This window comes from Lycium barbarum, chromosome 6 (assembly GCF_019175385.1).
Source record: "Lycium barbarum isolate Lr01 chromosome 6, ASM1917538v2, whole genome shotgun sequence".
NCBI classification, from domain to species: domain Eukaryota; kingdom Viridiplantae; phylum Streptophyta; class Magnoliopsida; order Solanales; family Solanaceae; genus Lycium; species Lycium barbarum.
In genome coordinates, this window is record NC_083342.1 from 133,322,021 (window position 1) to 133,466,199 (window position 144,179).

The 144,179-nt window shown below is 33.7% G+C and overlaps 7 protein-coding genes and 1 non-coding gene across 9 annotated transcripts; 6 read left to right on the plus strand and 2 right to left on the minus strand.

Moving 5' to 3' along the window:
* Nucleotides 1-1,316: 1,316 nt before the first annotated feature.
* Nucleotides 1,317-5,025, plus strand: LOC132599174 (AP-3 complex subunit sigma-like). Of its 2 annotated transcripts, XM_060312427.1 has the most exons (8): nucleotides 1,317-1,700; nucleotides 1,812-1,854; nucleotides 2,401-2,462; nucleotides 2,641-2,737; nucleotides 3,457-3,527; nucleotides 4,365-4,456; nucleotides 4,545-4,623; nucleotides 4,823-5,025. In XM_060312427.1, the coding sequence occupies exons 1-7, from the start codon at nucleotides 1,632-1,634 to the stop codon at nucleotides 4,606-4,608; spliced, it is 498 nt and encodes a 165-aa protein (XP_060168410.1). In that variant the 5' UTR covers nucleotides 1,317-1,631; the 3' UTR covers nucleotides 4,609-4,623; nucleotides 4,823-5,025. The 2 variants fall into 2 exon arrangements, with proteins under 2 accessions (XP_060168410.1, XP_060168408.1); XM_060312425.1 differs by having other exon boundaries at nucleotides 1,323-1,700; nucleotides 4,545-5,025.
* A 3,384-nt stretch (nucleotides 5,026-8,409) lies between these two features.
* Nucleotides 8,410-8,481, plus strand: TRNAQ-CUG (transfer RNA glutamine (anticodon CUG)). Its single transcript has one exon. It is a non-coding gene; the product is annotated as a tRNA-Gln (tRNA).
* A 671-nt stretch (nucleotides 8,482-9,152) lies between these two features.
* Nucleotides 9,153-17,237, minus strand: LOC132599173 (probable LRR receptor-like serine/threonine-protein kinase At2g16250). Its single transcript, XM_060312424.1, has 4 exons — nucleotides 14,980-17,237; nucleotides 13,126-13,254; nucleotides 10,875-10,897; nucleotides 9,153-10,137 (listed from the first exon to the last, which is right to left on the minus strand). Exons 1-4 carry the CDS (start codon nucleotides 16,860-16,862, stop codon nucleotides 9,548-9,550), a joined length of 2,625 nt encoding a protein of 874 aa, XP_060168407.1. The 5' UTR covers nucleotides 16,863-17,237; the 3' UTR covers nucleotides 9,153-9,547.
* Nucleotides 17,238-43,174: 25,937 nt separating this feature from the next.
* LOC132599175 (glycine-rich RNA-binding protein GRP1A-like) lies at nucleotides 43,175-44,315 on the plus strand. Its single transcript, XM_060312428.1, has 2 exons — nucleotides 43,175-43,366; nucleotides 43,679-44,315. Exons 1-2 carry the CDS (start codon nucleotides 43,259-43,261, stop codon nucleotides 44,099-44,101), a joined length of 531 nt encoding a protein of 176 aa, XP_060168411.1. The 5' UTR covers nucleotides 43,175-43,258; the 3' UTR covers nucleotides 44,102-44,315.
* A 16,262-nt stretch (nucleotides 44,316-60,577) lies between these two features.
* On the plus strand, nucleotides 60,578-62,162 carry LOC132599178 (transcription factor RADIALIS-like). The gene is made up of 2 exons (XM_060312430.1): nucleotides 60,578-61,345; nucleotides 61,838-62,162. The coding sequence occupies exon 1, from the start codon at nucleotides 61,105-61,107 to the stop codon at nucleotides 61,342-61,344; it is 240 nt and encodes a 79-aa protein (XP_060168413.1). The 5' UTR covers nucleotides 60,578-61,104; the 3' UTR covers nucleotide 61,345; nucleotides 61,838-62,162.
* A 6,150-nt stretch (nucleotides 62,163-68,312) lies between these two features.
* On the plus strand, nucleotides 68,313-70,855 carry LOC132599176 (uncharacterized). The gene is made up of 5 exons (XM_060312429.1): nucleotides 68,313-68,751; nucleotides 68,974-69,266; nucleotides 69,841-69,930; nucleotides 70,358-70,425; nucleotides 70,561-70,855. The coding sequence occupies exons 1-5, from the start codon at nucleotides 68,403-68,405 to the stop codon at nucleotides 70,691-70,693; spliced, it is 933 nt and encodes a 310-aa protein (XP_060168412.1). The 5' UTR covers nucleotides 68,313-68,402; the 3' UTR covers nucleotides 70,694-70,855.
* Nucleotides 70,856-105,409: 34,554 nt separating this feature from the next.
* On the minus strand, nucleotides 105,410-107,210 carry LOC132600258 (protein RADIALIS-like 4). The gene is made up of 2 exons (XM_060313334.1): nucleotides 106,640-107,210; nucleotides 105,410-105,652 (listed from the first exon to the last, which is right to left on the minus strand). The coding sequence occupies exons 1-2, from the start codon at nucleotides 106,900-106,902 to the stop codon at nucleotides 105,622-105,624; spliced, it is 294 nt and encodes a 97-aa protein (XP_060169317.1). The 5' UTR covers nucleotides 106,903-107,210; the 3' UTR covers nucleotides 105,410-105,621.
* Nucleotides 107,211-139,904: 32,694 nt separating this feature from the next.
* Nucleotides 139,905-142,984, plus strand: LOC132599179 (transcription factor HBI1-like). Its single transcript, XM_060312431.1, has 7 exons — nucleotides 139,905-140,738; nucleotides 140,952-141,191; nucleotides 141,291-141,425; nucleotides 141,528-141,599; nucleotides 141,679-141,897; nucleotides 141,984-142,086; nucleotides 142,785-142,984. The coding sequence occupies exons 1-7, from the start codon at nucleotides 140,223-140,225 to the stop codon at nucleotides 142,823-142,825; spliced, it is 1,326 nt and encodes a 441-aa protein (XP_060168414.1). The 5' UTR covers nucleotides 139,905-140,222; the 3' UTR covers nucleotides 142,826-142,984.
* Nucleotides 142,985-144,179: the final 1,195 nt, after the last annotated feature.

Here is a 144,179-nt window from a genome sequence, read left to right on the forward strand (position 1 = left end):
ATTATTTTCTTATTAGTTGATTCTAAATTTTTTTATATATTTTTGTATTTAGTATCAATCTAACTTTAAAGATGTCTATTTTATCTTTAATGAGATAATTTTAACCATAAAAAAAATATTTATTACTTATTTTAGACTACAAAAAATTCAAAATTGTTCATTTATTTCTGAAACTCCGTATCCAATTAATAGCTCCACACAAATTGGCATAGAAGAAATAGTATTTACACTTTACGATCATATTATATTTTCATTGATTTTAGGATGTAATGATCAAACTAGGGTTGAGTATAAATACCGAAAACGAAAAACCAGACCAAACCGAATCGAATTTCAAAAAATTGAAATTGAAAGAACCGAACCGAACTAGTCGGTTCGGTATTCGTTGTCCACCTTCAAAAAACTAAAACCAAAATAGTCGAATTGAAGTTTGATAAAATCGAACCTAACGCACACCGAAATTTAATACATTACCCAAAAAAATTAAAATAGTCCAGACCCATTAAGTTTAAGCAAAAAAAAAAAATCAATTGTAACAAGACCTCTTTTGCTTTTGTATCCCTAATTTTTCACTTCAGTTGAGAAAATCAAAGATCCTTAACAAATGAAGGTGACTAGGATGTGTCTTTAGATTAATGTATGTCCTTTATGTGCTTTCTTAGTTATTCTTACTGTATATATATACCACCCAGTAATTCTATATCATGGTTATGATTTTCTGTTCTTGTGTATCCTATTTGTTTGATTTTGATTTCAATTTATCAGTTTTGTGTTTTATTACTTTTGAGAATATGAATTAATGTAAATTGAATCGCTTATAATATTATATCAAAAAAACCGAATTGAAAAAATCGAAACCGAACCGAACTAATTTGGTTTGGTGTCCGGAGTCCACCTTCAAAAAACTGAAACTGAAACAGCTGAACCAAAATTTGATAAAACCGAACCGAAGAACTGAACGCCCACCCCTAGATCAAACCTAGAAAATCAACCTACGAATTTTAAAAAAGGGTATAGGAAATATTTTTGCTACATGATTAGTGGTAATACGTCCTTAAACAAAAGTTACTGACACTCTTATGTCCCAATTAACGTGGAGTATGCCGTAAATAGAATATTGTCTTTTTATTTTGAAAATATTTTATTTTAAAAAATTTAGTTTACCTTAATAAAATTATTTATATCCACTTAAATATCCAATAATTATTTCAGATCATACATGTTTATTCTTTTTTTTTATTTCATATTTTATCAGATGAAGAATAATAGTTGATAAACATAAAAATTCAATCGGGCATGCTATTAGATTAGAGTTTCAGACAGTAAGCATAAAATAATGATGATAATTAGACACAAAAAAAGTAGTGCTCGAATATGCATTTTACCACATTTGGGGTAATAATCAAAACATAAAAAGAGTAGCAAACACAAAGCAACGCGCACTGGCCAAGATTTAGAGCCCGTTTGAATGGCTTATGCTTATAAACTGTGTAAAATAAGAAATAAGTTGATAGTCTAACCTTTTTTTTTTTCTTATAAGCTGTTTTACATAACTTAAGTTAATTATTTTGGGCAAACAGTATATGCCAATCGAAACGGGCTCTTAGAAGCAATCACAGAGCAATCTGAGGATGATTAAGGGAGTGATCTTGATGAACGATAAGGGCAAACCCCGTCTTGTTAAATTCTATGATTATCATGTAAGTCCCCTTTACTCTACTAACAAGAACAAAAAGATTAAAGCTCCTTAATTATTTTTGTGAATTTTGATTCTTTCTTAAAATCAATTGTTGATTGTAATGTAAGGTTAGCCCGCTGAGAAGCAGCAAGAGTTGATTCGAAGACTATATGCAGGTTCTATTTACATTTCATTTCCTTCTCTATTTGTTTCTGTAAGAATAAAAATAAGTTTTTTTTTTTTTTTTTTGGATCTTGATACGTATTTTGCTGCCAATTATGGATTGTAAGGATAAATCCGAGAAACCCATTTCATTTTTGAAAAATGTTAATTGGCTTGCCACCGTTACTCCCTCCGTCCCTAATTAGCTGTCATGTTTCGCTTTTCCAGAGTCAAAGTTATGTGAATTTTGACCAATATCTTAAAATGTTTTTTTTTTTTTTTTATCACATTGAAATGAGAAAAGTTCCAACTTATTGTACTTTTCATATAGTTTTTGAATATCTAAATTTAAAATTTTGAGTTGATATAATCTAATTGAACTTTGAAGATTAGTTAAATTGACTCTCGAGAAGGGAAAAATGATAACTACTTTGCGATGGAGGGAGTACTCTTTTTTTTTTTTTTTTTTTTTTTTTTTTTTTTTTTTTTTATGTATGGTGATTTATATACTGTTTATGTCGTGTAAATCATTAGCTGTGGCATTTTGTGTTCGAGTGCAGTTTTAAGCAGTAGAGCAGAAAATGTAAGCAACTTCGTCAAGGTTGACTCCCTTTTTGGATCAGTATGTGTTTTCCTCTTTACTCTCTCCATATCTCTCTGAATTTGGTTTTCTACTTTTCTTTGTGGTTTTTATCATCCCTCAAAGTACATGTAAAAAAATACAAAAGGGTTGATCAATTTTGTCCTTCATAGTTGCTTTATGCTAGAGAGATTCACATCTTGTGCCTCCTTACGTGCAGGATGCTCGACTTGTGTACAAGACTTATGCCACACTACATATTTTATTCATATTTGACAGCTCAGAGAATGAGCTTGCTATGCTTGATCTCATGCAAGGTATGTCTACTCAGGCTCTGGACATGCTGACTTTAACACATTACAGCGACTAATTGAAGAACAATGATTCATCGTCAAAAGGTTATATTGATATAATATAAGTAAATCAAAAGGCCAAATCTCACTCTGATAGGGGCTTAACGTAATTTTTGCGGAGTTCAGGCACAAAACTCTTGCAATCGAACAAACTTGTCAGAGAGCCTTCCTAACAATTTCTTGCTTGCCGTATCTGCTTGCTCCAAACTATTTAGATCAAATGAAAAGCCCTACTTGTTGTAAAGAAACTTGCTTGCTAGAAAGAAACTTTAGCGGACATGTATCTTCTACTATAATAGTATAAATATGGGATATGAGGGAAATATGCAAGTTTGAGCATCATTGTGTATTATGGCGGTCTGAGATCCATGGTTGCTTATGCAATACCATTTTCAACATATAAAATTTGGGAAGTGCTGCTATCAATTTTTTTTTTTTTGGAGCAGTGCTATGTATGTAGGTTTCCATAGGAATGAATTGGTCACTGCTAAACTTTTCTATGTTCTTTTCTTATAATAAGTGTGTGTATTTGTGCTTCTGACGTAAGCTACCTGGACACGGTTTAACAACTTCGTTTGAAAGACCAGAACATATTCTTACCATTTTCTTTTACTTCAGTGTACACATCATCATTCTCCAAGATTTACTAACTTGAATGATGTTGACGATATTTTGATTTTCAGTTTTTGTGGAGACAATGGACAAGTGTTTCAGCAATGTGCGTGAACTTGATATAGTATTCAACTTTAATAAGGTTAGTCTTCTCTCTTGATTCAGCATCATGAAGCATGTATCGCTAAAGGCATGTAGTTGTTCTGTGACCTGATTCCTTTGGGTTTTCTGGTATTTGATGTAATAAAGAAACACTTGTGATTTAGTTCATTATTTGCATCAACTTTGGGGATATACTAATTATTAAGGGCTCGTTTGGTTGGAAACAACTTATCCCGGGATAACTAATCCCGGGATAAGTTATCCCGGGATTAGTTATTCCACCCTCAAGGCGGGATAAAAAAACACTCTAATCCCGTGATAACTAATCCCGGGATTAGTTATCCCGAGTTTTTTTTTTCCAACCAAACGTGGGATAAGGCAGTACTAATTTTTATCGCAGGACTATTTTTCTCTATCCATCATACCAAACGAGCCCTAAGAGTTGAGGTATCTTAATTGCCAAATATCTCAACTGTCCCTTGAAATAATGTTTATCTAAGAAACATTACCATTCTCAAAAAAAAAAAAAAAAAAAAAAAATCTAAGAAGCACTGCTAACTGATTAGGAGTGTTGAAATTTCAACGTGGAGTTTATTTATTTTGAGTTCAGTTGATGGCTTTTACTAAATAAATTTGAGAAACTATTACTCTTCTTAGGAATAAGTGTTTTTTGTGGCAGCCCGGTGCACTAAGCTCCCGCAATGCGCGGGGTCCGGGGAAGGGCCGGACCACAAGGGTCTATTGTAGGAATAAGTGTAACTAATAAAAAACAAGAAAGAGTGATTGGCCTGTAGATAAGATCTTATTTTCATTGACATTCTGCTTCCATAATTTTTATTGAAAATAATTGTGACTTTGCTGATATGAGGTTTTGCAGGTGCATGCTATATTAGATGAGATCATTTTGGGAGGTCAAGTTCTTGAGACAAGTTCCTCAGAAGTGGTCAAGGCAGTTGAAGAAATCTCTAAGTACTTTCGGAGCGCACTTGTTTCTTTTCTCTTTTGTTTATTACTCACCAGACATAGGTCAAAATGCTATAAGTTCTTTTTCGTTCAGGATGGAAAGGGCTGCAAATTCAATCATGGCAGTTCCATCAATAACTGGCTGGCAAAGTCGATAGCACATGTTGACTATGGTAAGTTCTGTAGGACAATTCAGATCATTTTTCAGCCCGTAATGATTGAACAGTGCTACCAAAATTGGTCAATGAGCTGGGCACTGTATTTGTCAACCAAGTTGTTGAACCATTACTTTTTGGTGCTTGAAATTTCTGCACAAGTGTGTTCGGAGAGCTACAGTGCTTGCAAATTGAACTATTCATCTTTTCTGTGTAGAGTTGTGACGTTCCAAGTTTTATCCCATTTGGAGGAATGAGGAAAAATAAAAGTTACTTTGAAGTGAATATAAGAAAGTGTACAAGTGCTTCGTTATTATGATATTTCCTTTCAACTAGTTGTACTTATTACATTGTGTTTGACTGCAAGCTTTCAGCATATCAGAAACTGCAACTATACATGAAAATGAGACTTTTGGGGCATGTGCACTTAGTCGAATGTATCTATTTGGAAGTGCCTTTTTTTTTTTTTTATAACTTCTTTTTGCTTATTTTGAGGAAAGGGGAATTTGTCCCAAGATCTTGTAGATGTTATGGAGCCACAAGGCTATTTCTGCTGCTTGCGGTTAGGTTTCTGAAATTTTCCCTTTACATGGTTTTGGTCTTTCTATAAACCATATAAGCCAAATTGCTAAGTGACCCATTGCCTAAAAGAAATAATTGTTAGAGGGCTTAGTCCTAGTTTCAACATACTAAACTTTTTAGAGCATTCAATTGTATGCTTTTTAATTAGTATATCATATCAGTTAGTGATCAGTCTACTAGCTTCTTTAATCCCACTCGGTCTTCATTTTCTATTTCTTCTGAGTTGTTTCGGCCATTCCAGCTATCCCGAAATCCATGTAGTTTTTGTAAAATGCGCTCCATAAGCTCAATTAGCATCTGACTACTGACAGTGCTAATGATGTATGCTGATAAGTTATTTAGCGAGTACATGCAGCCATTCTGGATGAGTAGAAAGCAGTATATTATCACCGAATTTATGATTCCTTAACAGTTATTGCTAGGACCTGGCAACTTCTTTAGTTTGTTCGAAGTTTGTCTTGCTACCTTCCATGTTTTGAGATAACAAGCCTGCAGTTAATGAAAATCTAGAGATGAAGTAGAGTGAAAGCTTATGACTTTTATTGAGTGCAGTTGGTGATTCTGGTTAAGCCGAGGGTCTATTGGAAATAGGCTCTCTTTCTTCTCAAGTTAGGGGTAAGGTCTGCGTACACACTATCCACCCCCCCCCCCCCCAAAAAAAAGACCCCACTAGTGGGATTACACTGGGTTTGTTGCTGTTGGTGGTGATTCTGGTAAGCTAAGTGGAAGAATTGTTTCTCATTTTGTTTTCTCCCCTTTCTCATTTTTTGAGTGAAAGCTAGCAATATTATGAGAAATCAAAGATATAAACACTCCATGTCAAGCTAATGGCGCCAGACCAACGATATTTTCATCGTAACTCCATTGTCCTCAATTTTGACTCCGGAAATTTCACAACTATGGATGACATGGCAGGCTGGTCAGTGGTAAAACTACTTGTTTTTATCATTTCCCCTAAAGAATTGCTGGTAAATGTTAAACAGATACAGCTTCCAATTTTGGTGCTTGGACAAAACGGTGATTAGGTCCCTGGTCTTACGAGTTGGCCTTATTTCTGTTGCCAAAGTGTTGCATTAAAGATAAAGTTTACTTCGTGAATGATCATTTAGGAGGGAATAGGTTAGAATGAAACATTGCATCCAAAATTGTGGCCTAGTGGTCTATGAAATAGGTGAAAACCATCAGGTCAGAGTTCAAATCCTAACATGGACAAAAAAGATTAGGTGGTTTCTTCTCATCTATCTAAACCTTGGTTAGTAGAGTTATGTCGTGCCAGTGCTGGTGGGATATAAAAGGTAGCCGGTGGAATAGTTGAGGTGCGCTCAGACTTGGTCAACACCACAATTTCTTTGTAAACCAGAAAGGCTAGAAAAAAATCTTGTTTCTGTGTACATTCTGTAATGTATTTAATTTGGGGAAAAGGGTCAAATATACCTCTCTACTTTAGTTTATTAGTCAATTTTGCCCTCCGTTAGTCAAAGTGATCAAATATACCCTTCGGTTAGTCAAAGTGTACACTTCTACCCCTAAGTGGATGGAAATCCCAATTAAGCCAAAATTAACCATTTAACTAAAAAAAACCATGCCCCAACGGTTGACCCGACCCGACCCAAATAATACAATCAGCCCCACCCAAATAATATAATCAGCCCCACCGGTAAAGATTGAAATTTCAAAACATAACATTGTGAGGCTTGAGGTTCTGCATTTGACTTATGAATGAATTGATTAACCTCCGACAAATATTTGACTTGCTAAAATCACATTTGCGATCTTGCATATAAATTTGGAGAAACATGGAGTAAATTAGAACTAATAAGGCATACATGACCTGCATCTTTGTGCAAAAGGTTCAGTTTGCATTGCTCCGCTGAAATTATCATTCAATAGAAATTATCAGCATCATTCAAAAGGTCTGCACAACATCATATTCTAAAATGAAGTGATCAAATGAACTTTAGCTGAACTGAACCAAAAAACATGAACCAAAACTGAAGATTATGATTGCACATAAATGAACTTTAGCTGAACTGAGAACTGGACAGAACCTGCACCAAACTGAACAAAACTAAACCTCAAAACTAAATCAAAATCTGAACCAAAACATGCAACCAAAGTTGCAAAATTTCAATCTTTACAAGCGTAGAAGTGTGGCTGATTACATTATTTGGGTGGGGTTGATTGAATTATTTGGGTCGGGCGGGTCAACCATAGGCCATGGTTTTTTTTAGTTAAATGGTTAATTTTGGCTGAGTTGGGATTTCCATCCACTTAGGGTAGATGTATACACTTTGGCTAACGGAGGGGTATATTTGATCACTTTGGCTAACGAAGGGCAAAGTTGACTAATAAAGTAAAGCAGAGGATATATTTGACCCTTTTCCCTTTAATTTGTTTAACTCCTTGATTTGACAATAGCCATGTTCAGCCCCACTCTCTTAAGAGTGCAGAATTACCTTTTTCCTGTCTGCTGGTTTGGAAACTCTGTATATATACAGTGAGATGTCTTCAACCTACTCCAATACCTGCTCAAATATAAGAAGCACAGCCAAAATTAAAGGGGCAATTTATGGCTTATGGTCCAGTTGTCGGGAAATTTTCAGCAAACTTTAGCATAGGCAACATCAATTATTGTCATCTACTATTGGCAACACACTGCCCAAACCTTCCATACCATTCATTTTTTTCTCTTTAAGGCATTAAAGTTGATGGAATTGCTGGGGTCAGTGGTGAACTGGAGACTAAGAGTCTAAAACATTGAATGATGAATACCATTATGTATTGTCTCGGTCTAATATCCATATGGCTATCACAAGGGGTAGCTAGGATACTCTATCCAGCGTTTAATTTAACACTTACTCTAGGTTTTTCCACCTCTTAACGTCATGTGCATTGAGAATTCTAGAGTCACACTGGGGTAAGTGGCGAATCGCTATTTAACTGTATAATAATTGATGCAACAAATTAATGCTATAGCCTAGTGGTAACGATGAGAGTTTCCCATGCACTATAGGGATGAGTTTCTTTAATCTTATGGAAGTCAATTCTTACGCATGAAATTCGAATATTAGCTAGCAAATGTTCTCTCTCCATCCAAATTAACAACTTGAATGAAGGTAACAAACGGACATAATATAACAAACTGATGGGATTGTTGTAAATCTTAATAACTTGTAAAATGCAACGTTTACCATCAACCACGTGAAGATTCTGCAACAAGGTGGTCCCATGGTCTAGTGGTCAGGACATTGGACTCTGAATCCAGTAACCCGAGTTCAAATCTCGGTGGGACCTTTCTCTTTTGTTCTCTTTGATTTTGTTTTCCCACTCTTAAGAAAAACTTAACAATTTAATAGAAGAAAAATCAAACTAAATTGGTAGGTGTATACGACTTTTCTCTCCCACTTCTCAACGAACACAAAGAAAAATAGGATCAGATAATGTTTCGTTGTCCATACATTTGTGTCTTTTTTGGACTGATGATTATTTGAACAACGTTATCATATTAAGGACAGACCAATATTAGAGGTCAAGTACCATGTAAAATCACCCGTCAAACCTTCTTTACTCTTGTTTACAATAGTGGTACCTAGACTAACTTGCGTGTATGACTCACCTATTTTTTTGTGTACCTATTACCTTCCGCTAACACATATTGGTTACTCATTCACCAATGCTTACGAAGATGAGAAAAGAATTACCTATAATCTTAGCTTAGTTATTTTCTGTACCTTCTCATCAGCACAAGTATCAGATACTCTATCCACCAATGGTCAAAAAAAAAAAAAAATACCTACCATCTAATAAAACAACCTGGACTGCTAGACTACAATCTTGGATGCAAAATCACTTGTCAAACTAATGCTTGAATGAAGTTAGCATAAGAGTAATGCTACATCAGAAATTGGCACGAGAGAAAAAGGCAAACCTTTTGACTTCAGTACTAAGAAGCAAAGCAAAGCAGCAACAAGAAAAAGGAAAGACCAATGAGATACCTTTTTTTTTTTTTTTTTTCCTCTCCTCCATTTGGAAAATGAAAGATTCTGTATAATTTACATTCCATGGAGAGACTAGTAAAAAGAGAAGAATTATAAGAAAAGAATTGGAATTTGCAATGAAACATAAGCCCCCAAAACAAATTAAGAAAAAAGAACCACCACTGCCTAAATCCTGTTGTCCAACTCTATCCCCAATAAACAATTTGATGTTTGCTGTCCCAGGTAAACGACGCATCTCCATTGGCTTGCAAACTCAGCACTCCGAAAACGGAGAATGTACAAGGTGGCCCCGCCAAACAAGGCAACCTTACTGCAGATCCTGTTGCATTATTAACAAAGAATTAATGACAATCACCTCCCTTCTACTCCTCATGTGGCTCGGGAAAAATCTCTTTAGAATGTCGTCTAGTTGATGAAGAATGACCATTGTCCCCATTAGGACCACTTCCTTGAGAACCCGTTGTTCCTGATTGCTTCAAACTACTTGTTGCTTCCAACTTATTAACTGCGGCTGCAGCAGGTACGGCTGCCACATCTGAGGAACTACGCCAGCTGCCAAACAGTGCGGCGTTCCATGAACTTCTTGATGAAGTTGCTCTAAGTCTTGCTGAGCTAGTATGTTCTTCCCTAACTACCTTCAAAGGGTTTTCCAAAGCTTTAAGGATGTATCTCATTAAAGGTCTCCTTGAAGGCTTGGGATTGAGGCAAGATCTGGCAACAATAGCCATCGCCCATACTTCCTCTAATAAATCTTCGTCTATGATTAAGGAAGGATCCACAATGTTTGTGACAAGTTCTTTATCATATATACTAATGTACTTTAGTGTACCATCCAACCACTCCTTCATGCTGGCGTCATTGGATGCACTAATACCCAGCTTGCCAGTTACTAGCTCTAACAAAACCTTTCCAAAACAGTAGACATCATACGCACAGGTGGCACTAGGTGTACCTGTCCATTCGGGAAAAAAGGAATATTAGGAAGAGAGAAGTAGACTTTGAAGTATTCCTTAGTGATACTTTAAGCAACAAAGGAATAATTCAGCAAAAGGTAAAGCAAAAATCGCCACCAATACAATATCAAAAATGTTACCCAAATAATTTTAAATAATTACTTAGGGTGTGCTAGGTACGAAGGAAAATATTTTCTTGAAAAATTTCTTCCAGAAAATAAGTGAGTTTCTTACTTATTTTCTTGTGTTCGGTATGTAAGCAAAAAATATTATCCTAAAAGCATTTGTATATAATCTAGACAAATACGATGGGAGATGGGTATGGGGCTAGGGGTGTTGGGGATGGGGCTACGGAGGTGGGAGTGAAGATGAGGTGTGTTGGGGTGGTGGGGAGGGGGGCTACGGAGGTGGGAGTGAAGATGTGGTGTGTTGGTGGTGGGGATGGGGGCTACGGAGGTGGGGTGGAAGATAAGGTGTGTTTGACGGTAGGGCAGACACGATCAATGTGGAATGGCACGTGTGGAACTTATTTTTCCTACTTTTACTAGGGAAGTCATTTTCCACATTTTTTAAAGAACTTGATTTCCTAGAGAAAATATTTTCCAAAAATTTTGACCAACCGAACATGAAAAATTGGAAAAATTCCTCCATACCAAAAGCACAAACTAATTTGATAAATATTAAGAAGTCACATAAACCCTATTTAAGGAAAGTAACTAAACAAACTTGCACATACCTGATGCACCTTGTTCCGACGTCCTGCAAATAAGGAAGAGAGAACTATGTCAACAACCAGTAAATATATATAAAGCAGTACAGGTTGAAAGAATATAACAAAAAAAAATTGAGATCATTCAACGAGCTTAGACGAAAAGCTGAAAGAACTGTGGTAGCCACTTACGTTGTAACATTGGAAATACGTTTACTAGGAAGAAGGATACGGAAAAAGAGCTTAGGTTGAATTAGGGCACAGTCCCATTGAATGTATAAACATTTAAGTTAAATAGTAGGAAGGTTCGCAACCTTGGACTAACTCAAGCACAGACATCCAAAACTTTTCACCCCTTATTACAGCCAAATATCGCGTTGCCATGCATGAGTTTAGAATCTAACCATTTCCCATATTTCTATAATTGTATTTGGTTACCCCTCAAGACACTTGAACCCGCAGGTAAATCTACCAAACAGAAATCGCTCAAGATACTAGTGCAAACAGGAAAACCTTCCTTGTATAGAGGATTATATACAGTTGTGGAATGGCCGACGGAGTGATTGTACGTTATAATGTTCTAAAGACGAGACCTACTTTTGGTGTAACATTAATAGCATGTATGAAAACAGATCTACCATTAGATACGGAACCAGACTACTGTATTCATATACAGAGTCTTCATCTATTTGTCACAAGTGTCAGGCCTAATTAAGAGCGGAACAAAGTAAAAAAAATTAAAATACTATAATGATAATTTATTCAAGAGAACCTGAAGGCAATTCTAAGTCTTAAAAAGCAAAAGATCCTATCACTTGAGACGGTGTGGTCCACAGAGTTTTGTCCCTGATGCATCTTCATCTCGCTCAATAAGAGTTTCCTTTTTTGTAATTTGCACTAAAAGAAAGAGTTTTATCTACATTAGCCGTTAAAGTAACTTCTATTAAACCCATAATTAACATATTCACACTTTTATAGCATTCTCGATAATGATAGAGTGTAATCATAATCAGTGGTGTAAACTCAATTGCTAAATTAAGAGAACCTGAAAAGTTTACAGAAGTCATGAAGATTAAAATCTAGAAGACCTAAAACCTTTGGCAGCTACATAGGACTTGGAACCAATTCTTCACATGCCTCTATATCTTAGGTCGTTCCAGAAGTGTTTACCCCACAATACAGCATTTAATAATTTCCCGCATTCTATGTAGGCATAACGAGAGTAGCTCATAGTTAAAGCTAGACAATGAGAGTAGGTCATAGTTAAACTTACTTCAGCACGGGATGGAAAGCTAAAAGAATGAGAACTATGCATTCTCTACCAAATAGCTTAACCAGAAAATTATCCAGTGAAAACAAGTGCACCCAAAAGCTATGATACATGGATTCAGCTATCCATACATATACCATACGGGGAGTTTTAAGTATCCAGTAAGGGTACATACAGTGTTTTGCTAATATTTTTAATGTACTTAGGAGAATCTATACAAACTACAACACCCATGCGACACCCACTTGGCATAGGTAAAATGAAGGCCAAAAGATTCATATTACTTAGAAAAGAGGGTGATGGTCTTTTGGACTAGTCTCACTGTTCTTTATAATGCTCCTTGTAACTTGAATACTGAGAAGAACTATCATTATATACAAATTGCATGATCACTATCACTAGAACTACACTAGACAGCGCCTACATCAGAGAAAAAAGGAGGTCAGCCTCTTTCAAATATACAGCATGGATTCTGGCAATGTAGTTGGACTCTCATGTCGTTCCGGATGAAGTTCTCATAATGTAAAAACAAAGCTAAAGCCCTTTCATACAATAGCAGATAGCGGGATGATAGGGTTAAGAGTAAGGTTGCCGCATGAACATTAGAACTCTCATTTATAGCAGAACTAATGAATATAACACCAGATAAGCTTGAGCTGGCAGCAAAACTGTGGAACTCAAATCCAATTTAGTAACAAAGCCAAAGCAAAGACCTAAAGCTTTCAAATGATGAATGCAAGAGAAGCAACTCATGAAACAAATAGTTTCTATAACATCAAATTGGAAATGCAGGCCTTCTCAGTTTTCTAATAGATGAAGAAAAGCATGTTAACAATAAACCGCCTGATTTTAAAATCCATAGCAGGAAAAAGAGAAACAGAAACAAAATTATTGACTGCAGCATAACAAGTAGTACTAGTAGTTTTGCCTTCTAAAAGAAAAGGATGGTTAGAATTAACAAAGTTACATACAACATAATCAGAACAAAAAGGACCAACAAGTACTCACTGTGGAAACCTGAGCAGCCTGGATATTCTGTTTTGATGGCTGTCTCCTTCTTGTGCACAGACCTCATTTAAACTCCCTAACCGCACTTCAAACTTATCATCAAGAAGTATGCTGCTTGCTTGAACATCTCTGCAAGAATATTAGGCAAAGTAAAAACAAGATGTCACTATGTGGTGCACTAGCATAATTCTGACAGAAATAAAGGGGTTCTCTCTCTCTCTCTCTCTTTTTTTTTTTTTTTTGTGTGTGTGTGTGTGTGTGGGGGGGGGGGGGGGGGGGGGGTTGAATCCAAGAGGATTTCATGGTGAATTGCAGCACAAAAACTATGTGGACATTTAGAGTAGCATCTCCGTTGATAATTCCTTCTGGAATGGATTTTGGGTTCAAGAAAGTCTATTAGATGCCCCATGAAAGGATCTTTTGTTTATAACCGAGAAATCCTCGAGCTCCAATGGTGCACAATCCAAAACTCGGTAGATATGGGCCCAGTCGTCTACCTTTCTCCACTTAAATACCAAGCTGTAGTCTAAGGTACGATTCAAAACTGATGATGTGAGCTTAACCCACATAATGCGTTGTGATCTTGCCACTAAACCAAATCCCTAGGGGTTGTTGCCCCGTGAAAGAATATTTGATTGAACCCAAAACATGCGGATGAAAAGTTTTAGAGAAGTGAGATAGTTCACTGACTGGCTTAAACTAATGAAAAAGTTTGGTATAAAGGAGGAGAATAAAGCACACAACAATATCTTTAAGAAAACCCAAGCTGACATTAAAAAGGGCTCCAGGGAGATGAAAGTTACAAAAGATAAGGAGTATCATATGCAGACTACCTTTCATTGATTAAGATTGATCTATTGTGTCAATATGCGTGCAAGCTAGCCAGGACACCACGATTATCAAAAAAAAAAAAGATTGATGAATGGAAGAAGGTTCAATCATAATTTTTATTTTTATTTTTAAAAGAACCGTTCTTAGTTTGAGAAGTAAATTTCTATTTGTGAATCACAATATCCCAGCACAGTACAAATTTAATGCCATCAAAATCTAAGCCCACATTCCTCGTACCGAATCTAACACAAATTGAAACTGGCTAGATTAGAGATATTGCAGCCATGCATGCAACTACGGGAGCAGAGCTACAACAATTTTACAAGTGCATGGCTCTTGACGTTACATCGCATTATAAGCCCTAAAAGGACAAGTTTTAGGTTTACTAAGCAAATAAGTATTAAATTTATTCCATGCAGGTGTAGCTCATAAAAATATGAAGAGAAGCCCTCGAGTTGATAGATTCAAGCTCCAACTTATTCTGGAGGCTATCCCTTATGATATGAACTTTGCATAATAATAGTGTAACCATCATAGATCTCCACTCATAGAAAATCAGAAACCATCAATTGCTTTTCATTCCATCTGCTTTTGTAAATCCCGAGAAGCTATAATAGCTGAAGCCGATAAACCATACTGACTCATAAAACAGGAATGCAAGCAAGCATTCATTCTAGTGTAAATTTCGCAGAAAGACAAGACGTTATATTTATAGTGAATTAGTGACACCAACATTATATCAGGGATTCTTTAGAAATAAAAACCTTTTGCCTAAGTCATCGAAGTCCCCGGCTAATCCTCCAAACTATTAAAATAACAGACATATCCGTTCTTACCTTGAGTCTACGAAAGAGTCACCAATTAGGTACAACCAAAGAATATACATTGAAAGAGTAACTGCAACTCTTCCAAGATTTATGATCAACATGTTTAAATGAAGACTTCTTGTTATGATAGTGAAATATAAGTGCACTTGCAAACATGGAAATATAAGAGAAGTGCAATATGACAAGCCATTGATACCTGTGCACTAAAGGCGGGTTACATTCATGATGTAGATAAGACAAACCCTCAGCAGCTCCAATAGCAATTTTCAGTCTTGTTATCCAATCCAATGACTGCAAACTATCATCATCCGAATTGTTTTTTCTAAACAAAGAACTGGAGAGATCTCCATTTGGCATATACTTATATACCAGGAACTTTTCATTCTCATTCTCATTATCCAAACAGTGTCCCATAAAAGGGACTAATCTGGAGTGAGAAACCTTGCTGAAGAAGTCCAATTCTGACAAATATGCTTCCTTCCTTGCAGAATTCACATCAATTCTTTTGACAACTATAAGGGTCCCGCCTTCTAAGATACCACGGAAGAGATCACCTGAATGGCCATGCTTCATAAGATTTGCATCATTGAACTCACCTGTAGCTTGAAGAATCTGCTGGTAGGTAAATGCATCTCCTAAACTTGAAAAATTCAGTGATACTCCGGGTCCCGGAGGTGGTGGTGGACTTGAACTGGCGGGACCCGGCCCAACCCCAGTGGCTCTTTGAGTCGTGCCACTCCGTTTGCGAGTGCAAAAAATCAGCAGCAATATACAAATAAGGAGAAGTGCAATTAATCCAACGCTGCCCAGAACGGCCGCCAATATGATTACATTTCTGTGACTCTTTTTGTTGGATTTGGGAGCTGGAAGAGGCTCGGTGGCATTTGGCTCTCCAAAATTATCAAACGACAAGCCACGCTCGCTATAAAAAGATGCACATTCACTCCTACTCCTTTGACTTGATACATTTTGGAGGCAATTGCTATTAATTGACGCGTTGCTTCGTGCGTAATCTGGTAGTCTGCCTTCAAAATAGTTTCCTGATAGATCTAGAAAACTGAACCTTCTGTTTAAAGATGGCAAATTTCCATAGAACATATTCTGAGAAAGATTAAACACTGCACCAGTAGCATTGACAACGGAGCTAACATTTGGGAGAATACCAGTGAAGTTATTCGCAGAGACATCTAGAAGTTGCAACTGAGGCATTGACCACAAAGCATCAGGCAAGGATCCCGACAGCCTATTATTCTCAACAGCAAATCTCTGCAAGTTTCGTAATCCTCCTAATTCGGGGACCACTCCAGTAAGACTATTGGAGCTGAGGTCAAGGTCAACCAGATTAGAAAGGTTACCGAGTTGGGCAGGTATGGACGAAATTAAGCTGTTATCAGACAGATTCAAGGATTTCAACTGAAGCAAAGTCCCAATGTCTGGAGGAATAGCCCCATTGAAGAAATTTGAGGACATATCAAGCAAGGTAAGGTTCTGAAGTGAACCAAAGGAAGCAGGAATGGGCCCCACAAGCTTATTTTTCGAAAGATCAAGAGTCGAAATACGCGACAATTGACCGAAACTCGAGGGAATTTGCCCAGTGATACCATTGTTGGACAAATTTAGAGTAACTAAACTAGTCAAATTGCCTAAGGTAGGAGGAATAGGACCAATTATAGAACATGACCTAAGATCAAGAACCTTAAGAGATGCAAGATTTCCAAGCCATTCAGGAATATTTCCAGGGAGTGCAAAATTGGAAGCATTAAAAGAGTCCAAAAAGGTCAAATTTTGAAGGGCATCAATTGAAAATTGAGGGATTTGACTCCCAACTCTGGTTCTTTTAAAACCAGATATATTGATCTTAGTGACTCTACCATTTTCACAAAGAATACCTGTCCAGTCTAAACAAGGGTTACCTTTTATAGGCCATTCATATGCTCTTAACCCTAATGAAGATCTCAGTTGAAGCAAAGCAAATTTCTCAGCAAAAGAAAAACTAACCCCTTGCTCAAATGTAGAGTCAAACAACAAGAAAAACACAAAACAAAAGAAAATCACTCTACCCTGTTGTTGGTGCACCATTCTTGATATTCACCTTCATTTAGCTTTGAAAATGAAAATTCTCATCTTTTCTCAAACATCTATACATGGGTTCTTGATTTGTAAACCAAATAATGGATTCTTGATATACATTCTGTTATAGAAAACCAAAAAGCTTACCTTTTTGAGTTAATCACAGAAGCATTTGTTGTTCTTGAAAAAAAAAAGAATACTGTTTGTATATATATCTCTCTATACCAACTCTTTCTTTCAGTTGATGGGTTAAGAGAAAAGACTAAAAAAATGGTCAAAAGAAAAATTGGGTTTTTTTGTTATTTTGAGAGAAAGTGGTGCGAATGAAGAAATGAGAGAAGTAGTGTATACTATAGATGTAGAGAGAGAAAGTGAAGAGCTGGTATTGCTGTACTGTTGATTACTGTAATAGAAGAACAAAAAAAAAAAAAAAAAATTATGGTAAATATTTTTTCCTTTTTGGCAATAATGCTGACAAAAAGTAGCCAAAAAACAAGTTTACACCTTTTTGGTTGCCGGATTATGGCCTGAAAATGTTTTTTTTTCTAACTATGTTGGGGTAACTTGGGTTTGGAGGGGGAAATTGAGGGTTTAGTTGACTACCGGGAAAGTTGCAAAAAACAGCTAAGCTAAAAACAACTTACTTTGATTCTAAATTAGATTATCATTAATTTAATTACTTAATTTAGGCTTCTTTTTTTCTCTCACTAGAATCTCTCTTCTAATTATTTCCGTAATTATTACTCTTTTCCTCTTTGTTTTGGTAGATGAGCAATGTGAGTAGATATCAGGTAGTACTGTTATTCGGCAGCTTTTATGGGATATCTTTTAATTACTTTTCTTTTATGTTATTTTTTGTTGTTAATTCGATGATCTTTAGGTAAAATATATTTACAGCATGGCATAGTTATCATTTATGAATTCTTTAATAGAGCTGACGAAGAGTTGGCTCCTTTTGTGGTGGAAAAGAGTTGAATGAGACTATAAACATGTGTGAGACAGATTTCATAATATATTTTTTTAATAAACAAATGAAACCTCTTTGGACGTGCTTGGGTTTATCTCAAATAATAAAATAACGCAGTATTAAAAAGTTTATCTCAAATAATAAAATAACGCAGTATTAAAAAGTTTATCTCAAATAATAAAATAATGCAGTATTAAAAAAACATACTGCTTATGTTATGATGATTGGTAGGGGTGTTCATGGTTCGGTTTGATTCGGTTATCTTTTAAAAGATGACCAATCAATTTAGTCCGCTTTTCAAATGTTAGAATCAAATTAAATCAATTAGAACGGTGTTTCATTGTTTTGGTTTTTGTCGGTTTGGGTTTTTCAATTTTTTCGTTTTTTATCGATTTTTATTTAAATATATGATAGTGTACGTCGAAGCACATATTAAATTGACTATTTTCTAGCATAACATTATCAAATCACTTACTCCTATTTGAGAAAAGAAAGAAATATAAACCTAATCAAGTTATATATGTACTTTCTCCAAAAACTTGTATGCATCATCTAAGAATTTAGCCATTTTCAAGAAACATAAAAAAAGAAATTCTTACAATGAATTTATTTTTATGCAATAAATTAAAGATCTACTTGTGATATACCAAGATATCTTGATGAATAATTAAAGGACTCAAAAACAAGTTATTTTGAACAAGAAATAGATTCTTAGAATTATCAAAATAAAAATAACAAATCAAACTAGAAAGTAAATACAAAAATTGAATTACTATAAGGGCAAAAACATAGATTATGAACCAGGAGTGCAAAAGATTAATATCGTAAAATTTCAAACTTTTTTCTATAAAATACATACATAGATATTTATATTGTCGGTTAGTTCGGTTATTTCGGTTATTTTTTGCTTAAAATCAAAATTAAATCAAATTTTGGCGGTTTATAAAATGGAAAACCAAAATCAAATCAAACCAAAAAGTGTCGGTTTTTTTTCTTCGATTTGATTTGATTTTTCAATTTTCCGTGAACACCCCTATTGATTGGATTGAGTCACCGAGAGACATAACTAATATTCTATTACAACAATAATAACATACCCAGTGTAATTTCACAAGTGGGATCTGAAAAGGGTAAGATGTACGCAAACCTTACATGTACCTTTATGGGATAGAGATATTATTTTCGTAGACCCTTGGCTCAAAAGAAATATAACCGATGCAGATATGTAAGAAAAAAAAAAGAACAACAAAATAGCATGTACCAAACAAATGTAGTAACAAATATCAATATACATTAGCAGGAAAAAAAACTATGCGACTACCCCCAAATCATACAACAAAATGTACGATAACACTATATTAACTACTAGCCATCTATACTGATCCTTGACCTCCACACCTTCCTAATTCCTATCCAAGGTCGTGTACTCAATCAACTAATGTTATATTTGATTTATGATATTAATTTAACTTATATGATAGATTAGTAATGAGATAAGAAAAAATATTAAAGAAATAGTTAAAGACATAGATAGATTTTTGTTTGCTTTTAAAGACATAGAAAAAATATATGCTTTTCAATAATTTTTGTTTTGCAACCCTGTATATATATTTAGAAAATTTACTAAAAATATTCAATTGTGAATATTTGCATACTAACTTGATTTTTTTTTAGAAACTGATAAGTTCCAAACTATGAATCCCTCTCTTTAAAAAGTTAATTTGATAACATAATTATTGCGACTTTGTAAGTAAATGCATTTAAAACTTCTAATGTAATTATTGCGGCTAATTAACTTTTTAGATGCTGTCGTTTCTATGAGAGTGAGCCGTTAAAGGACAATGATAACATGTTTAAAGCCGTTAATCATAGTTACAATTAATGTGTACCAAAAAAACCACAAAAATATTTTTCAACCGTGAGAATATCATGTGATAATTATTTCACTAAGAAATACTACTGTTTATTGGTGTAAGCAAAATATTTTCATTTATCCAAAGATCTTAAAGATGCTAATTAATCATCAATGGAATGCATATAATCAAGAAAAAGGAGATGTTGCCGTTAAAGATTTCACAAAATTAATCATCTAATCGTCCTGCCGTATCTTTTATATTTCGAAAAACACTCATTTCTATTTACAACTTAAAATTCATTGTAACATTAATTGGTTTGATTTTTTCGTGATTGATTTGTTTCAAATAAAAAAAATAGTACTACTTAATATTTTATTTCAAGAAGAGTAGACTGGAATAATCTAATGTCATAGTGAAGAATTTAGTGTTGGTTTTTTATTTAAGAAATAAACTAGTCAGAGGAATCGACTGTACCACGCCCATATACGCGCACACACTTGTCATCAATTGTCATAAAGCAGCACTTTTTAGCTAAAAATAAGCAAAGTCATTAATATGGTAAAAAGTTTGCAGCTTAATTCAAATTGAAGCAACACTAATCGTTCCGACCAAGACACTTAATCAATTTATAGTTCTGGATCTAAAGAAGCCTTGCTAAAAGTAATAAAATTGAAATTTTAAGAGTTTTGAGATGATAGATTTTAGTCTTTGTTCCCAACTTGCTTTTGGTACGTGCAGACATGGACACAACTTGCATTTTATGAGTTCAACTCAATCAATATTTTTCACAAGAAACTTAGATATATGCATGAGAATTATTACTTTTAGTAAATATTAAATTCTGAACTAATAATTCAAAAGTGTAACCTATCAGTAATAAGAATATCAATGTCAAGCCAATCAAATCTAAATCCTAAATATGTGTCCCTACTTATAGGCAAATTGTAGTAATAAGTTATACTACTACAACAACAACAACCTAGCCAGTATATTCCCATATGGTAGGGTCTGGGAAGTAGTAATTAATAAGTTATAATCGTACTAATATTGTTGGCATTAAACTTTTTTTATAATTCAAGAAGTAAAACATTCTTGTAGACTTTTCTCTTGCTTCTTTATCTTACGTGAAAGGCAAAGATTTGTCCTTCATTAAGAAGAGCTACTAAAAGACAACGATCTCGCGCACATAAAAAAAAAAGAGCTTGAAGACAAAACTAGTAGACTTGCACACCCCCCCCCCCCTTCTTTTTGCGCACGAGATATATGTGAGGCCTAATCTAAATATGATTTTTTTTTTGGTAACTAATAGTATTATTATTTACGAAATGAGCTGTATGTACAAAATTCAGACTGATTTATGGACAGGGAGCCTCGTGATATCAGTGACCTATGAACATAACAAAGCTAGTACATTACAAGTAAGTATTCAACTTCATAACTCTACTAGCTAACTAAGGCTTCATGGTTCCTCGACATATAACTTCCTGGATTATCAACTTTGTTAGCACATCTACTGTCCTCATTTTCTGCTGAAAGATTCTGCAATTCCTTTTGTGCCATAACATATAAATGCAACCAGCCAACGACACCCGATACATATCATCTTAGAGTTCTTGCCATTAGCATACAATCTTTGCCATTCTTGCTCATCCTTCATGCCAAGACTGGTCTTTAGTACCCTTGCCATTGAAGCAGCTTTCCCCAGATTGCGGCAGATAGTGGACACTTGAAAAATAAATGCTCAGTTGACTCAATTTCCAAACCACATATAGCACACTCAGCATCATCAATAATCCCCCATTTGCGTAACCTGTCCTTGGTGTATAGCTTTCCCTGTATTGCTAGGTATGTGATGAAGATCCACTTAGGGGCCCCTTGGTTATTACATATCATCTTCCTCCATGGAACTTTGGAAAAATCTCCTCTAAGCTTGTTGTACATAAATTTGATGGAGAATCTGTCCAATTGAGTGCCATTGATTCCAGTCTCTTCAAATATCCTTTTTGCTCTGAAAATTTTCTGCATTAGCCAAGAAGCTTGACTAATTCTTTTGACTTTTTTCTGTGTGTTTGCTCAATTATATTTTGATAAGAATTTTGGCTCCGCCACAGCTAAAAAAACATTTTACCACTTTGACACTCTCAAGAACCACAACGCTTATTTATTTATTTACTTACTTATTTGCGTATAATTTCCACTCAAAATCTTGAAAGGTGCAAGTAGTTGAACATTAATTACAGGTTTAAACCAAATGGTGCAAAGACAACGGTGGAGCCTTTTTAGTTGTGTGTGCAAGTTTTTAGTTTATTTATGTATAAATATCCTGTATATATTTTTATATTCGGGGATGGAGCAAAATTGCAGCAATAATGAAGTCGAACACTATGTGATGGTCAACTCTTTTTATTCTTTTATTGTTTTGCTTTTTTGTTTTGTTTTGGATTTGATTGCAGTGTGGTCATCTTTCTTATCCACCTCAGGTGTCCACAACAACCAGTAAAGGACAGCAATAGCTTCCTTAAATTTTATTTGGTCTTTTCACACAAAAAGGCAAAGTATTTGTACAAACTCATGTTTTATGCTACCTTGTGTCATGTTCATTTTAGGGTTTACACAAGCAAAAAAAAAAAAAAAAAAAAAGATAAACATGAGTTACTTGGTGGACCACTCCCTTAAGATAGAACAACCTCCATTTTGTCCCAAACAATCAAATTAAACACGTCTTCTAAAGAACTTGTCTTCTGCCTGTTCTTGTAAACCCGGCTTTGTGAATGCTACTATTAAAATTTTAAGTGTTTTTTATGAAGAATAAGTCATCATTTGGTATTTTGTTGGAAGATAATAACTTCTCTCACATTTAAACGATATTCATTTTCCATCACAGATATCTCAACTCTGTCATATCATTATTCTAATCAACACTTAATTAACACTATCCGATTTGCTAACATATATCATCATCATTTTTAATTAACACTATCCGATTTGCTAACATATATCATCATCATTTTTCTATTACCTCTTTCATGTAAATAGTTCACTCATCAACAACACATCGAACATCCAGAAATGGCTTAAAATTAATATCAAATATATATTTATTATGTTGCATTAATTATGCAGAGTTTACACAAAAAACATTGCATCAATTATGCAGAGATTAAATTAGCAACGCGAAATTTTATGTTATAAACCAAATTTAATGTTGTATTAGTTAAATGTTATGTGGCCATAACGACTCCTAAGTCCTAACAGCATAATTTCTTTCGGGATATGGATAGACAGTACTAATAGTCACTCGATTAATTATTGAGAGACAAAGTCTAATATAGCCGTTCTAATCCCTTCCTACCCATAAAGGGTTCTATTATGAAGTCGTAGCAGCAAATTAAATATAGAGTATAGTAATTACTTAAATGAAGACTTGATAATAATTGGAGGGAGAAGAATAATTATTTCTTATTAAGTTAGGTCTCACGCATGGATACTGAAAGCACTTGTAAAATATACATGTAACAAATTATGCCACCAACACATTACAGCTTGTAAATAATGGATATTGTCATGACAACTATATGTGACAATTATATATGTGTGGTATTATATTAGTAATAGTTATTACTAGTAAAAAGGGAGGCAACAAGTGGCACACCTAAGCACTCAAGCTTTAAGGACTACTTCATAGAAGCATAGTGGTAGTTGACGGGCATATAATTATTCGTTATAAGACTTGGAAGAAAAATATAAAGGTAGTACGTCCACATCAAACAAACTCAAGATTTTGGAGATCAGAGTCCAAATATTAACCGAGATAAAAAATATCAGTTGATTTTTTTTATCTTTGTAAATTTTAGCATGCAAAGTTATCCGCCAATTGCATTAATGGAAGATAACAAATATTTGATGGAATAGTTGAGGTATGTTTAAGTAGTAGGGGAATCAGAATTTCTACCAGGAAAGTTATATCCTATTATATGTACAAAAAAAGATAATTGACCTGAAATATGAAATGTGATTTTCCGGCAATCCTTCAACATATTGTTTTATCATTTTCCCTATTACATTCCACCAAATGAGCACTTAAGGGGTAGTCAAGTGGGTTAAGAATCATAAGGTCTTGGGTCCATATTTAGCAAAGGCAAAAACATTAGGTACTAGGTAAATTTTTCTTATGTCTAAGCTTTGGTGAAAAGAACTATCCATTAAAATTAATTGAGATGTGCACAAACTAGTTCGCACATATAATAATTGCGGTGTTCAGACCAACCTCTTAATTAAAGAAAGTGAGAAGAGAGAGTTGTGGCTCCAAGATTTCAGATCTGTGACAGAAGATTTGAAGTGCCATTAGAATATTGTCTTCTAAGAACACCCTTGAACATGCAGCCCAAAAAATTTACTTCTAGGAAAAGAGATGAAAAAGAAGCAAAGCCTATAAGTAGCAAAAGGACCAGCAATCAGAAAGGCAAAAGAAGGTGCAGTGGTAGTTACTAGTATTTATTTATTAGTGGTAATAGTTTCTGGTGTTATGGACCGCAAAAGTGAGATACGCGATTTAGTACTGTTTCTTAATCAACTACTTCATATATATATATATATATATATATATATATATATATATATATATATATATATATATATATATATATATGTTGTCATTAGTGCTTAGTGTATGTGCCTTTTGCATTATTTAATTAATGATTGACATGATAATTATTTGAGTGGCTTAATCTATAGCACGTGGCTCATTTGACAGATGTAAAGTACTACTAGTCTACTACTAAGTACTAACCTCTATTATTATGAATTAATCTTCTTATTATTCTACTTTACGGTTTTGGATTCTTCTTATTCTACTTTCTCTTGTCATGTTCGTCCCTCCTATCTTTTTGCTTTTTTCCTTTTGTAAGATGCCTAATGGATAAACTAGGCAACCCTTGTTAATTTCATTTCAAGATAGATACTTCGCATTTTCTTTGCTTTAATTTAAGAAAATTTACTTTACTATGTAAGACAGTCATTAGTCTAATCAATGCAAATATTAATTTTCTTATAGAAATAATACTCCCTTTGTTCCAATTTTTATGTGATACTTTTCGTTTCTCAAGGTTCAAACTGCATGAACTTTGACACATTAAGATGTATTTTTTTACCAAATTGATATGAGAAAAGTTGCAACTTATAGTACTTTTCATATAATTTTCAAATATATATAAATTTTAATCTTAAAATATTGACTTAATCTAATTCAATTTAGCTTCAAAGTTTAATCAAATTGACTCTCGAAAAGCAAAAAATATCACATTAATTGAGACGGAGGAAATAATACTTTGTCAAGTCGGTTGTCATCTCCTCAAGCCAAACAACCACGGATTATTTGAGAAAGATAAACTGCGTGGCAGATTGGAGAAAATAATTTTTACTACATTTTCCCTTTTTTGAGCTTTGTATGCCTTCTTGCAAGATTTCTGTTTAAAGTGAGTTCTCTGTCTTCTGAATCAATTGAGTTAGGTCTGAAGTCCCATTTATTGCCATTTACTTTGTGTAGTAAAACAAAACTAGTAATGAAGATAATAAGTGCCACTACTGAAAATTTTGTTTAACTGATCGATTGGTTTGAAAATATTTTTGTGTTTCTTTTTTACTTTTTAACTCCGTTAGTTTGCAATTTAGTCGGTAATGCTTTGATGGCGTAATCGATATGTCGTACCAGGGGCGAATCTATGTATAAAAAATGAGTCATGTGAACCTATGGTCACCCCACTTAGAAGGAAAAAATGTGTTAAGTGGAAATTGATCAATTAAGTGGGATTATCCCTAGACCTCTAGGTAAATAACTCAATACTTAATCAAAGTGCACCATTTAACTTTTTTGTTGTGTGGGTTCCAGCAGATAATATTATAATAATTTTAGAAAATATATACATAAAATAACTAATTTTACGGAGAAACCATGTGTTCACGTGCCTCAAAATTATTGCACAAATTCTCCCCCGACTCGGATGCTGTAACGACTCTTATTAATAATGATTAGTTATTTCTTTACTAATTTATTTTCTTAATACTTTATGTTTTCCAACTACAGAATATAAAATCAAAGTTAAGACATGGTCAGTAGTAAACGAGCCTAAAGTATAATGTGCACGGAACCTCCTTTTAATGTCCAACTACCTGCCCTAATATTTCTTGCATTTCAAGTTGGGCACTCAATATGTTCGTTACACTTTCTTTTCTATCGACTAATTGTTACTCAAATTCAGCGTTACCTAACTTTTAGTGTTCTGATCTGAATAAACATATTCTCTTTGGTTTTTTTAGCTGAATTTCACAAATAAATGTCAGTGTATACATATGGAGTGTACCGTTGTCTTATTAGAACTATTATAATCTTCGAACGAATTTGACCAATTCAGTGTAATTTTTTTATAAAATAATAGTGGTGCTCGGATCAGTATGCAATGCCAAGTTTGACTATTGCATTGAGTACTTGCTACTAGAGGCGAACCATACATTTGATGTTACGGGTTTGACAGAACCCAATAACTTTGGTCAGACCTTATATTGTTGATAAATTCACTTAATAAGTATAAATAATCTATTCAATACCAGTAAGCAAAAAGAATTATGATCTCCAACTCATAAACTTAAAATTCTAAGGTCGCATCAACACGAGTATCGAGTAACTCTCCCGTCGAGACTTAGACAAATGAGAAAAAATCACCAAATGATCTTTTTTTTTCTTTTTTTTTTTTTGTCTTCGTTGAAACATGAATCTAGTCTTAGAAACTTGTGATTTTTATTCTTGAAATGTATTTGGTATGAAGCGAAATGTTATCTTGAAAAATAAGTGATTTTCTTATTTATTTTTTATTTATTTGGTAAGTAAGAAGAAAATATTAACCCAAACATACATATATATATAATCTAGAGATAAACACTATGAAGTCGAGGTAGGAATTGTGGGGGCAGGAGGTTGGGATGTGGGCGGTATGCATGGACAGGGTGCCATGGAAACAATCACCATGGAATGTCATTTATAAAGCTTTTAATTTTTTCACTACTCCCACCAAAAAGATCTTTTCTAATTTTAAGATTTTCTTAAGAGAAATATTTTTTAAAATATTTGCCGACCAAACATGAAAAAAAATGTTTTGCTTCAGACCAAATACACTCTTGAGTTATTGCTTTTTTATGGCAACACGCCAACGGGCTCACAATTTGGTCCAGATCAAATAAATGGTTCAGATGAAGAACGCTTCAGAAAATGCTCTAAATATCTCTGATCTGAAGAAATCATAGTACAGTTTTTGCTAGTAGTTAGACTACATATGAAATTAATAAATTTCATTCAGACAAGTTATGAAAAAATAGAAGAGAAGAACTTTCACGTCCTCTTTGTGTGTTTGTGTTCTTCTTTACTATTTTCAAATATTTGTTTTCGTTCCCACCAACCAAAGCAACTTCGCTTTAATAAATAGTATTATTACTCTCTCCGTCTCAAAAAAAAAAAAAAAGTGTTGTTTTAGCAAAAAAGTTTGTCCCAAAATAATTATCGCTTTAGAAATTTTAGACAAAAATAGTAATTATTATTCTCAAGAAACATTTAATAAATAGGGGTAACTTAGTAAATTATACCTCATATTTATTGTTTTTCTTAAAGAGCGTGAAATGAGCCAAAGCGACACTTATTTTGGGACGAGGGAAATACTTCATAGTGGAAGATATACGTATTAAACATTAAAATAACTTAACAGTGGAAGGTATACGTATTAAAAATTAAAATAAATATTTGGAAGTAATAAAATATTAGTTTTAAACCCGCGTAGTCTTCAATTATTTATCTCAATGGTCTAAGTACTAACAAACTAACAGAATAAATCGGTACATAAGTCTCTGTCGAGACAGAGGTTTCATTTTTCTAGGAGGAAAATGGAAAAGAGCCAGAAGGATTGAATTTAATTTATTTTATTTCATTTTCCGTTCCTTTTTTTTTTTCTTTTGTGGGCGAATTGAGGTGCTGAGAAAAAAAAATTCAAAGGTCAAGTAGACATGTCACTGTTTAATATTCAAATTGTCAACCATTGCTTTAAAAAAAAGAAAAGTAGTAATCATTTTTCTCTTAATTTTAAAGAATATCAAATGCCTATTTCGTTTAACCTAAGCTTTATTATTAATTACTAGTAAAACCAAGTCAAAATCAGTAGCTAAAATAACTAAGTAGGGCGAAGAATAAAGAGGATTGCAGATATTTTGAAAGGCAAATTCTTCATGCTTCCACTGGTTTATGGAGGTCCATTAATATCCATGTGAATATTTCCAAGAGCATATCAACTTATGACGTTTTAAAAAAAAAAAAAAAAAATTCAATAAGGTCAAGTTCTCTTATAAGTGTATACTTTTCTTGGAAGATTTTAGAATTTAGAAAAATGTCATGAGCTGTTAACCGAATGACAAATCACCGGCCTCGTTAGAGATTTAATATAAAATTTAAGTTATATATACACCATCAATATAATGAATTTTTACACTACAAAAAAGGCTCCATTACGAATGTAACAAAAATTTAACTTGGTCAATGTAAATCATCGTTAAAAACTAAGTATGTTGGAAGACAAAAGCTGAAAGAGAACATAAGCATGATTACAGTTCTGATATTTGATTAATTCGCATACGTTGACCTCATCCTTCCAAAACTTAATAATTTGCTTATCATCAAAATTTGAAATACTTATAAAATTTTGAAAAACTTGTTTGAATAGTTCAAGTGAAATAATGGTATCGGTCACAATTTTTTTACGTTTTTCCCACAAAAATTTATGTCCAAACACAAACTTTCAAATGCTCTTTTCCAACTTTAACTTCACTTCTTCTTTTTTCAACTTCAACTAAATAGGGTCTAAATTAACGTCTACTTTAGTAACTTTAGCATATTATTATAAATTTCAAATCCCTAGCACACCAAACTTCAAGTTTGGTCCAAGTCTACGAGATGGGTTCCTCAATCACAAGTCTGGTAGTTTAGCTGTTTAGGATGAAAATGACATGCTTAAACAATATCAAGACTTTTGTTAATTTCATTCCCCTCCTTTTCCTTCGTTTTCAAACATAGAGTTATCATTATTCATACGTCAATATTTTTAGTGTTTCAACGTCTAACAAGAGGAAAATTGTCTCTAGTACAAATCAAATTCTCGAAGCCATTTTTCTTGAAAAATTAGAATTAAAACATTATTTGAATTATTAGACCCCTTTTTGTAGCCTCTTGTATGGTCCTCCTTTGGGAGATTTGGTTTTATGATACATTACAATATTATTTAGTTACATGAATCTTTTCACAGGAGATTAGTAGATAATAACACCAAAATTGTGTAAATAAACGAAAAGATCTTTGTAAGATAATTTTCTTTTATTCAAATTGTGAGCTAGCACATGAGATCATTTCCTCCTTTTAGTGGATTGACGTCCCCTCCTAAATTGAAGGTTGCATTTGAACTACTATTCATGAGTCAATCCCGCCTTGAAAATTTATGGAGAAATGATTTTTTATAAATCAGTTACAATTTGAATTTAAAAAACCTACCTCACAATAATTTATCATGTTTTATTTATTGATCTCCCTGAAAAGGTCAAATAGCTAAAATAACAGGGATGTTATATATTTGGCCGCTCGGCCAAAATACTTACCACTGTTAGCCAATATATATATTATACATCTGCCGACTATTTTTTTGAGCGAGCAATTATTTAAGCTAATTTCCCAACAATATATTTGAATCGGGACATAAAAGCGACTTCTTATTTATTTTGTTAATAGCAGAGTCATTTAAAAGGATATTTTCTCGGATAAAGGATTAATATCTTCACGACAGAATGAGGATAGAGATTAATCACGTAACCTAATTTTCTGGGGAGTATGAAGTTGGTGTAGACATTCATATACCCATTGGCCCCATTAGGCACAGAAGGATATCTAGAAAATGAAAGAGACTGAAATTGACGTCCCCAGCCCACCTTGTTAGGTTATTAGCCATTTAGCCCCAGTAACAATATATTTGAATATTCATTAATTGTGTATGCAAATATGCTTTCTTACTTTCTGTTCATATATTTGTTTAAAATTGACAGCACTATAAATTCATCACGGAAGAACCGTCCCATAGATTTTCAAGCCGAGGACTAGACGTGAGTAACGTTGGTAAAAATTATGTGGAATGGCAAATTTTCGAGCTTGTTATGTGTTTTTAGCCCCATTTGAAAAGTACTAGAAAAATAGCCACACTTTAAATGCGAAAACATGGAAGAACTTATAAATATTTGAACCTTACGATACATTTCTTGTTCTTGAACTTTTAGAGTTTGGACCCCATGAACACTGGTTTTGTAACTTTGTCCAATTCCCAAATCTCATGATACCTTCCTTGATTTTAAACTTATAAAATTTTTGAACCACGTGAATTTTTCTTTGGTTCCGGACCTCAAGAAACTCTCCTCGGTTTTCACTAGTTAATCCTTTGAATTCCAATAACATTTACTGGAGTTGTTTTTTATTTTAGTTTTAGGAGTATTTTTATCCAAAAAAAAAAATCGTGGTGAAAAATTGCTAAATGTTAATAGCTTTAATTATAAAATTGCTTATAAGTATTTGATAGCAAATGTTAAAAGTGACTGTTTACCTATTTTGTCCTTTGCATGGGAGATTGTTATTGGGGTTCTTACATAGATGTACTGCTGCCAAACAAAGTAGTTTTCACCAGCCATAGCCCAAAAAGAATTTTCAGTCACTGTTGTAACCTAATGCTATAAATTCAGCGTCACTCCTTCACGTTATTTATGTACTTACCTCATTAGTGGCTCCTCCTCGCTTCCACCAAAATCCCCACTTAAAAGAAAATCGAAATCACTACCTCTATTAATATGATTCTATTTCAGATCCAAACACGAGACAATCATCATCTCTCACATGTTCATCCTTCCTCGCTCTTAATCAAATTTTATTTTCGTTTTTTCTATATGAAATTCATCAAAAATTAAAAGGATCACATCACCAGCCTTTCACAACTCATTACCATAAAAGATTGTCCATCTACACTGCTATACAATACTTATACATTGAATAAGTAATGTATCTAGTGTATAAATAGTGTATAATCGTGTATATACATTGTATAACTATATATAAAGTGTATACACATTATATAATAATGTATAAGAGATGTGTATATACTGCTATACAATACTTATACACTGTATAGCTAATGTATTTATATTATATAAATAATGTATATACGTTGTATAATAGTGTAGATACACCTTTCATGCACATTTATCATACAAAAACACCATCCCACTACGTTACACCTCCATTTTAACACCATAATCACCAAACAAGAAAAAAGAACTAGAAGAAGATACATAAGTCGTCCACGAATTTGTTATCGAACCTTTTTCATTTCGGATCTGAAAGCTTTTCCTCTTTGAGATGGGAGTTTCAAAACACTTGTTACCATCCTTATTTTATTCGAACTAAAGACCCTAAATTTGACTTTGTTTCATATTTCTCTCTCTCTCTATATATATATATATATAGATATATAGAGAGAGGGGGAGAGAGGAAAAACTTTACTATGTGTGAGTTATGCCATATCATACTTGTGTGAGGGCCTCAATTGATTGACAAGTATACAATATGGGTCTCACATTCTCCATTTTCAATTCTCTTTTTCTGTTCACCTACCAGGCTACCACTGTTTCTTCCATTCAACAAACCCCTCCCACTCCCCCCCCCCCCCCCCCCCCCCCCCCGCCTTTTCTAAAACGCAAATAACTTACACTACCATCCGGAAGCTTGACAACTGCGTACTATTTTTCCAGGTTTGTTTACAGCCATCTGATTGCACAAGTTAATAACACAACAAGGCAAGATGAAAGAATAAGTAATGTTCATGATTAGAATTTCTGGAATATAGCTGAAGTCATTTAAAATGGAGAAGGCTAATGATAAGAATAAAATATAATGTTAAATTTAATCTGTTAAGTATAAATTGTATCCGAGAACCCCATTAAAGTAACCTCCCTGACACGGAAGTACCACTTGTACCAATTATGAGAGGTGAATTCGGGATTTAAATTTTATAAGTTTAATTTTAAGATTATTAACAGTGAACACATTGTATTTTTAAATAAATTCATATATACGATTTATTAAATTTAATAATTTCTTACACATAAATTTTATTGCGCATATAAAATTATGCGTTCAATTGTATCAAATGTAGAAGATAAATTAATATATGCATGAAATAAATAAATAAGCCGAGAAAAGGACCACGACCAAAGGCAGAAAAGTGAGAAAATCACGGTTGGAGTCTAATATATAGTGCCTCCAACGGTAGAGAAAAAAGAAAAAGATTAAAGTGGAGGGGGAGGAGAGTCCGGAACCAAAATGACCCAATAAAAATTCAAGTGAACAAAAATACCCCAAAAATTTTTTTGGTACAAAAGTACTTTTAGCGCAGTAAAATACTGAGCCTGCTCCACTGTCACATGGAAAAGATAAAATATTGGGCCTGCTCGATAGTAGAATACTGCGCTAAAGATACTTTTATACCTTTTTTTTTTTGGGGGAATATTTTTGTTCACTTGAATTTTTATTGGGTCAATTAAATTCCGAACTCGCGGGGACGACGAGGGTACATCTGATGGGAGGAAAAGGACGGTAGAGTTTTACTGTGGTTGGAGAAAGAAACAATACTAAGGATAAAGCATGGATTAGGTAAGAGAGGTGGGATCCACACACTATTTTTTATGAAAAAGTCACCCTCACATGCCATGTCATATTTGTGCCTCACCGAGCGTAAAACTTTTCGAGAGAGAGAGAGATGGACAGCCGGAAAGAAGAACAAAGAGAGACATAGGGGTTAGATTGAAAAGACAGTCACGTGGGAGAGAGAAAAGGGGGCAATTCGCAAGAATGCCCTTATTTTGGAGGTGGTCTTTAATTTTTACCTCTTAAATTGGTGGTCTTTAATGTTTGGCCTTCGCCAAATATCATGAGGTTTGGGGTTCAAATCCCAGCTTAGTAAAAAAAAATCGTAAGGCAGAGTTTTGTAACAAAGTTAGGTCAGCAGGCTTTTGTCTGCTTCAGGCAGAGTTTCAAAGTTCTGAAGGCAAAATTTTATCTTGCGAATCCAAACTCCTGCCTTGCGATTTTTTTTTTTTCTTTTTTTTTTTTTTACTGAGTTGGGGTTCAAACCCAGAATTTGGGTATTAAGCGAAGGACAAAAATTAAAGACCACCAATTTGAGGGATAAAAATTAAAGACCACCAATTTGAGGGCAATTCGTGCAATAAAATGGAAAAAAGGAAGTGGTGACCAGGTATAAACTCTGGTTCAAAGACAAGTTATACATGGATTAATAATGCTGGGATTAGTAATGCAGGGATTATTAATACACAGATTAGTAATACAGGGATTATTTTTGTTGGGTGTTTGATTCATTGCACTAAAATTGGACTTATTAGTTTTCAAAGTTTATGAAATAATTTGTTCCAATTATACCCTTGGATGCTTGATCTTTATAGGTTTCTTGGAACAAAACAAGGCTTATTTTGTCATTTTAGTTTTTTATCCATGGATAAGCTATCCATAGATAAGTTATCCCATGGTGGTGGGATAAGTTAATACATCATTTGATGTATTAAATAATCCATGTATTAGTTATACATGCCCAAAAATGTCAACCAAACATGGTATAAAATAATACCACATCTAATATCATACTAATTTAGCTAAGACCTCCTACCAAACGAGCTCTAAGCGGGCTAAATCGGATAAGAAAATAATAAGGGAGAATGACATATATATACATAAGAATATGGTATATTTACAAAATATGACGATACTTTTTAGTTTACAAAACATAATAATAGATTTCTTACAAAATATATTTTTTAAAAAAAAATTCACCAAAGGCTTAAATTTTTCGCTCAAAATTTTGTGCATGAAATCTGTATTTTTCGCTCAAGACTTAAAAATTTCGCTCAATTTTTTTGTGTATAAAAAATGTATGAAAATTGTATGAAATATGTATTTCTCCCTCAAGGCTTAAGAATTTCGCTCAAGCCTTAGAATTTTCACATTTCGTGTATCGCTTAAGGCTTAGAATTTCGGTCACAATTTTGTGTATGAAAACTGTATAAAATCAGTATGAAATATGTATATAAGCATATAATTTTTGTTTAAAGTTCATGTTAGGTTTTTGAAAATTTAATACAACTACAACAACTGTATATGACTTTCATACTATATTCATACAAATTTAATACAAATAACACAACATATAAAACTTAAAATTTAATTTTCATACAAACTCAATATACAATTATCATACAACATTAATCCAATTTTGAATCTCACTTCAAAATTTGAAATTTTTAAGTCTTTCAAAGAGAAACCCTTCTTCTCAAATCTTCCAATAATATCACCAACCTGAAACATACTATCAAAAAATGATACAAAATTAATCAAAGAAAAAACAGCTTCAATTCATTCCAATTCTTTTGCCCTCTGAGTTCAGAATGTTAGATCTACAGTATCTAGGAATAGTGACAAACAAAACATAGACGACCCGAATGCCAAATTGATACTCTGCAAAACTTGTTTTCTCCATGTTTTTCAGATCTGCCCCGTGAACAGAATGGAGATCTACGGTGGTGTTGTGGTGGTTCGGGTGAGCTCCAGTGTAGGCATAAAGAAAACACATTGCTCTCTGTTGCTTCTCACTCCCCCTATTTTTCCAGATCTGTTACATGAACTGAAGGGGAGAGAAGGGTTGGGCTTTAAAAAATTTTAAGATCTGGTATGTTTTATAATTAAGTTGTTATGTTTCGTAAATAAGAAAAAATGTCCATATGTTTTGTAATATAGTGTCTTAAGTAGTATTATTCGGTCATTTTCCCAAATAATAATTGAGCTAATTTCTCTGAACTAGATGAGCGAATGGTCATGGGCCTTAATTTTGCCTTTGGGATTTTGCCATGCTATCGGATGCAAGAAAAGCCTAAATAACTAGCCCATATACATCCATTGCAAACTCGAGTGGAGGCCCAATGTTTAGTGAGATAAGTTATTCAAATTTTTTTGGTACAAATACAACTTTGAGAATTTTACATAGACGGACGAAAAAGAATCCCTAATTACCAGTTATAAATTGATACCTTTAACTAACTATCAAACATAAAACACTTTTTAAATAGCAACTTAGAGAAATAGGGGGTCTTTTGATTTTAGGCTCGTATTTTAATTTTTCTCTACCAACTTAGAGATATAGGGAAATTGACAGGGGAAACCTTATGACAATATCTTAAAGTTTCATTTGTGAAATTTGAAACTTCATGATGGCGGTCACTTTTCAATTACCGAGACAAAATGGTTATTTGTGAATTTTACCTGACTAAGGTGTGAGTTGTCTGGGAGTTGGGATTTTTCCATGTTGTCATATGCTACAAGATAAGCCCAAATAACTAGCCCATATATTTGCATTGCAAACTCGTGTGGAGGCCCAACTTTTAGTCAGATAAGCTCTTCAGATTTATTTTTTTCTCGTACAAAATACAACTTAATTCGTGAGAATTATGATAATGTCAGATTTTTCTTTTCAAACATCATTCTGAATTTTGTTTATTTTCCTCATGCTATTATTTTTATGCATTTGATCCCAAAAAATTTATTTCTTTTTTGCATACCTAATTTTTTCTTTACTTCAATTAAATAAAGATGTTGACTAAAAGGTCCTTCTTCTCCCATGATAGTTTATATGAAGAATATCTCTTTATTTACTAACCTATTCTTTGTCATGCTATTTTTTTTTCTCTAAAGATACTTTCACGTATAATTTCCTTACTCTTAATAAGATGAATAAGCAAACTGCAAAAGGTTATTGATCATGCTAAGGATTCCCTGTTTCCATGCTAGATGAACTTATCAGCTTTTCTACCCACCTGCAAAAGATACTCTTTTAGTTAATTGTTTTGGTCATTCATTTCATAAAATTAACTTAATTTTAATAGCAAATACTTTTGATCTGTTTCTAAGATTGTCTTTCAGTGGCAAAGAGAATCCAAAATGCAGTATTATGAGTTTGAATCCCGTAGTTATTCGAATATTTTTCATTTTTTTTTTCCAACAAACCGATAACAATTAACACAAGAGATCAATAAATCAATCACATGAGATCTTTGTAATTACATACTCCAGTTATTTACTCCTAATGACTATATATTATCTTCTATTCAAATTATAATTATACTATTTTCTCTTAGTACTACTGTGTTCGAATTGGATCCCGGTTGCTGTATGCTAGCTATGGCAATATACAAAAAAAGGATACTTTAACATGATGCATGTTCAATCAGAAAGCCCAACAAAGATATTGTTAGATATGGGCTATGTCATCTAGAAGTTCCTTGCAAGGCTATACAAATGAGTTGGGATACAAGTCCACACAACACTGTTAATGGATAACGGGCAATTCGCACGATTGTCCCTATTTTGGGTGGTCTTTAATTTTTGTCCCTCAAATTGTTGGTCTTTAATTTTGCCATTCGCTTAAAAAGTGATCGAAAATACCTCGAGGTTCTGGATTCGAACCCAGCTCAGTCAAAAGAAAAAAAAAATCACAAGGCAAAGGTTTTGCCAAAGTTATGCCTTGCAGAACTTTCTCGAAACCTTGTCTTGCAATTTTTTTTTTAACTGAGCTAGGGTTTGAACCCAGACCTTAAAATATTTCTAGCTACTTTTTAGGTGAAGGTTAAAAATTAAATACCAGCGCCTTTGAAAGACAATCCGCGCAAAAAAAGTGATGGATAACAACTTCACAAGTGTGTCCTCAGCCAATGAAATGGTTAATAGTGACCCATGGTAGAGTAAGATCAATAATGGTACACTATCGGTTAAAAGGACATTGAGCCCAAAACAGAATTGGGACCACCGGGTTCCAAATTGGAAAAAATAGGCTAGTCTTTTCTCCCCAAATTAATTAGGAATATTTACTTGGCATAACTAATTCTAAGAGGTATTTATAATTAGTAATTACTATTTAATTTAACTACAATGAATTTTTAATTTACCTACCATAGCTATACCAAATACATTTCCCTCTCTTCGGTGCCTCTCTCCGGCCATATTCGGTCAGATCTGGCTCCGCCTCTTCCTCCTCCATGACGACACCACCAGATCTGAGAAACGCCAATGCCTCCGTCTCTTCTTTGTCCACGGCGACACCATGGCCACACTGTAGCTCGTCCGAGCACCCCCAGGTCACCATAGCCGCCACTCCTAAAGAGCTTCAGCACTTGTTTTCCTTCATCGGAGGAAGAGGAATTGGAATTTGCCATCGTTAGAGAAAGAAACTTTTCGTAAAGAACACGAAAGAAAAGGGAATACACTTCTCAGATCTGACGGATACCGGAATCCATGGCTTCTTCTCCTTGTTGTATCTTAGATTTGAGTGTATTCGTTATTTTATTTTTTACTGTAAATACAAGTTATATGTAGTTTCCTGATTGTATTTTGGGGGGAAACTAAATGTATTTGACTATATGTGTTGTTTGAATGATCTATACACATATGTTTGTATATAAATTTTCGAGTAAATACAATATATCTGAAATTTTGTTGAAATAATTCAAATACAGTTGAATACATTCAACTTTGCGACGCCAGTGACGATTTTGTTGATTGCAGCTCGAATACATTCAAATACAATCAAAACAAAAGGATATATCAATATATAAATACACTAAAATACACAGCTCCGTCGTGTATTTAAATGCATTGAAATACAATCATTTTGAATACACATGTATTCAGAGAAATTAAGGTTGCATATATTCAAATACAATCAAATACACGTGTCATCAGATAAGGTTGGATACAACTGAACGGTATGTTTCAAATACAACGAATTTGCCATAAACTAGCTACGAATTGTAAATTAATAAAAGGTAGTTACTAATTGTTAAGAGCCCTTAAAAGGTAGTTATTCTTGTAAGTTGTCCAATTAATTACGGGTCATTGGCTCTTATGCCCCAATCTTATGCAGGTCTATAAATTTTTGGCCCTCATAACAAACGACCTTTTTTGCGAGCATAAGTTTATGTTTTTGCATTATAATATTTCACAAATTTTGCCTTAAAGAACTTATGCGTTTATGCCCCACTAAGCATAAGATTAAAGACAAGCCCATTTAAATAGCGATTGGTGCAATTTCTTCATTAATTACTCACAATCTCAGAACCAATCAATTTTTAGAAACGAATTGGACAAGTAGCCACTTTACTATCACACATTAGCCACTGTTTTAAAAGCTGTTAACATTTAACCACTCTCTTGACACGAAAAATTGGACAAAAATAGCTAAAAAAAAAAAAACACGGAATAACTCCAGCAAACTCTGTTGAAATTCGAAGGATTTGGAATCCAATGAACGATCCACTGAAAATTTTGCTGGAGTTTCAAATCCTATGAACAAGTTGTATGGTTCGACCTTTATAAGTCTAAAACAAAGAACGATTCAAAATTTTGCTGAAAGTTTCAAATCCCATGAACAATTAATTGAGTTCAAGCCCTTTTAAATTCAAAACCAAGAAATGATTCATATATTCGAACTTTTATAAGTTTTTTTGTGTTTTAAGTAGCATTTTTACCAAAATAAATTCCGCATTAAAGTGTGACTATTTCCCCATCAAACCTTTCAAAATTTAAAATCAAAAACTCATATCAGGTCCGAAAATTGATCATTCCACCTAATTTTTACAGTATTTAGCCTTACTTCAATATAAAAATAAAATCTGAAAGAAAAAGCGATCTATTGATAATTACTTTAAATTAGTAATTTCACTATGGAATGGCAACATGAATGATTTTTTTTTTTAATATAAGTGAAACTTTAGCGCAATGTATAGCTACTAATTACCTATGTTTGTTCTTGTTACAGTGATCCGAGCTAAGCACGCCGACGTGGTTTGATTTTCTTAGATTATCTCATTATTATATGGAGATATTTTTGTTTCCCTATCAAATTTAGTGACAAATGCTCAGTCAACCGTAGAAGATATCTTGTACTTATCTGGTATGTAGAACTTGGCCACAATGACAACATATCTGGATGTCTCATTCTCTCGTTTAATCTTTCGTTGTAGGGTGTTTATGGCTGTTTGGAAAATAGATATACTGAATTTTATTGAATTAATTATTACTTTAAAACTAAAATATTCCAACTTGTAATTTACGCTGCATTATTAAGTACGGTAGTCTACTTTTAGACGGTGTGCAATTGTGTGGAAATAATGTGGTCATCTTTCTTCTCTACCAAGTTTCAAATACTATGGACCCTTAACCCACGTTTGTCCACACCCTTAACCAACATGGGTGGGCTAGCAATGAATGCAAAAAAATAAAATAAAAAAAAATCCACAAGAATCAATTTTATTGAATATTTAAATAAATTATATGTTAAATCCAAAAGTAAATCCAAAGTTTAAACATTATTAGTTTAAGTTCGAAGTTCAACTGCAACTCATTTGATTTAGTGAATCGAATTTTATTATTTGTAATTATTTAGTAATGTAATATTTTAATATACACACAAGGTTTGAATTAAAATTAAAGCACCCAAGGTTGTAACTGAATGGCTAATGAATTGAGTTGATAATCACGTAATTTCAAGTTCAAATCGCATAGGGTAAAATTTGACATTACACGTGGCAAGGGATGATGTTGACATGTGGCAGGCAAAGACGTTAGGGAGCAATTTGTTCAAGAACCCAGAGGAGACCATTCCTTGCGTATCTGTAGCAACGAATTCAAAGCAATTGTCACGGAACAATTACGTGCTTCAGGCGTTACATATTCGGACTGGATACATAGCAAAACGTTACGTTCATGCAATTAAAGTAGCATTTGTTGATCATTATTATCCATAACGAGGGAGCAATTCACGGGTTCCTGGTGGTGAGTTTGTACCTATAAAAGGAGCCTAACATCAGTGTTAGAGGCCATCTAATTCTAGCTTCACAATTTACACTTTATGCATTCTAGTAAATCATCTTATAATTTACGGAAAAGGGCCTAAAATACCCTTAACCTCTTAGAATTGGTACAAAAATACCCTTCATCCCCCTTTTGGCCCACAAATACCCCTGCCATCCACCTTTCGGCCCCCAGATACCCCCGCCGTTCACCTTTGGGGTCTAAAAATCCCTTATTTCTAACGGCTCACGTCTAATTAAAAAAATCATTAATTAATTTACAAGTGTCATCGCCTAATTGGCCTAATTTTGGGTCCCATAATAAACTAAAAATAAAAAACTCCAACCACCCCCCCCCCCCCCAAAAAAAATCATCTTAGTTTATTCATTCAAGTATTGTGGCAAAGTGTTAGGTGGAATATTAGGCTCTTCAATACCCGGAGAAGATGAAATTCGATTAAAATGGCATTGTTATTTACATGAACTTCAGGAATACAATTACATAGAACATAAACGTAAATTTCCAAAATTTGAATTGGTCAACTCTTGTTCTTAAAATTTGATGAAGTTGTACTATATATAGGAGCAAGCCTCAAGCCATTAAATAATACCCTTTAAATTTTCCATAGCTTTAACCTCGTTTCACTTAAATGAGGTTGTCCTAACCAAACAAATATTAAAATTAAATCATTATATATATGTTTTCTTCAGGTCTAAACATTTGGCTTTCATTTTTGGTGATTAAATATATTAAAAGTAATATCAATTTTGAAATAACAGGACGTCATGCGAAAGCTAATAATTGTAAACTTTGAGTGACGATAAATCAGATGACAAAGAAATTATAAAAAAGACTTTATTATATGATATGAGTTTGTTCAAGAGAAAATTAAAACTCAAATATATTAAGAAAATTAGGACAAAAGTCCTAACTCGACTAAGACGCCACTTATGAAATTACTCTGAATACTATTGTTGTTGTTGCACAAACTAACTCGAATACCATAATTATTAAAAAAAAATAAAAAAATTACTGAATCCAAATAGCCCGTAAGTTCAATCAAATAGGGATACATTCAAAAAGTTAAAAAATATTAGGGAGTAGAGAGAAAACCCAATAGAAAAAAGGATTCTTAATTAATTTAATGTCCAGAATAGCAGTAGATTGGAGTAGGTATTTGCCATGTCAACAAATTGAAACATTAGGGGACCCAGCTGTCATCATAAATATCTTCAGATTGGATACTGATATTTTGAAGGGCAAAATGCCGTGCCAACTGGGGTTTGCCAAAATATCTTGAACGTTCAAACTCAGGTTTAACCCTGGTTAGCCACCGAAGGTTATCTATTACCGGCGCAAACGGCTCTAGTATATCCCCTTATAATATTCCTCCTAGTATGATTTGTCAAGTAGTCCCTCCTTTTTTACTTTTCTCTCTTCTGGTCCCTTCTCTTTTTTAATCATTTCTTTAAGTTATTATTTAGTTGTATTATATGTAAAAGGCGAGATAACAGAAATTGTAAAATATATGACTCAATACACAGTCGCTTTCAAATAACTATAAAAGCTAATGGTCTAATAATATCGATGGAAGCTGTCCACTTAATAGATGCGAGTTTTGATTATTCTTACTACTATTATTGTTTTCGTCTTTCTTTTCAACTTTATGTAATAATCTTTTTTTTTCCAACTAGTTACTTTAGTGTATAACAATAAATTCCACTACGAGACATGACACTACATAATATAATATATCACATTTTGAAATAAGTACATACACTCAAATAAGCGCATATTAAATCTAGGATGTACACAATATCTGTATTAGGTATAAGTGTATTTGCAAAATATTTACTGGACTTTATTCATACAAATCATGTTAATTTATCACAATTAAAGGATAATTTGAAATTAAAATATGTATTTTATAAATCATGATTAACTGATAAAATTTTATGTAAAAACACTTGATACACAATTATTGTTTAGTTCCTGCTCTGAATGTGAAAAAGTATTTTATGTGCATTACTATTCGGAATTCGAATTATATAAGTTTAGAAAATATTTATATTACAACAACAACATACCTAATGTATTCCCACAAGTGGGGTCTGGGCGAGTAGGGTGTACGTAGATATTATCCCTACCTTTGTGGGGTCGGGAGGTTGTTTCCGGTAGACCCTCGGCTCGAGAGAACAAAGCAAGATAAAAAGGAAAGAAAAACATGATATCAAGAAAAAAATATGACAACAAAGTAGCAAGATAAAAGCAAAATAAGAGACAGATAGTAGTACACGTTGAGAAAAAGTATTTACATGATTACTAACTACTATTACTACTAATAAGGAAAATACTCGACTACCTACTAACCTAATTCCCGACCTCCACACTTTCCTATCTAGAGTTATGTCCTCAGTAAATTGGAGTTGTGTCACGTATTGCCTAATCACCTTCCCAGTTCTTCTTCGGTCTACCTCAACCTCTCTTAACTTCTGTTATAGCCAACCTCTCACACCTCCTTGCTGGCGAATCTACACACCTCCTTTTCATATGTCCGAACCATCTCAATTTCGCTTTCCTTATCTTGTCCGCCACGGGAGCCACTTCCACCTTTCTTTGTATAACTTCATTCCTAATCATATCCATCCCAATACACCCGCATATCCACCAGAGCATCCTCATCTCCACTACACTCATCTTCGGGACGTGAGTGCTCTTGACTGACCAACATTTTGCACCATACAACAAAGTTGGTCTAACCACCACTCTATAGAATTTACCTCTAAGTCTTGGTGACACATTCTTAGCGCATAGTATCCCGGATGCGAGCCTCTACTTCACCGCCACGCTCCAATATGATGAGCAACATCATCGTCAATCTCTTCGTCTCCTGAGATTATGGACCCAAGATACTTGAAACTATTGGATTGTGGACCTAATATATATATATATATATATATATATATATATAGAGAGAGAGAGAGAGAGAGAGAGAGAGAGAGAGAGAGAGAGAAAATATTTATACTGACTTCGTAAATTGCATATAAGTATTTTTTTTTTTAAATCTCGCATGTAATATAATGTCAAAAATAGCTGAAAAACATTATTATTTGAACTTTTTTTAAACTTTATTATTTCATTCATATAGCAAAAATTAGATGAATAAAATATAATTTTAGGGGTTAACTACACTACTGAAGAGTGTAAGTATAAAATTTTCATTATATTAGGAGGTGAAAGTGTTTGATTTTAAAACATAGAGGATCTATAAGTAATTGAGTCATAATATAGGAGTAGGATTTATGTGCATGGAACAAGTTGAGGAAAATGACAAAAACCAAACGGCCAAAACTTTAACCAGACCCATTAACCCGAGTTGCATAGGAGTTAGTAGAGAGGCGCCGTGCAAGATTAATTTAACCGTCCCTAGATGCAAAACCTAGGCTCCTCACCCACCCTATAAATAGCAGCGTTTTCTTCTCAATTCTCCACAGCTCTCCTCTCTTCACATTATTTTCTAGGGTTTCTTTTCTTATTTCAGTCTCTCTAGAAAAAAATGGCAGATGTTGAATACAGGTGCTTTGTCGGTGGGCTTGCATGGGCCACCACCGACCAAACACTTGCCGATGCTTTCCAACAGTTCGGTGAAGTTCTCGAATCGAAGGTCTGTTCCAGAGCAGAGGATCGGATCCGGGCCTATGGCTTTGTTGACCCTCTGTTACTGAATTGATCTGTTACTGTTACTGTTACTGTTACTACTCTCTGTTACTGTTACTGTTACTATTACTGTTACTCCTATTATTCCAATTTCCCTGAAACGGTACGTTCCGTCTAACTCTCTTTTTACAAGAGATGCAGATAGATCGCTTTTAATGTTTCTCCCCTGTCAGATCTAGCTTTTTATTTTATTTTGATTGTTATGTTATTATAGATCTGATAGAATTGTTATGTTTTTTTTTTTTTTTGAATTTTGCAGATCATTAATGACCGGGAAACTGGTAGATCTAGAGGATTTGGATTTGTTACCTTCAAGGATGAGGAAGCAATGAGGAATGCAATTGAAGGAATGAACGGTCAGGATTTGGACGGACGTAACATCACTGTGAACGAAGCTCAATCCCGTGGAGGAGGCGGCGGCGGTGGAGGAAGAGGCGGTGGCGGTTACGGTGGTGGCCGACGTGAAGGCGGCGGCGGTGGATACGGTGGAAGTGGCGGTGGATACGGAGGTGGTGGCCGTCGTGAAGGTGGATACGGTGGTGGTGGCGGTTACGGAGGTGGCCGTCGTGAAGGTGGTGGTGGTGGTTATGGTGGAGGTGACCGTTACAATGGAGGCGGTGGTGGAGACCGTTACTCAAGAGGCAGTGGTGGTGGTGGATCTGAGGGAAACTGGAGGAGTTAGTTATTAAAGCTGGCTTTTAGATTGTTTTTGTTTAAGATTTATTGTTCGGAATTTGGTTGAAGTTCTGTTATGGTTACTTTCCTCTGTGGTTCTCTGTTACTGTTCTCGTTTTTGACCGCGATTTTTACCGTGATGTTACCCTACCCTGTGAATCTGTGTTGACAGAGTTCTTTTGAATGAAGTGAATGAAAGATTTACTATTTACTATTCGCTATTTTTTATCTTTTTCTTCAAAGCTTTTTCAAGTTAATTCTTCGAGAAAAGGATAAAAATGGTCTCCTACGACAGTAGGTTAAAAATAGTTCCTTAACTATGCACTTAACGATTTTAGTCCTTTAAATTTGTTATAAGTTAACAAAAATGGTCTCTTAACTATGAGAGTAGGTTCAAAATAGTCCTTTAGTTATGCATTAACGGTTTTGGTCCTTTAAATTTGCCATAAATTGACAAAATAGTCCCTTAACTATGAGGGTTGGTTAAAAAAGTCTCTAAGTATGCACTTAACGGTTTGATAATGTCAGAAAATGATGTTTCGAAACACAAAGATCGACGGACTCAATCGATTAAAACTAAGGGAATCCATCGACTAAATAAAATACACTAGACTTTAGAAATAAATTAGAAATAGCAGAAATTAAAAAAGTTGTCACTACCAAAAACAAGCGAAAAAAATAGACGGAAACCGATGGATAAAATTGAGGGACATTATTTTTTTTTTTTTTTTTAATTTTTATTGTTTTTTACGAAAACCAACGGAAGTCTATCGGTTATTTTTGAGGTAAAATGCGCAGAAGTCCATCCTATAACCGATTAACGTCCGTCGGTTTTGTCCCGAGTTATTTGACCGATCTAGAGTTCTCACTAATTTTTTCCTTTTTTTCATAGTTCTCGTCAAATCTAACAAACAGAGTTCGATGAATATTTTGTCGAGACTAAAACTGTCAACTTATGGCAAACTTAAAGGACCAAAACCGTTAAGTGCATAGTTAAAGGATTATTTTGAACCTACTCTCATAGTTAAATAGTTAAGGAATCGTTTTTGTTAACTTGTAACAAACTTAAAGGACTAAAACCGTTAAGTGCATAGTTAAGGGACTATTTTGAACCTACTATCATTAAAGGATCATTTTTGTCCTTTTTGTCTTAATTCTTCTATTGCTCTTGATTACCCCCTCCGTTCACTTGTCCAGATCCATAACCTATGTTTACTTTTCGTTCACTTTTACTTCTCTCTATTTCAAGAGATAGATGTAGAAAAGACAATTTTTATTTTATTTTATCCTTACCATTAATTAATTATTTATAACTATTTTGCAAATCTTGTAAGGTTATACAATTAGTTGTAGTATTTTAATAAAATATATACTGGGCGTGCAAGTAACTTTTTTCCTGCACAGTTAAATCGTTGAACCAGGTCTATCTATCAGATTTAATACTGAATATCTAAGAATATAGGTCACGGCTGAATCAGATTTAATACTGAATATCTACAGCATTTTAGTGTATTTTGAGATCAACAAATTAATTCAAGCTCAACGTTTTTAAATAGAAGCACTAATTACGCCGATCCAATTACACTTGTAGAACACAATCAGAACCATATCACGCTATGAATGCTGAAGAAGAGGGGCAAAAAAGTATTGACCTCTTTGGCAATAGGAAAATATGAAGGACTCTTCGATGCCAATCTAGGAATTAGGATCACATTTTTGACAAGCATTTTAAACCAAAATATGAAATACTCCCTCCGATTAAAAAAAAAAAAAGTGTTCACTTAGCCTATTTTTTGTGTAAAAGAAGTGTATTTATTAAATCAAGAAATAATTAATCTTATTTTTTCAGATTTTGCCTGTTATGTAATTAAGTTTTAATGTCTATTTAATTAGAGGTAGTTTAGTCATTTTTTTTAATTGAAGTGAGTAGTTTCTTAAAGGGTGCGCAAATATCGGAGCGAATTTTTTTTATCCGGAGTGAGTAATATTTTTTGAGTGTTGCTAAATTATCATACCAATTTGATTTAAATTTGTCCACACTTATGTAAAAATCATTATAATCGTAAAATTTTATAAGATAAACTTTGAGAAAAATAAAATAAAAATAACATTAAATAAGCATAAATTATTAAATATGACTTAAATAGTCATATGAATTAACCTCATTTGGATCATTATGACCAAAATAGCGTGGCCAAACGACATATTTTTTAATCTTTGCCGGGGAACACGTCCGTCTGTCAAATCGAGATGGTATCAGTAACATCTTAAAATAATGTGAACATTGGTTTCCCACAGAAAATACTCTGCTTAGGAACACAAAAGTTCACGCTGTTCCAGAAAATCAGGTCCCCAAGTATAGACTCCATTTGAATATTGGAAGGAAATGTGTGAACATAGCGATTTATAATTTTAAGTAGTAGAAATGCTTGCAGAAATGATTTTGCAAAGATTTTTTATGTATTATTCTCAGATTTCTTGTATTTTTTATATCTTCAAGTGGCTTCAAGCGCATCTAGGCACATCTAAATCCATATAGTCCATTCATTAGTTTTCAATTAAAATTAGTAAATATTCACATATTTATCATAATTTTTAATCATTCCACTAATTTATTACTTTGTGTTACGTTATGTTTGTATTGTTACTTGTTTGACAATAATATAATTCTATAAATAATCAAATATAAAGAGATCAATTTTTTTTAATTAATTGAAAATTAAATGACAATTATATATATTATAACAAGCAAAAATAAAGTTTACAAATAACTTGGATACGTATTACTATGCTATAAAAATATTTTTCCATAATAGTTCAAAATTTTAATTATGCAATTGATGGCTCATTAGGAAATCTAAAGACATGGTGCACGCCCTGTCACGCGTTGGAAAAGAGAAGAGACAGTGTGCGCTACGCTAACGGACCCCTGTCTGCAATCAACGTTACATGTTTATTATGTCAATCAACATCATTATCCTTGCATTAATCCTGCTGGAATTTCCCTTTGCCATAAAAAACATGTAAATATAATCCCCATTACCTTCTTTTAAATGAGGCAACTTGGTCACACGACGACAAGTTAGTGTAAACAATCTTTACTTTATTGTTTTCTGTTCTGATTTTGGTGATACTGCAACCCATATTTTAATAAGAAGCCCATTGGAATAATTGGTAATTCATATCAGGGGCGGATCTATTAAGGATCGTGGGAGTGCCACCCAAAAGCTTCGCTCGAAACTCTGTGTATATATATGTATAGATACAGAACCTGTATACAAATAATTAAAGTGGCACCCTCTGAACAAAATGAGTTCTTGGTGCCACTGGCAAAGGGTTCTCTTTGCCTCCATCTGGTCACGGTTTTGAATTCAAACGGCTGCACTTTATAATTTTTTTTTAACTTGCTGTCAGCACTCAGCAACGTGACTGTCCCAATTCCCATTAACTTTATATTCTCTTTCCTTATTTCTATATAATTGTTGTTGACTTAATTTCAATCAACAATTGTTGATTAATTTAATTTATTAATCTTTGATTTTTTTATTTCTTAAAGTTGAAAACATAAGTTTCCCTCTCTTCTCGTAAAAAAAAAAAAAAAAAACTCTCTTCTCAATTCTCATCAAATAAACAAACTCACTTCATTGCCCCAAAGCGAAAATCCCATTCGGCTTCTTCGTCCATTGACCCATTGTAAGGCTCTTGGTTTTTCTTTCTTGATTTCTTTTGAGTATTTTTCTTGCAAAAATGTTTTTTTTTTTTTTTTTTGTTAAAGTTGTAATCTTGCTTGTGAGTTTTGTTCAGTTATGTATAAAAGTTATAATCTTGCTTGTGGGTTTTGTACATTTATGTATAAAAGTTGTAATCTTGATTGTGGGTGTGTATAGTTTTATAGAAAAGTTGTAATCTTGCTTGTGGGTTTTGTACATTTATGTATAAAAGTTGTAATCTTGATGGTGGGTGTGTATAGTTTTATAGAAAAGTTGTAATCTTGCTTGTGCTTTTTGTAGAGTTATGTTTAAAAGTGTAATTTTGCAAAAGCATTGGTTGAGGCAAATCTTGTGGATATTTATTCACTTGTTTATTTACTTGTGAATTTAACTTTGATCTTACCTGTTGCTACCGCAACTGTGGAGAGAGCATTCTCATCCATGAAACTGATAAAAAATGAAGTGCGAAATAACATTGGTGATCAATATTTGAATGATTGTTTAGTTTGTTACATAGAGCGTGATGTATTTACAAATGTAAGTAATGATGTCATCATTGATCATTTTCAGAAGATGAAACCTCATCGAGGACAATTGTAAATGAATTATGGATATTTATGATAAATGTAATATTATTGGAAGTTTTATGCTTTTCTCTTATGTATATTGCTATAAATAAATGTTTCATCGGAAAAGATGAATAACCCAAATCAAAGCCCGAAAAGACGAATAATCCGACCCGAAGTCCAAATTGATTGAATGACGCATGACACCCGAAAACTTCAAATCCTGGATCCGCCTCTGATTCATATATTTCCCGATCGACCTCAATACATCGATTAAGCTGTTGAAGCTAATGATCAAATTGGGCTTTTCTTTAACATCAATAGTATTGGGCTGAAGTCCATGAATGCATGTCTCTGTAGCCTGAGGGTCATCTGCACCTTTTTACCTTTTTTGTACCGTCTTTAATTTTTGCCGTTCAAGGCAAATAAATTTTTTATGGGGGATATATTTATATTGCATCATAATATCGGACAAGATATGTCCCGCGACTTTAATAACTTATTATCGGCTAGGCAAAGTTCGTTCGTTTGCTAAGGGAAAAAAAAATTAAAGACCAGCCAATTTGAAGGGCATATACAGAGAGCAACCAATTTGAAGGGAAAACCGTGCAATATCTTCGTTTCTTGATGGTGGGAGAAAATTCACAATAGCCACTTTTTGGCCTTTGTCATTGAAAACTAATTGTTATCATGAAATTTCTAATTTCACAGTTAGATGAAGTCCGTCCCTTAGCCTAATCTATTGACGCAACTCCATACTGACGCCTCACCACTACTTTCATTTTTCTTCGCCTTCTTTCTTATAGTGATTTCATTTTAGGAAGATTTATTTCCGCAAGGTGTAAGCAAGCTTCTTTTCGACCAGACTGACCTGACAAAGAAGTATATTCTTATATATAACTCCTTTCTTATAAAAAGAATAAAAAGATTTATAATGAGATTTCTCCGGGGGGAGGGGGGCCGGGGTAGCTACTTTTCGGCTTTGGCTTTGATAATTAGTGTTTTAAATTCCACAATTGTAATTTGAAACTCCATAAATATAGCTATTTTTCAACGGCACATACGAAAAATGGCCAATGAATACTAGTAGTTCTATTTATTGTGGAGGTTGGTCACTAATTAATGGCTCTTTAACATGATGGTTTCTAGCAGTAGCAGTATTAGGTATACATACGGGGTTGAATTTGGTGCATGAACATACACCTTTTTTCTCAAACATGTCGGTTTGTGTGAGGTGTATCAAATATATAATTATAGTTGGTCAATTTGGGCACAACACCAAATTTATCCCATGTAAAATTTTGAGTCAATTCAGACTACATCTAGTACCCATAAAAAACTAATCAAAAGTTAAAGAATGAAGATTCCTTGGTAATTTGTCATAAATACAAAAAATATTTGTATATTTGATTTGGTGATTAAAAAAAAAATTCTTAAAAACAAACAAGCAAATGAAAAATGTTTTTGAATAGGGCATGTTGCGTTATGACTAATTTTTTAGTCCAAATTGACCCTCCTATCTTGAGCTAAACACATTTTGGATGGATTATAACCAATATGTTTTTTGACTCAATCAATTTTAACATGTCCAAATTTGTGCAGCTCGTTCGTTTGTCACACTAGCATTCATACTTACGTTTAATATAAGTACGATACTGCCTTACATTTTTATAGGTGTTAATATGAGTTTTTTTTTTATCTATCAGTGGTGAGATTCCATGTCATATTCTATATATAAATTGTCAAAAGGCTTTTACATTTTCAGTAAACAGTTGAGGAAACTAAGTTATGATAATACAACATGATAGTGCAGCATTGGAACTTCAAGAATCTGATTACACTCTATTATGCCATAGTTAGTATGATGTTTCAACATACTTTAAAGTTTAAACGAAATATAACACAAGTTATATTGCACCTCACAATTTTTATTCTCAATGTAATGCATGCTTTGTAAAAATTCAAACAAGCTAGCATCCACTTAATAATTAGGATATTAGTAAACATCTGATCAAGAAATAAGTTTGTACCCTTCATATATATGTGTGTGTGTCTTTTAGATATTTTTGAATTTAATTGTGACTAGGGGTGTTCGCGGGTCGGGTTTGTGTTAAAATCAAAATCAAACAAATTTAGTCGGTTTTTAAATTTATTAAAACCAAACCAAATATAATACATATTCATCGGTTTGGTCGTAGCCGGTTTGATTCGGTTTTGGTCTGTTCTTCAATTTTTAAGAAAACTAACGGTATTTCTCTGTTCATGTTTATTTCCTACAATTAGGAAAGAATTTTGTATCCTTTTCCAACTTATAATACATCATTACCCTTTTAATATGGTAGCTATACTTTTCTTGGATTGTGGAGAAAATGTCTAAGGATTTATAAGTTTCAATTAAGTGAATAAAGTTTATAAGGAATACAAAATTTTTTTTTAGTTAAATCCCATAGTTGTTTCTTTGAATAAATGAGTTTGAATTCATGGATTTCTTTTTATAAATGGGCTTAAAGAATAAATTTCATTAGCCTATTAGAGATAAATAAAAATTTTGCTGGAAAAATCGGTTTGGTTCGGTTTTTTCTTCGGTTTGCTTTTACTAAAATCAAAACCAAACAAAATATAATCGGGGTTTAGAAATTTAAAACTAAACCAAACCCAACCGACATAAATATTGATTTATTTAATCGGTTTGGTTCGGTTTTCGATTTGAATCGGCTTTTAACCAACCGTGAACACCCCTAGTGACCTATAGTACCTTTTACATAATTTTTAAATATGCAAAATCTTATATCAAAAAATATTTTATGTCCAAATTAAAACTTTGATTTTTGAAATCTAAACTATGACATATAAATTGGAATAGAGGGAGTACAATATTTTTTTTTCCAAAAAATTGAGACTCAATAATGTTGCTAAAACTAGTTGTGCATAAAGTTGCTCCAAATTAGTGGAAGTGCAATGTCCCAAAAATTAGGTTCCAACACGGTTGTGTCATTCTCGTACTGTCGTATGATATATATAACTAAGTATAAGGTTTTGAGGTAGGCGGCCAATCCATGATTTTCAGTTACGGGGTTCGAAAAAAACTACAAAAGCTAAATATAAAAAATAATATTCTTCTTGAAAATTAAACCTTGAACGGTGGAGAGAATTTTGAACACCCTAAACCACTTGAGCTAACCTTTTCAATTTGTTGAGTATATTCAAAATATATATATGTACACAAACACAAAATTTACCTCATATATAGAATGTAATTTTTTGTGGAGGACACCCACCTAAATCCGCCCCTGAACTAGCGTAGAGAATTAATTCTGAAGATTGATCTTTCAACAACTTGATGATGACATTTAATTTATTACTCATACCATACAAGGAAACTTCCACTAGAATTATAGAACATACCAAAAGTTGTAAGATTGCCTTATGATTGGCAAAACTCAAAAGGCAATAACTATCCTTGAAAAATTATATATTCATCTTATTCCTTTCTATTTTTCAAATCTTATCTTAACTTAACGTCCAATATTCGAATTTGTGCAACTTGTGGATCGAACTTTAAGGCTTTTGCATCTTTTTAACGATATAAGCCTTTTGATTGGTTCTCTCATTTACTACAAGATTTTCAGGAATATTATATATAACCAATACTGATTCTTCCTTTGTGTATATTCTGCAACTAAAGTTCCAGCGTGCAATTTGATATTCTCCTTCCGAATTTTACAATAATGACATTTCCTCTTTTCCGGGGATACCTTCTAGTAAGTAGTCCATATATAGTTCTGGTGATCATTTTAACAAGTGTATCGTCCAGGATAACGTTTTTAAAAAGTAAAAAGCTCAAAAAAATGACAGCATACACAAAGCTTAAGTGAAGCTCACAAATTAACCACTGGTGCAGCTGATGGGGCTGCTCCTTCCTTAACCAAATGTCTCGGGTTCGAGCCCTTGGTATGAAAAATCCTTAGTAGGGAGAGCTCCCTCGAATGGAGTCCTACGCGGTGCAAGTCTGAATATAATCGAGCTCCAATGCTGGTACCGACACCGAGTGAGAAATAAAAAATTAAAAAAAAGAGACTGACAAATTATTAAAAATTAAAATAGAGATTTCTACGTTATAGGTCACTAATTAATAATTATTTTCCTAAATAACATTGCTTTTTTTTATGTTTCAAAAATAACAGAATTAATAACAATTACAGCAAAATATTGTGCACGTGTAGTAATTAATGACTTCAAGGGATCAGTTTTAATCCTTATTAATTTATTCCTTATTCGGTACTCTCTCTCATAATTATACTATCCCAAATTTTCTTAATTAGATATAAAATAGAACTATTTTCCTTAATAAGGTTTACGCCTCTAACCACTCTGTTTTTTTTCTTTTTCTTTTCTTCTAGCTGCATTAGCTATGTATTAACATATGTATGTAATTAAATTATTTTACAAATAAATTATATTTGAAATACAGAACAAGCACAAATGTAAATAATATACCTGATTTATACCTAATATTTTATGTTTATACATGATTTATAATGTATAATCATCACATATATTCATAATTTATCCCTAAATAAATATGAACATAGATGGAATACATAATAAATACACATATTAGTTTTATACTATAAATATTTCGCAAATCTATTGGGTATATGCACAAGCTCCCCCCCCCCCCCCCCCCCCCCCCCATATTTATGGTATATTTCTTATATCTTCATTATACCATGAATAAACCATAGGTTTTTGACATTTTGTATATTAATTGACCACAATCATGCGTTCTCTAAATTTTTACTTATACAATATTTATATCATAAGAAATAAATCATAATATGCTCTTTGTGGTTTCTTAATTTTACTGAGGTAGTAGTGTTTATGGAGGAGAGAGGCGAGAGAAGAGAAAAAGAAAAAGAAAAAAAAAATCATAGCATTTAATCCTTAATTTACATTGGGAAGACAGAGAATAGAGGAAAAAAGGTATTTTGAATTATTGGAATATAATGAGGAAGCTGATGGAGGTTACGAATTTGATTGATATTGAATGTGAATCTTAATATGCTAAAATTGATATTCTACATTTTATGCTAATAATATGAAAGATGAAAGTTAATGTAGGTTCCTTATGTAACCATCTCGTACATATCGTTTTTTGTTAATATATTTATCTCTCATCAATTGTATACGAGTTTTTTTATTTATATTATCTTGAGTTGCTACCATTACCATAAGGTTCTGGGTCAGATACTCGATTTTTTTCACATAGTATTAGATGCAGACTTTTATGACCTGTTTGCACAACGACGTTCTTTCTTCATAGTCGATCACTCTGGACTTCTCTTTGACAACTCAACTCATAGAGCTACTTTGAGCTTCTCTCTATCTTAATTCAATCGATTAAGCCCCAGACTTTGCTCCAGGTTTATTTCTTAGCTTGTAGAGCCTATTATGCTCTCAATTTCAGGCATAATACTCTTCAAGTTGTTGAGCCTAATTCAATCTTCTAAAAAAAAGACGATAAAAGATTAAAAAAATCCAGTTCACATGTAAACTTAATAACCGGGTAAAGAATCACCTATAGAAACACGTGATCTTCCAATATAATGTATGGAAAATGTGGTAGGACGAAATTGTTTTTGATGGATAGTAGATTACAACGGCGTTTTGATTGGGAGATCACGTTATTTTAGTAGAATACACTTGTCCCTCGTCAATTGTATAAGGGCTCCAGAGGGATTTCTTATATCCTAGGCCAATTCAACCATTTTATCCCGGTTTTGAATTGGACGCTCAAATTCTTTCATATTCTTATTGAGCTCACTTTGTGAATCATTATTTTGGAACACATATTTATATATCTAAAACATAAACTTCCATATCACTTCATCCATGAAATTATAACATTGATTTGCGTCGTTTTATCGTTCTAATTGACGAAGCGATGACTTTAATAATATTGTTCAAGTGTAATCGTCAATTTGAAGCTACCAGAGTATTTCTTTTTTCTTTTTGGTGACATGACTTGAAAAGCAAAATTGAAAAATTTATTAATGTATGTTATTGGAGAGAGGACCATTATACAAGGTTCTTCTTCTCCAAGTTGTAGAAATAAGAGGACCGTCCTAGAGGAAGGAAGGGAAGGATTCTACATATGTTGCTTTCCGTACGAGTTAAAAGTCAATTGGAAGCATAAAATTACGCCCATCTGAATTACAACAACAACAACACAACAAATCAGTGTAATTATCCCACTAGTAGAGTCTGGTGAGAGTAGTGTGCACAAATTTTATCCCTATCTTGTGAAGATAAATAGGTTGTTTTCGATAGATCCTCTATTCAAATAAAGAAAAAAAGCTTTTCAAAATAGTTTGGACACAAAAAATACGAAAGTGAAAAAGTCATAGTAGAGATAAAAAAGAAAACATAACATAAAAGAAACAATTTTTTTTCTTTCTGTTTTTCCTGTCTCTTTTACTTTAGAGTCGGAGAAGGTAATTGTCAACTAATCATAAGCAGAGAGAGCTAGCCCTTCATTACAGAAGCGAATCTAGAATTTCATGAGAATGGATTTACCATTGCTTTAAGATAAGATATAAATTTTTATGGGGACATCGACTTCCCGAGCAAAAGATAATTAATTACTTTTTTTCTTTAAGAAGTAAGTTGTTTTAAGAAGCAAATTTTTATGTCTCTCTTTGAATTTCCGGAGCTATATGCAAACTAACGGATGGACGGCTACTAGAACTTGGTTGTCCAATGCATAACTTAGTCACGTATTCATCCATTTTTATTCCTACAAATTTAAATAACTATTCAACTTAGTCACAAATTTATCCCTTGCAAATTCATAATAAAATAGGGGAATCACATTCCTTTCACATTAAAATATAAGGGTATCGCACCCTTCCAAATTTGTAATAACATAAAGGAATCACACCCCTTTCGCATTCAAAAATAAGGGAATCACACCCTTCCAAATTTATAGTAAAATAGAGGAATCACACCCCTTTCGCATTCAATTATAAGGGAATCACATTCTTCCACATTTATAATAAATTAGAGGAATCACACCTCTTTCGCATTCAAAATTATAGAGAAGTGTTCATTACATCTCCCAGCTCGAAATTTAGTGCAAATACGATCCAAGAGGTCCAAATGGTGCTTCTCTTCGAAAAAAATGATGACTCCAACCTAAAAATGAAAATTTGTCAAATTCCTTAAAAGTTAAAACCCATAAACCCCAAAATTCAAAAACTCAAAAAAACCAATAAAATTCAGAAATCCAAATTCAAAAATCAATAAAAAGACCAAAAGGGTGTTCAAAATTCGAATTCAAGAATTACCGGACACCTTGTTGTTCTGAGATATTTTGTTTTGGGATTAGAGAATAATATTATAATACAGAATAAATATGGGAATGAAGAATAGATTTTGCATTTTGAAACTTGGGACTTTAATTTTACTTGATGGATTTTGATGGGTTCATTGCTGGCTTGCAGCTTAGCTATCAACAATAGGTTTCTACGTTTCTTGATTGTCATGACTCATGAGTTCATCGTTGCAGTGCAACCATGGAGTTTTTTTTTTTAAAAAAAACTTTTTGGGACTTGGTATAATTAGAAATAAAGGAAAGAATAGTATATGATGCAATATGAAGTAAAAATACTTTTTTTACTTGAGTAATAATATAAAAAATAAGGTAAAGGTAGCTTTAGCAAAAATTTAAAAAGCTACTCGAGCTGGGGATTGAACTCGTGACTTTGAGAATACAGAGATAACCTTTGACCAATGCTCTACTCAGCCTATTATGATCATGTGTTCACTTAGTTAATATTAGATATACTTTCAGAATTATACACATAATATATCGAGATTAGTAGAGTGACCATGTGTTCATGTGACCCAAAATATACACACAAATTCGCCCCTGCTTCATTAGATTCATACAAATGGCAGCTACGACAATGAAGAGGCCCCCAAATCATTTTCATTTTGTCCTAATTTTTTTTTTTGTTAAGAAGCTACTCATCCTTTTGAAGAACTTAATTAATTTCATTCAAGACTAGTACTATTTAAATTTATATATATCACTGTGATCAATAAGAAAAATTCTAGAAAAAATTAGGAACTCTTAAATTTGAATATGTATAGTAGAGGTTATGTTGAGATGTAATGAAGTACTAAATAAAAGTGTTGCATCTCTAAATAAAAATATACTCTTTCTAACAGTTTAAATTTTTAAAGAGATGATCACATTCAAACAACTAATACCATTAGAAATCACCATTTAAAGAATTGTGCCACCTTTTTACAATTGTATGGTTTTATGAAATTCATGAAAATAGTGGCTTCATCAAAGAGTTTTTCCTTTCCATATTTGACTAATATGCAAGTATAAATTGAAGAATTTTTTACACTACTAAGTTAATATGTCACATATGATTGCCTGTCTTATTTTTCAATATATTAATTTCACTAATTAAGTGACTTATTAGTTAGACTCTTTCTTTTAATTAGCACACATGTTAACTCAAATCAAATGGGAAGTTCATTGTATTGGAATCTACAAGTGAATATATGGACTCAAATTGGAAGGATTCATCAACCGACATAGGACCATAGGCTAAAATATAATCCACTTGCACTTCAAATTGTATGGCGTTGCACCGTCAAACGTTTTGTTTCAACCGTCCCTTCAACATCAATATTCCATGTACACAGATATTTTTTTCTCCTTCCAGTTCTGTGGAAATCCTCTAATTAGCTAATTTAATGGCCATTTATCTGAAACCATGTTTAATAATTGTGAGGTTTAACCAGACCCTTCATTTTTTCTCCCGTATAAATAACGGTCAAGTTACAGATTATAGTCATATTGTAGTTTATATTGTATATACTTAACATTACTCATTAAAATCTGAATCACAGTCTTATCAAGTATGAATTCGCTGGCAACAATAGGAACTGAATAAAAATTAATGGAACATATCATTTTATACATGTTCTATGCAAAACATCATAGTGAGGTAATTCGAGCAGAGCCATTTGGAGTTATTATCGATTAGGGGAGACAAAATTATCCTATGAAAACATGTTTGGGCAGGTTAATGACCCACACATTTATTAATTGAGTCCAACTAAAAGTTGGGTTGATTTGGGCTAAATAGGTTGTCCAAATTGACTCATGAGAAACATTGTCAAAATATTTTTAAAAAAGAAGTTTTCTTGTTTTATATGTTATACTCCTTTTGTCCTAAATTAGTTGTCATGTTTGACTTCTCGAGAGTAAATTTGACTAATTTTCAGAGTTAAATTGGATTAGGTCAAATTCAATATTTTACAATTACAATTCAGATATTAAAAACCTATACAAAAAATGTTACAAGTTGCAACTTTTCTCTTATTAATTTGATTAAAAATTTAATATTTTTAAAATATTGGTCAAAGTTCACACAATGACAGCAAATTAAATACTATCTCATTGTAAACGCGACACATATTGGGCACCTTGCAAGCTGTAATTTCTTGATCCCTAGCCTAAAGTGAAGCTGCAGAATACAAAGCAATCCTAAAAATCAGAACTTAAAGTTCCGATTAAATATATGGTACTTCCGTTAAGAGAGCTAATTGTGGTGTACCAAGGGACCACAGTTTTTAGATTATCAAAAAGGACAGGTCGATGTATGTAAGTAGCATACCTTAACACGAGTATCAATGAATTTGATTCCACGATTCGAACCAATGACCTGTAAACCAGTTCTCTTCGTAGAATGTAAAGATCCAAAACATAATCCATTGACAATTTAGTGACGTCTCATAGCGTAGTTAATGAAAAGTATGGTTCTATGGTTTATGCAATAAGGGGCCGGGACGGAATGCTATCTAATCTACTTTTGTTTTCCCCATGACGACAATGTTTAAGTTAACAAATCAAAGGTAACTATATTGTTGCTCGCACTATCGATCTCATACTTGGTTTTTCTGTTGATCAGGTTCGATCCTCAGTAATTTTTAACGATTACTCTATATTCTAGCCGAAGGAATTTGCTATATTCACGCTTTATTAGTACACTGAACACTTTACTTATCAGTCTTGATTCTTGAAAATTAGTTTCTTTCCCTGATCAAAGACTCGGTTAATTAAGGAATTTACTCCAAGAAGAATGGTAAAACTGTAGAGAAGATTAACACCACACCAACTGATATTACATGTGCTTTCGTCTGGATGAAAATCCTGGATCCATCACTTGAACCAAACTAAATAATCTGCTAAGTAAAGCTGCCATACGTCTTTGTGAATCATGAGCTCCGTGCAGTCTAATCAACTAATCAACAATTGAAATCGTACAAATGTCAAACTCTCTGTTGATAGTAAATCTTATGCAGATTTGAAAGAAATTCACTGTGTAAATAATGCAAATGAGATCAGAGGAGGATCATGTCTGGTAGCAATAAGGTACACGAATATGCAACAGAGTAATCATAAAGATCTTCACAATGAATGAAGCACAACACTTGCTTTTGTTTTCGCACAACACTTGCTTTTGTTTTCTACTTACCTGTTTACAATTATGAATTCTTGTAATAGCTAGAAAACAATAGAATGAGGATTCATAGGGTCCAATAATCCATTTCTGCAAAGTAGTAGGCGACACGTGTTAAACCATTTCTGGTATTAAAACATAACACCATCATTGTACGGACGAAACAAGTGATGGGCAAGCTTTTAGAACTCGGAATGTTGCTTGTAGAACATACGAAATATTGCACACAAACAGATAATATATCTTCTGTAAAGATAAGAGCACAGTACATTTCATAGAGGCTATCTATAGGAAAAAATAGAGGACATAACTCTAGCTAGTTATTGTGCACCCTCGTGAAATATTTCGTACGGCCAGTGAATATGTAGCCCATGATCATTTGTGAGGCAATTGTTTTTGGGGCAAAATGCATAGCTTGGATATAATTAACTTTGCTGTAGCAGATATAGTTACTTCGTTACATTCATTTTATATGTCAATATTTGACTGATATAGATTTTAAGAAACAAAGAGGGATCACTTTTACCAGTGACGGATCTAGGATTTTCATTCAGGGTGTTCGGAAAAAATAACTGAATCATTTGAGTTAGTCTTTTGTATTTGTTCGGGTGTTCAAAAGTTAATATATGTACATAAACACAGAAAATTTACTCTAAATATACACGGTAATTTTTTGCCCAGGGTGTTCGGGTGAACACCCTGGGCAATGGCTGCATCCGCCCCTAACTTTTACCATGTACTAAAAATATTATTAGAACTTGTAATATTGAATATATATGTCATGATATTTCCATAGTCATAAGAGTATTTCATTAGATGTAAAATAGAACGTTCAAAATCAAAGATTTTGCAAATGTATACAAGTATAATTCTGTACAGGATCAAAGAAAGGATTATTAGATTTTTGTAGTACTAATTTTTGGTTAAATGACAAGCATATTCACGAAGGAACTAAAAGTAATTACTCCCTCCGTTTCATAATAAGTGATTCTTTTAGCTCATGCACACCCCTTAAATTGGTTACTCCTAGAAAATTAGGAGTGTTTTTACTAACTTACCCCTAATCAAATTGTGCTTACATAATTAAATGACTAGAAAAAAAAGAGATAGTTAATGAATTAATGAATCTTGATTATTTAAATAAGGATAATTTTAAAAGAACCTGCCGAAAATATTCTAAAAATTCTAAAATAAAACTTATTTTAAAAAAAAATTAAAAAACCTAAAACATAACTTATTATGGAACACGCGGAGGGAGTAACATGCTAGGTGAATTTACTGACTAGTACTAGTACAATAAATGATTAGGCAATCCCAATAAACCAACGATGTGACTAAAGGCAATCTAATTTGTTGAGATTTAGTTACATGCCATGTGTAAGGAAAGAACAAGTCAAAGCTACACTAGTTAAAGCTTAATTAGGTTAAGCGTATGCGCTTTTACTACTCCCTTTAGTATTATAATCTAATAATTCATCCATTTCATTTTTTTTGGCAAAGAAGCTTAATTTACAAAAGAGGCATACATCAAAGTATCCTTTGAACTCTTAGTTTAAATGTGCCATGCTATTTCTATAGCTATAAAGCGTGTAATTAATTAAGAGTAAAATGAAAAGCTCAAACGTTTAATTTTTTTTTGTTAAATATCGAAAAGTGCCATTCTCTTGAACAAATTAAAAAATAGAGTATCTTATTAAATGGTATTCCAGCCTCAACCAAATATCTTTTATATGACAATATTATTGGAAAACTTTTTTTTTTTCAATTTTGGAATAATCGAAGTCTGTGTAAACTGACTTGAACACATCTATTTTTTTTCTTTTTTTCCAGATTCAAGTTAAAAGCAGGAAGGGATCTTTGGTAGCTGTTGGATGCTATACCTATACGTACGTACTGAAAGACTAATTCTTCATGCTTTATGCATATGCTTGATCAATATCGTTCTTAGTCGGACTCCTCTTGTGGTTGCTAGGAAGACAAATCATTAACTTCTTGCAATATCTTTCTGGACGCCACACCCCTGGCTTCTCACTCCTCTAATCCTGGAGCCTATATAAGGAGTAGCCCCTTGCCACTCTATAGCACATACAGAGCTTAACTACTATTTTCTCTTGCTATTCAGCCATTTAAATTTCACTAGCTTAACTAATAGTCTCTTCTTCTTCTTCTCCTTCTTCAATTTCAATAATGTCTGCACAAGCGCAAGGATCAGCAGGTACATGGACTGCAGAGCAAAACAAGGCATTTGAGAAGGCATTGTCAGTGTATGACAAAGACACCCCAGACCGTTGGTCCAACGTTGCTAAGGCTGTCGGAGGGAATAAAACTGCTGAAGAGGTGAAGCGACATTATGAAACACTTGTCCATGACATCATGTTCATTGAGAGTGGTGGGGTGCCCTTCCCCAACTACAGGACCACTAATTAAGGTATGCGATGATACCATCGTTGAAAAATATTATCATCGTCTATACAACGATAATATCATTTCATTTTATTATACAGAGTTTTCCGTATTGATGAAATATAACAGATATTCGATGAAATAGTCTAGTTAATGACCTGCATATATATACCACCGTTGAAAAAAGAAAAAGAAATATTCATTATATTCGACTCTATTTTGTATTTGAGGATTCACTATAATATGATAGTTTTATGTTGTTATCCTATCACAACTTTCTTTTGTTTATTTGAGCTTAGAAATGACTAATCTTGCAAAACTAAGATAGACAAAGTTCATTACTTCAAACCATGCAGCCCAAGATTATTCCTAATTCTTCCTATAGAACAATTTGTGTTCCATTTATCGTTGCATATATGATATATATCATACATGATGCAAAATAAAAAATATTACTCCATTGTCCATGCCTTCTTGAATAACCATACTTATGTTTCTTGTTGGATATATGACGCAGGATGTAAAATCTGGGCCTCCAGCGAAGCAATGAGGCAAAAAAAGATGCAACCTTAATTAATTAAGCTACGACTATTACAGAGCATTTGCTTGCAAGAAAGTAACTCAACTACTAGTTACAGCTAAAATAATCAGAATTTCGCGTTTAATTTTCTTTTTGAAAATTTAAGTGAAGTATATTAATTTCTTTGTATGTCCAAATTAATAGTATTTGTGTTGTTGTTATGAATTTCATTCATGTATTATCTGAAGGAAGCATTTGAATTCCTTCTACCGTGTAATAATATTCATGTTTGATCTCTTTCTATATGAAACGTGTTTTTTAATGCATGTGCAATTTCATACTTGACGTGTTTCTTTGAAATGCCTATTCGTTCAATAAATGAATTTGAGCATTCAGTCGCATATATTTTTATTTTTTTTAACTTTTAGCTCGGATGAACACAAAATTTGAAGGCAATGGATGCACGCACATTTTAATTTTAACGTGTCTGCACACACACACACATCACACACACATATATATACACACATACATACACACATCTAATACCATATTTTGGAGGAAAAGAAAAAGATATGTTCACGTAATATGTAGTCCGAGGGTGCACCGCTGCATCACATAGTTTTGCCAGTGAGGTCCTTTGGATGGATGATGGATCCCAAATCAATTAGTATAAACTTATTTGAATGCTCTTATATACCCCGATGTGAAACATTATATAACTCAACATAATATTAACAATGCAATATAAGTTTTATCAATGATGTAAGATATTTTTCTATCTCTGAAATATTTGAACGGCTCTAACGAATGATCTACTCTATTTTCTAGATTATAACTTATGCTAAATGTATAAATATACCTTCAGTTGGCTTTTGAGTGACTTAGTTACATTTGTAAATGCTTTTACCTCGTCAGTAAACAATTTCATCCTCTTTATGTTACTCTTCTAAACGAAACACAATTTTAGGAACAGCCATGAAATTTTTTCACTTGTTTTTGGAAAGCTTTTTCACTTTATTTGAAAATCATCATTTGACTATGAAAATTTCAATTATAACTTGAAGTTGTATTTGGAATTTATAAAACACCTAAAACCCTGTTTTCATTTTTTTTTCGCTTTCGGTACATTCAAACAACCAAATATTCTTTGCAAAAACTATAACCAAGCACAACTCCATCTTCAACTTTAACTTTAAAATTGCAAAAAAAGTGAAAAATATTTGATTTTCATGGACAAAACCCTACTTAAATGGCCTAGAAAACGGAGGTACAATAGGACAATAATTCAGCACACAATATATTACTACTAGTAGTACTACTTAAAAAAGGAATAACGACAACATATCACAATGACAAACACTTTTGAAAACCATCAGTCAGAAGACTCGTTTCAAGACGTACGTCGAAAAGGGGAAATAATTGCCTTACCTTTTCAGTACTAATGTTTTTGGTAAATTAAAAAGTAGAAATAATGAAGAAAAAATGATCACAATGGTCCTTAATGCATAGGGGGGTTGAACTATTTTGTTCCTCAATTTATGGTCTTAAACTCTTATTAGGGATGGTTGGTATGAATAATAAGCAAAAATAGTGATGAGATAAAAATTTAGTATCACCTCATCCTTTGTTTGGTTACTAATCATGAGATAAGTTATCCTAGGATTAAAAATAGTGTTGAGATAATTTATACCCATCAGAGGGTGGAATAGTAATTCGGGGATAACTTATCCCAGGATAAAACAATAAAATTGACTAAAATGACCCTGAGGTTCTCAAAATCTTTTTTCTACTACATAAGGTGGAGAGTATTTTTGTAAACAAACAACTTTTTCTTAAAAGTTATGCAATGCATGTTACTTTTAATACAAGAAACCAAACAATCAATAAAAAATAATATCAGGATAACTAATCCAACATAAATTATTCCAGCATAATTTATCCCAACATAATCAATCGCATCATAACTTGGGTTCAAACCAAACGACCCCTTACATATAATAGTAGTTCTTAACGCAAGTAAAAAGTGACCATTCTCATCATTTTCTAGAAATAATGACTTGTCTCACAATCATGGGTTGACTATATTAAGGTATAGTAAAACTTGAAGTTTAACGTTTGCATATATAAACCATCGTCAGTGGAGTATATATTTTCTTTTTAGAAGATTTATCCTAATAGATCAATGCAGTTCTGGTGAATTGCCCAGCCATTTCTGAGTGAATGTTTCATTGACATGGGTGTTAATTAAAATGTAGAAAAAAAATGTAGTACTAATCTCTCTCTCTCTCTCTCTCTCTCTCTCTCTCTTTCTCATTTTATAAAAAATCTAATTCTTCTTGTTGCTTTGATGTATTTTCAAGTTTTTATTCTTACTGTAACTTTTAGGTGGTGATTGACAGCTTTGTATCAAAGGCATTGGATACTTTTGAATTAGAATATGAATATACCAACTTTAGGGTGAGAAGCAAGGGGAGTGGATGCCTAGGTGCTAGGGGAATTGAGGAACAGAGGGGCTTTCTGGTATGGATTGTAACAAATGCAGTGCCCATGGTTTATTGTTAGGCAGAGTTTGTTCAACCACTTATTTTTGTACATCTCCAGCCCACTTGCTGCTCTTACTGAAACATTTGGATAACTAAGGACTGGGTATTTTTCACCAATATTTATTTAGACTGGGCATTTTTCATATCCTAATGATCATTTGAGCAACAGAATGCCAAACATATACTGGTAACTTTACGGATGTATACAGGCCACGTGAATCCCAATCCCAATAACTTTTGCATGAAGCCTATAATCTGTTAAAAAGATCTAATAAATATTTTACTGTATTTATTATCGTGGTATAAACTTAAGGATGCTGTAGGAACCCATAAATTTTCTATTCTGGATCTGCCGTCTCTGTATACTGGCAGAAACATAACTATTGAATCTTTTCTCCGGTGCAACTGAGTAACATAGCTTAATGTTTAGAATGAGATTCATTGAACAGTGAGACTAGTTTAAGCACTTTCGTCATTCTTTCATAGTCCTGATCCCACCAAAAAGCTCACTGGTGTAATGGAGCACAAAACTCCAGTCAATCCATCCACTTCAACGAAATCAATCAGTCCTAGTTCCACAAGCCAATTTGTGCAATACTAAAATAGACACTGGAAATAAGAAAGTGAAATTTACAAGTCCAAAACATCCTATAGATAACTAAAACATTGACAGCGTAGTGAATTGTCATGTCATTCTTGTCTACCCTATTGATACAACATTGAGAGCAAACAACTTTTAGTGAAATTGCAATATGCTCTATAGTCTACACAACAATTGCAATACTAAAGTAGACACTGGAAATAAGAGGTGAAATTTATAACTCAAAAACATCCGATAGACTAAAACATTGACAGCATAATGAATTGTCATATGTCATTCTTTTCTATCCTTTTAATACTAGTCCATCAATTCAAAAGGTGCCAAATATCCTACTTGGCCAATGTAGTTTGAAGGGGCAAAGAACTTTCAACCTCTTTAGCCTCAGCATTCTTTTCTGCAACAATTTTTGACATCCCGAACATCTGAAATGTGCATTGGAAAAAAGATTAGAAGTCGGTTTAAAGTAATAAATGCAATGCCTTCAAGGATCATTGTGAACAGCTTATTTACGAAGAAAGTATTGGGAATACCTTAGAGATGGTCTTCTTGAAGCAGGTTTTATGTTCATCCATGGAAGCATGAATGAATTCATCCATGTGATCCTTGATATCTTCTAGAAAACTAGCTTGTTCGCTCTTCTTTTTCCGACACGAAGTCATGGCTGGATTTGGAGTAAGAGGGGATGGTGTCTTCTCATTTTGTACATTTTCTGCTGCCATATCCTTGATGCAAGGCTCTTACGTTGGCTGTAAGGTTTACCAACATCCCAGATAACTGTTATATTTCTTCATATGCACCAAAAAAGACAAATACTCACCAAGAAGAAAAATCAAGTCAACAATAACAACAACAACAACAACAACAACTATGTCTCAATCCTAAAGTAGTTGGGTTTCGGCCATACTAATCCTCATGTACATTTGCTCAATTTGGATCCCTCTCTTCCACTATCTTCAATAACAAAATACTGTGTTTAATTCGTCATTAGTAGCAAACTGCGACTGCCTCAATAGTTATAGTCTTTAATGATTTCGCAATATTTTCAATCTAATACTCAATTTCATACTATTGGGGCACACACAAACAAATTACATCATAATATAAAGGAATACACTAGGTAATGATCCTTAAGAGGCACCCAAATTTTCAGGTATATACTGTTCATTAAGAAACAGGACAGATATCTATAGAACTTACTTTTAACTTTTAATTCAGACACAAATTTTGTGATCTCAACAATCAGACTATGCCACAAAGCTAGATACATTCTTTAAAAAAGCAATTTTCCCAGAGCAAGAACCTGCACCTCAAATTTAAGCTGGAAAGAAGTTGTCTAGTGTTACAACTCTCAGTACAGTCAAAATTGGCAAAGTAATCGATCAAAGCATAACCCTTATACCGTATAAGTTACTATCAATCAATCAAATTGCACATAAACTGTTCGATTTAATGCTGCTAAGAAAATTAAATTAAATTGGCAAGTGACACAAAGCAAAGTAATAAGTAAACCCAGAAAATAGATTTCAGGGTGATTTGATCTATATTTCTTGCTGTTCGCAGAGATTAATTTTAAGGAATACAATTAAAATCGAAGGAGATGAATTACCTTACGAAATAGAGAGGACGTGGTTTTCTGATCAAGTCACACGGTACGAGAATGATCGGGGGAGTGGAACCTTCTTCAATAGAATGAATGACTTGAGCAACAAGTTTAACATGGGCCGGGTCAAGGGACCCGACCTGACATAACTTCTTCAATCAAGGGAGATTTACCAATTTAACCTTTAAATGTCATCATTTAAGTTTTGACCTCGTTTGAAAAGTTATATAAGGCGGCTTAGAGGTGACAATTTGAGCCCATATTTAGAAAATTAGCTCATTTTATCCACATATTAATGAGTTGGGTCACTTATATTTCAGGTGGGTAAATATGAACTTCAAGTCTCTTTTTAACTCATAAAAATATGGGTAAAATATGGATATCCATATAAAAACACACTAGACCCAATAACAACTCATTTTGAAAATGAGAAATTTCTTTCTTACTTCCCACCCCAACCCTTACCCCACCACCCACACCGCCATGCCCCCCCACCCCACACTTTTTTTTTATTTCATATATTTTATTTTTCTTTTATAAAAAGCTTATAAAAAAGGAGAAATTTTTTTCTTACCTCCCACCCGAACCCTTACCCCACCACCCACCCGCCATGCCCCCTACCCCCAAACATTTTATTTATTTATTTCATATACTTTATTTTTATTTTATAAAAAGCTTATAAAAAAAGGAGATTTTTTTTTTTACCTCCCACTTTCATCCCTACCCCCACCCCACCAAAATTCAATTTCATATATTTTACCTTTATAAATTTTTATAAAAAATGGGAAAAAAAATTCTTACCCCCACCTCACCCCCCACCTCACCCCTCCAAATTTCAATTTTCCTATATATTACTTCTATAAAAAATTACTATAAAATAATGGAAAAGAATTTCTGGTCCCCCACCCCATCCCCTACCTCCACGCCACCTTCCCCCGCCCCAAAAAAAATCAATTTCATATAGTTTACTTTTATAAAAAAATTATAAAAAATGAAAAATAAAATTCTTACTCCCACCCCACCCCCTCCACTCACCCCTGAAATTTATATGAAAAAATTAATTTAACTTGACTTGACAAAAGAAAAAAATTATAAACATACACTTGAAATAATATTACACTTGTATAATATGGGTTAACCCATAACCAACCCAGTCATTTATCACCAAACCCATATTTAGAATCCAACCAAACTCAACCATTTGCCACCCCTAAGGCAGCCAAAAATCATCACAAGTTGGCCATAAACTTGCGGACGAATTTCGGCGGATCATCATAAAATTCGTCAGGTTGCCTTTGTCATAATTTCTTATGATCACAAAAAATTGGCCACCAAATCCTGATGATTCTGAAGGGTCACTATAAAATTCGTCAAATTACTTCTCACAAATTCTAATGATTGCTTGAAGTTGAACAACAAATTCTAATAATGGCGGATCACCATTGACTTATTACGTAGACATTTCAGCAACACATTTTTGCTTCAAAATTGATCCAGATTATTTCAAACCGTCAAATTAAGTACTCAGGCCCAGGGATAGTCCCGATATAGGAGATCTCGAGGTATTGTGCAATTTTAGAAGGATAAGGTATGGGCCAAAATTAAGACATTATGAGCCAACTACCAAAATTAAGACATTATGAGCCAACTACCAAAATTAAGACATTATGAGCCAACTACTTAATTAATTTACTACAATGTCAGAGATGGCATATATAGTATTTCGAAAAATCTTGTCGTGTGGACAACTTGGTCATCTCTCAGGTATTAACTTCTTCTAGCTAGACAAGGGGAGAAAGAGTTACGTTTGAGAAAATGGGGAATGTATTCGCAATAATCAAGCCCATATTACATGCTATAATGAAAGCTATCGGAATGACATCCATGTTGGTAGAAATAGAACCAGGAACCACCATGCATTTTTGGGTTCCAATTGAATCCACAGCTATTCATCAGGACCCTAACAACAAACCTAAGCCTACAGTTGTATTTCTCCATGGATTTGTTGCCAATGGAATTATGACATGGCTTTTTCAAATGGTCTCCTTAAGAACTTCAGGTGCTGATTTTGCTGTTTACGTTCCTGATCTACTTTTCTTCGGAGACTCCATTACTGATTGTCCCGAACGGTCAACAAGTTTTCAGGCACATTGTTTAGCAAAGGGTACACATCTCATCTAAAAGTTTAAGTTATAGAACACAAATTTCTTTACTTAGTTGTCTCCAATACGTCCTTCCTGCCTTTGTCTTTCAGCTACCATACTGAAGTGTGTTATCAATCATCTCATATAAAAATTTAAGCTATTATACATGGAGAGCACATATTTATTTTTACTTTTTTATGTTTTTAATACACCCCTCACATGTGGGCCTGGTTGTTTTTCAGGTATGATGGCGCTGGGAGTTGAAAAGTTTTCTCTAGTGGGATTCAGTTATGGAGGAGTGGTCGGGTTCAAGTTGGCTCAATTGTATCCTGATATGGTTGAATCTATCGTTATGTCAAGCACAGTTATAGAGTTGACTGAGTCTATTAGCAATGCTTCGTTGAACAACATTGGGTTCACAAGCTGGCCTGATTTTCTTTTGCCCAAAACCATCTCAGATCTCAAAGTGCTTCTATCTATTGGCAGTCACAAGTTTCCCTGGTTTCCTGATTTTTTCTTCAGGGATTTTCTTGAGGTACGTACCTCTTTAACTAATATTTTCACATTAATAGTGTAAAAAAGTTATATGCCGTTAACGAATGTATAACTTAAATCCTTATTTTTATTAGTAATACCAATTTAACGTGGACAAATTGATTTAGTCAAAGGAAGTAGAAAAGCAGCCCCATAAATTAGATTAGTCCAGTGGACAATAACTTTATTTGCTGTATCAAGTGAGCTTGTTTACTCAAGTAATTTATTTGTGGTAAATATAAGTTTTCACATAATTTTTATTCACTTAATATAAGTTTTTAGTCGTGCTGTTTTAGCTTTTGAAATGTTACAAGCATCACCTAGGGAGTACTTCTCATTGCTTTTTATTTTTATGTTTTATTCACACTATCAAATTATTATGACCTACAATAACAAGTATTTTAACTATTTAATGCATACATAATTTGGTAATATATAAAATATAGAAGTAAATAATATGCTACAAAAAATTGATACTCAAAGTTGATGTCAAATTATTTATTCTACTCGTATATAAATTAAATCAACGTGTTGATAAATAACAAGATTTTAATGGTAAAATGTTGTAAAAGCAGGTAATGTTTGCCAACCGAAAAGAGAAATTGGAACTTCTTAAAGCTCTTGTTGTCAGTGACAAAGACGCTGCTACTCCTAAATACTCACAGGTATGCCGACCTCCTCTTACTTCTTTTCACTACAAATAAAAACTGGAATTACTATGAATTTCGTTGGCTAAATAATTCGTAGACAACTAATTTTTTTTGATAATTTATCGCTGATCGTCGCTGAATAAGATTATCGACAAATTTTGTTATTTAGCTACATAATTTGTTCAGCATTAAATAGTTTGCTTTCCCTCTCCAACTTTAGATGTCCTTAAAACACATTACTGGTCAACGCTGAAAAATGTGGGTAAATTTCCAATTAAAAATCAGAGGTGATAATATATATAAAAGTCAATGTTATAGCGAGTTGGCGTTATAAATGCTCATACATTATTAATTTCTCAAGATTAATAACAAGCATTAATCTACACAACTTCTCATAACTTGGATAATACATTTTGATACGTTTGTTTACTCTTTCACGCAGAGGATTTACCTTTTATATGGAGATAACGACAAGATTTTTAATCAAGCAGTTTCTGATACTATAAAAGCGTAAGTCCTTCCACCCTAGAAAGTTAGTTAGATCCCTAGATTTGGCTATATTTGAGGGAATCTTTTTGAATTTGATGTTAAATTTTTTTTCACATATCTTGCTAGATTCATTTTTCGGTAAATTCATGAGTGCAGGAAGTTGGGAGAAAATACAACACTCGAGTACATAAAAAGAGCAGGACATCTAGTTCAATTGGAGCGGCCCTTCGCTTACAATTGTTTTCTCAAGAAAATTCTTTCATATTCAAGTGGCTCTGGGAACATGTGATGAATATGCACTAAATGTCACCTTTATCAAATTATGTATTAGCTAGTGAAATTGTTCACGCTTCGCTTTACTTCGCGTGGTGATAAAAATATTAGCAAACTCATATTTTAATTACATGCCTTCTACAAATAAAATATATAAAAACTTATACTGTCACATATATTTAACACATCCAATTACAATCTTTTTTGTTAAAATGATTGCCAATAATGGTGGATAAGTCTGGTAAACATTTGGCTCCTTTCTTTAGGACTGGCAGATTATATTCTCAGGGGAAAAAGTTTGAGATTGAGCAGAAATCTCATCTGGGTTTGAAGAATAAGAATTGGAACATCAAAGAAAGATATATTTAAAAATTGACAATAAATAGAAACAATCTAATAATCAGAAATTTCACCCGATTTTGGCAAATTCTTCTACATGTCCTGCAAAATTGAATTTTTAATTAGAATGATGTTGCAATGTAAGTCAATAAATCAAAAAAATTCTGCAAATACAAAGCAAAAGTTAAACCCACCTAATCAACGAAAATAGCTGCATATTGATCTATACACATTATATAGTATGATCTATGTGAAAATGATTTCAATTTTTAGAATATCAGTACTAATGAAAATGAAACAGAAAAGTATTAAAACAGGAAATTAAATAAGCAACAAAATACATACCTTTCAAAGTTATCTCCCCGTGACCTTTAAGATGAGAGCATTATTGTATGTTTGTATATGAAATATTTATTACTTCAGTAACCTGTAAAGACTGTAGAAATTATTTATGCTTCATAAATATGAATTATTAAGAAAGGTTGTAACAGTCCATAAATATGAATTATGACAGGTTGCAACAGTTAACAACCATTCAATATTTTTTTTTTAAATTATTAATTTGTGAATATCACATTAAATTGTTGACCCCAAAAGTAACGAAAAAGATAAATATTACTGTTGGTCAAAGAAATGTGCTACATCACTTTGGCTATATTTGCTAGACAAACAATTAGAAAACCTAAATAAATAAAGCAATTTGGACATAACTAAAGCTACTACATGCATATGAAAGAAAACTTCTTTTGATTTCTCAAGTGTGAAATTAACTTGTGGAACAAAATACAATTTAAGATTTTCTTCAAACGAATATTTTAATTTTTGCACCACAATACCACTCTTCTATTTAAAATCATAACCTCAGAACCTCTTTCAGCAAAAAGTTCAAATCAATTCTTTATCAATAACAAATATAATTATAGTAATTAAATTCATCTACACCATGCCCTGTTGTGCGACTTGCTTTCGATTTCACAGTAAAAAGATAAACATATCACCATTACTTATTAAGAAGTTAGATTTGACGCGATTTTCAAATCATCAAATTTCATAAGCAGCTTCTAACTTTACATGATTTTAAATCCCTGAACATATTTAATTGAAAAAAAATTATGAATTGTAAGAAATTTTAGCAAATAAGAGTAGAAAAAAATTAAAGAATTCAGAGTGAATATAACTACCTTAAAAGAAATGCATTCATCATTGAAGTATACCACAGAGCGTGTCACGCTGATCAATACAAATGACATAGAACATATTATCAAAAATTACCAAATAATACTGAGTACGAATAAATTATGGGACTCAAAAGTATAAATTTTCGACAAATACGTTGGCATACCTTTCTCCCATAAAAAAAAAGGCAAGTGATTTAGAATATGCCTGAAAGATGATACATACAAATAAATTTAACCAACATAGAATATTCACCAACACATAAATATCACAAGGGAAATTGTAACTATATATACAAAGTAACAAAGTAATGGACCTCGGTGGAGTTGAATTGAACTTTGAAAGCTAAAACAGATGGATCATATGAGGTACAAAAAAAAAAATACAAAATCTTAATGATTTAATTACTCTCTTATTCCCTCTGTCATCTCTATTTTTCTCCTTTAACAGATATAGTATATACCAAACTCACAATTACAACCCAAATATGTAGTATATCATAAGGTAAAGATACAAAGAATTAAAACAAAAATCTTACTGGAAGTTAAATAACAACAATAATTATTATTATTATTTGTTGTTGTTATATTAATATTATTATAAAAAAAACATTCTTTGCTCACCTGTTACCTCTTCATGGCTTCATCTGGAAAACCACCTTATTATCAGCCTGGAGGATAATTTGCTTCTAAAAATGATACCACCGTTAAAAAGGACGAAAACACTACTTATATGACATTAACAATAACGGTGGTGTAGCAAAACATGCAAGGCCATAATAAAGATTGGAGTAATAAATGTTGAAACTTACATTTTTCATCGTAAGGAATATGAAAAGAGTGAAATAGTAATTATTGAGCCATTTATACCTATATTCTTACATCTGACAATATAATCAATGGGAAAATAAGGGGAAAATACCAAAAAAAAGGAGAAAAAAGATAAATAAGAATGGTGGTCATAGAAAGGTGTCACATCACCTTGTTTATGCCTAGCTTTATATTATATATATATTGTCGTAGTTTATGTTCCAAACTTGTTCTGTTGCAATAGTAAACACATTTCCATAGCAGTTGCATATGGAAAAAGCATATTAACGACATATTTGATTTTTGAAATCTGCAGTGTCTCACCTCGCTATGGTACAAAGAAATTGGCTAAAGAGTTCCATTTTGATTTTGGTTTCAGAAACCTAGTGCCCACTAATCATATAAATGAGAGTGTGTATATGTTTAAAAAAGTATAAAGTTCTAAATACCACCTTCACAAATACTCTCTTTGTTCCGTTTTACTTGTCCCTTGTTGACTTAACATTTTCCTTAAGAAGGTACTTATTAGGTGTTTGTTTTGTTGGGTTTTTGTTTAAGCGTGGTATTCCAATTCGATAACGCTTTTCTTTTTATTGATATGTCGTTCTGCGAGTACTGCATTTATTTTGAGAAGAATGAATATCAAGTTTCATCCTCAAATTCGGTAGGGGGGTAGGAACGAATATCGCTCTTAGTTAGCTTTGGAGCGGAAGTACGAGACAAAAAGAGGAGTTTCCCTCGAGTAAGCAGTTTCCACTAGACCAAATTTTAATAATTAATAAATAATTTTTTTATATTTCGCCACCATCAAATTACTTTTTGAAACCTAAAATCTTGCCCCTTCCGGCATACTTTTCCCTTTTTCAAGCATAAGGTTTGCCTCTTCCGGCAAACTTTATTCATAAAATTTCCTTTCTGTGAACCAAACTTCTGCTTGTATTTTTGTAATTTTTGTTCCCTTTTCTTTAATCAGGGCAGAAGACGAGGTAATGTATCCTGGAAAGTTGAACCAACTCAGTGAAGTTTATAAGTTGGGTGATGTTGAGCCAAAATATAGGATGTTTTTTTTGGAGCTGTACCATGATGTCTATGCGCTTAATGATGAGGTTCATGATTGTCTTTTACTTTTTCTTTTCTTATTTTTCTATTAGTTATTGCTTCTTGCTTCTTTTTTTTTTTCTTTATTGCTAAATCGATATTTTTTTTCCCTTAACACAGCATATTGATGTGATGCTATATTATTTGTGTTGACACCCAATTTTGTCCCTCCTTTATTTTAATTTACTCGGGCTTCTAAATTTACTGAAGAACTAAATACTTTATTTTCACTACTATTATTTTCACTACTCTTATTTTTTCAACATTACAAGCATTACTTTATCATAAATTTTAAATAGTTCGTCATCGTTTCATTTTCGGGTTTGGACTCGTTAAATTAACTACAAGACAACACTTTGTAAAATCCTTATTTTTTCTACATACTAATTATTAATTGTCTCCACATAGTATATATTGTACTAATTATTAAATTAGAAGCCCAAACATAATTAAATAGAGGAGGAAGGACCAACAATTTTCAGCCAAATTAATGGCCCAAAATATAGATACAATATTATTTCCCTACCCAAATAAACAACCCACATTTTAATACTCAACCCACATTATTTCCCTACCCAGCCCATTACCTAATTATACCCGGTCCAACCCAAAAAACTACCCGACTCGGCCCACTTATTTTTTTTCTAAACCCTACCTCTCTTCCTATTCTCTTTCTCTTTCTCTTACTCTTTTCTCCGCCTCCTCTCTCTCTCTATACTCTCTTTCTCCTTCACCGCCGCACACCGCTACCCCACGTTCCCCACTCCTCCTTACCCCACACCACGCTCCTCCCCACTCATCCTCTTTCTCCACTCACTCGCTACCCCACTCCTCTACCCTACCCTTCATCCCTTTCATCATCATCATCATCGCCGCTGCCCCACTCCTCCGCTCCATCCCACTCCAAACCGCTCCTCTTTCTCTTCCCTAAAGCCCTAGCCACAATCCTATAAATAATCTTGAATTAGGAGAAAACAGGGGGAAAGGGAGACGAACCAACAAGAAAAACAGATCCCAAAAAAATAAATAAAGGGGTATTTTTGGGGAAATCGTTTTAAGGGGGGGGGGGGGGGGATCAATTTTCAGATTTTGGGAATTTGATTCAATGTTTAGGGACACGGGGATTCGGTATTTTTGAGGGATACAAACCATCTTTCACACTTGATTTTCCTTTCCCGGTGAACTTTAGCCGTGGGGGGGAACAATTACTCTAGTTCCATTTCTTCGTTTTGAAACTTTAATTACTTTAATCGGGTTCGTTCGAGTTCGAGCATAGATTCGAGACTTCGACATCCCCAGTTCATTGCGCGCAAAACAGGTAAACTTCGATATATTTGTCATTCGTGATCTTTAATTTCTGTTTGTTTAAGATTTTAGCTTATTCTGCTATATGCTTAGTGGTTATGAAGTTTCTTTGTCGTCGCGTTATTTGTTTGACGTTTGGATGCTGTTAGGATAGAATAACGATCGTTAAGATGAAATCTGAAAGATGTCTGTTGTAGTTTGGATGATTAGATGAAATTTACAGGACTTAGAACTTATTTAAAGTCGAATATACATAGGATATACAATGGGTTATCAAGGTAAAAAGAACGTATATGTTCGATATACATCTGATATACAGGCCATTGTGTGTATATCTTAGACATATCATGTATATAATTAAAGCAGGTCAGCACTGCCCCTCTTTTGCTCTATTTGTCTTGAATAATGTATTCTGTTATGTAATTAACTTATTTGGATTGGATATGATGAAATGATTCTGCCCCTCGTCGATGTTGTTTGTTGATTTGATTTGGTCTCAAGTTTATGTTCTGTGCTCAGTTCGTTAGCAGCCACATATTGTACCTAATTATATTTCCCATTTGTTAGTATGTTTAAAAAAAAATAGATATATCTTAGACCTCGACGCTGATCGTATCCGAGGGTTCTGTTTGTAAGGCTTATAAAAAAAAAATCATGCTGAGGCTGTTTCTGGTTATCTGTCCAGTTGTATCAGTGGATTCGCGCTAATTCTTTTCCGCTTTAGAATTTCGTCCTGCTGATCTGTTTACAATTTGCGCACACCAGTCTTAGTTCCAATCCCTCTTGAAACAAAAGGATTAGTTTTTCCTTTTAACTCATTTGTCTGAATTTGCAAGATAGTAATCTGGTCCTGTCCTGTTTTGGTTCCATTTGAATCCAGTTTACTTGATCATTCACAAGATTAGGCTAATGAATAAGTGTTGAACTTGTATATGGTATTCTCCTGTTTTTTGAAGTTAGATTTCCTCTGAGTGAATCAGTCATATATCTGAACTTGTCCTTTATACTCATATCCGCAAAACTGATTTGTGTTTAGCATACCATTTCGATAAGCTAATTTGTTGAAGTTTAGTTGAAAGATTAGTTCGTAAATCTGTGTTATTCTCGGTGTAAGGAATCTGCCCCCAAATCATTTCTGACTCTATTCCATATCAGTATTAGGCATAAAGGTTAAGAGTTCTCTCCCTTTCAGAAAGACATAGCTACTCTTTTAGATTAATATGCCTGAGAAACTCTCAATGTTTATAAATTGTGCTGTAGGAACTTTCTTTACCTAGTAGTGCTCTCGGGATTTTAAATGTTCTGTTGGAGATAGTTGTTGTGAAGTGAACCATTTGTTTGGTATAAACTTTTTGAGTCGTGTTAGTTTGGTGTGAATCTTTTATTAACTTTCACGTTTCGTTAAAATCATAATCCTTTCTAATATGCTTTTCTTTCCTTTGTTTACATAACACAATTTGGATGTTACATGAATATAGAATGTAAATATTTTAACTCTAATATAAAGACACCATTTAAGAACCCTTTCAGTTAGTAAAGGTCAGTGCATTTATGTATCTTATTAGCATTATATATGTAAGTTTCCGGTTTCTTTGTATGAGTGCACTATTCTTTAGCTTTAACTTTCTTCTTATCTTCCAGAATTCCCTAGTCTAGATATTGGTTTGTTCGCCCTATGTTTTTCTCCTTTTATCTTTTCTGAAGTTATATTAAGAGTTTGTTATAAAGGATTTGCAAACGTAACAGTGCGTGTGCTTCTTTGTCTATTTTTACAGTTCATTTGTTTGCATACATTTTTTCTCTTCACTAATCTTTATCTCTTTCTTTACATGTACACATCGGAGAAAAAATGGAGTCCTAATTCGGGACTCATCATCTTCCTCGCATTTTGACGTTGGGTCAAAAACCCCAACACAACATAACCTCTATCGAGTCAGCCCAATAGACTGGATCAGAATTCAGCAGCAACATACATAAATTGTTATTGGGCCGAAGCCCAGTTGCAAACAGATTGCAACAGTCCAAATGGGCTGAGCCCATTCTCATTATATCTCCTCCTCTATTTTTATTTCTGTGTGCATTTAACATGTATTGTATGACTAACACTTGTGCTTGTTAATTAAGATAAACTTTAGTAATATTAAGGGTTTTAGTTTAGTAAAGGGTAGTTAATTCCACAAATTACATTCACTTTTATTTTTAAAACTATTTATAGTACCTATAACATTTATTTGAGTAATTGATTTTCAAAATAGCATGACTACATCTTTTGGCTAAGGGAATCATAATTTATGCTTACTATTTTAGAAGTTTTAAAACATCACAAACCTCACACTAACGTTAGCTTATTCTAAGAAATAAAAAAGGTAAACTAATTCGACGAATAACTCTTTCACTTTAGTTCCTTTCGAAGCACTCGAAATACATATTTGTTTAAAACAACATTCGCACAATATACATTAAACTAATAGTCTTTCTATAAAATCTTTAAAATTTATTTAATATTAATCTTACAATAATTTTTCTAATTTGTGAGTCAGCATAACTCACTTTTCTCCAAATACATATAAACTTTACATGTCCCACTTCTTTTAGTTTATTTCTAATTAAATTTTTTATGCAACTATTATTTTCTACAAGTTTTACTTTAAACAACATTTTACTTCTATCTAAAGTTGTAGCAATACTTTTAAAATATTTTCTTAAATATTTTATAATACTATATTTACACTTAGCCTAATTAACTTTAAGTCCGGTCGGTTAACTATTGTTAATGGGTCTTAAAGGATGCCTAATACCTTCCCTTTAGACTAATTGAACCCTTACCTAGAATCTTAAGTTTCGCAGACCTTAAACAGAGTTAACTTTAAACATAACTTTAATAAACTTTAGGTGTCCTAATTCACCATAAATAATTAGGTGGCGACTCCTTAACATAAACAAACAAAAAACAGGAATCTCCAATACGTCGTACTTCTAACTTTAACCTCCGGGTAAAAATGGGGTGTGACAATTTGAGGAAGAAAATGATGTATCATCCTCCAGCTGCAAATGCTGTTAAGTACACAACCGTAGATATGATGTTTGATCAGCTTGTGCAATTTGACATCAATAGATACTACGAAGACCCGGTTAATTACCACTGGTTTGCTGGCGGCAGTGATGATGCATTTTTGCTGAGTAATATTGTGTATGGGCAAAGAGGAAAATGTGGTATATCATGGGAGAATGTCGACAGGGTATTAATTCCTATTCGCCCGGGATCTGATGATCCTAAAGCAATTTCTCACTATGTACTTGTTGTTTTCATGATTGATGAACGTAAATTGATAGTTTATAACTCACTCAATCATAATGATGATCGTTTGGTTCGCATTGTCGAGGCCTACTGTGGTATGATCCCTAAGTTGTTGATGGTCAATGAGTTTCAATTATTCAGGCCATCATACAATAACTTCAGTAATCGAACATATACCTGGGCTGCCTGTCCAAAGCAAGGATCGTACGTTTCATTCTTATCTTTTTTTTTAGCTTTTTCCATTGTTTTTTGTTGATTTTTATTTTTTTTAATTGTTTTTGCTTTTCTGTTGTTCTAAAACATCTCTCTTTTATGACTTTCAGAGATTATAATTGTGATCGTTTTTTGATCAAGTTTACTGATATGCTGATTAGTGGTGAAAATCCTGCTGATTGGGATGGTTCTGGTTTGATGGATTACATGAAAGAGTGGTCAATCAATTTGGTTTGTCATGGAAAAGATAAGCTGAAAAAGAGTTATGACACGCTACCAGATACAGCTGGAAGTGATTATCATGAGCATAACGATAAGGAGTGTGAGTATGAGATGAAAAAGAGAGCAAGATCTGTGAAGAAAGCAAAAAAATAGTTTGTTTTAGTTGAGCTAGATCTGTGAAAAAAGGAAAAAAATAGTTTGTTTTAGTTATTTTTGCACTATGTAATGTTTTTTTCGAGCGTCCTTGTGTTTTTTGTAAATGTTATAAGATTGTATGGTTTGTTTGTGTTATAAATTTCAACTTTAAGCCCCTTTGTAATTTGATGATGTTCATTTTTAATCTCAACTTCTCTGTTCATAAAAGCTGTTATTTTGTTGAAAATCCAAGTTATACCCTTTCCATCACAACTTCATGGTTGTTGTGTAATAGAATTTTGTCGGGGTCGGCATAGTTTCTCATTATGTAAATAGAAGTTCTGCCCATTCCGGCATAATTTAAGTTCAGAAAACTTGCCAAAACCAGCAACAAAGACAAACCCTTTGAAGTTATTGACCAACCAAAATGCATTTATTGGGGATTATTTGTGACGAAAAGCTGTTATTTTGTTGAAAACCAAAGTTATGCCCTTTGCATCACAACTTTATGGTGGTTATGTAATAGGAGTTTGCCGGGGTCGGCATAGTTTGTCATTTTATGAACAGAAGTTCCACCCTTTCCGACAGAAATTAAGTTCAGATAACTTGCCACAACCAGCAATAAACCTTTTAACCTTTTTCACTAGTCATAACACATTTTATTGGGATTAGTTGAGACCCCATAATTGTTATATGAATGAATTTTTATTTTTAGTCTATGTTGTTGTTGTTGTTGTTTTTTTCCAATCCAAAATTTGTATGAATGAAATTTTAGTATTAATGAATGGAATATTTTACTTAGTGTTAATTGTATTGTGCTGAATGTTTTATCCAATTTTTCAGTATTTTAAAATATTGTATAAATAACAAAGCACATAAGTATGCCCCTAACGACATACTTATTTATTTTATAAGCGGAAGACCTGCCGATTCCGGCATAAATGTAAAACATGAAAACATCAGACAGAAACAATATTGTTATGTCCCAAGGCATACATCTATTAAACTTACCAGGATGTAGTTTTTGAGATACCAATTTCGTTTTCCCGGCAAAAACTGTTATACCTTCCACAGGAGGCATAAATTATAAAACTGGATAATTAAAGTTGATGATTTTTTTTCTTTTTCCTCAATGTTTTATGGTAGAGAATTGTAGATTTCATGTAGGGACATTTATCTGTTGCTATTATATAGTCTTTTATTATCAGCAACAAGAAGATAACAACTTAATAAAAGAAAATAATAAAAGAAAGAATGGACAGAAGAATAAATGAGTGATAAGATGCTTGAAGTCTGAGTCTTAGTAATACCAAAGTTTTGCCGTTTCTTTCAGGCAGAGTGTGTATTATGCGTCAAGAATCATAAGATAAGTTCATATAAACCATGTATAAGAGTGTGATGTTAGGATGAAAATTTCCTCTTCCTGAATCTTCTTGAATATGGATTGAGAGCTGGACTGTGGTTACAGGTTGCCCTAGTGTGTCCAAAGAACTTGCATCTACCACGTCTGTATGTGTACTTTGTCGATTCTCTTCTTGGGCGATATCTTTTTGTTTGTTTTCTTCCAGGTCTTATTTTAACATCAGGCGGCGTTATTTTAATATCCATAATGTTTTGTGGAATAATCCATGAGTCTTGATTTCCAACTAATAGTATTTCACCTTTGTATGTCTCTTGGCAGGCTTGTTTCTTGAACCAGTCCGCACAATATGTAGATTTTGGCAAACTTCTTTTGTCTATAACTGCCATGGCATGTGTGCACGGTAACTCGTCAGTTTGGAACTCCAAGCACTCACAAGTCATATTCTTCAGGTCTACATTGTATTGATATCCTTCATCTTTCACAACAAATTTGACGGGAGTTATGTTTTCTACCTGTGAAAATTGACAATATAAATGAGTGATATTTTTTGTGGCAATTTTCAGATTATATGAGAGTTATGCCCTTTCCGGCATACTTCCTGTACAGTGAAAATAAGAGTCTGCCCCTTCCGGCAGAACTAAGTATAAAATAGGGTCATAGTTATTCCTTTGTCCAGCATAAATTTTGTGTTTAGTTACTTTTAAACTATACATTGCTCATAAAACTAAGATTGAAGTGTGCGTTGATAAAATTTACTTACTTTCATTGTGAGCATAAAAACAGTGTTATAGTTATGCCCTTACCGACATAATTCCATGCTAGTTGAAATAAGAGTCTGCCCCTTCCGGCAGAACAAAGTATAAAAATAGGGTCATAGTTCTTCCTTTATCCAGCATAACTTTTGTGTTTGGTTAAAATTAAACTATGCATTGCTCACCAAACTAATATTGAAGTGTGTGTTTGTAAAATGTACTTACTTTCATTGTGAAGCCTCTACTTATCTTTTCAAGCAGAATCTTTTCAGCCCAACATGTCAGGTCATGGGACGGTCCTGTTGCGTCTAATTTTCTTTAGTAAAACCAATTTTGCAGCTTGTTCTGGATGTAATCAATACATGCCATTATTGGCAACTCCCTTGCTTTCCTCAATACAGAATTTATTGTCTCGACATTGTTTGTTGTGAGCATGTTGTAACGCCTGTTAGTGTGGAATGAACGTGCCCATCTTTCCGGTGGTTCTTCTTCTATGTATTCTGCAGCTTTTGGGTCGATTTGTTGTATCTGTGACATATAGGTACAAAACTCTGCCTGTTTATAGGTAGTTGATGCATTGTAGAACAATGATAGGATCGCTTCTGATGGGAAATATTTCTGCAAGTTCTTCGCCATGTGGTAGATGCATATTCCATGCTGGGTATCTGGATACAGTTCTTTGATTGCAGTTGCAATTGATGAGTGGCGATCAGAAAGAATTGATAGGTTTTTGCGCGTGCCAAACACCTTTTTCACGTGTCTGAAGAACCACCTGTAGGATTCATTATTCTCAGAGTCTGCAATACCAAATGTGAGAGGAAATATGCTGTTGTTTCCATCTTTTGCTACTGCTATCATGAGCACACCGCGGTATTTTGATTTCAAGAAGGTTGCATCCACCATCATGACTGGTCTGCAGTGTTTCCAACCCTCAATTGATGCTCCATACGCGAAAAAAAGCATACTTAAACTTATTGTCAGCGGTCCATTTGATGTTAGCAACTGTTCCGGGATTTCTTAATTTCATCATGTGAAGATATTGCGGTAGAAGTGTGTAGTTATTTTCTGGGCTTCCTCTTATGACATTATAAGCGTGTTGGAGGGAACGCCATGCTTTATGGTACCCAATGTGCAAGCCATATCTGCTTCTCATTTCTTCAATGAAAAATTTGGGTGTTATCTCTTGTAGTGTATGGCGTACTAGGTCTGTAATGTATTCCGCTATGACTTTTGAAGTTGCATTCCTCATGTCAGAGGTGATGAAATTTATTAAACAACTATGTCTCTTTTCAAAGTTAACTACTTTGAAAAGTTCTGATCCTCTGAACCTTGAACTGTGGAAACGCCAAATGCAGGTTGGGTCAACACATCTGATGTAATACCGTTGCGTGCATGACTTTTCTACCTTGTACTGTTGATGACGAGTAATTGCAATGTTATTCATGCACTTTTTCACGGTATCTTTGTCTTTGAATAAAATGCCAACTTCTATTTGATCAATCGATGCACTAGGTGTCAAAATTTGTGTATCATTTTGTATCCTCTTCCTCTTTAGTGTCTTTCTTTTGTTACATGGCTGTGTTTGTGTCTCTTCAACTGTCATGCTCGGAGTAAGTGATACAACATTCATTGAAGTTGGATGCTGAGAAAGGTCATTGTTTACAACTTGCTCAATGTTTGGTGGTTGCCATTGTAGCTGCTGAGGTGTCTGGTTAGGAGTTACTATCTCGTTATGCTCATGTGGAATCCCAAGGTTATGTCCAATAGGGTTGTGTTGTTCGTCATCCAATCCAACTTCAGACATGTCTTCTTCATAAGCAATGCAGAGTTGTCTGTCAATTTCCTCTATGGTTTGTCCTTCTGTCATTAGGATAGATTCATTATGATGTTCTTGTAATGGGTTGTACTCCGCATCAGCTGAATTGAACTCTAATATGAAACGGGAATTTCTGAAGTTGTCATTGTTGTTGAGCAGGTACAAGCAAGTGTGAAGATCAATGTCGTTTGTTACACGCATCCCTTTGGATGTTTTCTCACTGGTGTCAAACCATATGTTGGCCTCTTTTTGCTGAGTATCTTGTGTATGCCCCGCAAATATCTGTTGAGTGAACTATTGAAAATTTACACCATCATTGACAAGTATTAGCTTGGTTTGATGATTAACATAATTGTAGGCGGCGTCCCATTTGCCGTTGAAGGCTACGTAGATGCATCTTGGTGTCATTTTGTTAAACTTCCTGCATAAAGAGAGATTCACTTGAGAAAAAACCAAAATGAAATGTATTTAATTTGTTAGTTTTGAAAATTTAAGTTCTGCCCTTCCCAACAGGCTTTGTATGTAAAGTCATGAAGTATGCCTGAAACGGCATACTCTACCATTTTGTAAACAGAAGTTCTGCCGCTACCAGCATTCTTCAAAAACGGAGTAACTGTTTCTGCAACAGTTATTTTCATTGTCACACCCCATTTTAACCGGGTCGATTTAGGAAGTATGACGTATTGGTGATTCCTGTTTATTTTTATTTAAGGAGTCGCCACCTAATTGATTTAACGGTGAATTAGGACACCTAAATATTAACTAAGGTAAAGTTAAAACTAAACCTCAGTTAATAGTCTGCTTAACCAGTGTGATTCTAGGTAAGGGCTCTATATTATCCTAAAGGGAAGGGGTTAGGCATCCTTTAGAATCCGTTAACTTACGGTTATCCGACCAAACTTAGGTTAATTTAGGGCTAAAGATGCAAATATAATATTTAAGAAAATAATTTTGTAAATTATTGCTAAGGTTTAAAAGATAAAAATGTAATAATGCTATTTAAAATAATGCTTATAGATATTACTAAGGTTTTAAATGAGAAATATTAGCTAGAATAAGACGAATAGAAAATACGCTAATTTATAGAGAAAGGAAATTTCAAATGTCGTTTAGCAAAAGAAGGTTTGAAATGCTAAGTAACACTTAAAAATATGTTGATGTAATTTAAAAAAAAAATAAAACCTGTAAGAGATAATTTGCATATGAGTAATAGTTTTAATAGAAGATTTCGCAAATTTGAACTTTGAATAAGATAGTGTGATATGAGTATGACTATGTACAAAAATCTAGACTATTCTTTAAATGGAAAGCAAAAGGAAGTGAACTTTGTTTCTCTTTTAAACTTTATTTAATTATGCCTGGTTAAAAAATATATAATTGGGTGAACCTTGAAAACAATATTCATAAAATATGCTTGAGTTTACATTTATGTAATAGTGGTGTTTTGGAAATCAAAAATATGAATTTATGCCATCAATTATTCTAGAAGCAAATATCATATATTCTATGAATAATTTAATGTGGAGAGAAAAAAAAATGCAAACTTATGGGATAAATTATTGGTTTTGTTTAAACTAACTACCCATTACTAAAACTAAGCCTACTAATTATTTAAGATTTATCTAAACTAAGAAAGCAAAACAAACAAAGAATTAGTTTATATAATACAAATTTATATGCACAAAAATAAAATAAGAGGGTAATAAGTATCAAATGGGCCAGCCCATTTGGGGACTGCTGGACCCATTTTCTGTTGGGCTTAGGCCCAGCAGTTTTCATATTGTTGGGCTGCTGCTGCTGTTCCTGTGTATTGGGCTTTGGCCCAGAATATTGTTTTCTATTTTTTGTTGCGGGCAGGATTGATGGGGACGACCCGAGGAGATTGCGTTGGGGCTTTGGCCCAACTCCGAATGCGGGAGAAGAACGAGTATTTTGGACCCGCATGCGATGGTCATGCATGAAATGAGAAGGAAAAGGATTAGTAGATGATCAATAAATGATGTTAAGACACATGAAATATAGACTTGCAAAACAATCAGCGAATTATGTATACACTATGTATACATATTCATAACTATTTCAAATAGGGATATACCAACAATATATGTAATATACATAAACCAATTGAAATATACTTGCAGCAATGCACAAAAATTCAAACAGTAGTAGATCTGCTAATTCATTCACTTGAAGGTGCTCGGAATATAGATTAAATGTATTGGCAGTGCACAACACATATCAGGCCTAGACATGGCATACGAATATCCACTGAATTCAGGAAGGATATTCATGGTATTCAATCACATTTTAGCTCATATTCATGGTATTCAATCACGTTTCCTACATAACGAGCGATATATACTAGACAAACAGATCACTTTAAGAAAATTAGGAGTCTTTAGAGATAGGGATTCTCTAACTCAAACATTTGTCCATACCCAAACAGTCCCCTGTATACAAATTCCTAGACTTCCAATTCATTAAGATAGAGCAGATTCCATCAAACACAAACAAATCCTAATCATGAGTCATTTTAACAAACACCTTACCATATACCATAAATCAAACCAAATATATATCAAGTTCAGCATTGTTATGGAATCATTATTCAAGCACTCCGACAGGATTAACCGATGAAACTAAAATATGCATAACAGATCCACTTAAAAGAAAGTAGGATCACTATAATGGGTCATACATCAATAGAGCAGTCCTCAGGACTTATCTATATCCATGATTTATTTAACATGATGTTATCACAAAGCATTTATACAAGTTCATAATGTTCAGATAAAGTCTCGAAAGAAATCACCCAAGATATGAGGGAGAAGAGGAGGGTTCTAGTTTAAGGAAAAGGAAGGAAACTAGTTTTAAAACATATTTTGCCTCATCCTAAGTACTGAGCTGGAAGAACATCTCCTACACATGGAACATAGCCAAACTAAACTCTATAGTCTGTTAGAAATCCCAGAAAATGATTATTAAGTCAAGCTACTTCATTAAGCAGCAGTCGAACTACACAAATGCTGATGCCCTAACAAACAGGAATCAAAACCCAATAAGCCAAAGAAACATATATGAAAAATATTAATAACCTAAAGCTATCTGGACAAACATATTTGAACAGGACATGAACATAATTTGAAACATGTTTATAATAATCTTAGCCAACACATAATTAGCTACTAGCATAGTTTCAGGCCACAAAGCACGTTGATGCTGGACCAATTATGCAATTCGAGCAGTATGAAGTGCTACAGACACGCTAACGACTACGATAAAACTACCAGCAAGTTAATGACTAGGCTAATATAACCCATACTTAATCCGAGAGCAGCTGAACTAGATCAAACTAGGCAACACATTGACAACTGATCCACCTGAACTAACACGGCACTCTTAAACCAACCTAATATCAAACAAGAAATAATGGGCTATCCTGATAACATGTCAGATCAAAGCATAACCCAGATAGACTTGTTTAAATCAACTGAATCATAAGGCTAATGCATACGAACTAGATGGACAAACTAGCTAGTTCATACTAACATGTGATCAATCTAATAACACACCAGCAAACAAGGCGAAACTTGCAGCATAAGGATTAATTTGAACAAGCATATAGAGCTAAAATAGTCATAAACTCAATTGAACCAGACTAAACTTGTATAACACGACCAAAATAACTGCAAACGGGACTGAAGTATGACTAACAGACAGATCACACAAACAGTTTCAAACATCCAATCAAATACTAGATCAATTTAAAAGAAAGAAAATACCTTCTCCGGGTGCAGCGAAGTGGGTACGGGGGTCTTCGATTCACCTCGAAACACTTGAGACTCTGGTTTCAAATTTACTCGGACTCGAATCAGTTGCAGGGAACAAAAAGGAATCAGAATAATCTTTTGTTTTCGAATGAATATCCAAACGATATTAAAAACTGATGAAGACTTGATAATTTTAGACGTGAATTTGAAGCGATTAAAAGAAACTCAAAACTTTAGGGGATTTCTGCAGCTAAACAAAATTTGTTCTTGGGAAACTTTGTGAATCCCAAAAATCCTCCCTTTTCGATTCAACCCTACCACCATTTATAGGTCTTTTGACCTTTGTATTGAAAAAAAGAAAGAGGAAACGGGGACAGCGTCGAAGTGGGGGCAACAGTGGCGTGGGGAACAGGAAGGCGTGGTGGATATGGCAGGTGAGGTCACGTGGTGTAGTCAGAGGCGTGGGTGGAGACAAGGTGAAGTGGAGTGACAGAAGGTAACGTGGGGGAGATGGGAGACGAAGGGGGCAGAGGGAAGTGGGGTGTCAGGGGTGTAGTGGAGGAAAGTGATGGGGAAACCCTAAAAGGGTTTCCTTATTCAGCTGAAAAATGAATTGGACCCGGTCCATTTGTGGACCGGGTCAAATTTTAGACTGGGTATTAAAAGAACGGACCAGTAAATTAAACATGGATTATTCTAAAAAATTGAGACAAGGGATATGGACTAGTCCTAAAATTACCAAGAGTCAATCGGGCTTTAATTTGGAGTCCGGTAAGTCAAAATGCGGACCGAGTGCAAGAAATAGTTTGGCTTTAAATTTGAATAAAAGACCCATTTAATTAATGAATATACCGAGGGTGACAAAATATTACTTAATACCAAAAATGTGTGATTATTAGACTCGGGTAATAAGATCATATGGTGTTATAATAGCCGTGTAATAATATATATTATTTTTCTTTGAAAATCCGCACTAAATAAATACTATTATTTAATTATGCAAAGATAAATGCGTAAGCTGGTAAAAATGCCGAAATGATAAGAATTGTGAATTATAATAATATTAATAAATAATAATAATAATTATTATTATTATAATAGAATAATAAAGTGTCGGTATTGATAAGAGGCTAATAATTATAGTAAACATAATATATATATTTTATTTTTTTCAAAAAATATTAGAAGCTTAAAAATAGGTATTTTGGCAGAGAGGCGGGACAAAATTGGGTGTCAACAACTTGTCCCTCTTTGCCCGATAATGATGAAAGAGTTGTCGGGCAAAGACGTTGACTCAGTAGCCTATTTTGTCCCGGCTAAAGGAAACTTGAGAGGATTATGACCGGACTCCGGTCTCTGAGTTGCCTACATATCTCGGGCTATACGAGAATCAGGTCGAGTGTAGTTCTGGGACAATTACGACACTTGAACCCCAATTGGCGCAAAACTTGCAAAATATTGTCCCAGTGCTGAATTATGATAACACTGGGTATTGTGATAGAAACTTTAGAATTCTGAAAATTGAATTGCTGGAACGCAAGAGAATACTTGCAATTAGAGACGAGTGTTCGAGGTAGATCTTTGACCCGTGTCGGGAAGTTTGACTATCCTTCCCGACAAATTGCCCCAGTTCGCTGCCGAAGAAATAGTTCCACGATTTGATGTGTGATGCCAACTTTGATATTGCCAAAAGCCACCAGCTAAAAACAATTGTTAGCAATAAAGAAATATATGTAAATAAGACAGGGTTGGAGAAGTTACACTTGCAGCCCCTGTTTCGAAAGTTGAATCCACATTCGGAGGTGGATGCCAGAACTGAAATATAAGATACCCGCATTCGGAGGTGGGTGCCTGAACTTGAAATATAAGATACCCGCATTCGGAGGTGGGCGCCTGAACTTGAAATATAAGATACCCGCATTCGGAGGTGGGCGCCTGAACTTGAAATATAAGATACCCGCATTCGGAGGTGGGTGCCTGAACTTGAAATATAAGATACCCGCATTCGGAGGTGGGCGCCTGAACTGAAATATAAGATACCCGCATTCGGAGGTGGGTGCCTGAACTTGAAATATAAGATACCCGCATTCGGAGGTGGGTGCCTGAACTGAAATATAAGATACCCGCATTCGGAGGTGGGTGCCTGAACTTGAAATATAAGATACCCGCATTCGGAGGTGGGTGCCTGAACTCGAATATAAGATACCCGCATTCGGAGGTGGGTACCTGAACTGAACATTGAAATACCCGCATTCTAAGGTGGGTGCCTAATTTGAAAATCGACATACCCGCATTCTAAGGTGGGTGTCTAATTTGAACATTGAAATACCCGCATTCTAAGGTGGGTGCCTGAATTGAACATTGAAATACCCGCATTCTAAGGTGGGTGCCTGGATTGAAATTGACATACCCGCATTCTAAGGTGGGTGCCTTGATTGAAATTGACATACCCGCATTCTAAGGTGGGTGCCTTGATTGAAATTGACATACCCGCATTCTAAGGTGGGCGCCTAGATTGAAATTGACATACCCGCATTCTAAGGTGGGCGCCTAAAATTGAAAATTGACATACCCGCATTCTAAGGTGGGTGCCCAATTTGAACATTGAAATACCCGCATTCTAAGGTGGGTGCCTGGATTGAAATTGACATACCCGCATTCTAAGGTGGGTGCCTAAAATTGAAAATTGACATACCCGCATTCTAAGGTGGGTGCCTGAATTGAACATTGAAATACCCGCATTCTAAGGTGGGTGCCTAAAATTGAAAATTGACATACCCGCATTCTAAGGTGGGTGCCTAATTTGAATTTTGAAATACCCGCATTTTAAGGTGGGTGCCTAAATTAAAAATCGAAATACCCGCATTCTAAGGTGGGCGCCTATATTGAAAATTGACATACCCGCATTCTAAGGTGGGCGCCTAATCATGTCCACTTCCCATGGTGCAAAATGTAAATCCATGTCCACTTTCAGGGTGCAGAAAAATAAATCCAAGTCCACTTTCACAGTTCAAAATATAAATCTACGTCCGCATTTCACGGTACAAAATATAAATCCACGTCGACTTTGACGTCCGTATTATACGGTACAACAGTAAATTTACATCTACTTTCACGTCTGCAATATACGGCGCAAAAATAAATTCACTTTTACTTTCGAAAACATAAATCTGTATCCACTTTCTACAATTATATGTATATTTTTTTTTTTTTGTAATATAATTCTATTTCCACTTCCATGCTCGCATCCACAATGTAAATGTAAATCCACGTCCACTTTAGAGATAATATCGTAAAAAGATATCCACATCTTAATCCATGTCCCGTTGTGACGGAAGTTAAATATATAATTAACCCCCACAATTTGATATACGATGCAATATTTCGATCTTGTTATCTTATTAACATACTTCATTCTAAAAGAATTTGATAATGATTTGAACATGTATGAAGTGATGACGAAATTGAGGAATTCTAACCAATAACAGGTGATCAGGGTCAGTGTCCATGATTATATGTATTCGATCCATCGATGAATGTCACGAGCTAAAACAACTGTTAGTGATAAGAATCAATAGCTGGGTCTAAAAGAATTATACTTACAGCCCTTGGTTGAGAAGATGAACTTGTGTCCACTGTTGCAATTGAAATTTCGTGATGAGTGGAACGACGCCCACCGTTCGGCATAAGCTACCTTTGCATCCACGCTGAAGAGTATTTGCATTTTGAAGAAAGTTAACTTTTTTATCACGCCCATAATTTAATACATGCACCGTGTTCATGTTAATTGGACCTGTCTCAACAAAGAAAAATTGTGAGTTTAAAAGAAAATTGGTTGACTTGTGCATGTAGGGGAACTTGGCCCTTGAATTGACTTTTGTCTCGGTCGCGTCCACGTTCTTCGATGTCTCACCACATATCTTGCTTCGCCGGGGAGTTTCAGTTATAAAAAAATGTATTTTGAAAATAAAAGTAATGAGATTTAGATGACTTTGAAAGGAAATACTTAGTGGCTCTAATATGTAACATGATTAAGAAGACTCGATTTTTGAATTTACTCACATTTTTAGAAATATGAATGGACTTTTATTTAAGACCACTTTTATGCTACTTCTAAAAATTTGTCCCAGTTTCAGTCCTAGAGATGCTTGATTCTAGACAATAGAAAAATAAGAACTTATAATGAAAGTTTTCGAAAGTGATTTGACCAACTTCGAAATTTGTCCCAGTTTCAAGTCCTGGAAACGCTTGGTTCTAAACGATCGAAAAGTGAGAAAATTGTAATGAAAATTTTTTGAAAGTGATTTGACCGATTTCAAAAATTTGTCCCAGTTTCAAGATACTAAGACACATGAATTTAAGCGGTGGGAAGACCAAGTCTTGTATAAAAAATCCTTATGTATTTTATAGGAACCAAAATGTTTGGACAAAACTGAAGATAAAAATTTTAAGATAGAAGGGCCGAACCCGCCTCGGGTTGCCTACGTATCCCAAAGGAATCAGGCCAGACGTAGTTCGTTACAAACAAAATGACAGAATCTTAATTTAAAAAGGCCGTAACAAAACATAGAGGCAACATGACAAAAGGAACTAAATGTTCTAGTTGATGCCTCCGGCCTACTACAAAAGGAAATTTAAACTGAAAATACTGAAACTCCCGGCGAACCGGGGCTAAGATAGAAGTTCAATCCTGCAACTCAGGTCCTGGCTCAGCAGCCTATAAAGTCAATATTTCAGCAAAGTCTTTGATTATCGCAGCATGATCATTTTCATCTTCGACGAACAGGTTCTTGACTCCCTCCACGATATCATCATAGGCAACTTCAACAATCAGATCTGAAGGTTTTGAGAAAGTTTGATCAATGGTAGGAATAGGTTTTGGCAATGCAATCTCCTTCCTTTTATTCTTTCGTGCTTTCTTCACTTCTTCCTCAGTTGGCTCATATCCCAAACCGAATGTAAATTGTTGCGTAGGGAGAACGACTGGCTCAACCCGCCCATTTAGTGTTTTCCCTAGCCCAAATCCAGGTTGGTACCCATTTCTCACCATTTCTTTTGCAACCATAATTGCGGCACATGATCTTTTGAACTCTTGAGTTTGACATACTTCACTCTCCTTAGTGACATTCACAACCTCCCAAGCGTGGTAAGCTGCTCCGTCGAAACCTCCTTCTGCCTCGACGAATGGGGTGGATTGCTCTAGATAGAAAGACGTGTCTCCTTCTCCGTGTATACATATTTGTTGCTGATCCCACTCGAATTTGACAGTTTGGTGCAAAGTAGATGGTACGGCCCCAGCCAAATGGATCCACGGCCTACCTAACAGCATATTGTATGACGTGGAAATATCAAGTACTTGAAAATCCATAATGAATTCAACAGGGCCAATCAACACTTTCAACTCTATTTCCCCAATAGGGCGCCTTTGAGCCCCATCAAATGCTCGAATATTCATATCACTGGTCTTGAGCTCACTAACATTATATCCGATCTTCTTCAGACTTGCTAATGGACAGATGTTAAGTCCAGAACCCCCATCAATCAATACTTTAGCCACAAACATGTTACGACACTTGACAGATATATAGAGTGCTTTGTTATGCATACATCCTTCTGGCGGCAGTTCTTCATTATCGAAGCTGATTCGATGGCTGTCAAGTACGCGCTCAATCATCCCAGCTAACGCCTCACTAGTTGTTTCGCTTGGAACATACGCTTCATTCAAGATCTTCAACAATGCATTCCTGTGCATATCTGAACTCAAAAGCAAAGAGAGAATAGGAATTTGAGCATTGGTCTTTTTCAACTGATCCACAACTGAGTACTCACTAGCCTTGATCTTCCTCAAAAATTCTTCTGCTTCGGTTTCAGTCACGACCCTTTTGGGAGGTACATTGGCTTCCTTAACTTGCCCCAATCTAACTAGCTCTTCTGGAGAATAGCATCTTCCAGACCTTGTCATTCCTGAGGTCTTAACCTTGTCAGTGATCGTGTCCTTTCCTCGACATTCCATCACAGTTTGTTGATAATTCCATGGTACGGCTTTTGTATCGAGCACTGGTAACTGATTTGGTGCTTGAACTACTTCCACAGGCGTTGATGAAGCTCCTAATATCTCGACAGGCACACAACCCCTTATCACTACAACCGGAGAAGCAACGGCTACAAAATCATGATCCTCCACACGATCCACAGGCACTATAAATTCGGCTGGGTCGTCAACATTTTCATCTATTCCAATCATATTTATCGTGGCCCCATCATGGGTCGGGAGTGGATTGTTAACCACATTTGGTGTTGGTGGTTTGACCGTGATCTGTTTTGCTTCAATAAGATCCTCAACCTTATGCTTCAATGCGTAACAACGATCAGTGGAATGGCCTTTTACCCCCGAATGATATGCACATGTTTTAGTGGGATCAAAGCTTCTGGGTAATGGATCTGGAATTCTACCTTCCACGGGATATACTAAGCCTGAAGCTTGCAGTCTTTCGAAAACAACGCTCAGTGGTTCTCCCAATGGTGTGAAATTGCGGAACGGTTTATTTGGGCGAGGTGCGGATGCATTGTTTGGATGATGAGTTTGTGATGGTGGAGCTGGATATGTTGGTGGTCGTGGAGCTCGATATGCTGGTTGTGTGTTGTAAACAGGGTAGGATATTTGTGGTGATTGAGGTTGGTAAGATGACAAAGCTTGGTCGTAGGGATGTGGAGAATATTGGAAATATTGTGAGTGGTGAGCGTTAGGCTGGTATCGCGGTGGTCGTTGATGGCGGTATGATGTGTTTCCCAAGGCCATCACCGATGCTGCTTCTTTCTCTTTTTTCTTTCCATTTCCGAGAGTACCAGTTTGTATAGCCCTACTGGTAGACTGCAAAGCTGCTAGACTCGTTATTCTCCCTGTCTTAATGCCATCTTCGATCATGTCCCCAGCTTTGATCACTTCTGCAAAAGTTTTTCCACTCATTGTCACCAAACGTTCATAGTATTCCGGTTCTAGTGCTTGAATGAAGAAAGTAACCATTTCTGTCTCCTCCATGGGTGGGTGTACCCTAGATGCTTCTTCCCTCCACCGTATAGCATATTCTCGAAATGATTCGGTGAACTTCTTCTTCAATTTTGTAATTGAGATTCTGTCAGGAGCGATCTCAACATGAAACTTGTAGTGATCCACAAAAGCATTTGCCAAATCATCCCAAGTACGCCATTTGGTTGTATCTTGCTTAGAATACCACTCCAAGGCTTTTCCACTCAAACTCTGATTGAATAGTTTGACTCTTATCCCTTCATTCTTCCCCACACCAATCAACTTTTCACAATAGACCTTCAAATGGAAGAAAGGGTTCCCTGACCCATCAAACTTCTCAAATTTTGGAATCTTGTAACCTGGTGGCAATTCTACCTCAGGAAATGCACATAATTCTTCATATCTCACGCTTTGGTTACTACCAAGTCCACGCAAACTTCTCATGGCATCTTCCAAACTTTTGAGCTTTCTATTTATCATTTCATCATTAACTGACCGTGCCTCATTTTCAACTTCGACATAATGATCAACATCTGTGCGACATTGTCCTTGAATCTGATTTTTTGGCTTTAGACCGTGTGAAATATGGATGCTCCGCCAGTTCCCTTTTAGCACAAGTCAACCTTTTGTGTTTTGAAAATAGGTTTAAAAAGAAAAAGGATAAAAACAAGAAAAAGAAAAGGAAAATGAGTCAGTATACGGTAAGGATAATATTATTGCATATAAACCCATTATTGCACATAATACATCGCGTTTTATAATGCAAGGGACCTCTTTATGCCAGAGGTAGGCCTAACGAACATTGAAGGACAAACATGTCTTTTATGTATCATTCCATAACTCTTCTTACAACTAATTTACAAGAAAATAAAGTTTATTACATGCCAGTTTAATAATACAATTTAAAGTTGATCTAGGATATCTAACGCTTTATCTCCACTAATTTCTTTTAATTGTCTTCAACCTCCGACATTAATTTTAGATGCTCCACGTCAACCTGCAACAAAAGGTCAGTTTTTCTTGAAATACTTATCTATAGAGTACTAGGTCTACATAATCCACATATTTATCCTTCAAATAATGCACATAGATAGTGAGTAGTGTCACTTAGAGTCATGGACTCTTTTGGACATTTGGTAAGGTTGACTAATGAACTTAATACACCAAGGGTATTAAGCCTCCTAGGTTTAAAATGATGCATGTTCTTACAAGGTTTTGGCTTCGCTCTACCCTAAGTAGACTAAGAATGGGTTTGCTAGACACAAGGTTCCCGAGCGGACTGCTCGAGTGAGAAGGCTACGCGGTCCCCGTTATTCGGGCACCCCCGCGCATGCGCCAACTCCCTTAAAATTTGGATTCTATGAAGAAATTTGCGGGTGCGCTAAGCACACCTCGCGTGTACGTGTGATAGTGTGAATTTTCCAAAAGTGGAGGAAATATGAACGGAATGCCAGTTTAAGGAAAGCAGTAATAACATATTACACAGAAAATACATATAAGGAATAAAAATACTTAAAAGCATATGAAGCAACAATATAGACAAAATAAAGCAAAATAAACAAAGCATCCAACAAATGATTTATTAACCTAAGTTGTTATGGTTAAGAGCCTAAATTCCCCAGCGGAGTCGCCAAGCTGTCACACCCCATTTTAACCGGGTCGATTTAGGAAGTATGACGTATTGGTGATTCCTGTTTATTTTTATTTAAGGAGTCGCCACCTAATTGATTTAACGGTGAATTAGGACACCTAAATATTAACTAAGGTAAAGTTAAAACTAAACCTCAGTTAATAGTCTGCTTAACCAGTGTGATTCTAGGTAAGGGCTCTATATTATCCTAAAGGGAAGGGGTTAGGCATCCTTTAGAATCCGTTAACTTACGGTTATCCGACCAAACTTAGGTTAATTTAGGGCTAAAGATGCAAATATAATATTTAAGAAAATAATTTTGTAAATTATTGCTAAGGTTTAAAAGATAAAAATGTAATAATGCTATTTAAAATAATGCTTATAGATATTACTAAGGTTTTAAATGAGAAATATTAGCTAGAATAAGACGAATAGAAAATACGCTAATTTATAGAGAAAGGAAATTTCAAATGCCGTTTAGCAAAAGAAGGTTTGAAATGCTAAGTAACACTTAAAAATATGTTGATGTAATTTAAAAAAAAAATAAAACCTGTAAGAGATAATTTGCATATGAGTAATAGTTTTAATAGAAGATTTCGCAAATTTGAACTTTGAATAAGATAGTGTGATATGAGTATGACTATGTACAAAAATCTAGACTATTCTTTAAATGGAAAGCAAAAGGAAGTGAACTTTGTTTCTCTTTTAAACTTTATTTAATTATGCCTGGTTAAAAAATATATAATTGGGTGAACCTTGAAAACAATATTCATAAAATATGCTTGAGTTTACATTTATGTAATAGTGGTGTTTTGGAAATCAAAAATATGAATTTATGCCATCAATTATTCTAGAAGCAAATATCATATATTCTATGAATAATTTAATGTGGAGAGAAAAAAAAATGCAAACTTATGGGATAAATTATTGGTTTTGTTTAAACTAACTACCCATTACTAAAACTAAGCCTACTAATTATTTAAGATTTATCTAAACTAAGAAAGCAAAACAAACAAAGAATTAGTTTATATAATACAAATTTATATGCACAAAAATAAAATAAGAGGGTAATAAGTATCAAATGGGCCAGCCCATTTGGGGACTGCTGGACCCATTTTCTGTTGGGCTTAGGCCCAGCAGTTTTCATATTGTTGGGCTGCTGCTGCTGTTCCTGTGTATTGGGCTTTGGCCCAGAATATTGTTTTCTATTTTTTGTTGCGGGCAGGATTGATGGGGACGACCCGAGGAGATTGCGTTGGGGCTTTGGCCCAACTCCGAATGCGGGAGAAGAACGAGTATTTTGGACCCGCATGCGATGGTCATGCATGAAATGAGAAGGAAAAGGATTAGTAGATGATCAATAAATGATGTTAAGACACATGAAATATAGACTTGCAAAACAATCAGCGAATTATGTATACACTATGTATACATATTCATAACTATTTCAAATAGGGATATACCAACAATATATGTAATATACATAAACCAATTGAAATATACTTGCAGCAATGCACAAAAATTCAAACAGTAGTAGATCTGCTAATTCATTCACTTGAAGGTGCTCGGAATATAGATTAAATGTATTGGCAGTGCACAACACATATCAGGCCTAGACATGGCATACGAATATCCACTGAATTCAGGAAGGATATTCATGGTATTCAATCACATTTTAGCTCATATTCATGGTATTCAATCACGTTTCCTACATAACGAGCGATATATACTAGACAAACAGATCACTTTAAGAAAATTAGGAGTCTTTAGAGATAGGGATTCTCTAACTCAAACATTTGTCCATACCCAAACAGTCCCCTGTATACAAATTCCTAGACTTCCAATTCATTAAGATAGAGCAGATTCCATCAAACACAAACAAATCCTAATCATGAGTCATTTTAACAAACACCTTACCATATACCATAAATCAAACCAAATATATATCAAGTTCAGCATTGTTATGGAATCATTATTCAAGCACTCCGACAGGATTAACCGATGAAACTAAAATATGCATAACAGATCCACTTAAAAGAAAGTAGGATCACTATAATGGGTCATACATCAATAGAGCAGTCCTCAGGACTTATCTATATCCATGATTTATTTAACATGATGTTATCACAAAGCATTTATACAAGTTCATAATGTTCAGATAAAGTCTCGAAAGAAATCACCCAAGATATGAGGGAGAAGAGGAGGGTTCTAGTTTAAGGAAAAGGAAGGAAACTAGTTTTAAAACATATTTTGCCTCATCCTAAGTACTGAGCTGGAAGAACATCTCCTACACATGGAACATAGCCAAACTAAACTCTATAGTCTGTTAGAAATCCCAGAAAATGATTATTAAGTCAAGCTACTTCATTAAGCAGCAGTCGAACTACACAAATGCTGATGCCCTAACAAATAGGAATCAAAACCCAATAAGCCAAAGAAACATATATGAAAAATATTAATAACCTAAAGCTATCTGGACAAACATATTTGAACAGGACATGAACATAATTTGAAACATGTTTATAATAATCTTAGCCAACACATAATTAGCTACTAGCATAGTTTCAGGCCACAAAGCACGTTGATGCTGGACCAATTATGCAATTCGAGCAGTATGAAGTGCTACAGACACGCTAACGACTACGATAAAACTACCAGCAAGTTAATGACTAGGCTAATATAACCCATACTTAATCCGAGAGCAGCTGAACTAGATCAAACTAGGCAACACATTGACAACTGATCCACCTGAACTAACACGGCACTCTTAAACCAACCAAATATCAAACAAGAAATAATGGGCTATCCTGATAACATGTCAGATCAAAGCATAACCCAGATAGACTTGTTTAAATCAACTGAATCATAAGGCTAATGCATACGAACTAGATGGACAAACTAGCTAGTTCATACTAACATGTGATCAATCTAATAACACACCAGCAAACAAGGCGAAACTTGCAGCATAAGGATTAATTTGAACAAGCATATAGAGCTAAAATAGTCATAAACTCAATTGAACCAGACTAAACTTGTATAACACGACCAAAATAACTGCAAACGGGACTGAAGTATGACTAACAGACAGATCACACAAACAGTTTCAAACATCCAATCAAATACTAGATCAATTTAAAAGAAAGAAAATACCTTCTCCGGGTGCAGCGAAGTGGGTACGGGGGTCTTCGATTCACCTCGAAACACTTGAGACTCTGGTTTCAAATTTACTCGGACTCGAATCAGTTGCAGGGAACAAAAAGGAATCAGAATAATCTTTTGTTTTCGAATGAATATCCAAACGATATTAAAAACTGATGAAGACTTGATAATTTTAGACGTGAATTTGAAGCGATTAAAAGAAACTCAAAACTTTAGGGGATTTCTGCAGCTAAACAAAATTTGTTCTTGGGAAACTTTGTGAATCCCAAAAATCCTCCCTTTTCGATTCAACCCTACCACCATTTATAGGTCTTTTGACCTTTGTATTGAAAAAAAGAAAGAGGAAACGGGGACAGCGTCGAAGTGGGGGCAACAGTGGCGTGGGGAACAGGAAGGCGTGGTGGATATGGCAGGTGAGGTCACGTGGTGTAGTCAGAGGCGTGGGTGGAGACAAGGTGAAGTGGAGTGACAGAAGGTAACGTGGGGGAGATGGGAGACGAAGGGGGCAGAGGGAAGTGGGGTGTCAGGGGTGTAGTGGAGGAAAGTGATGGGGAAACCCTAAAAGGGTTTCCTTATTCAGCTGAAAAATGAATTGGACCCGGTCCATTTGTGGACCGGGTCAAATTTTAGACTGGGTATTAAAAGAACGGACCAGTAAATTAAACATGGATTATTCTAAAAAATTGAGACAAGGGATATGGACTAGTCCTAAAATTACCAAGAGTCAATCGGGCTTTAATTTGGAGTCCGGTAAGTCAAAATGCGGACCGAGTGCAAGAAATAGTTTGGCTTTAAATTTGAATAAAAGACCCATTTAATTAATGAATATACCGAGGGTGACAAAATATTACTTAATACCAAAAATGTGTGATTATTAGACTCGGGTAATAAGATCATATGGTGTTATAATAGCCGTGTAATAATATATATTATTTTTCTTTGAAAATCCGCACTAAATAAATACTATTATTTAATTATGCAAAGATAAATGCGTAAGCTGGTAAAAATGCCGAAATGATAAGAATTGTGAATTATAATAATATTAATAAATAATAATAATAATTATTATTATTATAATAGAATAATAAAGTGTCGGTATTGATAAGAGGCTAATAATTATAGTAAACATAATATATATATTTTATTTTTTTCAAAAAATATTAGAAGCTTAAAAATAGGTATTTTGGCAGAGAGGCGGGACAAAATTGGGTGTCAACATTCATGAAACTGAAAAACCTCCTCTGTCTTTATCCAATTTAAATCAAATCCATGCAACAGTTATTCCAATTTAAAATGGACTAATTTATATTTCTATATAAACCAACACAACTTTTGGAAGAAGGAAAAAAAACACTTTACTTCTGAAAACCAGATATAATCACATACAAAATGAACCAAAATCAACATATTGTACATGTTAATGGTGGCCATGGGCAAGCACATGAACATGCCCATCTTCATAACCAAATCCATCCTAATATTGCAAATTTGCAAATTACTCATGATATTGTTGATATCAAAAGAGACATAGATTTTCTGAGGGCTCTTTACGGTGCTCTAAGTAGAGAAAATGATGATCTGCGAAGAGAATTACGATTTGTAAGGCAGAGGTTATTCCAGCACACTGGCCAAGTTGACGATGGGGCAATTTAGAATGGGTACACATGATATTAGAACTGATGATGGTAGTTTGGTACTTATGAAGTTAGGATTTTATGTTTTGTGGATATATATATATATTTAAATGTATGTTAATGAAGTGTAAGTTTCTTTAGGTTTGTAGAATTTTACTTTAATGGCTTCTAAACAGAAGTATTGCCTTCTACGACAAACTTGTTCAGAAGTTTGTTCAGAACTTTGCCTGTAACGGCATACTCTACTACTTTGTAAATTTTACTTTTGCCTCCTCCGGCATAAGTACTTTTTGTTTTGCTTAACTTAATGCAGTAACTGTTTTTGGTTAAAAAAAAACCTTCTCTACCTTCATCCAATTTAAATCAAATGCCCGCAACAGTTATTCCAATTAGAGGATTGACGTAACTGGACTAATTTATACTACTATATAAACCAGAACTTTTTCCATCTCCGGCATACTTGTTATTAAATTGGTTCAGAACATTGCCGTTAACGGCATACTCTACTCTTTTGTAAATTGAACTTTTGCCTCCTCCGGCATAAGCAATTTTTGTTTTGCTGATGATAATGCAGTAACTGTTTTTGGTTAAAAAAATAAAAAAATGAAAACCTCATCTACCTTCATCCAATTTAAGTCAAATTCCTGCAACAGTTATTCCAATTAGAGGATTGACGCAACTGGGCTAATTTATACTTCTATATAAACCAGAACTTTTGCCTTCGCCGGCATACTTGTTATGAAATTGGTTCAGAACATTGTCGTTAACGGTATACTCTACTCTTTTGTAAATTGAACTTTTGCCTCCTCCGGCATAAGCACTTTTTGTTTTGCTGATGATAACGCAGTAACTGTTTTTGGTTAAAAAAAAAATAAAAAAAAATGAAAATCTCCTCTACCTTCATCCAATTTAAATCAAATTTCTGTAACAATTATTCCAATTAGAGGATTGACGCAACTGGACTAATTTATACTTCTATATAAACCAGAACTTTTGCCTTCTCCGGCATACTTGTTATGAAATTGGTTCAGAACATTGTCGTTAACGGCATACTCTACTCTTTTGTAAATTGAACTTTTGCTTCCTCCGGCATACTTGTTCTAAATTTGCACACAGTTTGCCTTAATTCAAGTTTAAATCGATAAGCATTGCCTGATTTAAATTTAATTTACTATAATTACAATTTCAAGTAAATAAGCATTGTATACTAATTTAATTAAGGTATAAAGTAATTAAAATCAGAACAAAGCATTAAATCCAATCAATTCTATTTTGCTGATTAATTTTATCATGCGCAATGTTCAATCTGAGCTGTATATCATCTGTTTCTTAATAATCAGGTCGTAGAAGATGATCTTTTTCAAATATTAACAATCTAAACTCAATAAAATAGTTAAATTGAGTTGAATTAAGATTTGTACCTTTTACTGATGTTGTAGCAGCAAAATCAATTAAGAAATCTGGCTTGAAACAACGATTTGAATAATGTGAAAAATTGGGAACGAAATTGGGCTGGGTTAACGATATGAAAGAAGGGAAGGATTTAAGAATAACGATTTTTGTGTTTTATATATAACTGTTAGGGGTAGTAATGTCTTTTTACTATGTTGTTTTTGCTCGGAAGGGCAATAATTAAAGACCACCATTTTGAGGGGCAAAATATAAAGACCAGCCCAAAAGAGGGGCATTCGCGCCAATTGCCCTTTTTTTTTACGCGGATTGCCCTTTTTTTGGGCTGGTCTTTATGTTTTGTCCCTCATATTTGTGGCCTTTAAATTTTGCCCCTCATATTTGTGGTCTTTAAGTTTTACCCTTCGCTTAAAAAGGTGTGCGAATATCTGAGGTTCTGGGTTCAAACCTTCGCTCAGGCATAAAATAAAAAAATAATTTTGCAAGGCAAGGCTGGTGGCGTGTATGCTGGATTCAGCATACACGCCTTAAGGAAAAATTAAAGTTATGTCGGATCAGGCATAACTAAAAGTCTGCCTCATAAGGCAAAACTTTTCCTTAAGGCATAGTTTAATTATGCCTTATGGGGCAGACTTTTAGTTAAGGCATAACCAAAAGTATAACCCCATAAGACAAAACTTTTCCTTAAGGTATAAACTTTGCCTTATAAGGCAAATCTTTAGTTATGCTTTAAGGTCTTATGGGACATACTTTAGTTATGTCTTATGGGGCACACTTTTAGTTAAGACATAACTAAAAGTATGTCTCATAAGGCGGAACTTTTACTTAAGGCATAACTAAAAATTTGCCTTGAAAGTAAATAAAATAAAATATATGTCTCAAGGAAAAGTCTGCCGGAGGAGGGCAGAGCGAAATTTAAACTCTGTCTTGAGAATTTTTCTTAAAATTTTGACTGAATGAAAATTTGAATCTGAAAACTCATAGATTTTAGGCTAAGAGCAAAAATTAAAGACCACCAATTTGAGCGGCAAAAGTTAAAGACCACTACAAAAGAAGGGCAATTCGCACGTCTCTTGACTTTGCCATTTCGAATCATATCTGATTTGGTTAATATAGAGATGGTACTGGTATACTTCATAGGTAAGGAGAAGAGATGAAGGATAGGGAGTAATATACCAAACAGTCACATCAGGTCAATCTATCATAGTACATTTTGCGTATCAATTTTAGTGTGTCTTTTTCTGCATTTATTCTGAATCTCAAGTTTCATCCTCAAATTCAGTGGGGGCGTAAGAACGAATATCGCTTTTAGTTAGCTTTGGAGTGGAAATTCGAGACAAAAAGAGGAGTTTCTCTAGATTAAGCAGTTTCCGCTAGATCAAATTTTAATAATTAATAAATAAATAATAAAAATAGATAAGTTGTATTCATTGTTATTAATTAGTAATAAATTACATGGACTTAGATCAATAAAATAATGACATTTCTATACATAAGAATTTCAGCCTAATTTATTTGTCCATTTATGAATTGGAAAATGGAAAGAAATGAAAATTTGAACAAGAATTTTTGTCCCTCATTAATTAAAGAGGAAGGATTTTGTGTTTATATATATAGAAGCACTTCTTCTAGGTCTTAAAGAGTTAAGAAGAAGACAAACCTCGGCTTTGATTCCCTCAAATCTCTCAAATAACCCGTATATATCCCCAGGTATATCCATTCATCTCATGTATATTTATGTATATATCCATGAAAACTGTGTGTAATATAAACTGATATACATGATATATATATATATATATATATATACACATGTCACAGTGACATCCATGAAAATGTATATGTGCTAGATACACATGTCACAGATGCATTTTTAGGTCTGATTTTTTTATTTGAAACAAGTTAGAATCACTTCTAAGCTTCCTCAAATTTGTATATAACCTCGTCCGGGTGTTTCCAACCACACCCACTCACGCCCGTTCAATCCAAACAAGAATAAGAAGGAGAAGCTAGAAGGGGGAGGATAAATTTCTTCTATATAAATAGTTGCATAATTTTTTTATTTTGCTGAAAAGTTAGCTCGTGGGTTTCTTCCGACTTCAATTCCCACTATAAGAAAAAATATATTTGGCAACAAAAGTAATTTTGTTTCCGTAGATTGATTATTGTCGCAAAAAGTACTTTTGGCAACAATTTTTTCTTTTGTTGCATAGACTTTTTCCAACGGCTGTTATTTCAACTACGTGCAACAATTTTTTTTTTTGGTACCAAAAATACTTTTTGCAACAATAATCAATAATATGACAACAAAATTAAATTCTTTGGCAACAAAAAAGTTCATTTGTCAATAATAAAACTAAGTTGTTGTCAAATATTAAATTTTTTGTTGTCATTTATGTACTTTCTTGTAGTGTCCATGATCCGATTCTTTGGTATAGATGCTACAATAATGCAACTAGTAAACTGAAAGGCAACATTAACGTTGTTAGCAAAACTGAAGAGAGAATTTGTTGTGAATCATTTGCTCTCTGCTTCACTTAGATAAGAAAGACTAAGATTTGTGCTAGTGGAAGCATTAATCACTCGAACTTTCTTGGAGCCCTAGTGTTACGGAGATGCAATTACATATATTTACAAATAGGGTTGTACTTGTACTCTTAACCAAACTAATTCTCGTACTAATTTAGTAAATTATTTTGAAATGTGAAATTGATTAAGAAAATATTGATTTTCCTATTATTTCGTCGGTTATATTTAAATATGGCTATACAATACCGAATTTTTTGAATTTCTATTGCAAAATATATTCTTTGGGCAAAAATATGTCAATATCAATTAGGATTGTATGTAGGTGTTGATCTTTATCTATTTTAATCTAAGCCCAATTTCAAGTGGATAAACTCCTTCGTGGTCTCTCTGTCTTTATCATTTCCAATCATATCTGATATGGATAATATAGAGATGGTACTGGTATACTTCATGGGTAAGGAGAAGAGATGAAGCGTAGGGAGTAATATACCAAACAGTCACATCAAGTCAATCATCATAGTACATTTTGCGTATCAATTTTAATGTGTCTTTTTCCGCTTCCCCTTGGCTTCCAAAGGAATATCATTTTCCAAAATATTTTTTTCAATCAATCTTCCAGTAGCCACAAGCCAATTTTCCAAAATATAAAACCATGATCCTCAATTTTCAATAGCTATTTTCCTCAACTTCCCATATGCTCACTCATCAGTAACAACTACTTTAATTTTTTATTTTTTTCTAAAGTTCACCTTAACGGTGTGGTGTTAGGCCTAGACCCCTACTTTAATTTGTTTTACTTTATGTAATTAATGGTGTTTGATTGGATACGAATTAATTAAGAAATTAAGTATCTTTCAAGCAATTGTAAAGTTGTAATTAATGATCTTGTACATGTTATAATTTTTTCTATTATTATAAAGCATGTCAAGTATAAACAAATTTTCATTGTTTGCAACCTCAGAACAACACATGCAATTATTCGAATGTTGTGAGGTAAATATGCTTATTTTGAAGATTGAGACACTGTCATAGATATTGTACAGGATAGAGCGACAAGAGGGATTCATACGATTCAATAAGATAAGGTGGTAGTACAATGCAAGGAAAGAAAACATGTTGGAAGTAGTAGACAACACTATTTTACATAATTAGGAGAAGGTACAATTTTCAGAGATAGTACTTTTACGGGCATTTTTTTTGTCACACTTGACTTGCTACGTAGCGATATCGTCCGGCTTGATATGTTCTCATCAACATCTTCACTGGTGCAGGTTCAGATACCTCAGAAGCCTATTGAATAATTACATAAGAAAATGAATTAACTAAAAAGAACAAAAAATATAAGTGAAAGAAAAGAAAGATTCAAATGATTAGTGATTAAAAGCGTAATGAAAGTATGAAACTAGCAGGGAAATTTTACATGCAAACGGCCTAGATCATAAAGAACAAACTTATACAAGTTCTTGTCAAGTTCACTTTGTAGGACAAACAGTATTAGATTTTTAGCATTTATTTCCATAAATTTCGTTTTAAATTTTTAAAAGATTGAAGGTTTTTTAATTAGAATAGGGTAAGTAGGGCTACATGCAGTAACTTTCAAACTTATAGAATCATTCCATCTCTTTTGGCCATTTATTTTTTCTTCTACCACGTACATCTATTTGTTTCTGAAATTCAGAATTTGTATTTACGTTATTTGTCTTCTGAAATGTTTGTATATACAAATGAAAAATTGAAAAATTAGAAAAGAAAAATCATTAAAACTACACTTAACGCAAGATTAAGATAGAAAAGGGAAAGTATTAGTAGTACTTAATTACGTTTTTATATAGAGTTAACTAATAGTACAAAGTTTACACTATTATATCACTTAGAGTACTCCCTCCCCTCCTTTCCAATTTATTTCACAACATTTGGATTTCGAGAGTCAAACGAGCTTTTCTTTTACCGCCATTTTTCATATGCCTTTTAAATAGTTTGAATAGTTAACTATTGAGACTTATAGTACAGTTTCTAAATATATATAAATTTTATTTTAAAAAAATTCGAAGATTCTATATTCAAATTCAAGGTCAAAATTGAAGAGTCTGACTTTTGAAAGCCGAATAATGCTGCATAAATCGAGACGAAGAGAATACCGATGAGTGATATTAATAACCTGAAAAATTAAGTAACAACCTTGCAACAAATACTACTCCTATTTCGTAAAAATTCTTTATACTATCGGTTCATCGTTATATAACGTAAAACTTTTAAGGTACAGTACTAGTAAAGTACCTATGCTCTTCATCAGCTGCAACTCCATTGGTGGCACCATTTCTGTAAGTAGGAAGAGGAACATGGCCAGATTCAATGCGCCTGAGATCCTCAAGAAGTATTTCATAGTGTCGCTTGACTTCATCGGGAGACTTGCCACCTCCCACCGCTCTAGCCACATTCTGCCACCGGTCAGGAGTGTCCTTATCAAATTGGGCTAAAGCTCTTTCAAACAACTTGTTTTGCTGTGGTGTCCATGAAGATCTAAGTGAGCTTGATGCCATATCAAGTAACTAGTATTCAGTCACAAACTCTGATGAGAGAAAAGTTTAAGAAAGCGACTGATGAGGTACTCAAGACCAAGAAGTAATACGGTTATGGGTGATGAAAAAAGGAAGGCCAATATTGGTGCTTATATAGAGGTGGGGTAATTAAGGGGGGCATATAGCCAGTTGGCGAAGAATCTAAATTTGGCTTAAAGCTGGGGAAGGAGAGTGACTCGTCTTCTTTGGAACCACAAGCTCACGACTACGGCAGGACAAGGAGTGCAGTGCAGGGGATGACCAGAATCTCTCTTTCTATCTCTCTCTCTGTAGACTAAGTTTCTCCATTGTAAATATACTCCCTCTTCCTATTTTTACTCCTCCATATTTCACTTGGCACACCCCTTGAGAAGTACTCCTGCCCATAGGCGTAGTCAGTAAGGGCCAAGAGGATCATCCAACCCCCTTGGGCAAAAAATTATACTGTATATATACAGTAAAAATTATTTTTTTATGTATATATAGTAGACGTTGAACCCCCCTTGCTTCTTCGTTTGTCTGCTTCTTTATATTTTGAACCCCCTTAATTTGTTAAAATCCTGGCTCTGCCACTGCTCCCGCCGGTCCAAAATAATTGACGTTTTTTTAATTTACACGCCCCTTAAAAATAGTATTAATTAGGAGGGTATTTGACTAACTTTACCCTTCAAAGTTATTATCTCTTTCCATTAATTGCTTATTCTATTTATGTAGTCATCTCCATTAATGACAAAATTCTCCTAAGGGAAAAATGGAGAATTTTTTTTTACTGTAGTTGTGTCTTAAACTCCTAAAACGACAAATAATTTGAAACTGTGGGAGTACTAATTACTAAAATAATAAGTTTATTACTATATCACTCTTTAATTATAATAAATTTAATGTTGTTGAGAAATGCATTGGGAAATAGCTATAGTTGATAAGAAGGAAAATTAAGGATTAAATAATAAACTGTGTATTAATTTGTTAAACTGAACAAGTAAAAATGAATAACATAGACTTTTTAGTATAACAGATAAATAAAAATGTGGGGATGAAGTACTTGTTGCAGTAAAATACCAACTCATAACCACGAAGGATCCAAGTGAAGCTGAGGAATCGTTCTGATTCTCGGATACAGTCGGACCTCTCTGTAATGACACCCGCATTTAACAGCATCTCGCTATAATAGCCAAATTTTTTCGGAACCGATTTTTTATGTTATATTTTACTTCTCTATAATAATATTTCACCTATTTCAGCAACGGCTAACTTTATAATAGTACGCTCTTTGTAAAATTACCCCCCCGTATAACAGTTTTTTTTTTTTTTTGGTAATATAATAATTAACCATCTTTATAAAAATAGAATATATATGATTACTAATAATAAGTGTAGAGTTTTGACCAAATATTTAATCATTCAATACACTATTTGTGACAAAAAAATATCATATGAATATATATCTTATCATCATTAATCGATTTTCCTTCTTTATACAAAGTGTGATTAGGCATAGAATTTGACAAATAAAAATAAAAATTAGGTTTTATGCATCTTTTTTGCCTATAACAGCAAAGTATTACTTAAATGACAATGCTGTTATAGGTGTATAACAGTCATTCTCTATAACAGCTGAAAAATTTCGGACCCAACGATGCTATTATAGAGAGGTTTGACTGTACATCCATACATCCTTGTGCACGTGTGGAGCCCACACTTTCTTGGGATCATTATTTAATATAATGACCCCGTCTAATTTATGTCTTAATTACTATTTGGAGAGGTAAAGAATAGTATTTTTTTATCATGATTTTTAAGTACTTTTTAAATATCTTAAAATGTTAACTATTGTGATTTAGTATAATATTTTTCATGAAATTTTTAAATATGTAACTTTTAATTAAAAAATTTGAAGATTTATGTCCGAATTCACACAATATATAAGTTAGTTTGATTCTCATACTTCGAATCAAGCCAAATACATTAAAACAAAAGAGAGGGAGTAGCTTTTTAAAGGAAGAAATTACCCATGATATGAATTTATTAAATCAGGTTAATTAATTTCATGTATGATTACTGAATTTTATTCATTAGCAATAGTAAATTTATAAACTGTTTAAATTTTATGGACGGATGATACAAACAATATTTATGTTCGCAACCAAATCATTTATTATTTATAATTACATGTAAATATCTTCATAAGCTAGCGCTAATGCTAATTTAGTTAAGACCATTACTAATATGCTAAAATATGTATGTTATTTGTGGATAGTGTAAAGATTTCGCATATATATGATTAAATATATTTACAAATTTATTTTTTGTAACATTAGAAGCTGAAATTTACCAGCTATAATGGTAACGTATTGCCTTTGTGTTTTTTTTTTAATGTACTCCCTCCGTCCCAAAAAAGATGGTCTTATTTTCTTTATTAATTTGTCCTAAAAAGATTGACACATTTCTATATTTGGAAACATTTTACCTTTATGAGATGATTTACAGCCACACAAATATCTAAGACTTGTTTTGGACTACACATTTCAAAAGTCTTCATTTTTTTTTTAAACTCCGTGTCAAGTCAAACTAAAACAATTTTTTTGAGACGGAAGGAGTAATATATATAATATATATAATTATATACTCTTCATATCTTTTTACGTGTCAGACATAAGCCATTAATCTTCTGCTGCGACTGCAGTATCTGAAGATCTAGCAATGGCTATGGGATAATGGGGTGGGTAAGAAGTTTTTAACTTTTTACGAATTTAACTCTGTTTTGGAGGGACTCGAACAAAAAGAGACAAGAAAAAATTAACGATCCAAGGGCGTGCCATGTACTGGCAGAGTTTTGATTCATTCGTCTCTGATATCATTGGTATTGCTGTTTCGGTTCCTTTCTGCACTGAGAAACGTTCCAAATGGCTTGTAGCTGGCCACCTGAATTAATGCATGCATGTTTTATTCTATATATCAATTTTATTTTATTTTTGCTGCTTTGTGTTACCGGCCACTTGCAACTACTAGAGAGTTTCGATGACTTGAATCTGGTGGCTATCACAGAATCGTTTTCGTAACCCTTTAGTTAAAATCGAGACAGGAACGAAAATTTATAGAGACAAAAATAATGTGAGAATTTTTTTTACTTTCTATTCATCATAATGATCTCCTTATAAAAAGTTAGATTTTTCTTCTCATTGCTTTATATTCATTATAATGACCTCCTTATATAGAAGTAAGGTCTTCATTCTCCTAGTCTAACAAGGTAATCCTATTCCAATAGAACTATAATTCCTATATTACCATAATTATAATTGTACCATAAATAAATTATTATATACTCTCAATACCTTCAATTCAAGGGATCGGATAATAGCTAAAACAATATACGTTGCAGCTAAATTTAATTTTTACAACGTCGTGATCAGTTAGTTAAAGTTCTTCAAGGTTTGGGACACTTCTTTCTTATCAACTAAGGGAAATATTCACAGGGCTCATGAACGGTCATCCACAATAGTAAAAAAATATGAAGCACCACAAGAGGAAGGGGTTCAATATGGTCCCCATAAATCGCAATGAATCATCTCAAAAGTATCTGAAGCAATATTATCACTTAAAGGAAAACCACTTCGCGTTTGCTTTGCCCGTTGGCATACATCACATTCTCTATCCAATCTTTCACCGCTCTCATTTAAGCCTAATTTCGTAATAGACTTCGTTACTTATGCTGAAGGATGACCCAACCGTTTGTGCCAAAGATCGAACCAATCAACTGCCTCTGCCGTCATAGCCCGTATCAGCGACACATTCCGAAAATATTAAAGTCCACCTCGACGCTCACCCTTTCCAATCAGCTTCCTCGTGGTAGAGTCCAGTATAGAACACATAATTCTATTAAATGTCACATCACAATCTAAATAGTCAACTACTTGTGATACAGAAATTAAATTGCATGTCAAATCCGAAACATAAAGGACATTCTTCAACCATATCCTGTCATTCAGCCTCGTTGTTCCTTCTTTTGTAGCCACAGAGCTACTTCTGTCTGAAAGACTAACCGGACACTTAGGAATGTCTCGCTTTTTGTTCAGTTCCTCTGTATTACCTATCACATGGCTGGTAGCACCAGAGTCTATGATCCAGGATGAGTTTTCGATCTTACTGGATGAGTTTTCAGTCTTACTATCTATCTTCCAATTCTAGTTTATGCTCTAGGAATTCAACCTGTGAATCACAGTCTTTCAGATCTCATCGCTCAAATTGTGAAGTCTTGTGCCGCATGTGTTCACCATTCCTGTCTCTGCCTGAGTTCCTTCTTTGACAACCATAGTGTTAGCCCGATAATTGCCTCTTCCACGACTGGATCACGATCCACCACTTTGTTGTAGTTGCTGTCCTCGTTTCCTCCTTCGATTTTCTCGTCTTCTTTTCTATTTCTTGGTCACCAATCTGGATAACCAATGAGTCGAAAATATCCCTTCACAATGTGTTTGGATCTTATGCAAGTGTGCCGAATGCACCATCATTTTTTCATTTACCTTGGCCACGGTTAGGGTTTCTTCCTTGTACGGCAAAAGTCATGGTTTCACTCTGATCCTCTGTTTTTCGTGTGATTCCTCACACCATCTTCTTGCACCACCTTCGAATAGACCTAGTTTAATGATGGCAACAGTTCTTGGGCCAGTATGTTTGACCTTACCGTTCCATACGTTCCATCATCTAATCTCATGAGGAAAAGATGCACTTTTACTTCTCCTTTGGCTTCTAGGACCGTTCCTAGATTGCACGTGCACTTTCCACACGTAAAAAATGGGAACTGTTCGTAATTCGCCAATTCCTCCCACAACTTTGTGAGTTTTCCATAGTAATCTGCTATGGTCCTTCCTTTTTGCTTGCACTCCGCTAGTTCCGCCTTTATTTGTTGCATATGAGGGCTGTTAATAATGGTGAACCGCTGTCAAATGCTTGTCCATAATTCATCTGCTTCCTCTTTATGTGTAATTGTTAAGCGAAACGTCGGTTCTATGGTGTTGCGAACCCACGACACCAACAATGAGTTTATAGTCCATCAATTTTCCAAGTCTGACGACTCTTCATCCGGCTTCTTGATCATACCGTCAATGAAGCCGAATTTCTTCCTTGCTCTTAGGGATGTCCTCATGGATCTAGCCCATTATTCATAATTTTCACCCTTCAATTGGACTTGTGTCACCACAGGGTTATCATTCGACATAATGTAGTAGGTAGAGATTGTTTTTCTTTGGATTTTGTTTTCTTCACCGGCAATTCCTTTGCTAGTATTATCGGTTTCGTTATCATCACCTGCCATGGGTTTTTGTATTCTTTTCTACTTGGCTCTGATACCATGTTAAAATCGAGACAGGAATGAGAATTTAGAGAGACAAGAATAATGAGAGAATTCTTTCTCCTTTGTATTCATCATAATGACTTCCTTATATAGAAGTAAGGTATTCCTTCTCCTAGTCTAACAAGGTAACTCTATTCTAATAAAACTATGATTCCTATATTACTATAATTACAATTGTACCATAAATAAATTATTATATACTCTCAATACCTTCAATTCAAGGGATCGGATAATAACTAGAACAATATACATTGCTGCTAAATTTAATTTTTACAACGTCGTGATCAGTTAGTTAAAGTGTTTATGATTGATCCAAAAGTAAAAAATATTAAAATATAATAATAAAGCATATGATAAAGCATGAAAAATACAGTATGGCTGTATATATATGGAATGCTAGACATAGAGAAGCATATAACAGATGGATATGATCAAATATAATGAATTTAATTCTCTTGATTATGTCGTATGCGAGTTAGGTAGAAATTTCATGGATTGGATGAGATAAATTCTATTTTTCAATTAGAGGTTAAATTCATTGTTAGCTCAATTTCATTTTGGGGATGATTATATTTTATGTCTTATAGTATATATATTTTGGGTGGGGTCCCAAAGGGTGATCATCGTGATGTGGCTCCTCTTCAGGGTGCCTTAGGTAGCAGGGTAATGTTCAAAATGTAAAAGGCTTGTCATTCTCAATAGGTTTTACGACAATGATTTGGTGATATAACGATCAATCAGAATAATGACAGGTCTAAATTTATGGAACACACACAAAAACCCATTTTTATCAAGGTGTCCTAATACTATATATGCATATATATACACGAGTTTATAATAATGTACACAATTTAGAAACTGTTGTGAGACTACTGAAGTGTCATAGTCCAAACCAACAAGTTGCATGACTTTGCCACTACAAGTTATTCTGTTTTGATCTTGATACTTACCGACAATTACTATATTTGGGTTGATAAAGTGGTCCTTCTAATTGTGCTTATTATTGGCAGAATACTTAGAGATTCCCTAAATTTGACGCGTTTTATTCAAATTATTTTTAAATTATATCTGGTGCTAATTATACTACTCTTTTTTTTTTTAATTATTCGATACCTCCTTAAACAATAATTGATCCTAATTACCTCTATTGTACTTAGCTTTTATAATATTCAAGTGATTTCAAATGACGTTTGACGCGTGAAAGTATAAAATAACACCCACATCATATTAATCTGATGTGAAAAAAAAATCTAAAATACTATTTCCTTTTATATTTAGCCATTTCAACCTGTATTTCCCTATCTCCTTTCATATATCTTCTCTGTTTCTTCATTAAATTATATCTACCAATTTTTCCTTTTTTCTCATTTATTTTTTGAGGGGTTACCGATTATAGAAAAACCAAGTACAATAGGCCGTTAATCATGATCAGTTGTTGTTTGAGGGTGTAATGATTATAGAAAAGCCAAGTACATAAGGGTAATTAGGACCAAGTTAAATTTAAGAGGGATCCGAATAAAATGCGTCAAGTTTAAGGGGGTCTTTAGGTATTTTTTCTTTATTATATTTCAAACTCATATTACATTTAGTCGCATTGTTTTTATTTCAATCTCTTCATAATTCAAGCATAAGGTAAAGGAGGTGACTTTTCTCGGTCTCATATATGACAGCAGCCAATTATTCGCCTTAAGAACAAGAAGTAAGGAAAAAAGAAAAACTTAACAACCTGTATATTTTCCATATTATCTTGGAAATAATTTAACTGGCTTGCTAATTATATTACTCCGTACTACTCTGAATTTGTTGCTTGAAGTAGCCTTTTTTCCAAGAATACCATTTTTTCCACCCTTAAAGGTTGGAAAAAATTGGTGGTGCTTTTGGGGTCAATCTTCTTTTCCATAAAGTAAAACATTGAAACACTTCCAAGATTTTGTGTCTTATACCTTTGGCAGTGGCAACAAATGTGTATATGAGCATTACTATCAGCTAGCTGTTGAGAAATCTTTGTGAAAAATCGTAGGGAGAAATGATTAGTGATCTTCTTTCCCATGTTTTTTTTTTTGACTTTTCAAGATATTAAAGGTCTCACCAGTCACCAGCTAAAAATGAACCATATATGGTCCATGCCATTTGCAGTAAAAGTCATAGAAAGAATCTCTTTATGCATTTATAATTTTAAGTCAATAGGTACAAACATAGGGTGTGTTTGGTGAGAATGAAATTATTTTCCACGTAAAATGTTTTCATGGAACACATATATAAGTGATTTTCTTATTTGTTTTAGGTGTTTGGTACGTAAGCAGAAACTGTCCAATAAATATCTTAGCAAATACTATGGGGGTGGAAGGGCGGGAAGTTGGAGGTGGTCAGGTGGGGGTGAGAGAGTTCGGGGTTAGGATGACGTGGGAGGAGAGGAGACAAATGAGCGTAGAATACTATTTATGGGAACTTGTTTTCCCTACTTATACTAAAAAAGCCATTTTTAAAAATTTTAAAGAACTCGTGTTTTTCAGAGATTTTTTTTTTTCAACCAAACATTGGAAAACTTAGAGAACATTTTACCACAAACCAAACACATCCATAGTATATACTTTTATATATATATATATATATATATATATATATATATATATATATATATATATATATATATATATTCTAAAAAAAAGTTTCTTATCTTTGCATGTTTGAAAAGTTTCAAAAATTAGATTCGAGAGTGAAAGGTGCATTTGCACCAATGATTGAAAAGTTGAATCTGTCCCCAATCGTTATGTATTGGATGAATGTCATCATCCGGTATTCTATCAATTGGAAGGAAAAGATAGGACAAGGGGAAAAAAAAAAAATCTTGGTTGAAAATCAACTGTTTTTTGCACATCATACGTTTGCAGATAAGTTGATAGACCGTAGACGTATCTCTTTCGTGTGCCAACCAAAGGGAATATGAATATCACTATATAATCCTCATCTAAAATTTCCTTTTTCAAAATTCCCTTCTTTTCCTTCTGTTGTTTTCATCTTTACTATGGTAGCTCCTCCTTTTTTATTCTCTGAACTTTTTGAAAAAAACTAAAATAGCATAGTAAAGATGAAAACAACAGAAGGAAAAGAAGAGCATTTTTTAAAAGGAATTTTAGGTGAGGATTATATAGGATTATTCTCTAAACTATTTATTTTGCAGATATTTCTGTGCTGCAAGTTGGACATTAGAATTTAGATCCAAAGAATGCAACAAATCATCAAATAAAAGACGATGGGCCTTCTCAGCCTTAATTCTTAACACCAACTTAAACTAGGCCCACATACAAATGGGTCATTTGCACGGTTGCACTTCAAAGGCACTGGTCTTTAATTTTGTCCCTCAAATTGGTGGTCTTTAATTTTTTCCTTCGCTCAAAATTTCTTGGTTTCGGGTTCGAACCTCCGCTCAATCAATTTTTTTTAAAAAAAATAGCAAGGTAGAGTTTGGATTCACAAGGTAGAGTTTGGATTCAAACTCTACCTTAAAGTTTGGATTCAAACTCTACCTTAAGGTAGAGTTTTGCCTTCTGTTAAGGCAGAATTTTGCCTTCGGGCATAAGAAGAGATCTATTACCTGAATAGGCCTAACTTTGCTGCAAACTTCCGCCTTGCAATTTTTTTTTTAATATTTGACTGGGGGTGGGGGGGGGGGGGGTTGAACCCAGAACCCATGGATTTTAGGCGAAGGGCAAAAATTAAAGACCAGTGACTTTGAAGGGCATTCCGCACAGAAAAATGTTTACAAATTGGTAGAAAGGCAATTAAGACTACATATTCGGTTAATGTCAACAATTTGCCTATAGCGAGGTCCAGAATCCAAATAATGGGCTGGGGATGACCGGTATAGTCAAATATGATGCTTTGTTGATGGGTTTGGTTAGAATAAAGTTGTGCTCCTGCAATCCGCTAATGTTTTGGCATGATACGGCAAAGGTTATTCGAGCTGAAATAGACCGAATAAAAAAGGGCTAAACACTAAGTCATAAATCAACCCACCTAGCTCTAACTATGTTTTTTAATTTCCTTTTTTTTCTAGAATTTATTTAAGTACCTAATAAAAAACAAAGTTTTTAAAAATATTTTTTTTTTTAACAAAAATTTCTCATGGCTTGATTTTGGATTGAATATCAACCCAACTACTAGAGGGTTGAATTGGGCTGATCAAATTGAGCTAAGTTATTAAATGAGTTGTTCATTAACTCGCCAAAACTTGAACTTGTCGTACAAGTCATGTTTTCATGGGGTAATGGAAGGAGTCTGACCTATATTATTTATTTTTTCAATTGTTGATCATGCTTTAAGTAATATAAGAGTAGTTTTGCAAACAGTTAATTAACTTATCTCTCAAATTTTACCCTGCCTTTCATTTTCAATTTAATCTGGGGCCTGAAGCCATTGTGCAATCTCGTTTTTAAAGCCCAAACTTATAAGGGATACTTACTCATATTTACTTCTCAAACAAACAGTTTATAGTGAGCATAGCCCATAATTGTTTATATCCAGAATAGATAACATATGTTTACATTGAATTTCATGAAGCCAAACCTATCTTAATGTAAAATTTTCAACTTGTCCGCGAGCTACCATAAAACCTTCTTCATTTTTTTCTTTTTCATTTTTAAAATTTGTATAACATAATGTATAGAAGTATATATACACTATTATACATTACGTATACATATATTATACACATTTATACACTCTTACACATAACATATACATATAATATACACTTTTATATACTATTATACATTACATATACACTCTTATTCACTATTATAAATTTCTTATAAATTATATATATATATATATATATAATGTATTTAGTGTAACTACTTTGTATAACGAGGTATAAACACTGTATAACTATGTATAAACAATGTGTTCGCACTATTTTTAAATCCACGCACTTTTCAAAGAGTTGGAAAGACGACGACAAAATCAAAGGATGAGCGTTTCAAAATACGCACTCTTTGTGTCTTTGTTGGTGGTTAGGGGAGTAGAGAAAACTCAAAAATGAAGGAAAAATTGAAATGGCAATAAGTGAAGTTGAAGAAGATAATGAACACAATTCTAAAGGAAGTATGTGCAGCGATACTTTAAAATACTCAATAAACTATTGCTTATGGAAAAGATATGGACCCAGAAGCTCCAATTTCAGTGAAATTGGGGAAAGTGGGACCCAAAGGCCCAATTTGAGAAGAATGAAATTGAGAAAAGTGGGTATCAATGGCAGCGTTAACATTGCCACAAGTGAAAAAAGAACAATGGCAACACGAGCACAGTTCTGAAGCCTTTTTCAAATGCCCTTTACTGTTTTTTTGAGAATGTTACCATGCCTGAAGCGTCTTTTGATGATTTGCTTGATTTCTATCTTTTTCTTACCTTCGTCCAATATCATGAGGTTTGGGGTTTCAATAGCTGCTCAGTAAAAATAAATAAAAAATCATAAGATAGAGTTTCGTAGCAAAGTTAGGCCTTAAAACAGAGTTTTGCAAAATTTCAACAGAGTAAAAAAAAAAAATTGCCTTAATACTAACCTCTACTTTAAGGTAGGGTTTTGCCCTAGGTCTATAATTTTTAAATTTTTAACTAAACCGGGGTTCGAATCCGAAACAAAGGGATTTTAGTGAAGGCCAACAATTAAAGACCACCAATTTGAGGGACAAAAATTTATGACCACTACCTTATGAGGCCAATCGGGCAAATTGCCCTAAATCCAAAACATAATGCGGCCCATTGCGCTGTTAAACCAAATGAAATGGGCTGTCCTTTTTTCTTCTTTGTCAGCATCGTAATTGGGTTGTTGTAAGTATCCCAACATCGGAATGTTGGCCCACTGAAAAAAAAATAGTAAAATTTTCACAAATAGCTATCTTTTAACTGCTTCTAACAAGCTATAACTATGAGTTTATTATTTACAATTCGTAGCTGGTTTTTCCTATATTTAGGTCCTGCAAGTGTCGCATAAATATAGCCAAAATATAGACTAAATACACGGAACTGTTGAGCAAATAATGCCTCTATTTAAGGGAAAAAAATCTTTTTCAAACTAAACAGAAATCTGTTTTTAATGTTCCATAAATCACGCAAATCTTATTCTCTTTCATATCTAATCACATATCTCATTCACATAAAATTTGAATTCAAAAACTCTCTTCATATTTTTTCCCAAAATATAACTAAAAAAAATCTCTTTTTAATGTTCCATAAATCATGCAAAGCTTGATTTGTTCATCAACTGAATTACATGTTTCACAGTGTAATTGCAACTTTTTTATTTTTTTTATTTTTCTGAACTTTGTAGTTGTTTTTCATATATATATTTTGGCTATATTTTTAATTGTATTTTGATTATTATGTTCAATATTACTTATTCTGGTTTCTGTTGACTATATTTAAGATATATTTTGACTATATTTAGAAAAATTTCAGAAAAAAAAAATTGCAGTGAAAACGTTGCTACCTCAATTATGACTATATTTTTTAATTATATTTTGATTAATATGTTCAATATTACTTATTCTGGTTTCTGTTGACTATATTTCAGATATATTTTGACTATATTTTTCAAAATTTCAGAAAAATAAAAAAAATAAAAAAGTTGCAGTGAAAACGTTGTTACCTCAATTATGAACTCAACTTGAATTCGATATTTCAACAAATGAATTCAAATATATATTCGTCGTTTAAAACGCAAAAATAACAGAGAATCTTACATATTTTAGGAAATAGAGTTGAATTTTGGGGGTAAAAGTTTGAAATTAATGAGCAGTTAATACAGAGTAAAAAAAGAAAGTGAAAGAAATCAGAAACTAATTTGAAAAGCACGAAATTAGGGGAGATGGGGAGTTAGAAACGTGTATATTTAGGAAAATGGGGGAGAGAGAAAGTGTGCAGCTAAAAAATAGGGGTGTGGGAAGTGGTAAGTTAATTGGTAGAAAAGTGGGTAGCTATAAGTTGTAAAAATATAATATTATAGCTACTAAATTTAATTATTAAAAAGTATAGTTATGTTCCATAAATATATAACATAGTAAGCTATGCCAAGTAAAAATTACAAAAAAGTAATTTATATACACACTAAAACACTTGCCCAAACGAACCCATCTGTTCAACAAAATTAGTTTCAATCAGCTAAAATTAATAGGTAGGAACATGATCTATAAACAAGTCATAAGTAGGTTAGAAATTACTCTACTTTTGTTCATGAGTGATTAAAATTCATTTACGAATATTCAAATGTACAAAATAGTTCAAAAACTAGGATCCTGACTGCTTACAGTTTAGGAAGTTGTAAGGACAAAACAAAACTTAAAGGACAAACATATGAGGGTGTGGAACGAAGTATAAGCTTAGTATCGATTTACAATTTAGAGAATAAGTAAGGACTTGGACAAAACAACGGAACTGTAACTAAAAGATGGGGATAAATTTGCACGCTTCAGAGAAGTTCTCCGAACAATAGTGATATTGATCGCATGATCACCGTAAAGTATTACACATTTTAAATATTTTATTCAAGAAAATTATTTGCACGAGCTATTTATACCAAACTCAATAAATACTCAGTACCTATTTCGTACTGACCCCCTTTCTTCGGGAGCTGCGTTTCATGCCCGCAGGTGCAGACGTTCGTTCTGGTGACCCACCAGTGTAGGATACCTATTCTGCTACTTTGGAGCGCTCCTTTGATCCGGAGCCCATATTTTTGGTACAGATCCTTTGTTATACATGTTTCTGTATATATATATATATATATATATATATATATATGACTATTTGGGGTACGGCGGGGTCCTGTCCCGTCATATGCTTCTGTTGTTGTTTGTAGAGGCCTGTAGACATATATGTGGGTTATGGGTCATTATTGTTCGTTTATGTCTGTGATTTGTGTCTTAAGCGGTCCCGTTTGCTGTGATGGCCAAAACGGCGCCAAGAACCATTCATTCTATTACTCATCATACTCATTATACACTTCTTAATATTCATATGCTCATAATCATAGGAAAACTATTTTTTTTCATTGGGAAACATATATACTTTTATACACATAAGCCCTTCGGCTATCAAATGTACATTAGATTATTATTACTTAATCATAGTTGATCGATATGCATTCTCACCACAGTCATTACTTATGGTAAACTATAGTTACATTTGACTTATACATCAAGTGTGAGTAAATGTTTTAATATTTTTATACCCCATGGGTGCGAGGACCGATAAAGAATCAGAAGTTTGATGTGAAAAGCAAAACTTACGAGGACTCGAATGGGAGACTTGGTTTTTAGTCCATTATAAAAATTATGTTAACTATTTAACTCTTTTCACAAGAGATCAATAAGAAAACGGAAAAGAGTCAAAATTGCCCCTAACGTATAGAAAATAATTCATAAATATCCTCCTTTCATCTTTTGTTCTAAAAATACACCTAACATTTGTTTTTGGCTCGAGTTGTACGTGGACAAGATCATTTCTGACTGAAACAATGATGTACTCCTAGCAGTGTCAATCATGAATTCAGGATTCAACATTTCTTTTCATATGCAGTTTTGTCTCTGAGAATAATCATAAGATTCCAGAAATTTAACAAATTCAACATCTAAATACTTGCATCCCCACGAGTGGCTCGAAAAGGTGACATTATAACGAGGCCCTAATATTCTCCTCCCTTTCATTTCATGTTTGAAAACTTACCGAATTCAAATTTGTAATTATTCATTTACTCCAATTTTATAATTCTAATTTTAACAAAAGTTTGAGATCCTATTATTCTGAATCAACTTTAACAAAGAAGAACCCCCATTGGAGTAAATGAAATTTATATTTGGTTACGTGAGCCAGGGTCAAGTGACACATAATAACACTAGATTTTTCAACAAAAAGATTAAACGCAAACTGAAGTGATGAACTATAGTTAAATAAAACTTCTTTTGTAGGAAGAAAAAACAATAAATATGTTGTTCGGTGTACGAATAAAGTCACACATTAGTAGTGGAAAAGAAAAAAAACTACATATAAGGTTAATGCTATGAGGCCTTTTGGAGAAAACCGCGTGACTTTGGCCCAAAGCGGAAAATATAACATCATGTTAAAACTTAACAATATCTTTAAGTTGTTTTATCCCAACAATTGTATCATACCCTACGGTTCGGCAAGACTAGTATAGAATTATGAAGGTGATGGTGTGAGCCTGAGTCAACATCTTTACCCGTCTACGGCCCAATTCATTACTTTTACCCTTTGGAGACACATACAAAAAAGAAGCCAATAGGTTTGGTGGCAAGAAATTTTCGATTAATACGAGTGACACAAGAATAATCTCCAAAAAAGCTAGTGAGGTGATGAATCATGTGAAACTTCGAATGACAAATTGTTAATGTGTGAATAAAGTCTGTATTGGTAGCTGGAAAAAAAAAACTACATAAAAAAGTATAGTGATATTCTTTATGGTGTGAGGTCTTTTGGAACAAATCATACATGCTTAGCCTAAACAGATAAATATCACATTATTTTAAGAGTGTCTTTGAGTAATTTTAGCCCACCATACTCCTCTGCCCAAAACAAGTTTGAGAAAAAAAAATTAATATTAACCTATAGTATTAATAAAGGTCAGATCAAATCTAATCCTTTTCTATAGTTTCCAAATACTCAATTTAATTATTAATGTCAATGATAGTAATCATACGGTGGTTGACTTTTGCTTAGCCAAAAAAAAAAACTAACCCAAACATTCATCATTGTCTTAGACGACCCTATTTCTAATTTTCATTTCATCGTAAAGTTAGTATCATTTCTCATAACTTTATAGGGCTAAATATCATTTGTTATTCTGATATCATGTCAGATACTTGACAGTTGAGTAGGGAGGGCCTAAGTGGGATGTAACGTAATATCTAATTTGGTCGTCCTCTCATTCCCAACATTAACGGCGAATATTTTTTTCAATGTCAAATTAGATTAGAGAATATGAATATGACTCTGACGCTAGTTGTTGGTAATATTTTCAATATGGCATGATTGAGTTGGTGACAGTACGCTATTATAAGATCATTAACTTAAAATAGATAAACCACTATTTACAAAGAATTATTGTTAGCTGTTTTTATTTCCGTATTATCTTATGACAGACAATTGAGTATTGAAATGGACATACTCAAATTAGAGAATGGAAGATCCATATGTCCAATTTTAAACTAATTTAGAACTCAAGCCTAGAAGTTTTTTTTGAGCCTGTTAGATTTAGCTAGGGGCGGGCATGGTATGATATCTTCATCAAAGTAATTTTAATTTCCGATTTTTAAACATATTACAGCATAAGCATTTTTGTTTTAGACTTCTATCATTCAACTATGATTAAACTTTACCTCATTAAATAATTCTACCATGGTAGAACCCATATCTAGCTCGGCATGTTTGCACATAGACTTCAAACTTCTCTTTTCAGTTTTCATAAAGCATTTGAACTCCGCAGAAACTAATTGGAACTAATTAAGCAAATTATCGAATGATAGTGCTAATGTACCTAGTACGTTGTATGTACCAGTTTAAGTATCAATAAAATATCCGTTCAACCAAAAAAAAAAAAAAAAAAAACTCGTTCAGAAATTAAATCATGATAGTCTTCTTTCACAAAGATTATTAGGAAGGGAAATGTATCCAGCTGTATGCCCTCGTAGTTTTGTTATACAGTTGGAACTACACTATATATTTTAGTGCATCTCAAAATAATGTCGAGGATAGAATTAGTAGAGGTGCACGAATAATATAATCAAGATTCTTCTTATTCTTTTATAATTCTTATGTATACGAATGTGAATCCACTTTTGTCTTTTTACGGAATCATTCTTCTCATTACGATTACTAGGTACGCTTTATATATCGCTTTTGGGTAACCTTCTCAACAATCAAGAGATCTATTCGAGGAACATGGAGATTAGTTGAAGTACTCAACCTAATTAATTTGCCTAAATATTACAACTATGATATTCGGCCAAAAATGCATATATTTAGCCATTGTTGCCTCACATCTTAGTACTTTAAATCGTCGTTTGGGTATTAATTATCGTGATTTGTGCTAATATTGTATTATTACTATGTAGGAATAAATCGTACAAAATTAAAGAGATTTTGAGCAAAATTGAATAAAAATGAAGAAAACGAAAAGAGAAAATAGGAGGAGACAGAAAGTGGTGGCCTAATGATTAGGCAATCATTAAGATAATGATTAGTTGGAGTTTGCACCTTATAAATGAAGATAAAAATGAAATTTGAGAGGAAGAACGGACCTGACACAGTTTTCGCCCGAAGCGTCAGTGACCGCGAGAAATTTTGATGATGTAGGCTGTGCAACGCGTAGAAGGAAATTTTCAGACTTAAAAAATTCTTTTATTTTGTTTTGGACTCATTTATTTTAATTGAGTTTTTTCTACCCCTATAAATAGTCCATAAGTCATAATTTACAGAATTTTAGATAACTTGAAACCTAGAGTTCATAACTGTGGACCTAGAGAGAGCTTAGAGCCGCCTTGGAGGTCAAAATTACAGGGTTTTACCTTTTTTTCTCAGTAATACTCGTTTTACGTTTTTATTCGCATGATTTGTTGTTTTTCCTCCATGTCTATGTGGAGCTAAACTCTTTAGTTCTAGGGTTTTGGCCCCAAACATGAAAGTTGATCGTTTATATCTATTGATTTTCCATCTTTGGGTTATTTATTTATTCTTGATCTTAATTGTTTGATTATTTGACGAAATAGTTAGACACTATCTGTGGCGTGAATTGAACTAGGGATCGAAAATTTGCATGTGTAATAAGAATAAATAGAGCTTGTTCGATTAATCTTTTCGCTAATGAGGATAAGAATATACCCTTTAGCCTCGCTTAGTTGAATACGAAGATATAAATGCGTTCTAATTATTATCTGATGACCATAGGAATATAAGCATTGGAATAACATCTATAGTCTTGTGAGCAACTCGGAAGATACTCATAAAGTTAACATCAACCCGTCAACTAGTAACCCATAGGTAGAACGATTTTAAGACTCAACTGGATTGTTAGTGGTCATAGCCCTAGATCTATCTCTTCTCCGATAAAAATCAGCTCTTTCTTGGTTGAAATTCATTATTTGCTTTCTTTATTTTTATTTAGTTTATAAATATAAATTTGGATTTTATTTCTTGTTTAGATAATTAGCATTAGTTTAATTTAGTTGCCGGTTAATCATAAGTCTTTGTGGATACGATAGTGGACTTTAAATCCTATATTACTTGTACGATCACGTATACTTGCGTGTGCGTTTGGGACTACTAGTTGCTCGAGGCCCGTGCTGAACCCGGGCCCAAAATCAAAATATAAAAAATAGTACGTAATTTTTATAATAAGTATAATTATTGTCACATTTTTCTACTACATAATTAATTAAATATAATTGCAGCTTATTCACATCTTGTTGATATATTTTCATAATTATTGAAGTTCCTTTGTTATTTAATTGGATAATATTTAAAAAAAAAATATTTATGAGGAAGCAAGGTTAGTAGGAAAATTCCCAAATACCAAAGGGACGCAAGTGATTCAATATCTATAAACTAACATGATAAAATGTGATAATTACAACTCAAAAAAGATCATAAATGAATAATATTTTTTGTATTTTTATGAATGTGTGAGTATGTGATTTTCTTATAGATAGAAATAGATTTCTTTTGATATGTATTAATTTTTCACTCATTATTTTATGTGTAAAATCTTTATGCTAGTTAAAAGTGATTTTTAATCTTAGTTTTAGACGGAATTCAAGAAATAACCTAAATTCATTAAAATGAACCTCAAGAATCAATGTGTGTGTGTGTCTATATATATATATATATATATATATATATATATTATGCCTAAAAGATTAACTTTTAGTTAACCACACTAGAGATTTTAACGACAACCCGATTTTGACCGATAACGCTACCTTCATATTCAACCTTATACGACAACATGTAATAATTTTTACTTTTTATATTTGTAAGCACATATGAGCTTACTATTGAAGCAAAATTTTGAAAGTTCAAAACAAATAGAGAGAAGAATACAGAGAAGAACATATGACGTGTGATATATTTAAATGTAAAGTAAGACTTAATAAATGTTTCGATAATAAAGGATAATTATGCCCAAAATTACCTAAATTAATGTATACGGATAAATAATGTGAAAGGTACTCGTCCAGTCCATGTTGTAGGCATATTTAGTTTGAGCACACTCCTTAAGGAATCACTCACCCCTAAAAAGTAAAACACGGTTTTACTAAATTATCTTAATTAAATAGAGTATGAATTTAATTTGAGTTCTTGGTTATGTAAAACTTTACTTATCTAAATAAGGATAAATTTTAAAAAATAATTACTACCTTTTCGATTATTTAAAAAATTATTTATTATGGACTATATATAAAAGTTAAAAACTCCACATACTCCCAAGTAAATTTATACTTGAGTCGATGAAAAATAAAACTTCAGCAAATTTATAAAAGATTGGAATTATTTTTAAGCTTTTAAATGTGATTCTAACAATTGTAATAAAAAAAATGCTTTAGGAACAGAAATTTAATAGCCTGTTTGGCCAAGCTTATAAAAACAGCTTATTTAAAAAAATATTTTTTTTCAAAAGCACTTTTCAAAAAAGTACTTTTGGCTAAAAGCGGTTTGTGTTTGGCCAATTAATTTAAAAAGTACTTTTGAGAAGCAATTAGTGTTTGGCCAAACTTTTAAAAAGTGCTTCTAAGTGTATTTTTCTCAAAAATACTTTTCAAGAAAGTGCTTTTAAGTAAGAGCTATTTTTTAAGCTTCTGAAAAATTGCTTCTGTTACTCCCAAAAGCACTTATTTTCTCCCAAAAGCTTGGCCAAACACTTCGCTTTTTTTAAAATAAGCACTTATTGAAAAATATGTACTTTTGGAGAAAAAATAAGCTTGGCCAAACAGGCTTGCTATAGTACTTTTACATTCGAGCAATTTTAAAGAAGGCCTCAAAAGTAGAAGTTCCCAAATATCCTACTGTCACACCCCGTTTTAACCGGGTTGATTTAAGGAGTATGACGTATTGGTGATTCCTGTTTATTTGTTTAAAAGGGGTCGCCACCTAATTAATTTAACGGTGAATTAGGACACCTAGATGCTAACTAAGGCAGAGTTAAAACTCAACCTTAATTAATAGTCTGCTTAACCAGTGTGATTCTAGGTAAGGGCTCTATATTATCCTAAAGGGAAGGGGTTAGGCATCCTTTAGAATCCGTTAACTTACGGTTATCCGACCAAACTTAGGTTAATTAATTAAATTAAATGTAGGGTTAAATTTTAGAAAATGGCCTTAAACTATTGCTAAAAGTTTTTTAGAATAAAATCATGTTAATTAAAATAAGATTTACAGAAAAGAGATATGATTGGTATAAAGAAAAACTTTGAATGCCATTTTAAATAAACTCATAAATATTACTACGGCTTTAAAATAAAATGTTATTTTGGAGATGAAAGCTTATGAAAGATAGTTTGCATAAAAGAGAATTTTAGATGTTATTTAAATGAAACTTAAAATGTTGCTAAGACCTTATATGAAAATATAGTAAATGTCATTCAAGATAAGACTCGTAGAAGATAGGATAATTTGTCCCTAAATAACATCTTTTTTGAGAAAATGATTTTTAGCAATCTTGAACTTTTAATAAATTATGTTATGTAAATATAGCAATATAAAAAAATCTAGACTTATAAATAAAATTCAAAATATGTTATATTAATTATGTTCAAAATATGCATGAATATTTCTAACTTGAATGAATTTCCTATAAAATATATTTGAGTTTGTAGTGACATATTAATGATGGCTTGAAATGATAAAATATATGGTCATGTAGTTTTGCGAATCAATCATTCCGAGTAAATATAAATGTTAAATGTTATAAATAGTTTTGATGTAAAAGAAAATTATAAGATTTATGGAGTTGATGGTTAATCGTCCTTAAACTAACTACCCATCACTAAAACTAAACCATACTAGTTTGCTAAGATTCATCTAATTTAGGAAGAAAAAAAAAACGTTAGTCATGCAATACAATTAGATGCTTAAAGGAATAAAACGGAGGAATAAATAAAATTGAATGGGTTCGGCCCATTCTTTGAACTACTGCACTCCATTACTGTTGGGCTTTGGCCCAATTATTTTTTAGACTGTTGTGGCTGTTGCTGCTGTCTAGCCTCGGCCCAGAATCGTTTTAAATATCTGATGGGGATTGACTCGGTAAGGTATCCCGTTGGGCTTTGGCCCAACATCGAATGCGGAAGAAGAACGAGTCCGAGGGACTCGTATATGACGGTCATGCATGAAATAAAAGGAAAAGGATTAGTAATGTGGGAATACATAAGACTAGTACTTCAATTGAAAAGAAATCAATGGCTGAAACGCAGTAAAACACCACATAAGTAGCAGACAAAAACAGAAAACTTTGACATGCTAACTTGACCCAAAGGAAATGAACCTTTTAATAAAAATAGACAAATTTTCGAAGCATGCTGGCCATTCAACACAGAAAGGAACATCAAGATGAACGAAAAATCCATTGATTCATTACACTGATCTGAACATCAGCATTCAGCCCAAACCACAACTGGGACAATACTTATGAATCATTTTTTACAGATCTACTTGGAACACATAAACCCATAAACAAGAGATGCGCTAAGCTGACGATCGAAAAGCCAAAGAACTTCCCCAGCAAAGAAAGGTTAGCCCAGTATTAAGAAAGAAAATGAGGCAAAATAGAGAGTTAAGGGATTTTCTTTACAAGGGTGTTGCTTCTCTCTGTTTACCCAATGATTACTCTTTAACACATAATCAACAAACCTTTGGATGCATGCTAATTTCCTAGAAATTACTGGATCATGGTACATGGAAAATATGCTCTTTCTTTTCAACTTCAACAGCAATATCAACATCCACTATGTTTCTTTTTTATCTCTGTTTATCTGTATATATTGGTCTAGTGTTTGTTTCATAATAATAATAACAGAGGCGGTGAAGATGTTCGTTTCATTAATAATCAGATAGGTGGACTTTGTTGTAAATTGGCATGGTAACTTTCAGGACATAATAACATAGAAGACAGGCAAGATATCTGGTGCTTTTAGATTATTTACAACACCACTTATCGCATTTAAACTGCCAAGGGGTTTGTTCAAAAAGAGTCATATATTTTGTTAACCATCCCTAAGGTTCAGACAGAAATAGATCTGGATTTTGTTCATTTAAGGAAACACATTCTGAAATTCTTAGATATTAAAACCAATAGCAAATTAATCATTTTTTAGACAGAGTCATTAAAGAGCATACAATGTCTTGATTGGTTTGACAACCCAAATCACTTATCCTTTGATCTTTGTGAACATAATTTAGATCCAAACAAAACTTATACAAAACTGATATGCAGCTTATCATAAAGGTTTAAACATACAACAAATTTTAAACTTCCTAATGCCAAATATCTCCTTGAAATACTATAAAAATATTGACATATACATGCTTAGAGGTGAGTTTATACTACCAAAACTAAACAGCCACTTACAAAGTCCCACAGAGATCTGATAAGCTATCCAACATGCTACATAAGTATCTTAGAAATTCTGACCAAACAAGAGATCCCAGCTACCAAAACACAATCACAGTGATCATTTGCACAAATAACCCAATGTCTAATAGAGAATAAGCTACTGGGAGAATAGAAATGACTTGCTCTTGGCACTTCGCATGAGCTCATACGAATCCAAACAGGGCGATATGCAAGTTGATTTTAACCCATTGAATTAACTAAACATGCAGCTAGATTCAGGTGATCTAAGACCAAACATGTACTTAATAGGATTTAAGGCTAATAACATCTAACCCATGCTATATAATAGCTGAATTGAACAAACATTTGAAACGTGCTTAAAACAACCAAACATACTATCACTGAAAACATATTTAACTAAACCATTATACGAGGCTAATCAAAATCCGAACTAATGCTGACATACGAACAGATTTATCCATCAAACTAAGTTAACTTGACTAAGCTAGCATATCTTAATCACAAAAATGGCAAAAAAAATTGAGTTAACACATAGTAACTAAGGAAACAGAAAAAATGCAAAAAAAATAAATGGGAAAGGGAAATTACCTTCCTCGGGTGCAGCGAAGTGAGGCTTCGAGTCTTCGAACTACCTCGAAACAACATAAATTTCGAGCTTTCGGTACTCAGATTCGAACAAAAAAAACAGAGTGGATTTAATATTTTTTGAGATGATACCAAGAAGACTGAAACTAATATTTAGAAGGGAATTTGAAACGATTAAGGATCTTTGTATTTTCGGGTATTCAAAGGGACTAAAAAATAAAATAAATAAATAAACTCTTATTTTCAGAAATTCAAAACAGTTAAGATTCTTAGGGGGAATTCCGCGATTCCAAAGCTTTGATTCTTAAAGGGGGTTTTTCGATCCTTTTCTTTTCTTTCCTCCTTTTTCTCTGGGTGGTTTTATGATTCAAAAAAAAGGTTCGTAAGAGGGTTTTTCTGCGATTTGTTTTTTCAAACTTCCACCAAAAATTCCCCCTTTTTCCGATCCTCCTCAACAACTATTTATAGGTCTTTTTTAGGGTTTTCTCTGAAGAAAGAGCGAGAGGAATGGGGCATAAAACAAAGTGGGGGTCACAGAGATCGTGGGGAACAGGGTGTGGTGGAGACGACAGAGGTAACGTGAGGGTGTCAGAGGTATGGTGGAGGCGTGGGAGAGAGAATCAGTGGGGGGTTGTCAGAGATGAAGTGGATGATAACGTGGGAGCATGGAGGCGTCAGAGGTAGAAGAAAAATGTGAGGGGTGTGTGCGACGGAGGGAGAAACGGTGGGTGGCGATGAGAAGTGAGGAGATGGTGGTGTAGAGGTGGTGGCGACGGCGGAGACGAGGAAAAGAGAGAAGAAGGAACGAATAGGGAGGTGGGGTGAGAAATGAGAGGAAACCCTAAAGGTTTCCCCTTTTTTTGGACGAAATGGGTCGGACCCAGTCCATAAATGGACTGGGTCAATTTTTTTAGATCGGGTATTAAGAGAATAGGCTAATAAATTAAAACACGAATTATTCTAAAAATTGAGATAAGAGATATGGACTAGTCCAAAAAATATTAGGGGTTAATCGGACTTTGATTTGGGGTCCGGTAAGTCAAAATATGGACCGAGTGCAAAGAATAGTTTGGCTTCTAAATTTAAATAAAGGACATGTCTAAATAACTTGTGTTAAATATTTCTCAATACAAAACATGCAATCTTCAATGCTCGGATAAAAGTGACGTTGTACTAGCCGTGCAATAATATTCCGACAATTCGCACTGAAATAAATACTATTGTTTAATTATGCAAAGATAAATGCTATGCGTGTGCGTAAACTGGTAAAATACTAAAATGATAAAAATTGTGAACTGTAATAATAATAATAATAATAATAATTATAATAATAATAATAATAATAATAATTAGTAACTGTAATATAATAATGAAACCCCGGCTTTGATAAAAGGCTAATAATCATAGTAAAATATAATATATATATTTTTTAATTTTTCACAAAATGTTAGGAGCATAAATAGGTATTTTAGAAGAGAGGCGGGACAAAATTGGGTGTCAACACCTACTATGGCTCTTTTGCATATCATCTCTTACAATGAAATTGTCAATTAAGCCTTATAGAAAGGCATTAAAGATGGTCTTATTTACAAAAATATACAAGGCTATTTAAATAATAAGATGAAAGGCAAGGGCAATAATAGCCTGCAAAATTAGAAATGGACGTGGGACCCAGTAGAAAGAAGAGATCATTTAAAGATTACACAACACACCAATAATAAATGTCCACGCGGAGTGCTCTTCAGAAAATGAATCGAGGAAAATGCAACCAAAAGCCAATTTACAAGATCCACGTATAAGCATAAAACATCGAAATTCCCATTGAGCCCTTGTGAGGACATCTAAAACAAAGATCTGCTCTTATATTATATTACAAAAATAAGATGTTTACACATACACATATATAATATAGGAATGGTTCAATGTAAGAAAAATTTGACTGAATTCTTTTTTACGGAGTTGCAACTATCCATTACAAAACAAAGAATTCTGTTCTTACAAGTAAATACTCAAGACCCAAGTAGGCTTACAAATTAGATCATGATATAATCAAGTGCTTTCTGGGTCGTCTCAGACCTTCTAATTGGTATTTATCTCCAAAATGTTTGGAGATACACATACAAGGTTTGCTTGTTACTAATATAGTCTAGCCTCTCTTCTTCTTTAGATCCCTTGTTTCACTCCGATAGTAGTATTGATCGTGTCAATGCAGAGGAAATGAATACATTTACATACTATTAAATCTTATAAGTGAACTAGATAAAGCGGAATCAAGATCCCGTTTTATCTAGTTCACTTATACTGGATCTTACGGAGCCTGCTCATGTACAACATGATTCGGGGAGAACTGAACTAAGAATTCTCTTTCTTCATCATTAATCGAATCACTGTTGTTCGCGTGACCTTTTCTTGAAATCTCAAAAGAACTTCCATTGCTCCAACCCTGCAGGGATAGAAAACCCGTCGCTGTCTACCCTGCTCTACCGAGACTTCTTAGTAAGCCTTCGTTGAATCATAAATACTAATATTTCAATATTTGCAAAAGTTAATGTGGCATGCTGCAGCTCTCTAAAGTAAAAAAAATGAAGTAGAAGAAGCAAGTTACTCATGGTAGAAGATACATTTGTTAGGATTTTGTCCCGATTTTCTTACCATATTTGAGTTTTACTTTTCTCTTGCAGGAAAGTCAAAGTAATACCATAATTGTTTTTACTTTTCCTGAAAAGAAAATATAATTCTCTCCAAATTTGGCTATTCTTTGTCTTGGAGGAAAAGTTTTGGATATCTATAAATTGAAAAATTCTTTCCCACAACTAGAAAACACAATAACATCCACAATGTATACTTTTAGGGTTCAGAAATTTGTTTAGAGGGAGATTTTTCTCTCTACAATTTTTATAGTTTCTTTATATTAGTTTTTCAATATGTAGGTCACTTGACCAAATCAATATTCTAATATTATGTCCTTTTAGTATATTTTTCTATGTTGTTTAATTTATCGCTGTTCAAGATTTGCAATTATTAGATTTCGCATGTCATTTTATTTCGACCTCAACTACGTACATTGGCTACAAAAATTGGAGGAATGGGTTGTGAAAAGAATCCAAGGAGTTATCAGAAGGTTTCTGAAGGCAAATTTGTCTTGTAACACCATACAAAAAAAGCATGTGTCCTATATATATTAAAATCTTTGACCAGGGCACGTTGACGAATCTAGACCTTATCCTCTTCAATTACTCATTCATGTATGTCCATACTGTTCAAAATCTTTGTCCTTCGCCTGGGACAAGCAACTCTAATTTAATTTATTAAACCATCTCCATAGCTTCAAGATTTTATTTATCGTTATTAGCAGAAAAAATAAATTACGGAAAATCTAGTTGCCATATTATTTTGCTCGGACTTACAAAAGGTAGAAAGGAGAACAACGACATATATGGCGAACACAAATAATCAACACTTTTCCCGCTGTTCGTACCTTTTTTTTCTTTTTTAATTCCTCGAACGAACAATTTTTCTTGTTTTCACCCTTTTGGATATAACCAAATAAAATACTTCTCATGACCTTATCAACTACAGAGTAAGAGCTTTGATTTGCTAAGCAACACATAATTTTATCATTTATTTTGGTTTTGGCTAACATATGAAAATGGGTATTAAGATTAAGTTTGGCCTTTTGTCAACCAGGGGTAGCTCAGTAGCTGCATTTAGTAGAGATAAGTTGAGTACTGAAACTTTTGGACAACCAGGAAAAGGCAATGAATCCAAAAGCAGGTGATTTTTTTTATAGCTAAAATGGTTCATCGGGAGATGGAGAAAGATATAGAACTCTATTATCTATATTTAATATTCAATCGCTATGATCTCTTTCAACTCCTTAATGGTTTAACTAGATTTTGGAGACTACAATTTGAGAGGAGCAATCCACATATAAGGATAATGAAGAGCAAGGAGAAGGTTGCCTAGTACATCCTATCACTTACCAGAATCCGGGATCCAAATTTAATGTTCAAAATAATGTAATCTTATCATATTTACACAGTTTGCTTATTTATTTTTTTACATATGCATACATGATACATATATAACTCGAGTTCAAAATAATAGATTTAGATGAACTCGCATATCTCGCCCAAATGAACCAATAGAATTCGCCCCAACTCTACCTTGACTCACTCATATTGGTTTAACATGGAATCTTCATGCTTTCCTTTCGAAATCCACTCCTACAATGTAATAATAAAATATACGTACCCATTATACACACACAAAAACACACAAAAAGAGGAGGGGGAGATCTTAGGAATCGTAGTAGGGGGGAAGAATGGGAATAGAGTGAGACATGCATATTGCCATTCAAATGTAGAGTAGTTGTTTGCCTAGGAGTTTGGTTGTGCCATCTTGGAACTTGTACCATTTCATAATATTGAGAGGGACGCCATGCACAGCCGACGTTCCTATATATATATATGCCATATATAGAAATCCTTATATTTTTATGATTTAGATTTAAAAACAACCCACTCGTGCAAGCTATCAATGATCATCATCCTTGTCTTTGGAATCATCTTTATGATTTGCTGCAATCTAGTACCCATTTTAGGCTCTTCTATTTTTAGGTCATTCATTGACCGAATGAAATCCTACATATGAGTTCTTCATGTAATTCGGTGTATGCTCCTACTCCCTTTGCATACACATGTAGAAGCGAATTTAAAATGTTAATGTATGGGTTCTGATTCTAGAAAAGGTTAACTTACTAGAGTTTGAACAAAGTATTATACATGTTGAATGAATTTAATAACACAAATATAGAATTTTCGCTAAAGTTTCTGGATTTTAATTTGTCAAATCGATTGCTAGAACTCTAGCTCCGCCTTTGAATTTATACACAACTACACGAGTAGTTTACTCTAGCTAGTTTCATTTTTTTTGTTTTTTTTTTTTTGTCTATTTGATCTATTTCAGAAAGAATGTTACCTTTTCATATTTATAACTCTTCTAGTGTAATTAAGCAGTGTGCCTTCAATGTAACATGTTCTTCTGGTAAGATTGACATGGTAGCTTGAAGACCGTTCAATACTAAGAGTCTAAGATCACTGCGCTTTGGTATGTTAATCACACACACCCGCGTGGCATACGCTCTTTCAATATATTTCACACAGGTATAGGATAATGTTTAAGTGGGAACAGAGATTAATTATAAAAATTTACCAAGGGTACGTACTCGTTTACAAATGGGATTAGTATTCAGTTTTGGTTGGTTCCACCTCGCAACGATAGTATTTTGTTCCCCTGTGATGGTCGCTAGTTAATTAACAGATAATTATTTATCAAGGCCTCAGTTTCTTGACACGTGTGCCCTCTTTACACGATCTTGAATTAAAAGTTGATTTGGAGCAAAATTTCTCAGCTAGTCCAGTGTTGGGTATTGTTTATCGTAATCTCTCGTCGCGCTAAAATAGACTATTTATTTCTACGTCAAACACTTAATTCCCTTTAATAAGTTTAAATTTAACTCTCATTACTTTGACAACTCGCTTTTAAGCACATAATTTTGTAGCTATTCGAAATATGTTGTTTTATAGCTAACACTAATCTCCCATATAAATGACATGCACATGAACTCTAGTATTATTATTATTATTATTATTATTCAATCTTTCAATTACATATCTTTATAACTTTTTTCTTGTGTTTTTTCATCTAGTTTGTTAGTGGAGTATAAGGTAACTGATGGGTCGGTCTTGGAACTCGAGAAGTTAGTCATATATATAGATAAAAATAAAATAAGGATGCTAAATTATAGGTGGTGGTTCTAGGGGGATCAAATCCGTTGATTTATAGTACGAGGGATTCACCGTAAGGTATTTTTTTTCTCACTTCTGTTACATTGGGAAATTAAACCCCTTTATCTCATTATTTTAGACCTTTAATTTCTACTTGTATATCATATGATCACAAATACATTTATGACAGAAGCTAAAAGTCCAAGATACGTATCAGTAGCTGACCCTCAAGGCCTCAACTACTAAATCCTCAAACATAAAATATACTACTATACTATTATTTAATGAGAATTACTGATACATATGCATGCTAAATTTTCAATATAAATGAATTATAAAGAAGAGAAACCTCTAGGCTCTAACTAATATTTCCTAGCAACCTCGGATCTGCTGCAACATTTCAGAGCCCCATCTCTCGTTAGCCCATTGATTTTTGTAATATGTTACCATACGTTATACCCATTTCGTTCATGATTTCATCCCATGGAAGATATGAAAAGATAAGAGGTTTCATAAATATTTTTTCACGTCTACCATTTTCTCCTGTGTGCGAGCTTTCGTATATGAAGTAGGAAAATAAAATATATGTCCTGCGCATAGAAGTCTGGAGCTGTCAGCCCTAATAATTGACTTCTGTGGCCTCTTCCAAACATCAAGAGCTCATTTTCCTTTTATAATTTTATAATACACCCAACACTCCAAATTATCTTTCTTGCTTTCGTGATTTTCGTCTAATGCTTTTTTTTTTTATTTAATTTTTTTAATGTGTTTCCAATAACATATCTTACCCATGTTTTCACATGGACAAATGGTTCTTGAAAACAAAAGCACTACTGTGGGGTAGTACATTGTACGTGGTCTCATTTATCAATATAAAAAAAAGTCTCAAGAATACAAAAAGGGGCAGGGTGTGGGTGTGGGTGTGGCTGGTGGGGGTGAACAGGGGTGGAGCCAGCCCTTTGGGTGTGGGTTCGGTCGAACCCAGTAGCTTTTGTCCAAATCATATATTTATATTAAATTTTTTGTCAAATATGTACAATAATTAATTAAGAACTCAATAACTTTAAAGAATTAAAACCCCGAACCCACAAGGTTCGGATCCTGACTCCACCTCTAGGGTGGAAGAATTAATAATATAAAATATAAGTAATAGATTAAATAGATGGTAGATAGGGCATATATGTAGATATGTGCTAGTGGTAGAAGGCGGTAGTTTTCCGTTAAATTAGCCCACAATAGAAAGCGATAGAAGAATAGAGATTGAGGAAGACACATAAAATGGACCCATTCCCTTATTGGCTTGGGTGTAAGGTCATGTGTTACTGCAAATATAGGGATATCAATGCGTGGGTGTGAGGAAAAAAAGAGAGTTTATAGCCTCTCTTTTTTCTCTATAAATATTCCCTATCTGAAATCACTGATCTGGCTAATTTAAATTAGTGCTACGTAAAATTCACTAAAGAAATTAGGAATTTTTATATTTTCATAGTTCAAATCCATACTTTTGATTCTGAGTTTCTAATTAAAGGTGGGTGAATTTCAAATATCTCGCCTCACTCGTTTGCGATATGTTTGTGGCTTTTAGAGTAGAAGGGGACGAGTGTGGCCCAGCAGTGGCCATTTGAGGATAATGGTAGTAGCCTTCATCCTCTCTGGACTACTATTAATTCAACCAATATATATATGGGGGTACCACCCTCTACGCACCTTTCTAAATTATTTGCTTTTTACTATTAAAGATAAGGATCAATAACTTTAATTTGAAGTCTGAAAAACTTAGAGATTTATCAAGTTTTAATCATATGCTGTTTATTTTAAGTTGCTTTAAAAGCTTTCCTCTAGCGCTGCTACTCTTTTTCAGTTCATACTAGTGTGCCTGATCAATCCTTCTTAGACAAAATATAGACTTGCAAGTGCTTAAAAATATCTTTGAATATTCATGCATCAAAAATATAATATACCAATCGTCAATCGCGCGTATCTTAACCAATATCTTGTTTTGAAGTCATATACACACACTTGATATGCATCCATATAGCGATGTTGTGACTCCAACAGCAAGTAGAGGTTATTGAGTTGTCTCTTTTGGTGAAATAAACGCATTGCTAGCTAACTTGATTTTGAAAGCATCACGCTTGCAGTTGAGGCTTTTAACCTTTGCAGCCATAGTTGACCCAATTGCTTTTTACTAATAGTACGAACTAGACATTATTAGGAAAAGAAACTAAGTATTAATTGAGTAAATAAACCTCGGATGAAACAATTATTTAAAGAACAAGATGCAATTAATTATGAAAGCACAATTAGGATATTAATCTAGCAACATCTAACTATGAGGATTAAAGGGGAGGAGTCAGTGGTCATAAAATTCACAGGAAGCCGAATGAAAATGAAACCAAATCTTTGCTCGATTATGTTGTCCCTTGATAGTGACAGCATGCATAGAAAATCTGCCCAGACCACCCCCCTCGCCCAACCCCCCAACTCCCGCCAAAAAAAAAAAAGAAGAACCCACCACCCCTTTTCTCCCAGTGGTCCACTATCACGCTATCTAAATTATTATTTATATTATGTTATCCATTAATAAGTCATTTTATTTACCTTTTTACTTACGGAAGTTTTTTGTTAACTTTTTAAGAAACTTTTCCGTTTGATTAATGACCCACAAACTATGCAATTATTACAATGATTCACTAGTGACTCTCTAAACATTCCTTATTCTACTCCTACCAATCAACTCGGATCTACCTAATTGGGGCTTTAACATAAATTTTGGTTGTTACACAGCAACATATCGAGTGTAATTTCACAAAGTCGAGATATGAGAGGGTAGAATGTACGTAAACTTTAATCCTAACTTGAAAGGTAGATATGTTGTTTCTAATAGACCCTCGGCTCAAGAAAAGACGTGTCAAAGCAGGTTGGAGAAAGATAGAGCACTATCAAACCAGAAATGTTGTAGATTAGGTGAAACTCCCGTGATATTTTCATCTAAGTTTTTTCATTGCATTAAGGGACCAGGGGATAGCTAAAACCAAATTCACACCTACTAAGCGCAAATATTGAACAAAAATGCATATAAACATTAGTAGTGTTTTCTTTTTTCTTGGAGAAAACCAAACATACAAGTAATAAGAAGGAACCAAATTGTCCAATGACTAAAGGTTGCATTCCATTATAAGCCCGAGATTTCCTTTTGGAAAAACAATCACATATGAAAAAATATCTTTTATTTTCTTAGTAAAATAATTAAATATGGAAATAAGTTAAAGCGAAAGGCATGCTATTTTTAGCAACTGACAACCCCGTAACATAAGCGATTCTGCTGTTGTAGTATTTAACTTCATACATCATATACCCACTGCTTTTATAGGTGCGTCATCCACACGCTCCACTAATAAGCAATCATTTAATGCACGTTCCTCACACACACAGCAGACAGAGCGTTTCTCTAACTCTCTCAGGTACCAAACACCAATCGCACGGAATTCTGAAAACCCCGTTTTCAGCTTTTGGGGTTGGTATCCACGTCATCACTCTGACATGTCACCTTTGACGGGTCCATTGATTGACACGTATCAGTGGAAGACCCAATTGCATACTGTTGTGAGTTAGGGCTTATCAAGGCCCAGAAAAGCTCTCTCACACTTTTACGTTCTTGTGGGACAGTCTCACGTGGTTAGTCATGTCTCCCTTGGCCCACTCACCATGGCCCATTTTGGTATGGTTACGTTCCATTGCGCCTGGACCCAGTTAAAAGTCGACCTGAATTAAAATGTATTTTCCTCTATTTTTAATATATGCATAGTCGAGGAAAAACGGTTTAATACATAGTCTGTCTTTTAAATTTGTCAAAATATTTTATTTAGATACTCGAATTAAGTTATGTGCTACTGAGCACCTCAACTTCTAAAAAAGTATTCCAATAAGATACTTTCAGTTCAAATTTTGGAAAAACTTGCTTATGGTTTCATTCGTCTATTAGATATTTAAGTTAACCACATAAAATAGACATCTTTTTAAATTATATGCATCAATCTCAAGTAGAAAATGTGTGGGGTTTTACGCATTATTGAGGCAAATGCGTATAATTAAACGATATATCATATGCAGTTAACTTAACTACCTAATGGACAAATGAAAACACACGCAAAAAAAAAAAAATGAACAGAATATGCTTAACTAGAACATGGAACATTTTATTAGGAGTTGAGGAGTGTTCATTGAAACATGGCTTAATTCAAGTATTTAAATGAAATATCCTAACAAATTTAAGGGATGACTATGTATTAAACCTTTTTTTTTTAATTGCCAAAAGAATTATAAATCTCTATATTTGAAAGCTCTGTAACTTGAAATTACTTATTCTATTTTTAAAGCCATAAAATATTATGACATGTTTAATACTACAAGTTCTAAAAGTAAATTTTATATATTTTTTTTCTTCTTTTTAAAATTTTGTATCTAATTAAACACGGTGTTTGAGAAGTAAATACAATTCCACATCTCCGCTTCTCATATTTTCCCAGGCTTCACCCTCTCCTTTTCGGCAACCTTTTCTCATACTTATTTATACCCCAGTTTCCTAATACCTTTAACCTTCACACATTCTACCCCATTCTCTCCCTCACTTACCATACAAGAAAAGGAAAGAAGAAGAAAGAAAAAAGAAAAGAAAAGAAAAGAAAGAACCCAATTTCTTCAATTCAAAAAGCTGTACATTCATAGTACTTGAAGAGAAAGAAAGCAAAGAGGGAGTTGGTTCAAGAGGACGTAACAAAGAAGGAACGAGTTAGGAAGCTACCTAGTATCTTTCTAATACAATTCTGAATCGCCTTTGTTACTTTCCGCAAAGCAAAACAAAGGACAGTAGCATTTTAGCAGCTTTTGGGAGTCTTTTTCTCTCTTGCTCTTTTTGATAAAAGAATCTTTATCATTGATGAATATTGCATTACCCGAAATGTTACACAGTATCACCGGCAATGGAGGAAATGGAAGCTCAGAAATGACCGTGCTAGAGCGACAACGAGCGAGAATGAAATGGCAACAGCAACAAGAGATGAGTTATTTTAATGAACAAAATGATCAACTGATGAATTCTTTTCATCACACGTCTGAAGCTCAACAATTTCATGGTCTGATCAATGTTAACGATCAGAGTCTTAATGAGCTTGTGACTCGGGCAATTAAGTCAGACCCCAGTTTAGAGAACAATTGGGGTGATTTTGGGAACACCGGTACTGAAGGTTTTGGTTATGTTTCAGTTGGGGTTGGACATGGAGGAATGTCACACCCAAGTGAAATGAATTATGCGATTTCAAGAACTACAAGCTGCCCACCTACCATGGCGGAAAATGCCGTTTCTACTGTTAAAGCCAAAGAGACTATCCTGAGTTCTAATAGAGGCAGGGAGAGCTTCAAGAAGAGAAAAGCAGATAAGAATCAACATCTCAAGGTATGTTCAATTCCAACTGAAACTGTTCCCCGCCCTGTCTGTGTGTAAGCCACGCGTTTCGCTGTGGCTGAGACATAATATAGTTAAGAATTTGAAAGTGTTTTCTTTCTAAGAGTTAATTTTTTTAGATGAGATGGTCAAGTAATTAAAAATGTTCACAATTCTAACAGTTGCAACTGTCCTGTAATCTACAATCTGTGGGCATCTTTTCAGGAGGTTGCAGAAGAGGAAACCAAAGAAAAGAAATTGAAAGAATACGTAGAGGAGGGAGATTCCAAGGTAACAACAGAGAAATACAGCAACAAAAGGAGCGCCAGTAACAGTAACAACAGTAAGGAAACCTCTGATACTTCAAAGGAGAAGTCCAAAATTACTGAAGATAAAAAGCCTGACTATATTCATGTCAGAGCACGTCGGGGTCAAGCCACTGATAGCCACAGTTTAGCTGAAAGAGTAAGTAATAGATTTTGGTTTAAGTGTTTTTTACTGCGAACTAGAGTAATGTTTTACTCCAGTGAACTTAACCAGCAAGTTAATTCATATATTTGGCAGGTAAGAAGGGAAAAGATCAGTGAAAGAATGAGATTTCTACAAGATTTAGTACCAGGATGTAACAAGATCACAGGGAAAGCAGGAATGCTAGATGAAATAATTAATTATGTCCAGTCTCTCCAAAGACAAGTAGAGGTAAAAGAAAAATCAAGAAACAATAATCCCTTATGCATTTGATGTTGTTGCTAGAAATATTATGATTGAGATTCTATATTTGACAATTCACGATCATGACAGTTCCTATCCATGAAACTGGCTGCTGTTAATCCAAGGCTTGATATCGACGTAGACAATTTCTTCAACAAAGATGTAAGGGAATATCATATCAAGAAATTATTTCATTCTTCAGAGTAAAAATGTGTGCTTATTTCAAATTTTATTTCTCCAGATATTTGCAACTAGCACGTCTAGTTTTCCCACAGTGGGAGCTGGAACACCATCCGAAATGCTTAGTATGGCCCCACGCCAGTTCAATTCATTGCAGCAAATAGTGTCAAGTTCTGGATTGGAAATGGGTATTCTAAATCTTAGCGAAATGGCGCTACGTAGAACCACTAGCGCTCCCGTACTAAACCCTGAACTATTTCTTGATTCATCCGGTATCAATGTAATTAGTTGAACCAAACTTGCTCAATGAACTGTTAATTTCCTTTTTCTTTCAATTTGTCTAACAAAAATTCCATCAAAATACAGCAAGTTCAGAGCTTTCCAACTTGGAACACTGACTTAGATAACATGTATGCAATGGAGCTTCAACAAGGAAGATCAGCACAGTTTCTTCCCCATCCATGTACAGGTATGCACAAGCGACATGTCTAGTCATTATTTCTATCCTGTCTATGATGAATCAACAAAAAGAAGATTAAAAATCAATTAAGGTGGGTGTTACTTTCCATATTAGAGACCCAGAACCTATCATGTTGCTTTAAGAATAGTTGGGTCCTCTTTGATTTATACTCCTGTTGAAAAAGACTGCTGATTAGGTATCTTCCCTTTATTCCTGTCTTCCACCTTAAATGATCAAAACAATGTTACTTTTGCACGGCAAAAAAACTCCCCAAAGCAGTTGATTGATAGGCAGGTAGTAACCATCCAACACAAATGAACAGTTATTATTCAACTACATTATTAAGAGTTAAAGAGTCTCGGGAGGACCCTGTCTTTCCTTTTGCCTAATAACAGCAGTGTAGGCCAATGCTCTTCAAATATTCCGCCGAGTATCGGCTTTCCTATCATCATAGGTAGTGGATAACTTCTACCCATAAAGGCGTACACAAATGAAAAGAAATCATTTGTGTTCTTTCTGCATCTACTGAAATTTACACCGTGCTCTCTCATACTCGGAGGACCCTATGGCCCCTATCTATCTTAGCTACAATGCATATCTAAATATAGGACCACTTATTACGGCACTAATCTTTAATTTAACACCAGAATAATAGCAGTTAGGCTTCTGTTCAAGTGTTGAAGCTAAAATTATTAATTATTGTACAGGTTTTGTTGAAGCTGAAAATGACCTGAAGATGGAAATGTGACCTTGCATTTCTAAATATTCAAGATCCTTGAATGACTTCACCTCAAGATGTCATGGATCCTGATTCTTTTTTTTCCAAGTACATAACATAGTATATTATGTATGTAAATGTTGCAGTTCAAGAATATCAAAGCAATACTATGACAGTGTTCATTGGAAACCGTATCTTCTCTATAACAATTAATCAATACGCAATTGGAGCCAACCATGCCAAAGATATTCAGTATAAAAAAACTAGAAAGGAAGTAGAAATCTGGCTAATTGTATATACATAAATCTAAATTTCATCTCTATATAAAGGCAAGCAAAATCAACTGCTGAAGGGGAAAAATGAAAGAAAAGGCATCTCAACAAGAGTGCAAAATTCATTCCTTCTTCTCTTTTTTATGACCGAGAAATCTCAGAGGGCCAGTGGCTAGTGCAAAATTCATTCCAACAGAAATAATTTGTTTGGCCATGATGTTATCACTAGGTTGCGAACAAAATCAGCAAAAACCTCTCTATCAGGCCAGTAGCTTAATCAATTTGGTACCAATTGGAGTTTTTATTCTTATGATGCCTTATTATACCCAGTCAGTGAGGATTCATAAAAGCCGACCCCAACTAATTTGGGATAGGCGTAGTAATAGCTGTTATAGTAGTGGTGTAACTTACAGTTGTAATCAATCAAGATGGTTATATTAATTTTCCACTTTACTGTCAGTTGTAAAGTACAAATTACACTCTTCCACAAAATTAATGGAAATTCATCATATAAAGTTGTCAATAAAGATTACTAGTAGCTGGTTGATTCTAATATAGTAGAAAACACAATGTTTTGTGGTCACAGTAGTAGATAAAATTCTCTTCCAAAATTCTTAATTAAGAGAGTCGACTATAGCTCTATGATAAGCATAAATATTCCAAAGATTGATTATTAAGGGTCATATGCTCATCAAGTGGCAGAAGCTGTTACTCTCTTGACTAGAACTTGAATGGAAATATTGAGCGATCCATGATTATTAAGGGTCATATACTCATCAAGTGGTAGAAGCTGTTACTCTCTTGACTAGAACTTGAATGGAAATATTGAGCGATCCATGAGCATATTGAAATGGAACCAACAAGTAAACCATAGTGGCTACTGGCTAGCATAGTTGCCTTTTGGAAAGAATAAGACATGTCGATTAAGACCTGGAAAATAAATAAAGGGAGAAGCCTCTTTTCTTTTTCAAAATAATTGGTTATGTTGAGCCATCCGAACTACTAATTATTAGGATTCATGCTTTCTCTATTTGGAAAAAGAAAATAGATTAGTGCCTAATCATATCGCAGCTCATCTTTTTGTCACACAATTAGAATAAACTTTGTAGATA

What these genes read in the sequence shown, in the direction of transcription:
- LOC132599175 (XM_060312428.1), top strand. Translation starts at nt 43,259, where the DNA reads ATGGCAGATGTTGAATACAGGTGCTTTGTCGGTGGGCTTGCATGGGCC. An exon ending in GTGAAGTTCTCGAATCGAAG is followed by an intron (nt 43,367 to 43,678) that starts GTCTGTTCCAGA and finishes TGAATTTTGCAG; the next exon opens with ATCATTAATGACCGGGAAAC.
- LOC132599178 (XM_060312430.1), top strand. Translation starts at nt 61,105, where the DNA reads ATGTCTGCACAAGCGCAAGGATCAGCAGGTACATGGACTGCAGAGCAA.
- LOC132599174 (XM_060312427.1), top strand. Translation starts at nt 1,632, where the DNA reads ATGATTAAGGGAGTGATCTTGATGAACGATAAGGGCAAACCCCGTCTT. An exon ending in TTAAATTCTATGATTATCAT is followed by an intron (nt 1,701 to 1,811) that starts GTAAGTCCCCTT and finishes ATGTAAGGTTAG; the next exon opens with CCCGCTGAGAAGCAGCAAGA. An exon ending in GATTCGAAGACTATATGCAG is followed by an intron (nt 1,855 to 2,400) that starts GTTCTATTTACA and finishes GTTCGAGTGCAG; the next exon opens with TTTTAAGCAGTAGAGCAGAA.
- LOC132599173 (XM_060312424.1), bottom strand. Translation starts at nt 16,862, where the DNA reads ATGGTGCACCAACAACAGGGTAGAGTGATTTTCTTTTGTTTTGTGTTT. An exon ending in AACCCGCCTTTAGTGCACAG is followed by an intron (nt 13,255 to 14,979) that starts GTATCAATGGCT and finishes ATATTCTTGCAG; the next exon opens with AGATGTTCAAGCAAGCAGCA. An exon ending in GTCGGAACAAGGTGCATCAG is followed by an intron (nt 10,138 to 10,874) that starts GTATGTGCAAGT and finishes CCGAATGGACAG; the next exon opens with GTACACCTAGTGCCACCTGT.
- LOC132599176 (XM_060312429.1), top strand. Translation starts at nt 68,403, where the DNA reads ATGGGGAATGTATTCGCAATAATCAAGCCCATATTACATGCTATAATG. An exon ending in CTACTCCTAAATACTCACAG is followed by an intron (nt 69,931 to 70,357) that starts GTATGCCGACCT and finishes TCTTTCACGCAG; the next exon opens with AGGATTTACCTTTTATATGG. An exon ending in GTTTCTGATACTATAAAAGC is followed by an intron (nt 70,426 to 70,560) that starts GTAAGTCCTTCC and finishes TCATGAGTGCAG; the next exon opens with GAAGTTGGGAGAAAATACAA.
- LOC132600258 (XM_060313334.1), bottom strand. Translation starts at nt 106,902, where the DNA reads ATGGCATCAAGCTCACTTAGATCTTCATGGACACCACAGCAAAACAAG. An exon ending in GCAGCTGATGAAGAGCATAG is followed by an intron (nt 105,653 to 106,639) that starts GTACTTTACTAG and finishes ATTATTCAATAG; the next exon opens with GCTTCTGAGGTATCTGAACC.
- LOC132599179 (XM_060312431.1), top strand. Translation starts at nt 140,223, where the DNA reads ATGAATATTGCATTACCCGAAATGTTACACAGTATCACCGGCAATGGA. An exon ending in ATAAGAATCAACATCTCAAG is followed by an intron (nt 140,739 to 140,951) that starts GTATGTTCAATT and finishes GCATCTTTTCAG; the next exon opens with GAGGTTGCAGAAGAGGAAAC. An exon ending in TCTTCCCCATCCATGTACAG is followed by an intron (nt 142,087 to 142,784) that starts GTATGCACAAGC and finishes ATTATTGTACAG; the next exon opens with GTTTTGTTGAAGCTGAAAAT.